Source organism: Paroedura picta, chromosome 7, assembly GCF_049243985.1.
Source record: "Paroedura picta isolate Pp20150507F chromosome 7, Ppicta_v3.0, whole genome shotgun sequence".
Classification (NCBI taxonomy): domain Eukaryota; kingdom Metazoa; phylum Chordata; class Lepidosauria; order Squamata; family Gekkonidae; genus Paroedura; species Paroedura picta.
This window is the reverse complement of record NC_135375.1, coordinates 99,751,512-99,873,682: the sequence shown is the minus strand read 5'-3', so window position 1 is coordinate 99,873,682 and position 122,171 is coordinate 99,751,512. Positions and strand designations below refer to the sequence as shown.

The 122,171-nt window shown below is 47.1% G+C and overlaps 2 protein-coding genes and 2 long non-coding RNA genes across 10 annotated transcripts; 1 reads left to right on the top strand and 3 right to left on the bottom strand.

Annotated features, from left to right (window-relative positions):
• Positions 1-7,304: 7,304 nt before the first annotated feature.
• Positions 7,305-18,691, bottom strand: ERI1 (exoribonuclease 1). 4 transcript variants are annotated; one of them, XM_077345669.1, is made up of 7 exons: positions 18,380-18,691; positions 13,749-13,924; positions 12,603-12,813; positions 12,048-12,131; positions 11,429-11,538; positions 10,448-10,562; positions 7,305-8,632 (listed from the first exon to the last, which is right to left on the bottom strand). In XM_077345669.1, exons 1-7 carry the CDS (start codon positions 18,461-18,463, stop codon positions 8,393-8,395), a joined length of 1,020 nt encoding a protein of 339 aa, XP_077201784.1. In that variant the 5' UTR covers positions 18,464-18,691; the 3' UTR covers positions 7,305-8,392. The 4 variants fall into 4 exon arrangements, with proteins under 4 accessions (XP_077201784.1, XP_077201785.1, XP_077201787.1 ...); XM_077345670.1 differs by lacking the exon at positions 18,380-18,691 and adding an exon at positions 17,184-17,288; XM_077345672.1 differs by lacking the exon at positions 18,380-18,691 and adding an exon at positions 15,717-15,851.
• A 49-nt stretch (positions 18,692-18,740) lies between these two features.
• LOC143841405 (uncharacterized) lies at positions 18,741-38,723 on the top strand. Its single transcript, XR_013232686.1, has 6 exons — positions 18,741-18,879; positions 25,262-25,371; positions 29,078-29,175; positions 31,727-31,901; positions 32,271-34,766; positions 38,604-38,723. It is a non-coding gene; the product is annotated as an uncharacterized LOC143841405 (long non-coding RNA).
• Positions 25,311-31,872, bottom strand: LOC143841403 (uncharacterized). 2 transcript variants are annotated; one of them, XR_013232684.1, is made up of 4 exons: positions 31,666-31,872; positions 30,185-30,239; positions 27,234-27,309; positions 25,311-25,465 (listed from the first exon to the last, which is right to left on the bottom strand). It is a non-coding gene; the product is annotated as an uncharacterized LOC143841403 (long non-coding RNA). The 2 variants fall into 2 exon arrangements; XR_013232685.1 differs by lacking the exons at positions 30,185-30,239; positions 31,666-31,872 and adding an exon at positions 28,274-28,721.
• Positions 36,742-96,520, bottom strand: MFHAS1 (multifunctional ROCO family signaling regulator 1). 3 transcript variants are annotated; one of them, XM_077345667.1, is made up of 4 exons: positions 92,821-96,520; positions 46,593-46,899; positions 43,417-43,809; positions 36,742-39,502 (listed from the first exon to the last, which is right to left on the bottom strand). In XM_077345667.1, the coding sequence occupies exons 1-2, from the start codon at positions 96,089-96,091 to the stop codon at positions 46,769-46,771; spliced, it is 3,402 nt and encodes a 1,133-aa protein (XP_077201782.1). In that variant the 5' UTR covers positions 96,092-96,520; the 3' UTR covers positions 36,742-39,502; positions 43,417-43,809; positions 46,593-46,768. The 3 variants fall into 3 exon arrangements, with proteins under 3 accessions (XP_077201782.1, XP_077201781.1, XP_077201783.1); XM_077345666.1 differs by having other exon boundaries at positions 46,609-46,899; positions 92,821-96,519; XM_077345668.1 differs by lacking the exon at positions 43,417-43,809 and having other exon boundaries at positions 46,609-46,899.
• Between the last annotated feature and the right edge of the window lie 25,651 nt (positions 96,521-122,171).

The following is a 122,171-nucleotide window of genomic DNA, read 5'->3' as shown; positions in this document are numbered from 1 at the left end:
ACCACCAAGGCTGTTGCAGAATTGCGCGGTTGCCACCAAAAAGGCCCTCTTCTCATGCACCTACCAAACGAGCTTCTTCAGCCGATGGAACAGTCAGGAGGACGTCTCCCTGTGATCTTGATTTCCAGGCAGGAACATAGTGGAGAAGATGGTCCTTCAGATTCCCTGGTCTGAAGTTACATCTCAGGGGGATGCTACAACATATGAGTGCTGCCTCTTTATTATTAGCCACTGTTTCTTATACCTTAAACCAGGGGTAGTCAACCTGTGGTCGTCCAGATGTCCATGGACTACAATTCCCATGAGCCCCTGCCAACGTTTGCTGGCAGGGGCTCATGGGAATTGTAGTCCATGGACATCTGGAGGACCACAGGTTGACTACCCCTGCCTTAAACAATTTTGGCCTCACAAGAAGACAGACCTTCTAATTCTTCAGTTACTTGGTTTTATCAAGAGTTTTTGGAGTGACTTGGGCAAAATGCTTTCGAAAAGCATACAGTGTCAGATGGCTACATCCACGAGTTTAGTCTTTTTTCCAGAAGGTTGGCAAGGCAGTGCTTTTTGGGAAGAAGCCACAATGATTTTTCCTCAGGAAGGCATGTCCTTCTGTAAATAATTCTGTTTTAATGAGGCTTTCCATCAATTTATCCAAAACCACAATCAGCCTCACTCTCCTCTCTTTTTCAGAAGGATGGACATTATGTTGCCCATTCTGGTAAGGAAGTGGATTTTGGTGACTGTTTTTCTAAGGAGTTCGACCATTTGACATTTGAATTAATTCCAGGGAGTATGCCATCCATACTTCATTACTCATTAAGGATTAATTTGCCTATTTGCCCAAGAACATCATGTCTTGACAAGCTTCTTCAGAGGCCCTCCTTGAAGAAAGCAATTTGGACAAGGTCTCCCTTCTATGGAGAAGCCTGAAAAAAAGAAATCAGTTTAGGTTCTCTGCAGGCTCCTAAACTTCCTTTAATGTTACATGTATTCCTTTATCATCTGACAGCCCAACTGCCTCCCTGTTTTCCTGCTTCTGAGTATTTGAAGACATTTTTGCCGTAATGTTTTTGGCTTGTGGAGGGAGGGGGGTTTTTTGCCTTAATGTCCATGTATACATGTTTTGCCAGAAATTGATCAAAACTTCCACAATTTCAAAGATGTCTTCTTGCCTCCTTGGTTAATCTTTCTTCTATTCTCCCTGGGTGTTTATCTCTTCTCTGCAGCTATCACAGAGAATCTAAAGAACTTTCCAAGCGTTCAGAAAGGCATTGGCCATCTTCACTCCCCTTTTCTGCCTTTTGAGAAATGTTCTCTTTTGAAATGCCTACCTTTCTGGGCAACTTCCAACTTGCACAGATGCTAAATTTTGTGACCCCGTGGCCCCTGATCATCACTGCCCCAACCACCCTTACTTCTTGGACTACGTGCCCTGACCGTTACTCAGGATTATGTCAAGGATTTCCCATTCTACGGCCCAATTGTTCAAAGTATCAAGAAATGATGTTTGCCAGGGCCTGAAGGTTCACTTGCCAGTCAACGTTTCATATTTTAAATTTTTGGCCAAGTCACGGCTGACTTATGGGAACCACATGGGGTTTCCAAGGCAAGGGACGTTCAGAGGTGGTTTGCCACTGCCTGCCTCCATGTCATAATCCTGACATTCTTTGGTGGTCTTCCATCCAAAAACTGACCAGGACCACCCTGTTTTGCTTCTGTGATCTAATGAGATTGGGATTGCCTGGGCTGCTCAGGCTAGGGCTTAGTCATAACTACTATACCACTTTCCCCTTTAGTTGATGGCTTCCTCCCCGTCAAGGGGACAGTACTGGGGAGTGATGAGAAATCCCCAGTACTGAGCTTTTGTTCTGGGATGTAATATTTCCACCCACAGCAGGGCTTGATTTCTCTCAAGTCTTCTGGTTTATAGACCTCTGCATCATCTTTGGTGTACAGGGCAAAACTGCCCCCAACACATCCTTCCTTTCATCAGCCTTGCAGTTTAAAGGCTAGTGTTCAAGCTCAAAAATTGTGAAGATTCTTTTGCTAGAAGGTAGGAACTTTTTTTTTTTTGGCCACTGAACTACTATCTGACAAACAGCAGCAGATGACTTGGTTTTTATGCCCCACTTTTCACGCCCCTTTGCTTTAGGATGCTTTGGGCTGATCCTGCGTTGAGCAGGGGGTTGGACTAGATGGCCTGTATGGCCCCTTCCAACTCTATGATTCACTGTCTGATGGAGTCTCAAAGTGGCTGACAATCGCCTTCCCTTCCTCCCTCCACAACAGACACCCTGTGAGGTAGGTGGGACTGAGAGAGCTCTGAGAGAAACTGTGACTAGCCCAATGTCAACCAGCTGGCTGCATGTGCAGGAGGAGTGTGGAATTAAACCTGGTTCTGTAGATGAGAGGCTGTCGCTCTGAATCAGGGCACAACGCTGGCTCCCAGAATGCCTTCCAGGACAGAAAAACAGACTATTTCTTCTTCCTTTGGAGAGCTGTTCATAGTGACAGGAAGAAACAAAAAACTGAAAAAGAGTGAAATGAAACAAAATGAAAAAGCACCTTTTTAAAAAGAACAGGGTGGAAAGGGAAAGGTGGCTATTAAAGATAAACAGGGAATGATCCGTTGTGCCAAAAATAATACACCCCTGGGGAAATCAAACAACCATTTGCCCTTTGGAGGAAAGATCAGAAGGACTTTGGGATGTTGGACCAAAGGTCCATTTTATCTTGCACTCCAGCCTCAACCAGCTCCCATGCAGGGCACTCCCATGCTCCAGCACTCCAGCAACATGGGATAGAAAGTATGCTGCCCATGGACCAGGTGACATCTTTTCCTCCACCAATGCATCTTACACACATTTATAGTTGCCTGAGTTAGCAGCCTTCACTGCATACTCTGCTGGCTAACTCAGTTTTTATCACACATGGCACAGGGAAAAATGTTTCTTTGTTCTAGAACTGGTCCAGGATTAACGCTCTGCCGTCTCACTGCTCACCCCATCTACACTTAGCCAACAAGATGACAAATACGTTGAATGGATTAAGAGTAAACCTGTGGATTTTCCAAATTCCTCTTTTTAATGTTTGTCACTTCCTTTCCTGAGGCAACAATGTCTCCGTCCTGGGAAGCCGAAGGAAATCAGAGGTGCTCGATCACGTCCTCTAAAAGGCAGGAGAGATCATTCTTTGGCTGCTGAGCTGCCTCTGCACGCCTCCTCCTGAAGCAGCAGGTCTGAGTCCCTCAAGCATTATTGGAGACAATGGCAGAGCCCTGGGATTCTGGCACTCCAGTCTGTTTCCATCACAGGCAGTTTCCAATTGGATGACTCCAGTGTGCTGAGAGACAGAAGGTGTCTTTTTGCAAAACACTACAGGGTCCCCACAGAGAGCAATCCTATGCAGGTCTGTTCCTTAGGGCTTATTCTTAGGAAAGTGTTCTTAGGACTATATTTTTTCCCAATTCATTTGTTTATGCTTCTTTGACCAGCAATTTCTAACAAATAGATACAATTACCCCACCAGCATTTAAACATAACGTTAAACAGGACTGAGAGGCAGCTTGGTGTAGTGGTTAGGAGTGCGGACTTCTAGCTGGGTGACCTTGGGCTAGCTACAGCACTGATAAAGCTGTTCTGACCGAGCAGTGATATCAGGGCTCTCTCAGCCTCACCTGCCTCACAGGGTGTCTCTGTTGTGGGGAGAGGAAAGGGAAGGCAATTGTAAGCCATTTTGAGACTCTACTCCTTCTGGTAGAGAAAAACAGCATATAAGTACCAACTCTTATTATTATCCTTGATTTTAAAAAATCTGGATCCCAAAATTTCTTAAAGCTTTCTTCATTAGAAAAACATTAAGTCTAACCAGTCATTTCAGCTGGCCTTTTCTAGCCTTGCATTTCGATGAAGGTGACCAGAACAGCATCTTGATAACAGGCTAGTTAGACCAAAAAAGGGAATTGGGTCCACTAAAAAAAAATCCACTAAAAATTCCAAGTAGGAATTAAGAGAGAGACCCCAAACCAGGACTTCTAATGCACTAGATAAGCTTTTGAGTTTTGTTGAACTCTTCCTGTTAACAAATGTGGCAAAAGTATCAGCAGACTGAAAGTACACGTTGGTTTTTATATCCCATTTTTCACTACCCAAAGAAGTCTCAATGCAGCTTCCCAACCACCTTACCTTCCTCTCTGCATAAGAGACATCCTGTGAGATAAGTGGGGCACCAAAAGTTCAGAGAATCTGCTCTGTGAGAATAGCTCTAACAGGACTGTGACTGGCCCAAGGTCACCCAGCTGCCTGTACATGGAGGAGTCGGGAATCAAACCCCATTCTCCAGATTAGAGGTCATTGCTCTTAAACACCACACCACATTGCTGCTAAATGGCATAGTGCAGAACAAGTTCTAACAAGGTGATGGGAGAAAAGCCAACATACTAATATGTTAAAACTTAAGTCTTGGCCAAAAGATCTCAGATTATGCAGCAATGTTAGATCCCCTCTTCTTTTTATAATATGAAACTCAATACTCATGGCCAATTTTGCAATTCCCTATATTTCTCATGTGGAAGCATCACAGCCTTGTGATACTTGCTGTTTTGTAATGTTTTATTTTTGTAATGACCTATTTCAATGGTGACACATACTATGTAGTCATTTTCAGCCAGTTTTCCAAGGTCCCAAGATTCTTTTGCCAGGTATGTGTGACAATGTAGACAATCACAAAGACATATACACAGAGACACACACACAGAATGAGAGAGGATTATCTATACAGCTCGCGCACGTACAGACAAGCAACAAAAGCACTTTGCAGTTTCATTCATTGCAATGGGAGATAAGTACTTATTTGACTGGATTATGCCCTTGATGGCAAAGCTGCGTGTATTCACAGCTGCCAACAATACTTTATTAATTTTGGAAGAGATCGGTACATCAAATTCAGTAGGGCTGTTTGTCTGCACTGGCAATTGGGCACAGCTAGGACTTTGACACTGGAATGGCAAAGTAAACAAATGAGGTAAAAGCAAACATGAGTGTTTAAAGGAGTAACAGGGCTCCCAGTGACGGGAAAGAGCCTGGAAGTTAGACTGAGAAACCAATCCAGCAGGAGTTGGGGGCACACTGTCAGTGCCAGACATTCATTCCCATTTCTTTCAAGACAGATCCAGAGCATTCCACAGTGTTCAGATGAGTGTATCTGCAGGGGTAATAATTGCACACCACTCCTCTGGGAAGCGTGGTGAGAGTTTGCACACTGTTTCCAAACTGCAGAGTACAGTTTGTGTTCCCAGCCACCAACACCCCCAGCTCAGGCTTTCATGGAGGAGTTAAGCAGGCACATCCGTTCCTTGTGCTGAAATCAACAGAGCTATAAAACGTTTCCCTCTGCCTGGGTTGCACCCCCCCCAGGTCCTAAGGATTTTGCAACAAACCAGGAAAGCTAAGCTGAGGCTACCATGGGGCAAGACTTCTTTTTATAGCCTTTGTCCAGCAAAGCGTTCAGCAGGCCACTGTCCACTGGCAACCTATCATCTTGTTTACTAAGGTCTGATAACCCCGTGTTGACCTTGGGCATGATAAGGTGCTGAGAACTCTTCTGCACATTCTCACTTGGCCGTTTCCCCCAAGGAACACAGTGTGAGCCATGCAACAGCCTGCCAAGCCAGGCATCCCTTCATGAAAGAACATAGAGCTCTAGGGAGGATGATCACCCAGCGGGGCCTGAGTGCAAAGATTAATAGTGAGACCAGCGGAAAGGCAGCTTGCTCATATAGTGAGGGGCCAGCTGAGAAACCTGATAGTTTTCCTTCAGTATACAAGAGGTCATCTTAGTTTATCCACAGAACACTGTGAGGGAGATTAGGGTGAGGGGCTGCAACAGACTCCAAGTTCTCCAGTGAGGATCACAATAAGAGTACGGAACTGGGCTGCTATCACCCTGGTTCAGGTCAAAAACGTTACTCTCTGTGTCATACTGGGTCATCCCTGAATCTTGCTCTGAACTGAGCGTATGCTTCAGAATGCCTCTGCAAATTTCAGGGGTTCTGTGGCAGGTGTGCTCACTGAAAGAAAGTTGGGGAAACCTCGGATTTCAAACATCTGTGAATTCACAGTAGAAAATTACTTTGCTCAACGCGGTGGTAGATCTGTATTGTATCTGGCATGGGCAAACAGCATTTTTTCAAATTTTGGTCAAGACTGATGTTTTGTTTCTATGTTAAAATTGGAAGCATATGTCATTCTAAACCAACCTTTCTCAACTATCGTTTAGAAACCCATGAAACATTCTTCAGACTCTGAGAAACTCTAGAAGTGGCATGATCGTGCAGAATATGGTTGGGAAGCAGAGCTGTGTACATGTCCACTGGGGGCCCTTCCCCTTCTTACCCTCTCCAGGCCCATCCTTGGCCATTGGGGGGGGGGGATTTGACATGACCATACGTTACCCACTAAATGTTTTAACAAATTAAAAAAATATTTTAAAAATTAATTAACTCCCATTCATTTGGGAAACCCAGGGCCTTCAAGAAACCAAAGGGTTTCAACAAAACCCTGGTTGAAAAAGCCCATTCTATACAAAAGAAAGATTTGTTTCTTTTTAAAGTGATCTTTTTTCTCACTTATTTTCCCGTATGGCAGGCAGGCGGGCTACCCCAACCAATACAGCCTCAATCTTCTTTTTCTTGAGTAGGTTGAGATTTTTTAGAGCCAATGGTGATGCTTCTGGAATCCCCAGGCACCTGCCCACAAAAGCATTGGCTGCGTCAGGAATCTCAGGGCAGTTGTGCTGCCTCAAGGGTTCAGAGAGAGCCAGAAGCCTGTTGCCCTCGACCAAAAGAATCATATTGACTTAACATCCTTGGTATGAGGACTGCACCTCAGGGATGGCTTACCTGTCCTTCCACGGGTTGTTGCCTCAAGGTGGGAACCACTTGCCAATCACAAGCCCCACTGGGTAGAGGCCTTACGCTAACTTTTCTGAAACACTTGGCCAGTGCCACAGTTGGGAATAGCCACATGCAGCTCCCAAACCACTGACAAGTTTGCAAATTATGGCAACCCCATAGGGTTTTCCGGGCAAGAGATGTCCAGGGGTAGGGGTGGTTTTTCTATCGCTGGTATCCCTTGGGGGTCTCCCATCTAAATAATGAACAGGGCTGACCCTGCTTAGCTTCCGAGGAGATCAGGCTATCCAAGCTCAGGGATATGTTGATAAACATTCTACTGCAGAAGGTGATGTCAAATAACTTCTGTTGCCAAGATTTTTGGCGGACAGGGTGGAACACATGCAACTTAACCGTCTCCTGGAAATAAATGTTTATTTGGCTGATCAAACTTTGATGCACATAAGGCCGCGAAAGCTATATAGAACTATACAGAATGGAATAGTGTTAGAAACTGGGGCATGGCTGATGGTCCAGCCTGTGGTGTGGCTTTGCCAAAGTAGTGATGGTGAGAAACCAGGAACAAAGGCTGCCCAGAGCTGCGTGGAGATAGGCCCGGATTTTAAAAATGTGATCAAACAAACAAAGCAGGTCAAAAGGCAGAAGTCTGCAGATCCGCAATGGTGTGCAAATTACACAAGTTGTTCATTTATATGGATGCTGAAAAAGGTTTCCTCTTTGACATGCCAGTCTAAATTGGAGGTTTTCTGTTAAGGCAGATCTTACACTGAATTTGAAATGTATCTTTTTTCAAAGAGCCAGAGTTGAAACAGATGACTGGGTAAGGTTTCATGACTGTTTCGCAGTCATTTATATACATGGCAATCACAAGTTTGTCTTTGGTCTCAGAAACATATCAATACCATGGTTGCATTCAAACCCAAGATGCAAAATAATACAGGAAGTAGTGGCAAAGAATGGGCACGATCCAGCCAAGGTAAAGCACTTTGCACTTCCAATGGGAGAAATGCAACCACATGCTTCTCTCTCCTGTTGGAATCAAAGGAGGATTTCAAAGTGCATTATCGCCCAGCTGGATCAAATTCAAAAACACTGGTGGGAAAAGAGATATTGTGATGAATGCAGGAAACAGGGTTGTTGTTGGGTTTTTTGGGGGGAATGCCTCCTGCCATAACAAATCAGTCCCGATGCCACCCCTCATTTCTTACAAGGTCATGAAAAGAACTCTATGTATCTAACTTGTGTACCTGCTGCCCAAAGTGGCTGCTTTATTTTATAGCACCATCTTAACAAATACTCCAAGTTTTTCTAAACCAAGCTTGCGACCGTCAAAGAACATAATATGCACAAACCTTACTAATTAAATAAATGGTGCCATGATAAAGAGGACATGCCAGTGAGCAGCTAGCCCTGGAGTCCACTGCAGCGGCATTCTGAAGTCCCAGGCTAGGATCCGAAAGACAGCAAAGGTGGATTTTCTACTTTTTATCTGAGCTTGGACATCTGTGGGGCAGGAGCTCCCTCTAGTGGAGCAGTGGAGGAGATGGGCAGCAGGAGCCCTCCGTGCAGCCTCTCATTCACCCGGAGCTCACATCCATCGCGCAGCATCCGTGCGGCTATCCGCGCAATGTTCTTTGAATCATCGAGTCCACTGTGAGGCCGTCCGTCATAGTCCATCCCCAGCTTTTCGAGCATGATGGACAGTTTAGTCTGGCTTCTGGGAACCTGTTAACAGAAAAAATCCTGTTAGAGACTGGGATAAAACTAAGGCAATATGTATGCTTGCACTACTCAGTTGTCCTGTCTAAAAAGTGCCCTTGACTTATTTTTTCACCACAGGCAATGGGGGGGGGGGAGAATTCACATTCATATTGGACAAAAGCGTCTGCCAGCTAGACTTGCAAGAGCAACAGGGTGAGGTTGCTCTGTCCTAATCCAGTGTCAATGAATAACATTCAAAAGTGATTTCCACCAGGGGGCAGGTTCTGCTAACAAGTCACAGCTAACTTGCGTTCATGCAGAATATGCTTGTGTGTACTTGCCCACCTTGGTTCCCTCTCCTTCCTACCCTCTCCAGGCCCATCATTGGCCATGGAAATATATAAAAAATTAATCTCTACCCAATCGGGCCATCCAGGGCCATCATGAAACCCCAGGGTTTCATGAAACGCTGCTTGAGAAAGCCTTCTGTAGGGTTTTCAGAGCAGGAGACAGAAGTGGTTTGGCACTGCCTGCTTCTGTGTAGCAACGCCAATCTTCCTTAAATACTAACCAGGGCCAACATGCTGCTTAGTGTCTGAAGCCAGGCCAGGGCTTCCCACAGTCCTAATCTCTTTAAGATGCTTTCCCATTTCTCCCTCTTGCAGCTGTAGTCTGCTTTTCATGAACCTTGGCTAAATTGGTAAGACTTCAGAAGTGGTTGAAAGTCTTGGCAGAAAACAGCACAGATGTGGTAGGCTAGTTCAGGGTATACACAAGAATGAATGAACAGTCTTGGAAATCTGCTCTTTGCCTGATGCGCCAGGTTATGTGCTGTCTGGAATCAGCTTCTTGCCAGTTCCTTCCTCCTCCTTGTGACCTGAAGCCATTCTGTATGCTAGACCAGTGGCCCCCAACCTTTTTATCAACGGGGACTGGTCAACACTTGACAATTTTACTGAGGCCCAGGGGGGCGGAGGTAGTCTTTTGCTGAGGGATGTTGCCGTTGCCTGAAACCCTGCTCCACTTGCTTTCCCGCCTGCGCCCCTGACTTCCTGCCGTCTGCTGGGGGACCCTGCCAGCAGCAGCTGAGCAATGCCACGCCGAGGGGGAGCCCCAGCCATGGCTGCTGCTAGAGAGCACCAAAGGTGAGCCAGCGGCAGAGTGGCAGGGCAGCTCCCGAGGCAGAAGCTGGGGAGGAGGATGAGGAGGAGCCGCGGACCAGTACCAACTGATCCACGGACCGGTACCAGTCTCTGGCCAGGGGATTGGAGACCGCTGTGCTAGACCTTCGGGCCTCTTTTCAAACTGGGGCTGCAGTCTAGGGAATGCCCCTGCAGGATGGCATTATCAGGCAACCTGGACTTAGTGCAGCGTTTACTGGCAGGGGCTCATGGGAATTGTAGTCCATGGACATCTGGAGGACCACAGGTTGACTACCCCTGCTCTGAAGGATAGGACAAAGCTATGAACAGTGATCCTGGGAAAAGTCAAAAGCATTGGTTAAACCATAATGTACAGGCTGCAGTGCTCATCTCACTCCACCCCGTGGGTGGTAAAATTACATGTTACATTCTGCTACTTGATCCAGTGTTTTGACTGGGGCTGTAAATCTTTTCATTTTAAGCAAAGAAAAAAAACACAAGGTTCTGAATTTCAGAAGAGTGCTATGCTTCGGATGCCATACCAGCTTCAGCACAAGAGAGCTCTAAATACATGGTTGCTAGTCTCAACATACAGTTAGGACCCTTGCACTGTCCCCAGAAAAGAAAACCATCTGGCAGGCTTTCATTTTCCCAGTACAGTGAATTTTCCAGATAGTGAAAAGAGTCTAACACAGACCTTATAAAAGTTCCCGTAGGTTTTGCGAATATTGATCCACTTCTTCGCAAAAGAAGGATATCGAAGACGGCTAACCCGGCACTGGATATTCAAAAATTTGCTCATATCCCAAGATCTTAAAGAAGAAAAGAGAGACATAATTGGGGTATAAAAAGAAGTCCTGCTATGAAGAGCAACTGAATGACATCCTGCTGCGAGTATAGGTGGGACAGAAACAAGCTGAGATGTTTTACATAATTACACAGGGCCTCACTGAGTTCCGTTGGCTGTAAGAATCTGAGTGCAAAAATGCATTCAGATTAAGTGTTTATGCACTCTCTTCAGAAGATTAAAGGTAAAGGTAACCCTTGTGCAAGCACTGGGTCATGTCTGACCCTTGGGGTGACGCCCTCGAGCGTTTTCATGGCAGACTCAATACGGGGTGGTTTGCCAGTGCCTTCCCCAATCATTACCGTTTCAGAAGATTACTCCTCTCAATACTCCCCGATATGCAATTTTCCTTACTGTCAGCACAACATTGTTCTGTTCAGGGAGTATGCAAGTACAAAGTAAGAGGGTGTGAGAATTTGACTATTAATCACAATATCAGGGCAAAACTACAGAAAAAACTCTGGTCCTGTGAGGATAGACAGGTATTCAGCACCCACACAAACACAGCATGCATGGGACCCTTGGAGGGGCAGCCTGAGTCCGGCATACCCTGTGAGGGGGGCAAGACGGAGACCCCTAATTTTCCCTCACAGGTCCCGACCTTAACATTTTTTAAACTGTTTGAACATCCCCACTCAAAATTTTAGAATGAATAGTTACTAAAACTATTTATTGTACAGGTTTTTAATCCTTACAATGTTGTAAGCCGTGCCAAGACCATTTGAAGAGGGCGGCCTATAAGCCTCAAAATAAATAAACAAGCATGTAGCTTGATTTTGATAAAATCTATCTGTCTTGAGAGTAAGTACACATGAACAGCTCTTTACTGACCCATCAGTCAATATGGAATAACTATATGTGCTTCCCAGTTCCTTCTGCTTCATCCAATCGACGGCCTGTTGGAGAACCACAGGGAATTCATCTGCTTTGTCTACAAGGTCCTGGAAATATAAAATATCAGTGTCCAATGAAAATACAAATATTGCATACCCAAAGAATGATAAACAATGAGAGGTAAAATCATCTGGGACCATTTGCTGACTAGAAACAAGGCTAGCAGCACACACCAAGGGTTCTATGAGTTTCTTGCTACCTGAAATGAAGGGGAACTATTTTCACAGGCGTTTCCCTGTGTCATAACAGACTGATAAAGTTTTCTAGATAGCTACGTAACATGTTCTCCTGAGCAGGATAAAAATGATGAACAAGGGCACGTTTATATTAACCAAATAATTTGGATAATAGCAACAATACTGCTGTTTACCTGTACCTTCTACTTTGCAGAAGTCCTGGTACAAAAAACAAGCCATGTTATCTTGGAGAGTGGATTATACTGAACATTAGAACTAAGCAATACTAGCAGGAACGGGAGTCTTGAGAAAGCTTAATCTGTTAGCCACAGTCCATTGCAACTGCACTCATAATTGTGAACTGGCATGGAAGAAGTTACCTGAGAGATTCCTGTCAAATTTACGCAGAAATTGGAAAGCTGAGGATTAATCTCTGGTTTCACGTATCGTTGAAATGTGTCCTCCTGCAAGATGAAAGTAAAAAGATAAAGTAATTTGGTAACAACCCCTAAGAATAAATGTGGGCTTGTGATAGCATTTTAACATACCGAGGAATCTAAATAAACAGCTGTCCAACCAGAAAAAACAGGATTTTAAATCTGAAATCATAATATTGTCCTGTGTCATGATGAAATGTAAATGCTTTTTTGAGACTGGGATTCCTATACTCATTCTACACAATAGTGTGCATGCAGGGGTGTCATATTTTTAATCCTCAGTGTTTTATTTCCCTCTGACATTAAAAGCAGTCCTGTTTTTAAGACAGCAACACAGTTCTCTGGCTTGGTAAAGTCCCTTTAAGCTGTATAATAAGCCCACATCAAGTAAGAAAAATACTTTAAGTTTCTGAAGAGGCTATAGTGCCCTATACTTATTTTGTTACTTATGTTATATTTGAAACGGATGTTACTTCTTGAAAACACAGAGCCACTTACGATTTCTAGAGTCCGAGTGTTTAGTAAGACAATAGGAAATTCTATGATCTCATGTGTAAATTCAAGCTGGCTGCCTTCTTCGCAGGTTGCTTCAAAGTCAACAACACAGATGTAATCGTAGTAATTGTCTCCATCAGTGGGCTGCTTGTGCATCAACTTCTCTTTCTTATAGTAGTTTTTCAGTCTTTTCTTCAAAACGTCTTTCACTCCCCTGCGAAAACAAAACTGCTAATCTATCAGTCATGTTCCACTTTATAGCCACGTTGTCTCCCAAAATTTGCTTCCAACTCAAAACAAAAATGCCATGCAATTCAAAAAGCAGTGAGGAAGTGGCAAGGGCCATGAGCACTAAAGTCTACTCCCAAAACAAAAGAAAATGACATAACAGAAATACCATCTACAAAACGTTATAAGCCATTAGATTTAGGTGAGTTGCTACAGAATTCAAGAATTCTAGAATTTAGGTGAGAATACTACAGAATTCTAGAATGTGTTTGTAATAACAGCTTTATAGTACAACCCTGCCATGACAGACACATGGAAGATTTTTAAAAATCTATTAACAGCTTGTTAACTAGGTTGTATCCAATATTTCCGAGTCCACACTTAGTGTCATTCTGCTCGTATTAAGCTGCTTTCATGTTGCAAGCTTTCTCTTCATCTATTCTCCCCATATTTTCCTTTTTCCGACTGTAAAGACCCCTTATAGTTGGAACCCATAACAGATTTGCATGTGTGTGTGAGTGCATGTGAAGTGCCACCAAGTGGCCAAGGTGTGGCTTGTCAGAGGATCATGGACTACAATTCCCATGAGCTCTTGCCAGCATGTCCAACTGGCAGGGGCTCATGGGAAATGTAGTTCATTAACATCTGGAGAACCACACTTTGGCTACCCCTGGCCCTACAAGATTTTCGAGGCAAGAGACAATTGCCTGCTTGGGCTCCCTGATCTTTGTTTTGTTTTTGTTTTTTTAACTTTTATTACTTTTCAAAGTATTAAGCACGGATGACCCTGCTTAGTGTCTGAGATCTGATGAGAGCAGGCCAGCCTGAGCCATCCATGTCAGGGCCTCCATATATATTATACACGGAGGTCAAAAACCATCTTTTGACTATAGAGAAGACAGTTTCCCAGCAAATGATTACCTGGTGTCCAGTTTGAATTCAGCAAGTTTCGCTCGAAGTTCATCTCTACTCATTCTATTGATAAAGCCATTTGTTAAAGAAATTTCTTTGTATATCGGGTCACTGAAGTCACTTGAAGTGGTTGTGGATTTCTTTTTATTATCGTCTTGACCATCAAGCCTACAGTGCTGCTTGCCCTGAAAGACAAGCCATATGAAAAAATCAGATTATTTAGAACAACATTCTCACCACTGTCCCCCATAAATCGCAAAACAATAGTTCAGCCTGCTGGCTTATGTCTACAACAAAATGAGCATGATAGAAAACCATGTGTTAGTCAGAGATGCAGCATCAAAATAAGGGCTCTTTCTCACCCACACACATTCAACTTGACTGAAAGTTTTGAAACAGTTTGTTACAAGACAGTTGTGGACTACAGAAGAAAAAAGGAATCACAAGGCAAAATAGTGTAATAGTCCTCTCTGTATTATTAGTAAAAGTCCAAATAATGATAAAGAGTTAACCAAAACGGGATCCTAGGTAAATAACCCGCTTTCTGCGTATCCTCATCAGTGGTTGCTCTGCAGAGTAAATAAACAGGTTGAAAATATACCCATATACACTTTCAAAAAACCATAATTCATAATTTTACAAAGCTACAAAAAGACATACCTTCCAGTGTAGTTATGTTATAGTAATATGTATTACATTTGCAAATGCTCATCACAGTCTGGGGATTTCATAAAGTGCCCATGAAGGCTACCTTCAATTCACATTTATAGAGAAGCTAGCAGTTACAGGTGTAGTCAATTAGTTAAAAGGGCCAGATCCATTACAGCAAATAACCAAAACTATTTTTTACAAAAAACAATTGTAATTAATGTTAACATTAAGACCCTATGGCATCACAGTATTCAGTTGATGAATGAAAAAAACTTTCCCATTGTTGAAGGCGGATAAGAATGTTGTCCTTAGCATATAGTGAAGATTGAAGTTGTTCCAGTCCAAAGAATGTAAATGCTTCTAAGCTATGATTATGTTCCAACTAATGTGGGATGAGGGGAGCATCTTTGATCTTGTTTCTCAGTCGGCTCTTGTGTTCTGATATTTGAACTTTAAGAGGCCTAGTGGACATTCCCACATAACAAAATTTACATTTGCATATAATCATGTATACTATGTTACTGGATTCACAATTAATAAATTGTTTAATATGTACCTTAAAGCCATTGGTATGCTGATATTCCTTAATTTCCAGCATATATTTACATACCATGCATTTGCCACAACGATGATTATCCAATGGTAAATTGTTAATAGGGCATTTTATGGGCCTGATGATATCCTGAATATTTCTGCCTCGACGCCATGTAATAAGTGGTTTTTCCTTACAGTTCCTGGATGATAGCTTTATTATCTTTACCAATGGGGAGGTCATAGTAAATTGGATGAATACTATACACCCCACTATTCAATTTAGCATGCAAACCAGTACCACTCAAATTCCCTTTCTAGACTTAATGGTGCATATTGTTAAAAATCAGCTAGCTGTGTCTTCATTCCACAAGGACACGAATAGGAATACGCTACTGCACTTTCATTCTTTTCATCCGCGGCACCTAAAAACTAGTTTACCTATTGGACAATTTTTGTGCACCAAAAGAAACAACTCAGATGCTATCAAATATAAACGGGCATGCGTCACTTTAAGTAATGATTTAACTGCCCGGGGCTACCCATTATGGACCATTAATGCAGCAAAAAATGATGCTGATAGAACAGACCAAGAGGATCTTTTACAAAATCAGGCAGATTACCAACAGGTTAACCTCATCTTTTGAGTTCTCAGATTATTCTCGTGAATTGCAAAAAATTATATATAGACACTGGCATATGGTTGACCATATTGAGGGCTGTAAGGAAAAACCACTTATTGCATCCACCATGTCAAATACTGCTGTGAGATCGAGTAGTATTAACAGCACTGACCCGCTTTGATCCAGCTGACAGTGGAGGTCATCCATCAGGGCGACCAATGCTGTCTCAACCTCATGGCCAGACTGGAAGCCTAACTGAGCAGAATAGTAGCTTCTTCCAGGAATGCTGTCAGTTGGTCCACAGCAGCTCTTTCTACCACCTTCCCTAAAAACGCTAAGTGCAAGACAGGGCGGTAGTTGGCAGGCTACCATGGATCCAGGGATGGTTTCTTTAGCAGAGGCCAGACAACTGCCTCCTTCAGCCTTAAACATATAATGCTACCTTAAACATATAATGACTATGTGATTTACGGCTCTATTTTTAATATTAATGTATTTATACTATAAAGTTGACCTATTTCCAACAAACAGCTTTAAAATAACCTGCTAGTTTTACACCTCCTTGAGCTCTTGTTTCTTCAGGGGGTTTTCCTCATTCTGTATGTGTTTGGGTCCCTCTAGTGGTCAATTCAACATAAAACGGTTTATTTCAAGTTTATGTCCCTAAGGTTTAAATTTGCAGAGATAACCTGAAAATAAACCTGTTTTATGTAAGACAACCACTAGAGAAGAGATGGCCAAACTGTGGCTCTCCAGATCTCCATGGACTACAATTCCTATGAGCCCCTGCAAGCATGCACAATCTTTATAATCTCATGGGGATTATAATCTATGGACATCTGGAGATCCAGTTTGGCCACCCGTTCAATAGACGGAACAAAACACATGCAGAACGGGGGAGGAGGGGGGGATCAAGAAACAGGAACTTAAGGATGCGTAAAATGAGAATGTGGAAAATATATATTTTTAAATAATATCCCACATGCTCCCCCATCAACAAAAGCTTACAATGTTCTCCCCTTTTCTATTTTATCTTTAAACCCTGTGAGATAGATTCAAGTGGGTAGCCATGTGGGCCTGAAGCAGTAGAAATTTGAATCCAGTGGCGCTGTCAAGACAAACAAAATTTTGTTCCTGATGTAAGCTTTCCTGTGTACAGTACCGTTCCTCGGTCAGAGGAAGCATCTTGCGAGGTAGATCAGGCTGAGAGTGTGCGATTGCCTCAAGAACTTCAATGATAGAATTTGCCCATGCATTCTGGTATCATTGCACAGGGTAGAAATACAGCATATCAATTTTGTAACTGAATTAATAAAGCATTGTGTTATTACTTTTGGATCTAGAAACCTGTTGCATTTTATGACACACAGAACAAGACACATGGTGATTTAAAAAAAAAACTTTTGTTACACGTGATTCGATGACTTGGCTTCAAATTGATTCTCGGGATGAAGTGCTTTGAACATAATAAACCCTGAGGCTTCATTTACAACATATGCAGCCTAATCCTGATCAAATTTGAAGCCTCACTGAATTAAGCAGAACTTGCACACACAGAAATATGCAAAAGATTACTGTGCAAAAGCTACACTGTACATCTAATATTCCATGAGGGAATCCCATACCCCAGAAAACACACCTGTTATGTTTCTCTGTTCAGGGGCTCCAATTGGCAGGGCTTGCCAACCTCCAAGTAGAACATGTAGGTCTCACAGACTTACAACTGATATGACAAAGATTGGTTCCCCTGCAATAAATACCATCCTTAGAGGGTGGACTATACAGCACCTATGCTGAGGTTTTGCCACTCCCCAACTCTACGTGGGACCACTGAAAATACTTAGTAATTGCAACTGGTATCGAATGCATCTGCACAGGTCCTTACCAGGTCATCCTGGAGGGCCCACATTCAGCCTCTGTTGAAACAACTTCATTGGCTACCAGGTTGTTTCTGGATCAGATTCAAGATATTGGTTTTGACCGTTAAGGCTTGACCCTTAAGGCTCTGGGGAAAGGCCTATCTACAGGACTGCCTACCTTCTTATGACCCCACGACCAATTCAGAAAACCCTTCCAGGGCCATCATGAAACCCCAGTTGAGAAAGCCTGGCCTAAAGCACCCAAGATAAAAGGATCTGTCCAGCTGCTGCTTGAAAACTGACAGTGAGGGAGGCACCACTTCCTTAGGCAGTCGATTCCACGACTCTCAAGCAAATCCAAATTGCTGTTTTTTTCCCTAGTTATCTCTGGAATCTGTTAACCATTTTCATTATGTGGTATGTTAATAGACTCTGGCACTTCGTCTATAAGTATGAACTGATTACTTCCATTGTATCTGAGGAAGTGTGCCGGTACACGAAAGCTAGTAGCTTGAATACAATTTTGTTGGTTTTAAAGGTGCCCCTGGCCTCAAAATTTGTTTTACTCTGTCTGGGAACCCCCCCCCCCCGATATCTAGGCGATATTGATCTATATGTAGTTTAAAACCCATTGCTTTGGGTCCTCCGCTGCCAACAGCCCTCCTCCAAGGGCCAACCTTCCAAATACTTAAAGAGAGCCACCCTGTTCCCTCTCAGCTTCCTCTTCCCCAGGCTGGAAAGAGCACCCATGAGGGGCCATTCTGAAAGGACACCAAACCCAACCGCGCCACAACACCAGTGTTCTCCCGTAGGAAAAGCGCGCGCTCCCTAACGCTCTCCAACTGGCAGTTGCCGCCCAACGGCTCCTCTCGGGTCACGTGAGGCAAACTGGCAGCTTCGTCCGCGAGACGACGTTACAGGGCGAGCGGGGCTGGGGGGGAGAAAGGGAGGGAAGATGGTTCCCGGCATCGCTTACCGGCGGGTTCTTCGTGCGGGCGGCCGTTTTGTCTTCGCTCTCTGTCGGAGGCGGCTGCGGGACGTTCTCTTTTTGGTCCCCCATTCCCGCCCGCCGTCCAAACGTGCAAAACCAGAGGCGGGCGGGCGCCAAAAAATCAAAAAGTTACTGGCGGGCAGGGAACGCAGCCCTGGCGGCGGGAATGGCGGAAGCGATGCGACACGCCAGAAAGTGAGTCCCGTTGAGCTCCACCCCTTCTTTCGTCGATGGTTGATTACTGGAGGAGGCGGGACGTAAGGAAAGGCGCAGTGGAATTTGACCGAGAGGCTTAAAACGGAGCGTCCGTGGAAGAAGCGTGCGCGCAGGCGCAGTAAGCCAGGAAGGGGGCCGGCGCGTGCGCAATTCGTGGAAGCTGCCAGTTGAATCTGTCGTTTCGGGGAATAGTAGTTCTTTTCTCTGTGCTTTCATTCTTACTAGAAAGCCTGGTTCTGGGGTAGGAGGGCCTGGTAGCCGTGTTTGTGGTAAGAAAGTTAGATATTAATTTCATAATAATGAAATATAACACTCTTTTCCTCTCTCTTCTCTTTAAGGTTGACAACCTCCAGGTGTCGCCTGGTGCTGTCCTAATGCATTTGATCTCCAGGCGACCAAGGTCAGTTCCCTTGGGGAAAATGGCAGCTTTTGAAAGTGGATATGGCATCAAACGCCCCTGAGGTCCCTGCCCTCCTCAATTCCCACCCCCAAAATATCCAGGTGTTTCCCAACCCAGAGCTGGCAACCCTATGACTTGACTGCAATAAAGACCTTTGGTTTTCACACACAGTATAGGTATTGACCTACCTTCACAAGAGCATGTACTGGCAGTATGCCCTTCCTCCTCACTTCTCCGAGCTATTCTCTTAATAAAAAATACCCTTTCCGAAAGTAGTATTTTGCCCACTATTAATAGAAACTGTACTACATAGGTATTTTTTTCCAGCCTCCTACTTTGGTAAATAGAGAAGTGGAGAATGTGAAGAAAAGGAACAAACAAAATAAATATTTTAAAAATATCTTTTTCATAGAAGGACCTAAGAGAGACAAATGTATCTCCTTATTTAGAAGAACATGATTTGAGTCCAGGGGCACCTGTAAGGCCAACAAGGTTTTATTCAGCGTATAAGCTTTCATGTGCATGTACAGTGTACACTTCTTCAAATAAGAAGGAGGGTGGATTCTATGGCATGATTCCCCAGTGGGGTCTGTCGAAGTATGCATGCACGTGAAAGCTTATAACTTTAATCAAACCTTTTTTGTATCTAATCTAAAAGACTAGTATTTCCAAATCTGAACTATGACATAATGCTACAAATATAGCATTCTATTTATAGAAAATCCTATCTACAATACTTGTAAAAAATAAGTAAATTTAACTATAATCTTAACCAACAGAAATCTTAAAACCTAAAACCAATATATAGAAACCCAACCAAGTACAGAAAATACATTTCCTGTGGTAGGTGTATCATGTTACCAAGCAATTTCTTATTGTTTGTAGGGCAAACGCTTAAAGAAACTAGGGTTTCAAGCTCTAGGCTGGGGAATTCTTGGATGTTTAAGGATGCAGCCTGGGGAGGGCAAGGTTTGGGGACACAGGGTCTTTAGCAGGGCATCACACCCTAGAATCCACCTTGCAAAGCGGCCATTTTCTCCAGGAGAACTAATCTTTGTAGACTGGAAATCAGTTGTAATTTCAGAAGATCTCCAGGCCTGGAGGATGTCAAACCTAAAGGAAAGGAGGGCTGATTCTGGCTTACAAAACAAAATACACACAGCAAGGCACACAGCAAGGGTGGACACAGAGACAGCCATGGATTAGGACTTGGCTTTGGAGCTTACTGAGCTTACTGAGTCACCTTAGGCCAGATGAACTTACCTCACTGGATAGTTGTGAAGCTGATGAGGGGACAGAGAGCCATAAACCCTATCCTGATTCTATGGATCAATACCCATTTGTGATGGTCCATGTGGGAATGAATGACATGTCCCTGAATACCATCGCTCCTATTAAAAAAGACTATCAAGATCTGGGGAGGAAGCTCAAGCAAATGGGGGCACAAGTGGTATTCTCTTCAATCTTGCCTGTCAAGGGAAGAGGAATGCGTCGGGAGAGGAAGATAATGGAGGTGAATCAGTGGCTGCGTAGTTGGTGCCGGCAGGAGAGATTTGGTTTCTGGGACCATGGGATAGGCTTTCTTGAGGAAGGCCTACTAGCACTTGATGGACTGCACTTATCGAAACTGGGGAAGAATGTGTTTGGCAGAAACCTGGGGAGATTCATCAGGAGAGCTTTAAACTAAAGCCACTAGGGGAAGGAGACGATCAACATAGGGAGTGTATGGAAGGAAAACGATCGGAGGCAGCCCAACCGGCAAGGCCAGCTCATAGGGAACCAAAAGTAAAAGGATTCAGATGTCTTTATACTAACGCCCAAAGCATGGGCAATAAAAAGGAAGAGCTGGAACTTCTCATGCTGATGGAAAGGTATGATCTAGTAGGCATCACAGAAACTTGGTGGAATGATTCTCATGACTGGAATGTAATGGTGGATGGATATGAACTGTTCAGAAAAAACAGAATAGATCGAAGAGGTGGAGGAGTGGCACTGTATGTGAGGAAAGGGCTTACCTGTCAGGAAATTCTAGTGAAGGAGAGCATATCTACAGTGGAAAGCATCTGGGTGAAAATAAGCGAGGGGAAAACAAACAGTGTGGTGGTTGGTGTCTGCTACCGACCGCCTGACCAACGAGAGGATGTGGATGCTGCACTTTGTGAGCAGCTTGAGACAATATCCAAGCGGCAGGACCTTGTCATCATGGGTGACTTCAATTTCCCAGATGTGTGCTGGGAAACAAACTCTGCAAAGCGTCCTCAGTCATGTAACTTTCTGACCTGCCTGGCTGACAATTTCATTTATCAAATGGTAGATGAACCCACAAGAGGTTCAGCCATACTGGACTTAATACTGACCAACAGGCAAGAGTTGGTGGATGAGGTGAAGGAGGTGGGGACCCTAGGGGGAAGTGACCATGTCCTCATAGAATTCCTTTTGAGATGGGGAGCCAAGGAAGCTTGTAGCCAGACGCGGATGTTGGATTTTCGTAGGGCAAACTTTAATAAACTCAGAGACATGATGAGTGTCATACCATGGACGATAATGCTGGAAGGAAAGGGAGCATGTGAAGGGTGGGCGCTACTCAAACAGGAGCTATTGCATGCTCAATCAATGACTATCCCAGAAAGACGAAAACACTGCAGGAGCTCTAAGAAGCCTATTTGGATGAACAGAGAACTTCAAGAGGAACTAAGAAAGAAAAGGAAAATGTTCAGGAAATGGAGGGAAGGACAGAGCTCTAAAGAAGAGTACCTACAGGTTACTAGGCACTGTAGATCAATCATAAGAAAGGCCAAAGCTGAAGGTGAGCTAAGATTGGCCAGGGAAGCCCATTGTAACAAGAAAAGATTTTTCAGCTATGTGAGGAGCAAACGTAAAGTGAAGGAGGCAATAGGCCCACTGTTGGGTGCGGATGGACAAACTCTAACGGAAGATGCAGAGAAAGCAGAAAGGCTTAGTGCCTATTTTACATCTGTTTTTTCCCACAGGTCAAAGTGTTTAGGCACATCTAGAGATGGCCATAGCCAAAGGACAGTGTCTGGGTGGCAGGTTAACATGGATAGAGAGGTTGTCGAGAGGCATTTAGCTGCACTGGATGAGTTCAAATCCCCTGGTCCAGATGAAATGCACCCGAGAGTACTCAAAGAACTTTCCAGAGAACTTGCACAGCCCTTGTCCATCATCTTCGGAACCTCTTTAAGGACTGGAGATGTCCCGGAGGACTGGAAGAGAGCAAATGTTATTCCGATCTTCAAAAAAGGGAGGAAGGATGACCCGGGAAACTACAGACCAGTGAGTCTGACCTCTGTTGTGGGGAAGATAATGGAGCAGATATTAAAGGGAGCGATCTGCAAACATCTGGAGGACAATTTGGTGATCCAAGGAAGTCAGCATGGATTTGTCTCCAACAGGTCCTGCCAGACCAACCTGGTTTCCTTTTTTGACCAAGTAACAAGTTTTCTGGATCGGGGAAATTCAGTTGATGTCATTTACTTGGATTTTAGTAAAGCTTTTGACAAGGTTCCCCATGATGTTCTGATGGATAAGTTGAAGGACTGCAATCTGGATTTTCAGATAGTTAGGTAGATAGGGAATTGGTTAAAGAACCGCACTCAAAGAGTTGTTGTCAATGGTGTTTCATCAGACTGGAGAGAGGTGAGTAGCGGGGTACCTCAGGGCTCGGTGCTCGGCCCGGTACTTTTTAACATATTTATTAATGATCTAGATGAGGGGGTGGAGGGACTACTCATCAAGTTTGCAGATGACACCAAATTGGGAGGACTGGCAAATACTCCGGAAGATAGAGACAGAGTTCAACGAGATCTGAACACAATGGAAAAATGGGCAAATGAGAACAAGATGCAATAAAGATAAAGATAAGTGTAAAGTTCTGCATCTGGGTCAGAAAAATGAAAAGCATGCCTACTGGATGGGGGATACACTTCTAGGTAGCACTGTGTGTGAACGAGACCTTGGGGTACTTGTGGACTGTAAACTAAACATGAGCAGGCAGTGTGATGCAGCGGTAAAAAAGGCAAATGCCATTTTGGGCTGTATCAACAGGGGCATCACATCAAAATCACAAGATGTCATAGTCCCATTGTATACGGCACTGGTCAGACCACACCTGGAGTACTGTGTGCAGTTCTGGAGGCCTCACTTCAAGAAGGACGTCGATAAAATTGAAAGGGTACAGAGGAGAGCGACGAAGATGATCTGGGGCCAAGGGACCAAGCCCTATGAAGATAGGTTGAGGGACTTGGGAATGTTCAGCCTGGAGAAAAGGAGGTTGAGAGGGGACATGATAGCCCTCTTTAAGTATTTGAAAGGGTGTCACTTGGAGGAGGGCAGGATGCTGTTTCTGCTGGCTGCAGAGGAGAGGACACGCAGTAATGGGTTTAAACTTCAAGTACAACGATATAGGCTAGATATCAGGAAAAAAATTTTCACAGTCAGAGTAGTTCAGCAGTGGAATAGGCTGCCTAAGGAGGTGGTGAGCTCCCCCTCACTGGAAGTCTTCAAGCAAAGGTTGGATACACACTTTTCTTGGATGCTTTAGGATGCTTAGGGCTAGTCCTGTGTTGAGCAGGGGGTTGGACTAGATGGCCTGTATGGCCCCTTCCAACTCTATGATTCTATGATTTCCTTGGAAAAAGGCTAGTCTGAAAACGTATAATAAAAAATATTGTCTCAGAAGCAACTGTCCATTTCCTCTCCAAAGTTGTAAAAGAGGTGCACCCTTAATTGCACATTCACACACTTGAGAGCACGCATGCATGTCATGCTCTGACATGTGTATCCAAGTGCAAATGTGAGGAGGCCATTTCTCCTGCACTAATTACTAGGTGAAGTCAGAGCAGTGCTTCAGCCAGGTCAGCGTTCTATCCCTCCCCAGCCAGGGTAACACATAAATGGGCTATCTGCAGAAAGCTTTTTGGGTATGTCCATCGCAGTTGTTTGTTCAGATTTTTACACCCCCATTCTTCTCCTCATTTGGGGAGGCAGCAAGGTTTTCCACCTTGTAAAGCACCATTTTACACCACTTTAATCCTCACAACAACCACCCTATGCATTCAACTGAGAAAAGCCTAACACCCAAGCTCACGTGGCATGGTAGTGATCCATACTTGGCCCACGCAGATTGTAGTTTTATACACTACGCTAACATGACTTTGGGTGAACTAACTGGTTTCAGCAAGTTCGTTTAAGGACCCTCCTGCCTGTCCAATACAAAAATCACACTCCCTGATCGATAGTACCAAAATGGTATATAGAATTAGCATATATGCTCGTATATTAATGGTCTGGATGGCCCAGGCAGAACTTGGAAGCTAAGCAGGGTTAGCTCGGGCTAGTATTTGGATCGGAGGCCACTAAGGACGTCTGGGTTTTCAATGCAGAGGCAGGGAATAGTGAACCTCCTCTGTTTGTCTCTGGCCTTGAAACCCCTCCAGAGTTGTCATAAGTCAGCTATGAAAAAGGTAAAGCAAAACCAAATAAAGAACCACTCAGAAACACCACCCTCATCGGATTGGGTAAAAAAAAAAAAAAACCCAAACCCATTAGCATCTAATAAAATTTAAACTGACAAGTTATGTAGTTGGAAACATTGTTCTCTCGAGATTAAGGCTGTGGTTTTATGCAACTTATTTGGGGGTACATACCAGTGAGGTTTACTCCAGAGTAAATATGGATAGAACCGGGCAGCATTCATTTCCAGTCCTTTCCCTCTTTATACACTGGATTTGCTTTTTCTGCTCATCATTTTGGTTGATATCCTTTGAAACATCTCTGGCTTTTCAAACGGGGGCTCAGCCAAGCAGAGATGTTTAATTATATCCCCATAACTTATGCTACCGCCTTAATACCCAAACTGTCCATTGATGAGAGTCAGAGTGGTGTAGTGGTTAAGAGCTGTGAACTGTAGTCTGGAGAACCAATTTTTATTCCCTCTTCCTTCACACACAGCCAACTGGGTGACCTTGGGCTTTTCACTGTTCCCTAAGCTGTTATTACAAAGCAGTTCTCTTAGAGCTTTCTCAGCCCCACCTACCTCACAGGATGTCTGTTGTGGGGAGAAGAAAGGAAAGATGTTTGTAAGCCGCTTTGGGGTTCCTTCAGGTGAAAAGTGGGGAATAAAAAAACAGCTGTTCTTTCGGCTAAAAATTTAGGGATGCTTGTAATTAATAGGGAAAGACTTTGCTTTGAATTTGCATTAAAAAAATTATTTACACATTATTATCCCATAGTTGTTTCTATCACATCAAGCTCCCATAGGAATGTTTATAAGAGGGTGCACAGAGATGATCTGGATGCAGCGGCTTTCTGTCTGGCGTCTTTGTTTGCAGTCTTTTCCCCAGTAAGTAGTGGGCTCTTAGTAGCTGGAACGGTCGACCTGTTTCCATTTGGGGGCACCGCATTTTCTCGCTGACCTTTCTGCACTGGCTTTCCATCTGTTAACAGATGCAGTTATTTGTTAGGAGAAAACCAGGATGCTTGATAACATTTGCACACCATCAGATGCTTACTATCAAAGCCTTCCTGAAATGCTGAAAAAAGTACAATTTAATAAAGAAGGGACACAGCCCTTGTTAGAAGGAAAAGTCATATTTAAATTTAACTCTTTTGCTCCCTGTAACAGTAGCACAAGACCTATGGCTATAGTGGGTAATTTATGGGATTCACTGCTTGGGGAGGTAGTGATGGCCATAAACATAAGTGGTTTTTAAAAGGGGATTAGCCAGATAGCAGGAGAAGAGAAAAAGAAGAAGAGAAGTGCTGGTTTGTTGCACCTTCCTTTTTACTACCCAAAGGAGTCTCAAAGCGGCTTGCAATCGTCTACTCTTCCTCTCCCAACTACAGATACCTTGTGAGGTAGGTGGGGCTGAGAGAGCTCTGAAAGAACTGCTCTGTGAAAACAGCTCTGAGAGAACTGTGGTCCAAGGTCACCCAGCTGGCTGCATGTGGAGGAGTGGGAAATTAAACCTGGTTATCCAGATTAGAGGACACCACTCTTAACTGCTACACCAAGAAGGGGTCTATCAGGATGCTGAACTAGATGGACCACTAGTCTGATCCAGCTAAGGTAAAGGTAAAGGTATCCCCTGTGCAAGCACCGAGTCATGTCTGACCCTTGGGGTGACGCCCTCTAGCGTTTTCATGGCAGACTCAATACGGGGTGGTTTGCCAGTGCCTTCCCCAGTCATGACCGTTTACCCCCCAGCAGCAAGCTGGGTACTCATTTTACCGACCTCGGAAGGATGGAAGGCTGAGTCAACCTTGAGCCGGCTGCTGGGATCGAACTCCCAACCTCATGGGCAAAGCTTTCAGGCGGCTGCCTTACCACTCTGCGCCACAAGAGGCTCATCTGATCCAGCTAGACTCTTCTTATAGTCAGTCTCCCTTTTAAAAATGGCCCATTCTAATTAATCAACATATGCTCGTTGATTAGTATACTAATTACTACCAGTCGTTATTAGTAAATTACTATTAAATGTTGCAAAAGGATACTAGGAGAAGTCATAATTATGTTAATAATGGATAACAATAGATTTTTATTTGTTTGTTTATTATTGAATTTCTATCCCACCCTTCTCAAAGGCTTTGGATGATTTGCATCATATAAAGTCCATTTGAATGAAACATAATCATTTATTTATTTATTTTAAGTTTATTTAAAATTGTTTTACACACTGTGTTGCAGCATTAGCCTTCGAACATGGAGTACTCTGATCTTAATATTTTCCTGAACCTTATTCTGTTGCATATGGGGGCTCCCATACAATACCTTGGAATTTTTCTGAAGGGGCCAATTAACAGTTGCATCCCTAAATACAGAAGTGGTTTAAAGATTTGTGGGGCTTGTACCGCTAGAGCCAGGTTAAGGATTCGTGGGACCCTAGCACAGTACAATTGTGGCGGGAGCAGCCAGACTGGGGGCGGTGGGGCCTCCAGAATGGAAAGGTGTGTCACTCCAGGCATCCTGAAAGAAAATTGAGGTTGGGGGGAGGCTGCAGCCCTGATCTATGGGGAAAGGCCCTGCTTAAATAATGTTATGTCCTTCTAAATCCATTGAGGTCAGTAGGCTTAGAAGAGTGTCACTTTGTTTAGGATGGCACTGTGATACTCTCAAAAATATTGCAGTAAGAACAACTCACTATTTCCAATGGCTGATACCTTTAGCTAATCCTCCTACTTGTTACGCTCAAGAATGCTGCTTACCTACTATACATTTTTCCTTTGGATGATATAGTTTTCTTTGGACAGTGTGTGGCTTTCTTCGTACGCTGGGTAGCTCCTTGAAGAAAAGACACAAAGGTGATTTTAATGACACCATTAAGAACCATTCTGTGCATTATATCATTTGCACAAAGAGAAAGCAGCCAGGAATGAAAGTTGTAACAGCAAACTGAAGCAGTTTAGCAAAGGGACTCACAATGCAATCCTGGGCAGAGTTACTCCAGTCTACGCCCTTTGGTATCAATGTGTTTTGAATGAAGTTATGCTGAATAAGATTGCACCTTCCAATACGGTCCTATGGAAATTTGGCAGACTTACCCCTGAATAGGTGCCACAGTGGAAGAGATTGGGCAGTTCCTGATTTAGACCTCAGTCTGAATCATAACATTTACTTGTCCTTAAAAACGCTACAGCCTCTCAGGCTAAGCCTCCCCAGCTGCAATATGGGGATACCATCAGCCTACCTTACAGGGTTGTTGGTAATGAATTAGTAAACAACTTTACTAGAAACAACTTTACTAGTAAACAACTTTACTCTGGCCAGAAAGGCCAGAGGCTGCAGGAGGACAGGAAAAGTTAGGAATCTGAACACTTAAAAGTGTTTTAAAGATGCTAGGCGTTATACTGATAGCATTATTCCTAGGGTGTATTATCCTGTTAACTATTTGTACCCTGTAGGCCAGGGGTAGTCAACCTGTGGTCCTCCAGATGTCCATGGACTACAATTCCCATGAGCCCCTGCCAGGACCACAGGTTGACTATCCCTGCTGTAGGCTATGGTTATAAGGCATTAAAGCCCCATGTATAATTTAGCCAGTATGTCTCAGGTGCTCTCTGTCACCAGAGTTTTCACAGTGTAGGACCCAGCACAGTCCATGTAAGGCTGCCATCATCATCATTATTTGCATTCCATCCTTCTAAGGGAAATCCCGGTGGGTTTTGGCCATCAGCAGACTGGTCATTAATGTGAAAGCTGAAAAAAAAGCTCAAGTCCCAGGGAATGCTATGTGGGTGAGACTAACCAGACTGCAGACTCCATTGGGATCGTTGCTCGGAAGGGCCAGGAACTTTGCACGCAGCGGCTGGAAGGGGGGAGTGGCTTCCTTACTGCCTCTCCGGTCAGTGCCCAGAGCAGCCAAGCAGGTCCTCTGACCTCCAGAATCTGAGGAATGTTGGACTCCAGGCTAAGCTCAGCTGTGAATGCTCAAGAGTGGGGGAATCTTTAATCTCCCTTCCCTTTAGCCTACGGGTTCTTAAAGTGAGCAGTACTGGCCATCCTCCCCCCAGATAGTAGAAGGATCCAGGGGGGTTGGGAGGAATTTTGGAGCAATGGGGCTTGTAAGGACAGGCTAGCTCAACTCTAGGTTCCCAACACAAACACACCAGATAGCTGACATCTCATGTCCCCAACACAAACCTTAACTCAAACGGCATGTCAAGCCTTCCCCCGAAAGGTCTGTGATAACATCTATTGGCCAGTCTCTTCCTATACGGGTCAAGTCAAAATGACCCTGAACAACATTGGGCCAAATGGTCAGAGCAACACATCTTTTCTATTGCTTTATTTTGACACTTTTAAAGAGGCCCCACTGGATAAAAATGGCAACAGCTCTTCAGAGCACCAGCCTCATTCACTCAGGTCCTTGCTTCCATCGGGAGGGATCCAGCTAGAGAAACTGCAATTAACCTAATCCAGCTGGAGGGGGAAACGGGATTAGACAGGGTCTTCCTTTGCTTTTGGTCACACTGTGTGTCTGCATTGATTCTCTGCTTTTAGGTAACTTTGGAATGATTTTCCTTTAGTAAAAATCCTTTTCTTCTTTCAGCTATCTGGTCTCAGCGTGGTTACTGGCACTCTTGCAGGGATGCAGCAGTCTGACTCTTCCTGCTGCACCTGCGTTTTCCTACCAAGAGACGTTCCAAGGTGACTTGCCATTGCCCACCTTTGGGTAGTGATGACCCTGGACTTTCTTGGTGGTCTCTCATCCCAGTGCTGATCAGGGCCAACCCTGCGTAGCTTCCTGAAGGAAACAACAGCTTCAGAAGGCGGGCTGGATGGGATCCTATTCCTGCAGAGCTCCTTTCCCTCCCCCAGCTCTGTCCTTCCCAGGCTCTACCTCAGATCTCCTGGAATTGTTTAAGCCAGGGGTAGTCAAACTGTGGCCCTCCAGATGTCCATGGACTACAATTCCCAGGAGCCCCTGCCAGCGAACGCCAACGCTGCCAACTCTTCCCCAAAGTCTCCACCTTTGGGCGGCTGGAAAAACCACCTTCTGCTTGCTTCTGGCCGTGGGGTTTTCCATTGCTTGCCTCCCCCCTCTCTCCCCATCTTTTTCCCCAATGAAGACTTAAAGTGGCTTTTACAAATGACTTTTACAAAGATATTTTTATTCCAGACTAAAATATGGCTACTGCACAACAACCCAAAAAGAGGTGTAGGCAGCATAGTGGGTTTTAAATTTGCTGTAGACCTAACCCCAGAAAATAGGTGTTTGTTCGTACTTGTTGGGGGGGGGGCACTAGGGATGTGGCCTGGGAGCCAAGGGGACAGCAGACTGAAAAAGTTTGGGAACCCCTCTTCTAGCCCACGTATTCTGGCCTACCCCAACCCAAACATCTCCTTTAGGGGTTTGCCACTATTCTGCACTTACCCCTTAAGGAGATGATTGGGTTGGAGTAGGCCAGAATTTCCCCCAAAGCAGAATTGGTTTATTTGTTTGTTCCTATGTTGGCAAGTGCCAACTCTGGGGATGTTTTCTGTTGCTTGTGGTCCCCCACCTCACTTCCATGGAGGCCGGAGCAATACGCTTTCTTTCTTCACAAACAGCAGACTCCATGGAAGGGGGCTTTCAGTGCATTGACAATAAAAAGCTGCCAGAAGAAAGAAAGAAAAAAAGAGGGGATTTTTTTGCTCCTTAAACAGTGCCACTTACTCCTGGCTGCTCAGCAAAACATCTCTTTTTGGCTTCTGGGTGGCAGTCTAAGTATCTGTGCAGAAAGGAAACATAAACCCTTGTTTTAGATTTGACCTCCAGTGCAATGCCTGATTGTCCCAGGTTGTGTTGAAGCAGAATCATGTTGGAGCCCAGTGGCACCTTTAAGACCAACCAAGTTTTACTCAAGGTATAAGCTTTTGTGTGCAAATGTCTGATAAAGTGTGCATGCACGCAAAAACTTATACCAGGCTTTCTGAACCAGGTTTTTGTGAAACCCTGGAAGGATTTCCTGAAGCAGTTGCACAATTGATTTTATATACTTTTAAAATTTGTTAAAAGCTTAATCTAGATGTGACCCTATATGACCCTATATGGTCATGTCGGCCCGCCTACCCCTCCAAAATGGAGGGGCCCCGGGTGGATGTGAACACAGTTCTGCTTCCCGACCCTATTCTGCTTGATTGTGGAACGCAGGTTTCTTAAAGCGTGAAGAATGTTTTAGGGGTTTCACAACGGTACAAAAATTGAGAAAGGCTGGCTTATACCTTGAATAAAATGTTGCTGGTCCCAGTTATCATTAGACAGAATCCAAGTATGGGAAGGTTGGGTATGATTTGGCACAGTACAAGGAGGCTGCAAGGGTGAGGCTGCAAGCCCTTTATCTGATACCATTTATGTATTTAGAAATAAAATAGAAGCTTCTCCCTCAAGACTCCTTGGAGTTGGGATTGGGATCATAGAGGAGAAGAGGAAGTTATGAGGTTGCACCATCGCCAGAGAAATTATACTTTGTCAGTGTGGTGTAGCGATTAAGAGTGGTGGGTTCTAATCTGGCAAGCCGGGTTTGATTCCCTGCTCCTCCACATGCAGCCAGCTGGGTGACCTTGGGCTCATCACAGCCCTGATAGTGCTGTTCTCACACAGCAGTCCTGTCAGGACTTCTAATCCCCTCCCAAAAGGTTCCTTAGGTTTTCCTGTCCTTCAGAAGCAGTAATGGTGTAGTGGTTAAGAGAGGCGGCTTCTAATCTGGTGAGCTAGATTTGATTCTCTGCTCCTCCGCATGCAGCCAACTTGGTGACCTTGGGCTAGTCACAGTCCTGTCAGAGCTGTTCTCACAGAGCAGTCCTGTCAGGGCTCTCTCAGCCTCACCTACCTCACAGGGTGTCTGTTGTGGGGAGAGGAAAGCAATTGTGCGCAGCGTTTAGACTCTTGGTAGAGAATAGTGGGGTATAACCCCTCACACCTCCTCCTCTTCCTCTTCATTTCTTTGTATATGAAAATCACCCCCTTTGTTGTTGCTCAGAAATTCTAAGCAGGAACAAGGAAATGTAATTTCTGGTGTAATTTTTACCATAGTTATAAATGCCCCAGGGAGTTAAATTTTAGAGGTCATACTCCATGGGCATCTGTTTCTCAAATCAGAAAGGACAATTTCTGGCTATTTCTCTGCAGTGCTGTGCTTTTAACCAAGACCTTACCTTTGGCGATAAGAGTTGCCTTTGAAAGTCAGTGGCATATAAAGTTTCTTCCCTCCTTCAGGGAACCATTGGATGGATGTGTCGACTCCAACTCCAACGTGTCCCTTCGCTCCGGAAGAAATCGGCATCACTTCCTCAATGGGTGACAGCCGTTCAAGAGGCTACCGGTGGAAGCCATCCAGGGGGCTTGTTCACCTTCCCTTGCAACTGCTCTTGCAGCACTGTGGACTGACCAGGTAGCAATTCCTCCCTTTGGTCCCACTGAATGCACCTGAACTTGTTTGTTGTGGTAGCCATGGAAGCAGTGGCACGGCCCTCCTCACACTAGTCAACCTCAGTGAGCATATTTCAGACCAGAAAGTTGCAAAGCACTGACAGTCTCATAACTGGACAGCTCACATTCCACAGCTCCGAAGGACCCCTGAACTCTGGCTTTCAGTGTCCTGTATCAATCACACAGGAATCTTGAGTGTGGTTAGGGTTCTTTCGGCACATCCATCAGAACAAGGCGGCCCACCGCAGTGGCGTGCCTGGAGACTTGTCCCAGCATCTGCGTTTGATTGTGGAATGCAAGTTGGAAAGCAGACAAATTCTTTGCATTACAGGAGGAATCGAATCACAATAACAGTACCCATAATGGCAAGTCGGAGGAAACACCACGACTTCACCCCCGTAGTGCAGCTAGCCAGCAAATCTTCTCTCCTTTCAGAAACAAAAGTATTAAGGGCCAGTTTGCACAAGCAGTAGAATCAAACAATAAACTTTTCCCTGTTGTAGTATTTCTGCAGATGTCTTGGTAGGGGAGGAGTTTATACTGTCCTCCCCGAAAACCACCCTCATTCAAAAACTGGAGATTGGTATATAAGGATCCAATAATAAAAACAAATGTTAAGGAAAACACAATCCCTCCACTGAATAGGCTAAGCTAACATGAACTGTTTCCACACTGGAGGCTTTATGCCAGGCTGCAGGCTGGAGTTTCAGCCGGGGCAGGTTGCCCCACCTCATCCTGTTCCCACATGGGGGGAGCATTTGGCCTGGTACACCTTGTCTGCCCCAGATTTGTGCTCCCACACAGGTGTCAGGGCAGCAAAGTTCCCAGTGTGGAAGTGATCCCAGTTTCATCAGATCTTTGAAGATAAGCAGGGTCGGCCCCGGCTGATACTTGGATGGGAGACTTCCAAAGAATACCTGGGTCGCGACATGGAGGCAGGCAGTGGCAAACCACCTCTGAACAGCTCTTGCCTTGAAAGCCTTACGGCTGCCTTTCTCAACTTTTTTTACCACCGAGAAACCCCTGAAACATTCTTCATACTTGGAGAACCCTCAGAAGTGGTGCGATGGTGCAGAATGCGGTTGGGGAGCATAGCTGTGAACACGCCCACCAGGGACCCCTTCCCCTGTCCCCCCCTTCTAGGCCCATCATTGGCCATTTTAGGAGGGGGGAGCAGGTTGACATCATGTTCCCTGATAAATGTTTAACCAATTAAAAAATATATTAAAAATTAACTTCTACCAATTTAGGAAACCCTTCCAGGGTTGTTAATAAACCCCAGGGTTTCTTGAAACCCTGGCTGAGAAAGCTTGCCCTACGGAGTGGCTGTTAAGTCATATGTGACTTGGTGGCACTTTCTACCATCACTGCAGAAAAAGCTAGGCTGAACCGTTCTTCCCTATCATTATTATTTGGCTCCCCCCCCCCCCCAATAGCTGAAAGCAGCTTACGGGGGAAGTAAAGAGGGATGCTGCAGTAAGATAGAGGGAATCAGCATTCCCCTGTTCTGTAAATCAGAAGGGAGCTTAGGGTCCTCAGCAAAAAAAAAAAAAAAAAAAACACCTCTCGACAGGGGTCCAGGGAGGGTGTGTACATAGCTCTGCTTCCCCACCATATTCTGCACCATTGTGCCACTTCTGGGATATCTTGAAGCCTGAAGAATATTTCAGGGGGTTTTCAATAGTAAAAAAATTGAGAAAGACTAGGCTGGAGGGACTACAAAGTGTTCATGCCCTCTGAACAGAAAAGAGAAATAACCTCTCTGTGGGTTTACAGAAGCAGTGCTACATAATGATAATATTGGTGTGTCCCCCAGCCCCCAATTCCTTGGTGATCTTCCTACCCAGTAACCCTCTCAACTGGTTTTGATGGCTTGTCTATAGAATAACTTAATATTTTAATATTAAGTTGCAAAGAGATCCCTTAAAATAAATGGCTTGAAGCGAAGAGGAAGAAGAGTTGGGTTTTTTGCCCCGCTTTTCACTGCCCGAAGGAGTCTAAAAGCTGTTTACGATTGCCTTGCCTTCCTCTCCCCACAAAAAACACCCTGTGAGGGAGGTGGGGCTGAGAGAGTCCTGGCAGGACTGCTGTGTGAGAACAGCTCTTAACAGGACTGTAACTAGCCCAAGGTCACCCAGCTGGTTGCGTGTGGAGGAGGAGCGGGGAATCAAACCCGGCTTGCCAGATTAGAGGTGACCGCTCTTAATCATAACACGGAGATGGATTCCCCTGCCCTTTCTTTGGGACCCCTAACAAACATTTGAGGAGGTCTCGAGCTGATTTAAGGATGGGTGGTTAAGGGATGGCCCTTTGGGATTTCCGTGAGAGCCCTTAAAGTTCTCCCCATCTGTGATGGCCTCAGGAACAGACTTTACTTGGTGCTGCAAGCTGCTACAACTACAGAGTGGTACCGTCGATGTTGAAACAGTAGCTTTCTGAAGAATTCCAGGCCTGGTTTCCCTAGCAACGTTTTTATGTTGCTGAAGCAGCCTAGAGAGCTATTGGTGTTTGTTGTAGGCAGTATTTCCTTAGAAAGATGTGTGTTGCTTAGCAATTTCTATTTATTCCTAATGCTTTTCTGATAGAACATCCCCCAAAGGCAGTATTATCAGTTGTTTGAAGCTTGCAAGAAATACTGTAGTAATTTCAGGGGTATTCTAAATACTGTGTTTTCAAAACTCATATTCTGTCATATGGTTTGTTTTGTTGCCATTCTTGGGACCCCAGGCTGAAATTCCAAGCAGCGCTAGTAGTATTTGTACTTGTTCTAGTAATCTTGTTTCTCATTTTGGAGGAACGGTGTCTTCCCCTCACCTCAAGTTCACAGGTAAGACCAATAGATGTTTTGTGAGAATATCTCCACAATGTGTAACATGGGCAATGGGCATGTTTTGTCTTCTCAAAACTGTGACATTTGACATTTCCCTTATTACTAACCGTGGAAAGCTTGGACTTGTGTAATGTTGTAGGTGTGAACCTATCACTGGCAAGAGATAGTCATCTACTTAGGATAGAGATTTCTCTAAACAGCCAAACCTCAGGCCATCTAAATGGAAAGTGGTGACTAATCCAAAGGATCTTCCTCTTACCTTCCTATGAAGCTTACCTCCAGAGGTCCAGAAAACATTGAGGATGCTGCCCTAAAAATACTTCATTATACATTGCGTACAGGCAGCATCAGGAGACAGCTCTGAATATTTATTTATATCTTGCCTTTCTCCCCAATGGGGGCCCAAAGCAGCTTAAACCTTCTCTTCTCCATTTCATCCTCACAAAAAACCTATGAAGTAGGTTAGGCTGAGAGGGTGTAACTTCTCACTCTTATATTCTAATGAAGATCGACAACGGGCCTTGGTCCTCCTTCTGGTCCAGACCTTTTGCCAATGAGCACAGTCTAAACCTAACGAAGTTTGCATCAGGCTGCAGAGCTGCCATGTTACGAATAAAGAGCTTTTGCATTGTAGCCAGCAACTTTTCTCTTTGGCCTTGCTCTCCGTAAACATCTAGCCTGAAGCTCGCGCTCTGAATAAATCTTTGTTGGCCTTAAAGGTGCTCCTAGACTCTGATTTTATTGTGCTACTTCAGACCAACACGGCGACCCATTTGAATCCATTCTCATAATAGTATGTCTTGGGCAGAATTGATGCTATTTTGGCCTCTTCTGTTTTGAATTGTAAAGCTAGGCAGGAAAGAGGGGAAGTCACCACATGTTGGTTTCGCAAATCTTGCGATAAAAAACAGTGGTGTGGAAGGGACGTTTGGATCACGGCTTCAAAGGGTGGGGTAGCATACCTCCCTCAGCCTTTTCCCCAGAAAACAGATGGGGATGCTTCCTGTTGGAGCAAGTGAGAATAAGGTACTTTAAAAAAACCCAAACCTTCAATTTAGCTCTGGCTTTCTCAACCAGGGTTTGGTGAACGGCCCTGGAAGGGTTTCCTGAATGGGTGTGAGTTGATTAATTTTAAATATATTTTTAAAATTTGTTAAACATTTATCAGGTGATATGACCATATACGGTCATGTCGACCTGCGCACGTGCCCCCCCATGGCCAGTGATGGGCCTGGAGGGGGTAAGAAGGGGAGGGGCCCCAGGTAGACATGCTTCCCAACCATATCCCACAGGATTGCACCACATCTGGGGTTTCTCCAAGCCTGAAGACTGTTTCAGGGGTTTCTCAACTATAAAAAAAGTCGAGAAAGCAGCTCTGGCACTAGCTGTTCCTCCTGCTGGCTGAAAGTGAAAATGAGAACAGGGAAAAAGCAGCGTGCTGTTTCTAAATCTGTGGGTGAAGAATGAGAAGGAATGCCCCAGTGGCCTCCAAGGGACTAATTTTCTGTTGCTAAAATAAAATGAGTGGGGGGGGGGAGAGAGAAGAAAATTACAGTTGTGGTATAAAGCAGTGGTCCCCAACCCCCGGTCCGGGGACCGGTACCAGTACCGGTCCGGGGATCAGTCAGTACCGGGTCGCGGCTCCTCCTCGTCCTCCTCCCTGGCTGCTGCTTAGGGGGCTGCCCTGCAACTCTGCCACCGGCTCACTATTACTGCCCCCCCCACGGCTGCCATGGCTGGGGCTCGCCCTCAGTGTGGCACTACGCAGCTGCTGCTGGCAGCAACCACCAGCGGGCAGCGGGAAGTCAGGGGCACCGGCGGAAAAGCAAGTGGAGCAGGGGCTCAGGTGGCAGCTGCGACGTCCCTCAGCAAAAGACTGTCCCCCCCCCCGGGCCTCAGTAAAATTGTCGTTGACCGGTCCCCAGTGATAAAAAGGTTGGGGACCACTGGTATAAAGAAATAGAAGAAGAGGCAAGTTTAAATATTATTTTTATTCTCAGGTTTGTGTTTGGTGAGAATAGGGGGTTTTATCTGTAAAAAGAAAAGAAAAAGAAAGCCTGTAATGCGGAGGATTGACAGACAGCTGGAAGGAAAGCCCCAGAGCCTTTGCTGGCCAAAGCCTCATTCGTGTGATCTCCACACCCCTGTCCTGCCCTTTCACAAGTGAATCAGGAGGGTCAAACCTTTTGAGGAACTTAAATGCAGACCGGCATTTTGGCAGCGCTGCGGTAGAAGTCTGGGAAGCTGCTTTTCCTGCCATCAAGCCTAAGGGTAGAAAACAGGACGGATTCCAAGGGCAGTTCTCCAGCCACGATAAGAGGAACTACTTGAATGGTCGGCTTGTGCTTCGCAGAGCAAAAACCTCCTCCTCTTCCCAGGAGAATTGGCAAAAGCCTTCCTCTCACGCCATCCCAGCAGAATCCCATTGTGGTCTGGCCAGCCTCCCTCTCCCCAGCTGGGTGCTTCGCCAAGAATGAGTTGGGGGATTGCGTCTTCTTCGGCGTTTTCAGGTATGGAAACAAGAGCAGGACGCCATCAAACCTCGTTAGTTAATGGGCCCCGACCAGGCAGGAACCCAAGACGGACTGGGCTTTATTCACAAGTGGCCCAACGATTGGGTGGGATGGAGGGTGACCGTAGGTTTGTATGGAATGCATGTAGGCATGTCATCTCGATTCATGGATTGCCCCTTGAACTTTCTGGCAGACATTCAGTAGCGTGAAAACGGTAGCCATCCTTGGTTGGCAGTGCTGTTTTGGTACTTTACCGGAAAGGGACCAAATCCAGTTGGATCCAATTTAAGGCAAATCTAAAGTAGCGTATTTCCACAAAATTGGTTGATTTTGTTAAAGCGAAGGTCACTGAAATAGCGTCGCAGTCCTTACGACCAACTAACCATCAGGATCGCAGACCAAAAAGCCCTCCTGTTTCTCAGAAGACTCCGCTTCAATTTGTATTGTTGATCTGAAATGCCCCCCAAGAGCCAACAGACAGAAAATGGCAGCTAGAAATAGCCAGCAAATACTAACGGCTGGGATTCAAAATCTCACTGCTGACCCAAGATACACTTGTAGATGATGTGAGATACTTTTTTTTTTTTTGAGCTCATTAAACCAAACATAAAACCGAATGGCTGTTTAGGTAAGCATCCGAGAACCACCTTAAACAACATCTAAAGTGTTGAGTGTGAAGCTACAGGTAAGAATCTTGCTCTCCTATCATTGTTTCCAAACCAATCTATTAATGTTAAGCACTTCCAAACACATTGCTATGAAGAAGCCGCCATGTCTGGTGTCACACTTCCATCTTCCCTGTCCAAAAAGTGTTAATACAATTTGGCTTAACCATGTGGGCAAAAGCTGTTAAGGTGTGGAACCGCCATGAGAGGTAAGGAGCCGAATCCGGACTTTCTTCTTTTGAAATTTATCTCCAGATTCTACAAAACATCAATCATCAACCCTGGGGTGACTTGCTGATGTGACTCATGGTGAAGAACAGCAACCAGAGAGGGTAAAAACTGTTATAATAGGAAACAACCATCTTGCTAGTTTTCGGATTCCTAATTTAAATACGCCCCAAAAAAGCCCAGTCCACTTAAGGAGAAAGCCCACTCCTTGTTGCAATTTGCCATGTGGTCACCCCCAGATTCAGGGTGCCTATGGTTTGTATATAATGATTATGGCAGTTCTTAAAGACTCCAGGGCTCTATAATGCGGAGGGATCACTGCCTTCCATCCCTCTGTGGGCTCAAGTTTTGTTTCCATCCTGTTTTTTCCAAGGGGACCTACTGGAATGGATGCTTTCAGGATTGACTTGCTGTTCTCTACCTTACAGGTCTGCCACAAATGAGATTTTAATTTGCGCTATGGCCCTTCTCTTTCTCATTGTGCTGTGGCTCTTGCGTGATGAGGCATCCTCCAGTCGACCCCTCTAGAAAGCCAACCTATGCTGCCGTGGACTACCTGCAGTGCTTGATTTGGAATCCCAGCCCTTGCGAACAAGGAATTTCCTCCTGGGAAGGCAGAAGCAATCCCAGAAGGATCCGTGCTACTGTGGGTGGAGCGGTTTGTACAAAGGAATGCAGTGGAAACTGACGTCTATATTGTGTCAGGGTGTGCGATATTTTCACGGTGATGATACATACATGCGTTAATTTGACAACAAAGTTAAGAACCCAGCAGCCGGCCTAACACAATCTCCATGCTCCACTTTGCACCTGGTTTGGACTTGAACTTTTAAACTGCATAGATAATTAAAAACTTGCATATTACAAAAATAAAGATTGATGCTTTAAAAAACAAAAAACAAACACCAAACAACCACACTGAACAGCAGTGAAGTTAGCAGAGTGACCCCTCTTTTCACATTCGACAGACTTGAAAACGGAGTACCCCAAATTGTGACTGCAGTTGTTGCTTTTTCGACTACACAATGAACATGATCCCTGAGAAGCATTTCAACCCATTCTGTTGGCCGGCGAGCAGCTCTTTGTTCGAGGATGATCCTGAGGCCGAGGGTCGAGCGATGAATCCTCCAAGTCTGTCTTTCTTCTGCCAAGTTAATATATTACTTTAAAAATCGTTTCAGTTTTGGGTTTGTGAAGTTACGCATTCAGTCCCTGGGAAAGTGTCCTTCAGAAGAAGAGGCTATCTTCCAGTTTTGATTCTGTGTCCTTTTACACAGCACACAGCACAACTCAGCCACAGAATTGTTAGCTTCTTCCAATGGGGAACCTAAACAGAGAGAAAGAAAGAAAAAGAAAGAAAAGAGTATGCTTACAGAAAAGAAGCCGCTTATCAAAAACATTCTCCAATGGGCATTGTCCGTACAGGAGCACCATCTTGGAATAGCAAGATTCTTCACTAACTCCTCATGGAAGAGGAGTCCGTGTCGTGTAGTGGTTAAAAGTGGCAGCCTCTAATCAGAGCAGGGTTTGATTCTCCGTTCCTCCACATGCAGCCAGCTGAGTGACCCTGGCCTAGTTATAGTCCTGTTAGAGCTGCTCTTGCAGCCCCACCTACCTCATACGGTGTCGGTTTTGGGGAGAGGAAGGGAAGGTGATTGTTAAGATGCTTTGAGACTCCTTTGGGTAGTGAAAAGCGGGATATAAAAACCAACTCTTCTTCTAGCATCCTCTTTCCAAGTCTGTTCTCCATATATCTCCCTGCTTGTTAACAGCCCTTCCTTGGCCACACCTGACACTTAATTCTCCACTCTAGCTAACTAGACACAGTAACTACTCAAAATGCACCTATTGCTAAAGTGAAATCAGAGTGCCAGCAAAATGTAGTGATTGGAGCATCAAGGTGCAGCTGAGGAGGGAAACGCCTGCATTTCAACTGTCCCACCATTCATTCATTCATTCATTCATTCATTCATTCATTCATTCATTCATTCATTCATTCATTCATTCATTCATTCATTCATCAGGGAAGAGCCTCCCATAGCTACCCTGAAAATTTGGAGGCTATAACTCTAACCTCCGTTCCTCCAGGCCCCTGGAATGGCGGAAAAGCCGAAATTCCCATTTGGAGGAAGGGGATTGCCATTGACTTACATTGTAGCTGTGGCCGAATCAGGCCCTTGCACAAGCCTTCTGATTTTGGGGGGAGGGAACTTTAGAGAGGCATGCTTTGTGTTTAAACTGTGCTTTCCCTGCATGATTAAACACCTATTCATTGTTCGAAGTAGTTTGCTTAAAAAAAAAAAAGAAGCCCACGGGAGAACGGAGAGGGAGGCGGGTGTGAGGACAGGAACTGGAGGTGGAGAAAGCACTACATTGGCTCTGCACATTTCCTTGGTGTGTGGCCTGATGGTTGTTCTCCTCTAGCTTGCGCTTTTTAGCTTGGGGAATCCATTTTATGCGATTCTCCAGGTAGAGCTTAAAAATAGGGGATGTAGCTACCGGTTTGCTGCTTGGTTGCTGGATGCTGGCGACGTCGTGCAAAATGCCAAAAATATGGCGTCTGCAGAAGGTAAGCATTTTGCTATATTTGTGGCATGTGGAAAGGCCCTTAGAGAATTAGCTCTAATGGCTAAGCTGACAAACAGGGTAAATCAAAGACCAATCGAATAATTTCAAAGACTGGGATGAATTCTTAAGATCTATGTAAAATTAGCAATTGTGTTTTCCTTTTCTGTATTTCTTATTTTCTATGAGATAAATATAAAGAAATATTTTTTTTAAAGAATTACAAACATTGTTATGTCCAGAGTCAGCTCTGGACATGACAATAAAATGATATTATATACTCTGGACACTATGGACCTTGGTCAGTTCTGTGGACCAGGCAGCCACATAAAATAAATTGAGGTCTCTAATGTTTCAAAAAGAGCCTCTTGTGGTACAGGGTAGTAAGGCATGCTGTCTGAAGCTGTGCCCATGAGGCTGGGAATTTGATCTTAGCAGCCAGCTCAAGATTGACTCAGCCTTCCATCCTTCCGAGGTCGGTAAAATGAGTACCCAGCTTGCTGGGGGGGTAAACGGTAATGACTGGGGAAGGCACTGGCAAACCACCCCGTATTGAGTCTGCCATGAAAACACTAGAGGGTGTCACCCCAAGGGTCAGACATGACTTGGTGCTTGCACAGGGGATACCTTTACCTTTTAATGTTTCAAAAGCAGTCTCTGGTCAAGGTAAGCATTTCCAGTGTCCAGTGTCATGTAGGAGCTAGCCTATATCCAAAGTATGCTGTATAGAACCATCTTTGTAATTCTTGTATTTGACGTATGCTGTTTTTATTTCATGCCTGACCATTGGAAAAAGCGGTAATGGCAAAGTGCATCTGCTCAGTGGAGGCATTGGTATGCATGTATGCACTTTTACTGAGGCTATGCAATAAGCCTTGGGGGTTTAACTTTAATAAATATTAGTACTTAATTTTAAAGACTGTGTTCTGCCCTACAGGGGCTTAAATTCATTTCCCTTATTGTGACCTTTTTGGGTTCTTGACTTTGATTCGGGCCAGGATGTTTTCTCCTTTTTGTTACTCCAAGGCCTCCATCTAATCAATACGTTAGACAGAAGCCAGAATGGCTCGATACTGGATACTCTCCTGTCTCCAACGTGGGTAGCCTAGTGCCATTTTCCACTGTCAAAACGTATCTGTCATTCACGTCGGGAGTTCTTCATTAGAAGGTCTTTTGCTTGTACACCTCAAAGCCAGCGTGGTGTGGTGGTGAAGAGCAGCAGCCTCTAATCTGAAGAGCCAGGATTGATTCCCTGCTCCTCCTCCACATGCAGCTAGCTGGATGACCTTGGGTCAGTCACAGCTCCCTCAGCCCCACTTACCTCATAGGGTGTCTGTTGTGGAGAGAAAAGGAAAGGAGTTTGCAAGCTGCTTCAGGATTCCTTTGGGCAGTGAAACGCTGGGTAACAACACACCAGCTCTTCTGGCTGTCCAGACAGGCTGGGTCTTGAACATTAGCTTGCAAGGATCCATGTGAAAACACATCACTGAGCCGCTGATCTACGTCGGTCAACCTCTGTATTTGTTAAGAGCTTTCTTAATAGAATATCAGATACCTTCCGTGGCTTTTCCACAGCCACCATTACCATTCTGTTAAAATGGGGCCTGGTCTCTAGATACTCTGACTAACATTGTGAGTGGAATTCTTTGTGTTGCTGGCTAGTAGCACTGTGGTTTCCTCCAGGCATGCGTATCCAAGACTGCAGTTCACTGGGATGAGATGACAGTGCGGTCTTCATTTTTCCTCTTCCACGTGTTATCTGGGTGAGCAGAAGATTGCCGTTCACTCAAGTAGGAGCCCACACAAAACCAGCAAAGGACATGCAAACCACTGCAGTGCTCCAAGCCAAACCAGCAGAGTAGTGGAGGGAGCATATGGGAAGTTCCAAAGGGAGGAGATGGGAAGTTCACCAACAAGTTCCAAACCTAACCCGAGCGACGGGAAGAAAGAGGGGAAGGAGAGAGGCCCACTTCCAGTTTGTTGTAAAGCGACTCACCTTCACATCCCAGAGGAATTATTTTCCCTTTCCAGAAAAAACAGCAAGGAGCTTGGGGTGGGGTGGGGGGAGAACTATGTTGAATATCCAAGCTGGTTCTGGATCGAGGCCTTCTAAAAAAGTGTTTGTAGTATTACACCTCTAGCACAATTATCTATCTTTCCTGCCCACTCCTCCTTCTGCACTGAAGATACAGGTGGAATTCAGACTTCCAGCTTGCCTCTAAGCAAGCCCAAAGGAGACGCAGCACTTCTATAGGATGAGAGAGTGGCTTTCTCTGCGGTAGAAGGAGGCAGAGAACAGTTTTTTGTACCATGCTTTTTACTACCCAAAGAAGTCTCAAAGCGGCTGACAATAGCCTTCCTCTCTCCACGCAGACACCCTGTGAGGTATGTGAGGCTGAGTGAGAACTGTGACTAGCCCAAGGTCAACCAGCAGACCTCATGTGTCTCAAAGCGGCTTACAATCGCCTTCCCTTCCTCTCCCCACCACAGGAACCCTGTGAGGTAGGTGGGGCTGAGAGAGCTCTGAGAGAACTGTGATTGGCCAAAGGTCACCCAGCTGGCTGCATTAAAGATCAAGATGTTGTTGCTTGTCCCCCCAGGGTGAGGCAGGAAGCCCACGAAAACCAGGAGCCAGCCATGAGGAATCCTGCAATCGATTTTTTTAAAGAAACTTACCTTTGTGGGAATAGCCACAGGAAGTTCTCAATATTTCCTTTTCAGCAGATATCCCTTTGGGTACATCTGAATGACGACAGCACAATCTTACATTCATCAACAGGTCCAAATAAGTGCGCAAGACAGGTCTGTAGATTCCTCAGTCCCAGAACGTTGCCACGGGGGAGGCGACTGCAACCCTCCAGAGGCTTTGGAGCAGAGTGACCGCAAAAAGTTCCAGGGAAGTTTAGGACGGGGACACTTCGTTGCACCGCCTGCCTCCGCAAACTACCGCAGAGAGTTCTTGTGAATGCACAACTCCAGCCCACGACTGGTGTGAAGGATCAATTCAGCCAGACTGTAGAACTGTGCCCAGTCAATGTGTAGCTTTTCACACACCCTGCTCCCTTTAACCTGCGTATTAAGAAAGGACAGGGGAACAAATTCCCAAGGGTTAGAACGCTTACAGTGCTGAACACGTGTCCCATTATAGCCCCTCTGCCAGAAACAAAAGGAACCCTAAACAAAAGTATGTCAAATGAAGCCAGAAATCCATGTTTCTTGTGAGAACAGCTTCCTTGGTGTAACACACCAAGACGTAGTGTTCTGTGACCCGCAGCAGAAAGACAGATGCCCCAGCGTTTGCTGGCAGGGGCTCATGGGAATTGTAGTCCATGGACATCTGGAGGGCCGCAGTTTGACTACCCCTGCTCTAGATAGTTGATGCCTTACTTGTACTCAGCCTGAAGCTTGTTTGTTGTGGCTAATGCAAGGCTACAAATTTTGGTGAAGGCTGTGAGAGAACAAAAGAAAACCAGAAGACATCTGTGCTTTCAGACGTATTGGACAAGTTTGCAATGCAGTCTGTATTACTTCAATGCCCTCAACATTTTTAATACACGGTCAATTAACGATACTCCTTTTTCTTCAGCGATAGAATAAGCAATTTGATTTTATAGCTCCTTTTATCCAGGAGAATCCCCATCCCAGTTTACATCTAATGTCGAAAAATAGTTAATTTGGGATTCCCCTTAGCATGGCATAATGCCATTGACTCCACCCTCCACAGCAGCCACTGTCTCCAGTCAAGCTGATGAAGAAAAGGAGGAATTGGTTTTTATACCCCGCTTTTCACTGCCTGAAGGAGTGAGTCTAAGTGACTTACAATCGCCTTCCCTTCCTCCCCTCACAATAGTCACCCTGTGAGGTAGATGGGGCTGAGAGAACTCTGACAGGACTGCTCAGTCAGATCAGCACTATCAGGCCTGTGACGAGCCCAAGGTCACCCAGCTGCCTGCATTTGGAGGAGCGGGGCTAACCAGATTAGAGGCCGCCACTCTTAACCTATATCATGCTGGCTCTTGTGATGTTGATTGCCTGGCGATCCACTGCAATAGCAGGAAGTCTCCAGATGCCTATCTGGAAGCTAGCAACCCTACATTAAATCCCTTTTGGTTGCTTCCATCCTTTTTCATCCAAGGTCACTCCCCGCACTGCTGACAACAACAATATCTGCGGAGCTTCTTTCTGCAGCATTCCAATAGGATGTGTACACATGCCCAATCGCTGTCACCCTAAGCAGAGTTATACCTAGTCCATTGTAGTTAGAAGGGTGTAATGGTCCTTAGGATGATGCTGTATGCTGGCTATGAGGTACTTTTGAGCCAGTTGTCCCTTAGGGCATCTTGCCCTGTCACTGTTTGCTCAGCAGATTTCAGAGCATTTGCGATTGTCAGGCACCAACATCTCATCATGAAGAAAGGTCAACCATACATTTGTAGCCCGTGGAGGGACAGGTCTTTTGAAGGTCACAGGTTCCATGAGAGAAAATAACCATCACCGAACAATGAAGTTTAGCTCCAGTGCCTGCACAGAACAAAGCCACCAAGGGCAAATCTGTTTGGGCCCTCCAGAACCCCTTTTTATCAAGAGAGCCAACTTGGTGTAATGGTTAGGAGTGCAGACTTCTAATCTGGCAAGGTGGGTTTGATTCTCCGCTCCCCCACATGCAGCCATCTGGGTGACCTTGGGCTCGCCACAGTACTGATAAAGCTGTTCTGACCGAGCAGTGATATCAGGGCTCTCTCAGCCCCACCTACCTCACAGGGTGTCTGTTGTGGGGAGAGGAAAGGGAAGGCAACTGGAAACTGCTTTGAGATTCCTTCGGGTAGAGGAAAGCAACATATAAGAACCATCTCTTCTTCTTCTTCAAATGCCCACTGGATATATTGTGAGGCAATCTACAGTCTGGCTCATTAATTCATTAATTCAAATTTATATGCCACCACTCCTGGGGTTACCAGCTTGTGGTGGCTTACAACATCCATATCAATGCAATAAAATACAATTCAAACTAATTAAAACATATAATAATAATAAAATAAATAATAAAACCCATTTATAATCGGCAGCAAACCACGTACCTCTGTAGTCCAGATGGTCTAATTTACTGTGGGGTGCGCTGCAATTTTGTGAGGGGCACCCAGAGATGTTCCTGGCCCTACCCAACCTCAACTATATACCTGGCGGAAGAGCTCCGCCTTGCAGGCGCTGCGGAAATGAGGCAGATCCATCAGGGCCCTGAGATCCTCTGGGAGCTCATTCTACCAGGTGGGGACCAGGACAGAAAAGGCAGGCCTCTCTCAGGCCAGGGACTACCAACCCCGTTAAATGTAATTAAATGTTTTAAATGGTTTAAATCAGGGGTAGTCAAACTGTGGCCCTCCAGATGTCCATGGACCACAATTCCCAGAAGCCCCTGCCAGCATTCACTGGCAGGGGCTTCTGGGAATTGTGGTCCATGGACATCTGGAGGGCCGCAGTTTGACTACCCCTGATTTAAATAGTCAATAATATTGATGCAATTTACTGTATATACCCGAGTATAAGCCTATGTTTTCAGCACATTTTTAAAATGCTGAAAAAGCCCCCCTAGGCTTATACTCAAGTGAGGGTCTCCACTTACCTGTTATTGTTGACACCATATCTTTGTGGTAAAATTAGGTGTCTCGGCTAAAATTCGGGCTGGCATACGCTCGAGTATCTACGGGAGTACTAATTTGGAGCCTACTGTATTTTGTATTATGTCAGAGCATGTATACTGGATTGTGTTGTGAGCTGCCCTGAGCCGAAAGGGAGGGCAGCACAAATAAAAAACGTTATAAATAAATAAATATTCTCTACACGCAAGAGCATACCCTGTTGTCTTTCTACCTTTATTTCCCGAGCTGCGATGTTCAGGCCCCTCAAAACAAATCAGAATCCTCTCCGGGCTGTAAGTCTCCAAAAATTCTTGGCAAGAAGAGCTGCTTTGATCACAGGGTGTCGGGGGGGGTGTCCTTAGATAGGGGCAAAGACAGGCGATTCCCGGAGGTCACTTGGAACAAGGGCTGATCACTGTTGGTGTCGGCGGATATACCAAAGCCACGTTCACGCGCTCGTTCCCATTCTTGGGGCAAATTATCTCGGTCACTCCCTCTGGCCTGGGCTGACTCAGCAATTCTCCTGGGAGAAAAGAAGTGAAAGGTTGGTGGGAATCGCAGAGACAGGGACAGCATCTTTAGGGTCATAAGACAGACCGTTTCTGCAAACAGGCTGTTACTCAAGTCTCCCCTTATGCATCAGGAGAGACCCAGCATCGTACAAAGTCTGTTGGCTGGCCTGGCGCATTTCTCATTTTACAAAACCCCAACAGCTAGCGGATTATGAGCCGCCCTTGACAAAAGCACACATCTGCCACACAGTCTCCCCCCCTCCCGCCTCCTACATCACTGCAGATGGGCTCTAGAGATCTTGACCATGATTAACATGTGCGCTCCCAGCATCTAATAAGGAAAAGGGCAGAGAACGCAAGTCTTAGCAATTACGATTCAGGGGCAGATGGGGCTGGAGATTTATCTCGGCGCCCTTTCAACAAAGGCCTGAATAAATGATTTGAACTGTGGCTGCCATTATCAGCACCGGCAAGAGCCGTCGAGATACGCTGCGGTATTTATTAACCTAAACCGGCCCCTTTCCCGGGTCATCTAATCCCATCCTCTCCAGTGGCGTGATGCTCTAAGCGTAGGCAGTGCTCCGTCAAAGCCCCCTACAAAAGACAAAAGTTCTCCTCTGCCTAGCCCGTTTTAGTTTCAGCCGAAACCCAGTCTGTAAATCCTTGCCCCAGGATCCTTGCAATAAATCTTGTTTGCGTGGGTGAATCAGAGGGAAGGGAAGGGCAGCAAATCCCATGCAATGAAACTCATTGGGTGACCGTTAGTTACTACCATACTGCTTCATCTTCCACCAGGGGCCTTCTTGAGGATAAAACTCCTCGAGATTGGGGTAGGAGGCTGGGTTAGGGGGAAAGGAGCATGTAACATTCCGTGAGGTACACGGAAGAAAAGCGGGATAAGTAATCTAATAAAATAAGACAACGGGACAGGACCCACAGTCATGGATTTAAACTATGTGTAGAACGGTACAGGCTAAATATCAGGGAGGGGATTTCATAGAGTAGTTCAGCGGTGGAATGGGCTGTCTACAGAGGTGGTGAGCTCCCCCTCACTGGCGGTCTTCAAGCAGTGGCGGGACAGATATCATGGATGCTTTAGGCTGATCCTGCACTGAGCAGGGGGTTGGACTAGATGGCTTGTATGGCCCCTTCTCACTCTATGGTTCTGTGATTCTAGATTTGGGTACATGCAGTTATACATGTACCAGTTTATAGTTTCAGTTAGGGAAGCAGGTTTTGCTAAAGGACCAAAGAGAAGAAGGAGTTTCTCTTAAGTAGGACCATGTCAATAAGCAACACTCTCCTGTGCGCTTTGGACGTTTGAAGCCGCTTCCCAATCATCACTCTTGAACGTATTCTACATTTGCAGCTGGTCCTTACACTCAGCTCACAAACCCCTGTGGTCCAAATTGCTGCTCTGCGATGGCTCTTTCACCGTTTTGTATTCTTTGCAATGTGTCGAAGCCAGCTATTGAAGCGGAGGGCCAGTCAGAATAGAACCAGAATGGGGCTAGCAACAGGGTGCTGCTCTTGCATCCAGTTTGGCGGTTTCCCAGAGGCATATGTCTTGCCACGCTTGGAACCAGGATCCTGGCTTAGATGGATCTGTGAAGTGTTTTGGCCAGGTTTGTTTCACATTCTTACACAGTCCATATCATTCTTCTATAGCAGTGGTCCCCAACCCCCGGTCCAGGGACCGGTGCCGGTCCGTGGCTCAGTCAGTACTGGGCCGCGGCTCCTCCTCGTCCTCCTCCCTGGCTGCTGCTCATCTTTGATGCTCTCCGGTGGCCGCCATAGCTGAGGCTCCCCCTCGGCATGGCACTGCGCAGCTGCTGCTGGCAAGAGCCCCCCAGTGGACGGCGGGAAGTCAGGGGCGCCAGCGGGAAAGCAAGTGGAGCAGGGCTCAGGCGGTGGCAGCAACGTCCCTCGGCAAAAGACTACCCCCTCGAGCCTCAGTAAAATTGTCAAGCGTTGACCGGTCCCCGGTGATAAAAAGGTTCTATAGCAGGGGTAGCAGGGGTAGTCAACCTGTGGTTCTCCAGATGTTCATGGACTACAATTCCCACGAGCCCCTGCCAGCTAATGCTGGCAGGGGCTCGTGGGAATTGTAGTCCATGAACATCTGGAGGGCCACAGGTTGACTACCCCTGTTCTATAGAAAGGGTAACGAGTTACCAGCATTTATTGCTGAGGTCAGGGCTCGACTATTTATTCCCCAATGCTCTTGGCCAAGCCCCCTGCCTACTTGCATTTATGGGGCTGCTGTCAGATCTTCGATCCGTTTCTGATATACATCCCAGTTTGTTCACCTGGCTCGTTGGGTTGTTCGTCAAGCGAAGTGGGTTAATAGGAGTTAAGAAGCTGGTTTTAATTGAACTTTAGATTTCCCCCCCCCCCCTCAGATGCATTTGTATCTTGTGTTCTTTTTACTGTTGTACGCTGCCCCAAGACCAATTTTGGAGAGGGGCAGCTTAGAAATCTCAAAATAAACAAATCAATAAAAAATGAATAAATAAACGTTAGGGTGTTGCTGTAGTCGTTTGAAATATGAATTCCGACTTCCACAACATTTGCACTTCTTTTCAACTTTGTGCCCTTTGTGGACATCCAAAGCACGTCATCATTTATGGAGGAAGGACAAAGTTGACAAACAGATACACAAGGAGGACAAAGCGCAGTGTGATATTCCTCCCAGCCTCTCTATTCACAGCCTTCCACCCAGTTACTCTCCATCCTTCGATAAGGCTGTGCGTGCCACATTCCTCCCGCTATGAGAGAACATCAGCTCCCTCAAGCAGAAAATGCTTAAGGCGCAGAAACGATCCCCTCGCAAAAGGGGTCAATAAAAATTGAAAAAGAGGAATAGGAGAGAAGCCCACCTTTTGGATCAACTGCAAACAGCCACTTTCCATTATCATTAAAAATTGACACTCAGGGACGCAGTTCTCCCGGAGCGGCTACCCTCTCTCACCTCATGCAGTACAGAGCCTCAGGCTTCTCAGGGCTTACTCATTCCACACGCAGTTCACATTTTTTTTCCAGCCAGCTACTACTTTGAGATGCATCTGCGCATTATGAGGCTGAGCCCAATGCTACTAATGCATAGGTTGTTCCTCTGCTTGGGTCACAGCAGAAGCATGAACTCCTTGGTCAACCATCCGAGGATTATCTTCAGTTAAGTGCTTTACTACTACTACTACTACTACTACTACTACTACTACTACTACTACTACTACTACTATCACTACTCACAAACTCATTTGGTTGCAGCCTTACTAGATGGGACTCATGGGACATCCAGTCTGTGACAGTGTGGAAGAATTTATGGTAAATAAGGTAACTGTACTATATAAATAGTCTCTCCCCAGCTTGTTGCTGTCTAGAATTAAGCTGTGTTACATCAATGATCTACAAAGTGGTACCTGTGGGTGGCATGCTCCCATTTGTTTCTTCCCACAACCACCTGTCCAGGAAGTACCACAGTAGGCATCGCCTGTGCCTCTGCAGGAAGCACCCAAATAGAAATAGCTACCCCCCCCCCCATCACAAGGGAGGATACTTGGCTCAAAACTTCCCAACTTTTCATAATTGCCTCCCATGGCGGCCAGTTTTAGTGGTGCCCACCCAATCTCTCTCAACATTTCAAAAGCGTCCACAGTCACATCAAGCGGCAGCATGGTGGAGTGGTTAAGACTGGCAGCGGTTTTTCACTTACGTTCTGTACTAACTGAATTAGAACAAAATAAAAATAAAATAATTTTTTTTAAAAAATCTTCAGCAAGTTTTGGGCATTATCCCACAACTTCCTGGGTAAAGTTGAACTATTGCCTTTAGAAAGAAGTGCGAAAGAGCAAATGTAAAGATTTTAAAAGATGAGGAATCCACAACACTCCCTTGTTTACGCCCCCTACCTCATGAAAAATAGTAAATTACTGCTTTGTTCCCTGAGGCAATAGTTAGTTCTATGCAAGAGCCTATTTTGGGATTCCCCCCCCCCCTTGGAACCTTAGTTCTGTCCCACTTTGGAAGGATCACACAACCATAGCCCCAAAGTGGTGTACTTGAAGCCCATGCAACTGTTAGCAGATTGCAGTCACAGCCTGGGCACTGAACCCCATGGAGAAATCTAACAGGTAGTGGGAATGACTTCAGCCACAATCACAGGCTGTCCTAAACGGACCTCTCGCAAATAATACTGCACACACAGCTGAGGAAGAAAATGCAACAAACCATTTTGCAAGACTGCACCCCAATTCCATGACCGTTTCCGCACTAGCAATACCATTCGGATTTGCATTTATTATTATTATTATTTTATTTATATCCCGCCTCCCCCCGAAGGCTCGAGGCGGCTCACATAAAACCCCTCCCTTAAAGGACCGAGTTTTCTGTGCATTTCTGCATTAAAATCTGCCTCTCCAGGAGAAGTCCTGAATTGCACTCTGACTTACCGCGTGTTTTGGAAATCCCCAGTTACAGCAATTTCAGCTGTTAAAGCAGAATCTAATTTGGGGCTGCCCAATGCGGAAATGTGTGTATTTGGGCTTTTCCCCACACCCGCCATTTTGAGTTGTTTGTGCGCACCCCTTTTCTCGCCATCCTCTCCCCTTCCTCCCAAACAATCTGTCTTTTTTCTTTTGTGATTGTTTTACAACGCTCTTTCTACATATATAAAAAGTAGTTTTGTACAGCAGCATTATAGCATGATAATCTAGGGTTGTTGTTTTTTTAAATTACATTCAGTACGCTTGGGAGGGAAGGGGGGAGGTGATCAAGGGCACAGATACCCTCAGGGCAGAATCAAACCTGCCACTTGCCGGAGTAGTCCATGCCAAGTGTGGCCCTCTGTGGCTCAGAGGTAAAGCCTTTGCTTTTCATGCAGAAGTCCTGGGCTCAATCCCCAGCACCTCCAGTTAAAAGGTCCAGGCAGGAGGTGATGGGAAAGACCTTGACCTGAGACCCTAGAGAGCCCCTGCCGGTCTGAGCAGACCAGCCTTTTTCAATCTTTTGACCATGGAGGAACCCCTGAAATATTTTTCAGGCTTTGAGATCCCCGGAAGTGGTGACCTGCGCCTTCAGAGAAGTGGGCACGGAAGTAAAATGCGGGAGCCAGCCGATCAACTGATGGATCATTTACCGTTTCCATTGTGGAGAAAGAGACTAGGCCTGTAGTGTTACAGGGGGAGTAGGCTCCAGGGACGTCTAGTGATGTCAGCGGCCATCCGAACCTCTAGGAAAGGCCGCCTAACCCCAGGGGAGCTCTTGCGGAACCGGTTGGGAATCCCTGAAGTAGACAATAACTTTAATAACTCAAGGTGATTGTAAGCCGCTTTGAGACTCCTTTGGGTAGAGAAAAGCAGCATATAAGAACCAACTCTTCATCTTCTTCTTCCTCCCCCAAAGTCACTTTTCTCTCTTGTTGATTTTTCAGTCAACAGTAGAGCCTGTGAGGGCTGCTTTGGAGGATTGGAATCAGGCCAGGTCAGTGAACTTTTGGCTCCTCCTCCTAATAACACCGGAAAGAAGGGGGAGAGGAGAAATCCGCTGCTCTGTCGCTTTTACTCGACAGTTAGACCTTTTCTAACCTGTCTGTGTTTGGACAGCACATTCCTTCAGAGGCACGCAACGCGCACAATAGAACACCCCGCCCCCACCCCAGCCGCAAAGAGAGAAAGAGAGTAGAAAGAAGACTTTCCCGGGAAACATTTTTGCTGTAAAACAACCCAAAGGCGCTAACTGAAACCAGAGAAATGAAGCTGCAGAGTCGCTTTTTAGCCACCGTGTGCCGCTGGAGGAGCCTCCAGGCAAGATTAGGGACTTAGCTCTGAACAGCAAGCTGGAAAAGTGTTTTAGGTTGGATGCTGGCCCCTTGGCCCAGATCACAAATGCGTATTCAGCACTTGCGGACTGTAGCACGAAAAGAGGACTTGGGAGCACGAACATGAGCCAGAAATAGATCTTCTGTAGCACTGGAGATGCAGTTCCAGTGCCGGTTACTGCACTTTATGCAAGAAGGGGAGGAACTGCAATTCTGGCAGAGAGCTCATCTCCTTCACGTCCTGGTCAGAACGTCTGCTGTGAGATCTTTCCACATAGGCACAAGTCTATCAGCCTTTATTTTCCATTATTTTTGAGTGGAAAACTAGGGGTTACAAGATGCACCGCTGATGCAGGGGTGGCCAAACTGTAGCTGCTGGCAGGGGCTCATGGGAATTGTAGTCCATGGACATCTGGAGAGCCACAGTTTGGCCACCGCTAAGTGTAGTACCTGATGTGTGGAGGCCAGGAAAGGGAAATTGCAGGGGCTGCCATAGGAATGCCGGCCTCCAGGTGGGACCTGGGGATTACACAGAATTACTCGCCCTCTACAGGCTCTACCTCCAAAGTCTCCAGGTTTTCCCCAACCTGGAGCTGGCAACCCTAGGCATCTGCCATCATCGTAATCTGTCTTCTACATGTACTTTTTGAACAAAACAAACGTCTCCCTCTCCACAGAACTTGCAGCTAAAGTGTAGGAGTGTACAGGATGAAAATTTCCCACCAGATCCAAGCTTATATATAGTGATATATAAGCTTGGATCTGGTGGGAAATTTTCATCCACAGAAGGGGGATTGATTTCCACTGAATTCCTGCCTTTCTGCTGTTCCTGGAGACCCTTCCCATCGCCCCAGAGCAGCATTTCCAGGGGAACCTGGGCATGCAGCAGTGTGTGTGTGTGTGTGTGTGTGTGTGTGTGTGTGTGTGTGTGTGTGTGTGGAACATAAGGAGGTTCTACACTGTAGGGAGATGTTCTTTCCATCAGCAAAATTTCTGTAGAATCCAAACCATAGGCCTGATACCACTATCTGATCCAAACCTACTGCAGGGATTGTGGGCCAGGAGACAGACTCACTTGGAGCAACCCCTTCCCACTCATAATGTTTCGGGTTGCAGCTACTGCTTCAGGGGGCACGTCTGGAGTAATCCTGCTTTCCCAACAAACACAGGGTTAAGTGGATAAACTAACATGTGCAAATAACTATTATTTGGAAAGCCACAGGGTGGACTTCCTGGAATCGCCTGGCTCCAGAACTGCCAGCCGAGTGTGCATTATACAACCGCATTTGTGATTTTGGAAGAATGGCAGGACCTAATGCTGACCATTGAGCCAATCCATTAGGAACTTTCAATTCAGTCGCTTCTGCTCTATAGGAGATTGTGCGTGGGAAGGAGTAATGCGGCAATGAATTATGGGATGTATAAAATCAATGGAGAGGGAGGGATTTATGAATGGCCTGAAAGTCTACATAACCCAGGAAGCTCTTTAGGGTACCCAGAGTGAAAAATGGAACAACAGCTTGTGTAAATTTACTTGCCATCAGAATATACACCATCTGAAAAAGGACTGGCTCAATCTACTGTTCCTATAGCAAAGTTACGTCTATGGCTGCTCTATAGTGCAGTGTTTCGAGCCATTACTGGGGGTGAGGGCTGTGACTGACAACCACGTCAGGGATGGTGGTAGCATCTAAAACGTTTCTAAAGAACACAAATAGATTGAGGGTCACCAACGATAACTGAGCTGGCAGAAGGGCATTGGACATGATTTTTATGCCAATAAAGGTACTCTGAATCTGAATCTGACATGATTTATTCTCAAGTCTTGATTTGATAGGATTTCATAGCCAATAGACTTAACTGGGACTTCTCCTCCCTGGAAAAGGAAGTTGCCCTATAAATCAGGGAGCAGCACAGAAACCAAATACATATACAGCTCTCGTTAAGGAATATTGGGTCATAAATAAGGCCTCCTGTGCCGTGAGGCCATCAGGAGAAGCCTGACTGCAGATGTCAATTCTCTTGTGAAGCAAAATCAGCCAGGTGAGGGAAGGGAGCAGGGTCTCCCAAGCGGTGACTCCAGCTCTGTCAAAGTCCCCATCCCAGAGAAGCTCATCATTGCTCTCCCTTGCTTGCTCGTTGGAGACAATATAAAACAGCCCTGTTTCAAGCAAGCTTTTAAATGTGCTCAAGAGCACATTTTAAGCTGCGATGCTTGAATCGTTTTCATTATACATTCTTTTTAATGAATATTGTTGAAGGCACAAAGGTTTTATGGGTAAAATTAAACTTGTTATGGAAGCGGGCCTTGACCTCAAAATCTGCTTCTTTGAGAAACTGCTATGAAAGCAATACTGTTCTGAACCTCATTTTGCACTGCTGAATAAGGGGGCTCGGGAATTCACTGCTGCCCTGTCAACACCCCCCCCCCCCGGCATGCATCTTTCCTCAGCGCAGTCTCATTCTGCTTGTGACAGTTTTGAAAGGCAGATGGATTTTCTGTAAACCCCAGATGATGGTTCGATTGCACACGAATCTTTCATGCTGTTTCAAGGAAGGTGGTTTCAGCCCGATTAGTACCTGGAGGGCAGACTATGGGGCTCTGGGGAAGCTAAAGAATGGGATGCCAAGCCGAAAGTAGAGGAAGAGCAAGGGATAGTGCAAAGTAATGCACCTTGGCAGTCCATGAGTGGCTGTTAGCCACAAGGTATAGATGGAACACATTATGTTCCAGTGATGCTCTGTATTCATGGTGCTTGGGGGGGGGCAACTAGAGAAGGATTTCTGCAGTTCTGGTCCTGCTGGTGGACCACCTGATGGCACCTGGGTTTGGGCCACTGGACTGGATGGGCCAGCTTCACAGAGAAGGCATAAATTAAAACTCACTTCCTTCACAAGGAAATCTAGTATTTTAGCATAAATCTAGTTGAGAACCCAGCTCCCCGACCTCCAATTATTTGTGGAAAGATTTTTGGGTTGTGAAATAGTCACCGGCTCTTTGAGAAATAGGCCCCACAGTAGACTAAGTGGCTACATCTTTTCCCCTTCTAACTGCCTAAAGTAGAATGGAAAACAAGATGTCACAAAGCTCGAAATCCTCTAGAGACGTTCTGCTAGCTAAGTAACGAAATGTGACAAGGCATTTTTTCTTTATCGTCCAAGTTAGAGGCTGTTCTCACAATATAATCCCTGCCATTCAGTTCTGCTGTATGAAGGAGGAAGAGAGAAACGCTTGCTATTAAGCTGCCCCAAGCCAGCAAAAGATGTTATACTGAGCTGTGAAATGTTAATGCTTGCACCTATTTAAATTTTCATAGATGCATTTCTTGGGAAGATCACACCTTGGTCAGAGGTAGCATGTCATGGACCATGAGCCAAGTGTCGCAGCTGAGCCAAGAATCGCAGAGGAGTTCTGAGGAAGAGGTGGCCAGCAGACCTGGCCCAAACCTACAGCCAGTGGCAAAGGCACTGCAGAAGGACACCGTCTCTGAGGGGCCAGATACTGATCCTCAATGAGGTAGCAGCCCTGAGTTGGCAACAGAGAGTCATCTACTAGTCAGCTTGCCTCCCCTGTCACCAGAACTTCAGAAACATCATAGGAGGAAGAAGAGAAGGGAATTTCAAGACAGAGGGTACAGTGCCTGCCTAGTATCATGACACTGGCTCAGCACCAAGAGTGAGGATGAGTGTTTGCAGGAGCAGGGCTGAAGGAGCTGGCTGGTGCATAGTGCAAGGCTTAAAAGCAGCAGAGAGAGGAGTGGCTGCATAGAAGCAATTTGTCTGGTAGTCACTGAACTTGCAGCCTGTATTCTGGACTGATTTCCTCATCCCTAGCCTTGGCCTATACTCTACCTTGATCTTGGATTCCCTTTTGGACTTGAGGCATTGAGTGTTGTCTAACCTGGGCCTGAACCTTGGAACTGTATTTTCATGAACTTTGACTACCTCTGCTGTGTGTCAGCAATCAAGACACGGCATTTCACTTTAGCTTGGGGGAACAGATGGGAAATGAATACTCTTTGCTCTTAGTCACGCTGGCTACTATTAGATACAAGACAAGAGGCAGGATGTGTTTTCACACTCTTCCCAAAACACCTTTTTTGTTGGTGTGGTAACCCACAAAACCAGATTTACTTGGTATGGTGACTCACCAGGGCTGGCCTGAGTGTTTTGGGCACCCTAAGCAAACAGTGACCTTGACACTCATCTGGTTAAGCCTTCCATTTTTACAGTGGCTAAATGGATGTTTATGAGAAACCAGCAAACATCGCACCAAGGGTGCGGCTGGCTGCAGTAGTATGAACCCCAAGCAAGTGGCTTTCAGATATACACAGCCTTTGGATGCGGAGTTTACATTCCAGTTTGGGACCACCTTCTCCATTACCCCTTCTAATCCCCCTAAGAGTCTAAGAAGCTCATTCCAGTATCCATCAGGATTAACACATAATATGCAGCAATGGGGGGGGGGGGGAGAAGGCCAACTAATGGATGACATGGAAGATACTGTTTCCAAGGTCAGGTCTTGGTTTCCAGAATACGAAAGAGAGCAAGGGAAAGAGCAGAGGCAGCCATTACGCATAACCTTCTTCCAGAGACTCCGGGACCCATTTTTAGGCCCCAAGTCTGACCCAGAAGTTGCAAACCCCTGATCTGAGAAGCCTAACAGGGTTGCATCTATAAGAAAAATGCTGGCAGGTAAAATCCTGGTATCCACACTATACCTTTCCCCAGTCCAGAGCTGCCCCAGAATCATAGAATCATAGATTTGGAAGGGACCTCATGTATCATCCTGAGGATATATCACAGATTCCTCCACAAACACTCAAGAGGTTTCATATCATCAGTTCTGTGGCAGAGAAGGCAATATGGAAAGGGTTCCCTGAAGTGTAAAACAAAACCAAAACCACTGCACTAATCTACAGTCTGCAATAAATTGCAGGACTCTGGGCTGTTGGCCACACAAAATTTATGCTGGGGGGGGGGAGAGGAAGCAATGTTCCAAGGAAGCAGAACAGAGCAATTCTGCCTTAATTGGGTTTTTAAAAATGAATTTAGATAAAGAGCCAAACTGGATTTGTACGGCACTTGGTTTTAAACGTTTCATTGGGTTGGCTATTCGATTCATGTTTCTTAGGAGAATCCAGCGCAGCAAATCTTTAGGGACCGGCTTCAGATAAAGCCAGGGATTTCTGTTAATGATATTAAGAACTCTGAAGAAGCAGCAAAAAAACCCCCCTGTGATCCTGAATGCATACTCTCCCTGATTACTCAAAAATGTGTTGGAAACAGGATTCCCCTCGCCCCCTCCACAACCCCTGCCAGCTGCCTGAAAGAAGGGCTGGTGCTTAAGGTAGGTGCATTCACCCTACTTTCCCTTCCAGTAAACACGATAAGCAGATTTTGGAATCGTTTCAATGCAAGTGTTGACCAGAAGTGATGGTGCAGCAAGACTAATGAGTGTTCCCATTGTGGGAAGAAGCCAACATTCTGGCCAAACCACTCCCTGCTCTCTCAGAATGATTATCTGTCTCTTGCTATACCCTTTCCCATAATGGCATCTATTGTCTATGGAGGCAAAGCTGCACTGTGTGGGGCATCAGGGTCAGGCCTGCAGACAAGACAGATGCTCAACTGCTTTGTAAATCGGGAGTTTCCCGGTCCTTCTCCCCTCTCTGCGCTTGCTGCTGGCTTGACTCGTTCCCACCTCCGATGCTCTGACTATGGAATTGCAGCTTACAATGTTATTATGGAGGAGAAACTGGGAGATTTGGTTACCATAGCAGAGTTTGTCAATCTCAGAAATGCAGTATTTTGTGCAGTAAACGAAACAGCCAAGAAGCACACTGCAAAATATTTATTCAAGCAGATCGGATTAACATTCAGGCTGAAGTTGAAAGGAGAGAGAGAGAAGCCTCGTCTAAAGAATACTATGACTGTCACAAGTAACCAGATAATACAGGGGGCCTTTTCGCACGGGGATCTTTGTTGCAAATTGTTTGCGGAATGAAAAATCGCCATTTAAAATAGTGGAATTCGTCGTTATGCATACCTGCCTTTGTAGTGGAATCAGTTGCGTTTTTTAGCGTTTCCCACAGGCTTCCGGTCTCGGCAGAAATCGCGAGAAAGGAAGCGCTATTGCCAAGCTCGTCCCGCCCCTGGCCGTCAAGCAGCCAATGGGCATGTAGAGATTAGGCCTAGGGGCGTTGGCAAACCACGCTCTCTGAGGCTGCACCTCTGCATCTAACCTAGACCAATCAGGATACTACAGCACAGCAATTACCTCATATGTTAAAGGGATTACTTGAAGCCTATCAATTTGCTCCACGCTACCTCGCAGGATTACTTGAAGCCTATCAGTTTGCTCCACGCTACCTTGCGGGATTATTTGAAATGATTTACGTGTATGTATAAATAAAGGATTCCCCTCTGTTCGAGAGGTCTTTCGCAGGAAATCCTTCTCCGTGTCATTCTTCCTCATTGCTTCCCGACAAGTGGTGACCCCGACGTGATTCCAGACCCTGTGCTCACTGCGACCAGAAAAAGAGTCTTCGTGCACGATCAGCTACGGCTCCCTGGTGAGTATGGGGGAATCATTGTCTAAGGAACAGGTAAAGCATGCTGACGAATTGCAACAGGCAGTGAGACAGTGCACAGGAGAGGCGATTTCGGTGAAGGACCTCCGGGAACTGATACAAGAAGTATCTTGCCAGTGCCCGTGGTACCCTTTAGCGGGGACCAGAAGACTAGGAGACTGGGAAAAAATAGGGAGGGAGTTAAAGGCAGAGCCCCATGCTCCCATGCTGATCTTATTGACATGGCAGAAAATACACAAAGCGCTGGAAGTCATGAACCCAGAAGCTGGAAATCTGCTATTGAAAGATATTGCCCCTTTGCCCCTTCCCTATCCCACTCTCTTACCAGTGGCCGTTACACCGACCACTCCCAAACCTCTCGCCTCGCAGCCATTAAGGACTGGGGGCCACTCCCAGATCGCTAACGCGATTCGAGCTGCCCGTCAGGCCGGTCAGCTCGATCTCTCTGAGGACTGGGAGGGAGAAACGCCAGCGTTCTTTCCTTTAACGAGGGGGGAACCACGTGGGGAAGAGGAAAACAGGCAGATCCCGTTAACGTGGGAAGCCATTCCCTATTCAATTCTGCGTGAGTTGAAGAAGGCTATAAAGGAAAATGGTTTACAATCCTCTTATTTTCAAGGAATGATAGAGGGGATCACTAATGTTAGGCAGAAAGTCTCTGAATTCTTTCTTGATTTCATCAAGCACCTTACAGAGGCACAGATTAATAATCAGGAAGCCCAAGCTGAATTGCTCAAGAAATTAGCTAAAGAAAACTGTATTTCAGAAAATAGATGCATTATTCAGGGTCTGGGCTGTGATCCAGATATGGCAAGCATGATAAAATCTTGCTGGGATTTTGGCATAGGTGACTACCAAGCTTCTTTTGACTCAGGGTAAAGCCCTCGGGAATATTGTTCATTCTCCAGATGCTTGCAACGATCTTTATCAGGAATCACTAATACTTAGTAACTGACCTTATTAAAATTTCTGTTCCTCTTACAAAGTATGCATTTTCTCTAGTTTTTCAGCTTTCTTCTCTTCTACAACGTGCTTTGGAAAGATTTTGTAGAACAGGTTTTTTCCATCTCTCTACAGATTTATATGGTCTTGTTCTTATAAGCAAGCATTTTTAGAAGCGATATGCATTAAACCACAATCTGCATTAGTATTTTAGGGTACTTGCTCGAGCACCCTCACCTTCTGAGGTTAGATGGGTGGCAGCCTGAGAAAGGATCTTCTCAGTTGTTTTCAATTGGCTTATAAAATGTATCAAATAATGTTTTCATGGTTTTGATGATTAGCCACCTACAGAAATTTTAAAATTTAAAATTTGGCTGTAATTGATAGAGCCTCCAGCTGCAGTAGCAGGAGTGCTGTTGAGCGATTTGGAATCAGGCTCTCTTTTTCCAGTTCCTATGCTAGGAGCTTAGTTAGAAACTTATCTTGCTTTCTTACCTATCACTCACTAATCTACACAACTAAAAGGTTTTCCGTAGCACAGGAATGATCCTTTGTTTACAGCCCAGGAAGAACTTTAGCTTTTGTTTCCTCACCCCCGCTTCAAGGAAGAAGGGGGGGGGGGATGGAGTTCGGTCTTAAAATTTTTGGTCAGTAGTTAGGGAGTATGCTCACTGAAACGCTGCTATGCCTCAATAGAGCTTTATCAGTCAGAGCTGTCTAGCTGCGTAATATTTATAAGTCAGGGTAATGCCTGGCTGTGATGGAGATAGAATTTTTTATATAAGACAAAATCCTTTTGTCTTTATTTTATGTTTTGCTACCTTTTGGGTAAAAACAAGGCACAGAACCTCTTTGGGGAATGTGTCCACAGTTTTTTATTACATCAATTTTTAATGTGTAATTAGCAGTTAGAATATTTTCTTTTGGTCAATTTTTTTGGGTTGTCTATTTAAAGGAGAACCTACAATTTTGTTTTTGACTCAGGCTACCTGATTTATATCAGACAGGCCTAATCTTTCACAGGTCAACTGTTTGTTTGGTCAGGGGAATGTGTGGAGATTAGCTCTCTCTTGGAGCTCCAGCCATTCCAGCCCTCAACAGATGAGATGACTCATGGAGTCCTTTCTGTTCTTTGAATTTGATTGGTCACATGTTTGAGCGCTTTGAAAGCTGTAAGCCTCCAGGTTTCCTTCCAAATGAGTATTTGCTTTACATTGTTTCTAACGTTTTCAGTTGTCATTTTCTTTGAAAAGGGTTATTACTGATGTCCCAGTAGATGGCCTAACGGTGTTTACCGATGGATCTCCCTCACCAGGAGTCTTAACCTGGCAACAACCAGATGGTATATGGTACAGTAAGTTTACAGGTCCGGAGATAATCAGCCACCGGTTGGAACTGGCAGCAGCAGTGTTGGCCCTGGTCTTTCTGAGTCTCAACTATTTAATTTAATTTAAATTCTGATAGTTTGTATCTCTGTAATCTTTTATCTGTAATTGAATATTCATATTTGTCTCCAGTATGTGATGAACAACTATTAAGTGTGTTTTTAGCTGTACAAAAATCACTGTAGCAGTGAACAGCTCCAATGTATGTAGCTCATGTGAAAAGCCTTTTCCTGGTTTTCTCACTGAAGGAAATGCTTGAGCTGATTCTCTTGTTTCATTTGTTGTTCAGTCTCCAATTGAGAGTCATGCCTTGCATCATCAAAATGCAAAGGCATTAGCCAAGGAATTCCACCTTCCTTTGGCAGAAGTACAAGCTATTGTGCGCCAATGTCCACTATGCGCTAATCAGGCCTCCTATCCAACTACTGGGGTGAACCCCCGTGGATTTGGAGCTAACCAAGTTTGGCAGATGGGTGTCACTCTTTTTCCACCCTTTTCCCCTTGGAAGCATCTCCATGTAGTCATTGATACCTACTCTGGGTACATCTTTGCTACCATGCAAAAAGGAGAAAAAGAAAAACATTTCCATGCACATTTACTCCGAGCATTTTCAGTCATGGGTGTTCTAGGCACCCTAAAAACAGAGAATGTGCCTTCATATTGCTCCACAGCTTTTGCTCAGTTTTGCACGCAATGGAACATCAAACATGTCTTTGGAATTCCCTATAATTCCACGGGTCAAGCTATTGTAGAGCGTGCCAATGGGACCCTGAAACGCATGCTCGACAAACTAAAACAAAAAGGGGGAATTGGGATTTCCCTTTTAGACAAGGAATCCCTGCTTTCAAGTACTTTGTTTACTCTAAATCATCTTAATCTTATTTCTTTTAATTCTCAATTTTTAGCTAGGACTCAGCATCATTTCCAGACCGACGTCCCTCTTCCTCGGGCCCAGGATCAATACCGTCGTTTACCAGACCCGAGGTGGTACGGGCCAGTCCCATTGATTACCTGGGGCTGGGGCTACGCAGCAGTTGCCCTTCCCTCTGGGTGGGTTCCTGCTTGTTGTGTCCGCCCTGCACTTAATGGTTGGCATCAGGGGTTAAGCAACCCAATTCCTCAGTTCAACCTGCAGCTGCAGGAGATGGAGCCCGTGGTCAAGAGAAAACGGGGAGGGAAGACATCCAAACCCCCCAGTGACTTGGGGTGCAATAAAGGGTCTGTCTGATCAAGCCGAGCAGCAACTCAAGGACCAAGGACTTCCAGAAACTCTGGAAAACTTTCTTGCTGCTGTTATAACAGCCTTACATTTTAATTCTGTTGTTATTTGGTTATGTTGTATGTGTGGGTTTTTACCAAGTGGGGTTGCCACTCCACATTATATGTCTGCGCCTAATCACTGGGTCCGCCATGCTGCTTATATGTTTCAATTTCATGGGAAAAATGTGTCTTTAATCTATGAATCCCGTCTGTCGGTAGCTTCTATGTCATTTATCCCCACTCCCTTTAATTCACCTGAGATGGTGCTGGCTGAAATACAAAATGTAGACAAATCAAAGTTATTTGCAGGGAACTTTTCACAAGTTAAGCGCTTTCAACAATTTCGATATCAGCGCACAATGCCAGGTCTCTGTTTTTGTTGTCATGCAAAAAACTTGGCATTTCATAATCGGACACCCAAAAATCACAGTGATAAAATATGGGTAATGTGTTGCCAATCCCATGAAACTTTTCAGCGCCGAAACATGTATCGGGCTTATCATTGCCTTAAAACAAAAAAGGGGGAGATGTAGAGATTAGGCCTAGGGGCGTTGGCAAACCACGCTCTCTGAGGCTGCACCTCTGCATCTAACCTAGACCAATCAGGATACTACAGCACAGCAATTACCTCATATGTTAAAGGGATTACTTGAAGCCTATCAATTTGCTCCACGCTACCTCGCAGGATTACTTGAAGCCTATCAGTTTGCTCCACGCTACCTTGCGGGATTATTTGAAATGATTTACGTGTATGTATAAATAAAGGATTCCCCTCTGTTCGAGAGGTCTTTCGCAGGAAATCCTTCTCCGTGTCATTCTTCCTCATTGCTTCCCGACATGGGCAGCCGTTAGCATGCTCCCAAACAGCCCCTTTCCCTTTAAGAAAGGTTTTTTAAAAAAAAAACAGACCCATAGCAACGAATCTAGGTAGATTCGTTGCAACGGAGAGACCCATCCAGCTGCCTAATGTGAGCTGTCGTTTGATTGTATGATCGTTGGCATGCTGCCTCGAGTGATAAAAAAAAAATCCCCCCCCCTCTCACGGGCCCGATTTTCGGCTGAATTAATGTGTAAAAAATAAAGGGACTTTATTTCAGCAAACGGGCTTTTATGTGGTTTGTGCTTAGTGACTAAAGGTGAAGGACTGAAGCCAGGGAAGCCTCTAAACAGAAAGAGGCTTGCTGGTGCGTTTATCCCCGCTCGCTCGGAGAAAAAAAAATGGCGATCGCTTCGCCGGAAGTTTGGAGGACAGCCTCAGGAGGAGGGACTTTGAAGAACCCGCAACAATGGTAACGCACAGGTCTTTAGCGCTAGTGTTGCAGATTGGTTGCAGGAGTGTATCGCTATCCGGAGGGTGAATCCACTTTTCTGGATTCCCCTGAAAGCGCTACAACGAAGCGCTTTTTGCTGATTGGTTTCAGGAGTGTTGCAGATTGTCTGCGACGTCGTGCGTTAAGGCAAATTAGTAGCGTTTTCAATTAGCAACCATTGTGCTATTTTGAAGCCGTGCGAAATGGCCCAGGGTGTCAGGTATGTAGAAGTATGAGGAGAAGGAGAGTTTTTATACCCTGCCTGAAGGCATCTCAAAGCGGCTTGCAATCGCCTTCCCTTCCCCTCTCCACAGCTGACGCCCTGTGAAGTAGGTGAGGCTAAGAGAGCTCTGAGAGAACAGCTATGTTAGAACAGCTCTAACAGAAGAAGAAGAGTTGGTTCTTATATGCTGCTTTTCTCTACCTGAAGGAGTTTCAAGGCGGCTTACAGTCGCCTTCCCATTCCTCTCCCCACAAGAGACACCCTGTGAGGTGGGTGAGGCTGAGAGAGCCCTGATATCACTGCCCGGTCAGAACAGCTTTATCAGTGCTGTGGCGAACCCAAGGTCATCCAGCTGGCTGCATGTAGGGGAGCGGGGAATCGAACCCCGCTTGCCAGATTAGAAGTCCATGCTCCTAACCACTACACCAAACTGGCTCTCTCACAGGACTGTGACTAGCCAATGGTCACCCAAGTGGTTGCATGTTGAATAGTGGGGAATCAAATCTGGCTCTCCAGATTAGAGGCCACTGCTCTTCTCCACTACACCAAGTTGAGAGCATTGTTGCTAGAGCAGAGATCCGTAGAGACATGTAACTCCACGAAGAGCCATGTGGAGCACAGGGGAGAACAAAGCACACGGAGAGGGAGAGAGGAGGGGTCACGGGGCAGCTCCCAGGTTAAGACATAGAGAGGCATCCCATTCAAGGAAAAAGTGGAAGAGCTGGTTTTTTATAACCCGCTTTTCTCTACCTAAAGGAGTCCCAAAGCGGCTTACAACCCACCTTCCTTTCCTCTTCCCACAACAGACAACAGAGAGCTCTTGAGACAACTGTGAGAACAGCCCGAAAAAAAACTGGGACTGTTCCAAGGTCACCCGCCTGGCTGCATGTGGAATTGTGGGGAATCAAACCTGGTTCTCCCAGATTAGAATCCTCCACTCTTAACCACTGTACCACGCTGGCGATAAGATGCAGGAGGTAACAGTAATACACACTTAGAGTGGTGGAGCTCCCTCCAATGTCCGGTCATGCGGCGGCTCTCACTTTCCCAGGAGAGAGAGCTACTACTTGGTACAGGCATTCATCGTATTGCATACGGACACCCTACAATGGATGACCTACAATAACAAGAGACCCCAATGTCTGATATGCAGCATACCCATGCCGCTTAGTGTAAACCCCTGCTCACACCCCTCTAACTGCGGCCACAAAACCTGACAGGACTATACCCAAGACTTTATCGTAAAGGAAGATCAAGAAAACTGCAGATTCCATATCTGCAGACTGTTTGCAGCTTTTCAATTCTGCCGATGGCGGCCCAGAGGCCCAGGGCACAAACAGGCGAAGGCATTTCAAGGCCGTCTCGCTGCTGAAGCTAAAGCTCGCCTGATCTATTAACCTGCCTGGAAGAAAAACCGACCGGATCGATATGCCCGGCACTCTGAGCTACTCAGAGGGACAGGAGGGGAGCAGTGAATAACTAAACAGAGGAAAAGCAAAAACAAAGGGACCCACAATGGCTTAAGAAGCCTTCAAAAGTGGGATATGGCCAGATGTTTTATTTCTGCCTTCACGATAGAAATGGAACGATAATTTTATACGCAGCCTGTGCTTCCGCAGATGGGCTTAAAGAAACCAGATGATGAACTAAGACATTATTAAAAGGAGATTGGGCTTCGTGAATCCGACATGGATGAGTGGAATGAATGAAAAATCAAAGATTGCAATGTTAGGGTATCAGGGCGAATATCAAAATCCCACAGTTAATAGATGCGTCACTGCCGTGGACGCTGGGCTATACACACACCGCCCCTCTCCAGCAAAAGCAATGAAAAACTGGAGCAGGGTAGGGTGGGGGAGCCTAAAAATGGCAGCAAAATGATTGGAAACAGTGAGGTTTAAGAGAGATTTAAAAGATTAGGTCTGTTTACACTGGAAGAGCGCTGAGTAAAAAGAGATGTTTCCTGTAATGAGACTAAAGGGAATAAAATTAAGCACCGGCACATTACATTTTTTTAAAGTACAATTTGTGTGTGTTTGTGTTACTGTCATCCTACATTCTTTTCCTGCGAAGAATCTCAGCTTTATGCTGCTGTAAAAGGCAATCTTCCCTATGAACTTACTGGCAGAAGGAAGAAACAATGGCAGCTTCATGTTTTAAACAATATTGACCTCATGCATAATGCTGGAATACGCAGGATCTGCGAAATTGAGCAGAATAGGAAGAGTGTTCTGCAGAGGGCATCGGAGGAGATGTATATTTAGAATAGATGGGATAGAAACTTCCTGATAACATTCAAATTATCTCCTCCGGCTCAACAGGAGACTTCCTACTTGTTTGAGCATACTTCCTCCCTGTTTGCCACCCAAACAACAACTGTTGAGCATAAGTATAATTGCAGACAACAGTTAGCTAAATGGTTAGGTCTCTCTCTCTCTCTCTCTCTCTCTCTCTCTCTCTCTCTCTCTAGTTGTTTCTGCTCACAATAAAACCTATTTTATTCTTTAAACAAGCTGGTGCTTTAAACAAGCTGCATAGTCAAACTCTGCCATACAAAAAAGAAATCATACTGTGTAAAGCAGTGGTCCCCAACCTTTTTATCACCAGGGACCAGTCAACGCTTGACAGTTTTACTGAGGCCCGAGGGGGTAGTCTTTTGCCGAGGGACGTCGCTGCCACCGCCTGAGCCCTGCTCCACTTGTTTTCCCGCTGGTGCCGCTGACTTTCCGCTGTCCACTGGGGGGCTCTTGCCAGCAGCAGCTGCGCAGTGCCATGCCGAGGGGGAGCCTCAGCTATGGCGGCCACCGGAGAGCATCAAAGATGAGCAGCAGCCAGGGAGGAGGACGAGGAGGAGCCGCGGCCCAGTACTGACTGAGCCACGGACCGGCACCGGTCCCTGGACCGGGGGTTGGGGACCACTGGTGTAAAGTACAATAAAAAGTGAGACGGATAATTGCTGACTAAGTATTGTCTATGAACTATTTATTTTTAAAGATGAAACTGATTGTAGATTAATTGAGAATGTTTCAGGGGGGAACCTTCCTCAGTTCAAATCAAGCAATTCAGTAAAGAACCATAAGAAGAGCGAATGGTGAATCCTCATGTGTAAGAAACACCAAACTCTATTTCACTGCAAAAGTCAAAATGTAGTAGCCACATTTTGGAACGAGGAACGTTGTCATGTAGAGAGGAACTAAGCTTTTTAAAGTTACCTCTCATGCTGCATTTTCTTTTGCACTGAAACAGAGATTCCTATTTCTTCCACATGAGGATTCTTCTTACGGTTCTTTATTGTATTGCTTGATTTGAAAATCAAACCGTTTCCAATAAATTCTACAGGCAATTTCATCATGAAAAGTAAATACTTCATCGGCAAAGAAAAATACTTTGTCAACAACTGTCTTACTTTTTATTGTCCTTTACGCAGTGTAATTTCTTTTTTATATGAGCTTCTAACACTGTGTTTTCCTAACTTCTTTTGCTATCTAGTCGAACTCTGCCAACATATAGGAAGGTATCAGAACGCTTAAAATGCTCTTTACAAATGCCCTGTATTACAATTCATATCGGTGTTCTGAGACTTCACAATTCTATTGCTATTATCCGGACCTTTGCCGATCTATTTCACTTTCTGGCCCTGTCAGTTAGGGACAAGGTGAACAACGGCTATTTTAAAATCCGGATTCTCACATATACAGTATCCATATTCCCCTGCTACTAAAAAAGCCGGCTAAAATTAAACCGTCTTACATCATTTCCAGAAAATGCCAACATCACTTGGCTAACTTCCAGAGAAAGGGAGTCAAAAGCGACATTGCAGCTGCTAAGGACACTTGTACACCTTCAGTAATTCTTGCTGGATGCATCAAGGGCACGGCAGTAAACAGAAGAAAGGACAGTTCCTCCTGTAGGTGCAGTCCAGGCTATTCAGGGCTGTGAATGGTCACTACCTCCAGGCATTGCAACCCAGCTGGTGTGGTATAGTGGTTAGAATGCTGAAATGGGGATCTGGAGGACCCAAGTTCAAATCCCCACTCTGCCACGGAACCTCGCCTCGGGCCAATCACACACTCAGCCTATCCTACCTCACAGGGTTGCAATGAGGATAAAATGGAGGCGTAGTAAGCCACTTCGCATCTTCCTTGGGGGAGAAAAGTGAGGTATAAGTAATAAAATCCCAGGGACTGCATCACAAGGTGCTAGTACAGGCCACGAAGCCCTGATACGGCTTACATCCCAGCAGCTCAATATCATCATGAGTGCCAGCGGTGCCCTAAAGAAGGGAGCAGGAGTGTGCACAACTTCATTCCCTGCAACTCCCAGGCCTTCATGGCAATAGAGTATGGAACAGTAATAACAATGTAAGAGAAGCCATGTTGGATCAGGCCAATGGCCCGTCCAGTCCAACAGTACGTCACAGTGGCCAGAAACCCAGGTGCCACCAGGATTTCCACCAGCAGGGCCAGAACTCCAGAAGTCCTCCCACTGTGCCTCCCCCCAAACACCATGAATTAAGAGCATCACTGCCCCAGACAGAACATTTCCTCAATACCTTGGGGCTAATAGCTGCTCCATATAAGAACATAAGAGAAGCCATGTTGGATGGGCCATTGGCCTCAACACTCTGTAACACACAGTGGTCAAAAGCCAGGTGCCACCAGGAGGTCCACCTGTGGGGCCAGAACTCCAGAAGGCCTCCTCCTGCTGCCCCCCAAGCACCAAAAACACAGAGCATCCCTGCCCCAGACACTGCGTTCCAGCTCTACCTTCTGGCGAACAGCCACGGATGGACCTCTGCTCCACATGTTTATCCAATTCCCTCTTGAGGCCATCTATGTTTGTAGCCACCACCACTTCTCGTGGCAGTGAATTCCATGCCCCAATCAATCATTGGGGGAAGAAGCTCGACAACCAGAAGCAGGGAATTCCCTAGGTCTGTTTGGGCACAGTGTCCTCTCTGGGAGCTGAAGAAAACAGGAGAACGCCACTCAGCTCTTGCAATTGGCCAGGCCCCGAACCAATAACACGATCTTTTCGTGCTGGCCCGGTCTTGCTATCACCTGCTTTACTTCAGCTTCCAGTTTATGCCTGCTAAGATGGTTCAGCAACCAATCAGAAGGGCTATTCGTGGTCCTGACTTTTCTACAAAAGTATGCCACAAGTAGGGAGCTAGTTCTTAGTCAGCCAGCTTGGTATAGCGGTCAAGAATGGCAGCCTCTTTTCTGAAGAACTGGGGTTGATTCTTCTTCCACATGTAGCCACCGGGTGACCTTGGGCTGGTCACAATTCTCCCTCAGCTTCACAGGGTCTATTTGGGGAAGAGGAAGGGTAGGCAATTGTAGGCCGTTTTGAGACTCCTTTGGGTAGTGAAAAGCAGGGTTTAAAAAACAGCTTCTTCAGTTGGTTCACTACCACTAAGATGGTTATTGCAGGTAACTGGGAAATGGCAGAATCCCCTTTCTATAAAGGGAAAGTGTAATAAAAGCTGATGTACTGCTCTACAAGACTAACACATTACCAGAAAGCCCAAAGGAGCAATTAAAAAAAATCCCAATACTTTTCATAAACGTTAGGTACAGTTTATTATTCTGGAATGACAGAAAAGGAGTGATAAGATTTACCCATTTGCCTTTGATGATCTGTTGTAGATCATTCTCCTGCTAGAGATTTTTCTCTTTTGGGGTTTGGATATGCACCTTCTTTTTTCCTTTTTGTGTGTGCATGGAATTAGAATCAACAATCATCTAAAATACATTTCTAAAAACTCTTGCATGGACATAGCTGTTGGATGCATACAACCAAATCTGTGCATGTACACATAATATAAATGTCGAAATATAAGAAGGTATAAATGCTAGAGTGCATAATGCCTGATAGATCACTGGAAGGCAAAATCACGAAACTCCGGTTCACTTACTTTGGCCATATCATGCAATGCAATTCAATGGAGAGAGCAATTATGCTAGGACTGGTCAGTGGTGAAAGGCAGAGTACCAAGGAAGCAAAATAAATAAATGAAGAAAAGGAGCTGGCTTTTTGAATGCAGAGGGACTTACAATCGCCTTCCCTTCCTCTCCCCATAATAAACACCCTCTGAGGTAGGTGAGGAGAGCTGTGAGAGAACTGTGACTGGCCCAAGATCACCTAGCAAGCCTCACTTGTCTCAAAGGGGCTTAGAATCATCTTCCCTTCCTCTCCCCACAGTAGATATGCTGTGAGGTGGGTGAGTCCAAGAGAGCTCTGAGGGAACTGTGACTGGCCCAAGGTCATCCAGCTGGTGGCATGTGGAGGAGCATGGAGTCAAACCCAGCTCCACAGATTACAAGCTGCCACCCACTGTCCACTACACCAAACTGGTTCTCCAATAAATAACTTAGACAGGGGCGTTTGCTGGCTGGGGCTCATGGGAATTGTAGTCCATGAACATCTGGAGGACCACAGGTTGACTACCCCTGAGTTAGGACACCAAAACAGGTAAACTAGCATGCCAACTTGCCTGTTCAACTTGACTACTGGTTAGTTCACACATGAAGCAAGCGGCCGATTCACTTTCCCCACTCCCAGATCATCTGGGAGTTTTGCTGGAGGAAAAGCAAGGAAGAGAGGCCCACCAGACAGAGCAAACTGGTTTAAAATGAACTCAGTTACTCAATTACAGCAAATGGACTGATGATGTCATGTGCGGCTCAGCTGCTGCAAGATGCAAACTGAATCAGAAGCACTTTCAGGATGCTCTTCAGCCTCTGCTTTTCCTTCAAATACGCCAAACATCATAAAAGCCCTTTTTACTCAATGCGACTGATCTTGCATACTTCTGTCAAGGAGGTTAAACTGACAACAGGTCCACAAGCTAGAGCAGAGAAGGAGGTGCTTCATTTCAAACTGTGCAACATATTATCATAAAGTTGGAAGGGGCCTTACCAGCCATCTAGTTCAACCCCCTACTCCATTCCATCAAATTTGAGAATTCCCCCCCCCCCGCATATCCAGCCAATATTGTTCTCCATGTAGTTTAAGCCCCTCACTGCAGATCCTCTCCTCTACTGTCAACAGGAACTGCTCCCTGCCCTCCTCCAAGTGACAACCTTTCAAATGCTTAAAAACAGCCATCATGTCCCCTCTCAGCCTTCCCTTCTCCAGGCTGAACCTTCCCAAGTCCTTCAGCCTTGCCTCACAGAAGACAGATGCACAATTTTGCACCCCAAGGTGAGCTGAAATACCTTTGTGCAATCAGTATTTCTACCACCCCAAACCTTCCCTGCACATCCTCACGAACTGCACATTCTAAAGCCTTGCTTATCAACAGAGCAAATGTCAAGAGGCAAGAGCACGATGATACTATCAACAATTTTCTTCTATCACCCTCTGATTTTAATTTCCACTTAGAAAGCAGATAACTGTTTAATAGCAAAACACGAAATAGCACCTTCCGGTGTTTTCAATTATTCTGAAGCAAGTTTATGTAAACTGCCCTGAGCCAAGGGAGGGCAGTATATAAATAAATAAACAGACAGATAATGGTGCAATCCTAGGCAGAGTTAGGCCCTTCTAAGCACAGACTTAGAACGGTAACACTGCTTACAGAGTCAGTGTGATGTAATGGTTAAGAGCAGGGAATTCTAATCTGGAGCTGGGTTTGATTCCCCACTCCTCCACATGCAGCCACCTAAGTGACCTCAGGCCAGTCACAGTTCTCTCAGAGCTGTCCTCATTCAGCAGTTCTCTTAGAGCTGTCTCAGTCCCAGTGATCTCACAGGAAGCCTGTTGTGCGGACGGGGAAGGGAAAGGCATTGTAAACCACTTTGGGACTGCTTCGGGTAGTGAAAAGTGGGTTATAAAAAGCCAGTTCTTTTTTTTACCAATGCTGAATTCGCCCTGTTGGCATCATCAGCATTTACTTCGAAATAAAAAAAAAATAAGGGTTTGGTAAGTTAATAATAAAAACTTGAGGATTATTAGAAAGAGCCCCAGAACAATGCAGGTGTCCTGGGGGACCATTAGTTTTATTCCAGGAATACACTTTGTGTGTGTGCACACAGTTCAAGGTATCTGTAGAGCTCATACCCAGAATAAAATTCTGTTGGTCTTAAAGGAATCCCTGGACTCAAACTTTGTTCTTTCTGAAAGCTAGCTATTTAAAAGATCCTCCCTATCCTTCTGATAAGTTTGCACAACAGCAGCACTCGGAGGCATCAATGCATGAGAAATACCTATTCCTGCCCTTTCTTGCAAGGCGTTTTTGAAATCTCAGCTTCGGATTTGGGAACTGTGCTGTTTGAGAGCTAGTCCAGACATTCCGGAGAGTCTTGCTGCTGAGTCACACATCTGTGTGGAGAGGAAGTGGGTGTATCCCTGTTTCTTCCCTGGAAGAGACAGCTGTGGGAGAGGGGTCCAACCCTACAAAAGGGGATTCCTCCTTGAGGAAAAGGGAAGTTCAGTGGCAAACAGGATGGGTGAGTCTGCACTACAGCACACACGTAGATACTGCTATTGTAACTCTTAAATGACTTCTCCCCACACACTGTTGATGTATGGCGACCCTGTAGTTTTTTCGAGGCAAGAGACGTCCAGAGGTGGTTTGCATCTGCCTAGCAACCCTGGACTTCCCATCCAAGTACTAACTGGGGCCAAGTCTGATTAGCTTCCAAGATCGGACAAGTCTAAGGTGACCAGATTTTAATATTGGTAAAGTGCAGGATGCCATTGACCGGGGGGGTTGATTAAAATTTGATTGATTAAATTGATTAAAATTTGGTCTATATGGAGCAACAAAAATTTTCATAGAACGCATAGAATGCAAAAATAGTATTGTGCTATATATATTAATTTCAACATAGGTACAATTTGCCAGGTGCCCCCAGATGTCCCTCCAAAAGTGGGACAATCTGGTCACCTTAGACAAGCCTGGGCTAACCTGGGCTCTCCAGATGAATGCTAACTCTCCTATTAGAGCAGGGATTGCCAACCAGGGGTCCCCTTCCTCTCTTAGTGGACTTGGCCACAAGTTCGGGAAATGGCCACCTCCACTTGGAGGGCTGAGTGAGTAGGCTCTAGGTGTAAAAACCAAAGAGGGGACAGTTGGCTGGGACGTAGTATGGGGGTCCAGGCTGTCTTCTTAGCTCCTGCCCTTCTTTCTAGTCTATATGGGGCAGAGCCACTGTAGTAGTAGTAAAGGCGGGAGGCTGGAGTGCAAGGTGGTCAAAGGGAGCAGGTGCTTATGTCACTTCCGGGATTTCTTCCGGGGGTACGGCAGGGAGGTGTGACCTGCTGACATTACTTCCGGGGGTCCTCAGAGCTTGAAAATTTATTTCAGGGGCTCCTCCATGGTCAAAAGGTTGAAAAAGGCTGTATTACAGTAACAATAACATGGCTGCAAAATTGTTTGCTTGCTTTACAGCAGAGTTGGCCAAAATATGGCTCTCCGGATATCCATGGACTACAATTCCCATGAGCCCCTGCTAGCAGGGGTTCATGGGGATTGTAGTCCATGGACATCTGGAAAGCCACAGTTTAGCCACCCATGCTTTACAGTCTGCCTTTCTTGCAGATGGATGCTCTATTAGGGTCCACATTAATACATGGGAGGGGGATTGGAATCATGCCCACTGGCCCCAACCCCCAAACTCCACGTTGCCAATGATCTCATTTGACAGGACCCTCACCTTCCCTGAGCTAATCTAACACTAAAAAATCTAATTCAGGTGTCTTGCCATGTTGGTCTGAAGCAGCGGGAAAAAGTCTGAGCCCAGAGGTTCCTTGAAGACCAAACAAGTTTCATTAGAGACATAAGCTTTCGTTCACAAGCACACGTCTTCAGATATCACATGAAGGGTTATATATATCTTGAATAAAACTTTGTTGGCCTACTAAAGAATCTGATTTAGCAAACAGAGGCAAGGGATTACTAAATAACCAAATGATCAAAGTCCAGGACTGTCTATGGTAAAATAATAATAGAAAGACTACAAAACCGACAAAAAAATAAAGATGCCACAACATCTACCAAGAATTCTTGATGAAGGGAGCTCTTGACTCTTGAATGCTTATCCCCACAAAATCTTGTTAATCTCTGAGGTGCCATCGGACTCTAATCTGGCCTTTTACTGCAGACCAACACAGCTCCCCCCTGGCAGCTATCCTTTACATCCGGTGCTGGTTAATAAGTGCCAGAGCTTTATATAGCCTTTGCTTATAGACCGGAAAATGAGAAGCATCAGCAACCAAGGTGGGAGGGAGGAGAGAACTGAGGCCCTTGCCATAAAGGCTATCTGTGCTGCTGGGAAGAGGGAATAAATCTTGTTCCAACACACAACTCTGAATCTTGTTCCAACACACAATCTAAAAAGAAAACCAAAAAAGGGAAACACATACCCAACTTAACAAGTTACAAGCCTAAAGGTTGTGCTGCAAAAAAAATTATTTTGTTTAAAATACAAATATTTATTATAATTCCGTGCACAAAATAAAAGTTAAAAACACTGCTAAAGTGTCAAATGCAGCAAATAAAATCTCAATACAGCAAATACAGAATCAACAGTAACATATAAGGAACAAAACCCAGATGCCTTTTGGCCTCTAAAAGGCCTTCCCCAGTGGTCAAATAAGTTCAGATCCACTTGTACAGTGCAAAGGCTTAACTCCTGCTTAACTCATGAGGCTGCACTTTGAAAGAGAGCTTGACAACACTGGGAAGGGAGGTCAATATTTCCACAATGTGAGTTCTGAGGGAAGACTCCTTAAGGGTCAAAATGCAACTTTTGTTCCTTATTTAGTCCGCGTGATTACTGTTGATTCTATATTTGCTGCATTAAACGGTATATACAACTGAAATTTTATATTTTTTAAAACTTCTGTTACATGCACGTAATTACAAGAAGTATTTGTATCTTGAACAAAGCTTTTTTTTTGCAGCTCAACATTTAGGTCCCCAGTTCACAATCTGTCAACAAGACTACAGTACCAAGACGTGAATTATGCAGTTCCAATTAGATACTTACTAGCAGGAATTCACAAGGACCTGTGGGAGGCATATCATCCCCGCACACTCACATACACCATTTCCTCTTTCCCTTCCCTGAAAGCCTATTTTTAAAACTACACACGCCTCTTATCATTTTGGGTTTTTTTTTTTTAACCCACACACAATATATTTTTTTCTAATTAAGATTTCTGGTTTTTCTGCAAACCTGGGCCTCATTCAGGTTTATAGAAAGATTTGCCTTGCCTGTTCACAGCCCCATTCACCGGATTTAAGTATCCTCCAGTTTGGCCGACATCAGTATTACAATACAGATGTATTATGAAAGCTAACAGGAACTCATTAAGTTGTGCAAATACGGAAAAGCATACCTTGCCATGTCTCGGCCCACTCCACTCAGCAAAGTTGGGAGCTGTCCTTCAGCCCAAGCAGATTTCCTCTTGTGGAAATGGCTTAAGAGGCTCTTCCGTTGCCAGAAGAGCCACTTAAGCCAGAGGAAAGCTTCAAACTCAGTGGGGTGAGTGGGATACATGCCATTGCAAAGGGAGAGGAGCAAATGAGCCATTTCTAAAGGGCTTGTTCATGCTGCGAACAAATATTTTACGAAAGCCAAAAAGAAAGGCAAATATGAATGTCCCATCTGGAACAGGTGTGACAGGCCCCTTTGGAATGTTATAAATAGCAAATATTTCATTTTAAAAGACTCGACAGCCCTATGCAAGTTTTTGTTTTTCCTGTCAGGTCGCAGCCGAATTATAGTGGCCCCACAGAGTTTTCAAGGCAAGAGATTTGCAGAGGTGGCTTGCCACTGCCTGCCTCTACACCTTGGACGTCCATGGTGGTCTGCCATCCACGCACTAGCCGGAGTTGACCCTGCTTAACTTCCAAGATCTGACTGGCCTGGGATATCCAGGGCCCATTCCGCACACATAGGATAATTCACTTTCAATGTCCTTTGGCAGCTGCTTTTTCCTGTGCAGAACAGGACAATCTATTTCTAAAGTGCATTGAAAGTGCATTATCTATTGTGTCCAGACTAGGCCCTGGTGAGGGCATCCTAAGCAACAGCCAGACGCAAATAAACACACGTACCGACGTAGCACACATTCATCCTAACGTTTTCTAAAAAAAATAGTCTGCATCTTAATAAAACAAACCCTGTGCTTGCTTGACAGCCCTGGAAGGGTTTCCCAAATGGGTGGGAATTAATTTTTAAAAGATTTTTTAAATGTGTTGAACATTACTGCAATATGACCATATATGGTCAGGTTGACCCATTCCTCCCTCCCAAAATGGCCAATGACAGGGCTGAAGGGGGTGGGAAGGGGAGGGGCCCCAGGTAGGTGTGTCCACAGCTCTGCTTCCCAACCATATTCTGCACAATCGCCCCACTTCTAGGGTTTCTCGAAGCCTGAAGAACATTTCAGGGGCGTCTCGATGCTAAAAGTGTTGGGAAAGGTTAGTATATTCTTTTGAGAGTCAAAGCTCACTTTGTTAGATATCTGACAAAAGGAGCCTTGACCCTCGAAATCTATACCCTGGAAATCTTCCTGGGCTTTTCCGGTCACAAAACAACTAGAACACTGCCCCAGCGAGAGACTTTCCTACCTGCAGTCGGGTAGGTTTTTTTTTTTTTTTGCTGCGTTTTCTAAATGTGAGCGCATTCAATCATGTCACCTTCCCCCTGTATTTGGGAGGTGGTTTAACATTAATGACAGCAGTTGTGTTCTGAATTGGGGGATGAGACGCTTGAAGAGCTAAATGCTATAAACTGTGCTCTGGCAGAGCCTTCTGAAAAGACCACAGTGAGCCTCTGTAACATAATGGACGGGCTCAGCATCATTTTTATTTCAAGAGATCCCATCTGCCAACAGAATAGGTTCTATACCACTGGGGCTTTTCTCTTTTGCTTCATAATGACCAGTGGCTCATTACAGAAGCCCTTAAAAGTGATTTTGTTCTTCCACCACTGCCCCTCCCTCCTTCCCTTCGATGCGCCTTCCACGAATGGGAAGAAAACATTTCCAGAGAACATGCTTGTATTTCCATTTCATAATCAGCTCGATCAATAGCCAAAGATGAACGGAGCTCTTAGTACAAAACCCACAAACAACATAACTGATTTATTGCATTTCAGCAGAGAACAGACGGGAGCCTGTCGTGAAGAGGCAGCTCATTTGAAAAAGGGGGAAAGTCTCACCAAAAAAATTAAGTGGCTTCACAAAAGCCACTACTGTCCACTACTTTAGGAGCACAGAGCTGCAATTCTGGAACACCAGAATTGCTATCAGTTATGGGATGGCAGCTCTGACTCGGAGAGCCCTGGCTAGCCCCGTCAGAGCTCAGAAGCTAAGCAGGGTCAGCCCTGCACAGTATTCGGCAGGGAAGAAGAGCTAGGGTTTTGCACCCGGCGTTTTACTACCTGAAGGAATCTCAAGGTGGCTAACAATCACCTCCCCTTCCTCTCCCCACAACTGACATAATAGGAAGGTGAGGCTGAGAGAGCTCTGGGAGAACTATGACTGGCCCAAGGTCACCCAGCAGGCCTCATGTGTCTCAGAAGGGCTTAGAATTGCCTTCCCTTCCTCTCCCCACAACACACACTCTGTGAGGTAGGTGAGGCTGAGAGAGAACTGTGACTGGCCCAGGGTCACCCAGCTGGCTGCATGTGGAAAAGGAGTGGGGAATCAAACCCAGTTCTCCTGATTCAAGGCAACCCCTGTTAACCATGACACCAAGCTGATCAACGAGGAATGACCTTCCCAAAGCCCACAGAAATATGTGAGAACAGCTGCAGTTCTAAGGATAGTTTCCCGGGAGTAAGCCCCTCTGAATGACATGGGGCTTCTCAGTAGATCTGATTAGGTTTACTCCCAGTGTGTGCATTTTGTATTCTAAACCTGCCTCTGTGTCTCCTTGGGAACAGGGATCCTCAACCTGTGGTCCTCCAGACGTTCATGGACTACAATTCCCATGAGCCCCTGCCAGCAAATGCTGGCAGGGGCTCATGGGAATTGTAGTCCATGAACGTCTGGAGGACCACAGGTTGAGGATCCCTGCTTGGGAACATATAAGAACCTCTCCATATGCTGTGAAGCGGGGGTAGTCACCCCGTAGTCCTCCAGGTGTTCATCTGGAGGACCACAGGTTGACTACCCCTGCCGTGAGGGATTTCCCACAAGATGTCTGAGCTACAGTCTCGGAACAGCAGATTCGCGCCAAAAGCCAATGTACACTAGTAATAAAGAAAATTAATCCAGCCCCAAACCAGTTGGGAGAGAGTTTATGCTTCACAGCAGACTTATGGCGACCTCTGGTGGGATTTTCAAGGTAAAAGAAGGTCAAAGGTGGTTTGCCACTTCCTGCCTCTGTCACACTCAAGTATTCCTTGGAGGCCTCCCATCCCAATACTTGCTAGGGTGGACCCCGCTTAGCGGATGAGATCAGGCTAGCTGAGCTATTTGGGTCGGGGCAGAAAAACAGGAGACCTAAAAGGTGCTCAGTAATTGCCAAGCACCCCATAAAGCCAGAGACAGGATGAAAATTAAGGCTATTTTGTACAGTTTGATTCACCTCATGTGCATACGAGGGAAGCAGTATTCTGTTTAAAAAGATAACTATCCTGCAAGTGTGCTGTGGTGATTCCCTGGATACCAAAACAAAAACGAGAAAATATCTTGACCCAAACAGAAGTCAAGAACCTAAAAAAGTCAACACCAGGGAAATGAACTTTAAGCGTATACAGGGTGGAACAAAATTATAAAAAATATAATACCAGTATTTATTAATCAAGTTAAAAACCCAAGGCTTTTAGCATTGCCTCAATAAAATCAATACATACATGCATATTTAATGTGTCCACTGACCATGTATGTTTGTATGGATTTTATTGAGGCTATGCTAAAAGCCTTGGTTTTAATACTGGTATTATATTTTTAGAATTATATTTTTTACTAGGGGCCAAGCCCATCGCATTCGGGATTATAACGGGCGCTAGATTAAGGGGGTGGGGGTGGAAGAACTCTGCAGACAGCCTCTCCCTTCCCCCAGGACCTGGAAAGGCTGCAGGAAGCTGTTAGGGAGCTCACCGGCAGGGGCAGCTCTCATGCAGCAGGGATCTTGCAGCCTCCGAGCCTCAGAAGGAAGTGGAAGGAGGAGGAGGTGGTCAGGGGTGGGGGACGGAAGGCAATTGGTTGGCTGCTGGACACACAGGCAAGATGATTGGAGGAGGAGGCACACAGGGGCGGGACAGCTGCCCTGAGTGGGTGTTAAGCCCTGAGCAGCATTTAAGCCATGAGACATGCTCCTCCTCCAAGGCCTTAACAGAAATATTAAGTGGAATAGATAATTGTGTCCCACCCAGTATAGGTTTAAGTTCATTTTACATTCCTGACCCCCTGCATATTACATGCAGACAAGCTCAGTAAGACCAGAAAAACCATTTTCTTTTAAAAGAGGACTGCATCAGGGTGAAATGCCGAGAGGTAAAATGGGGTGGGGTGGGGGGAGGGTCCTTCTGCCTCCCTTCACCTACCACTGTCCTCTATGACAGCGCCTCTCCTGAAAACTCCCCATTCTGAGTTTAAGCTGTATATTGCAAAACACCAATCAAACCATGCAGGAGGGAAACAGGTGTGTGTGTGTCTGTGCGCGTGAACACACACAATTACAAAATGACAACTGCAAGAGTGATGTGCCCACAACCCCCTTCCATTCCAAATGGCCTCAAGTACCAAAGCGATGCTTTTAAAACAAAATACCCAGTGTGGGGCTTTATTGGACACCGCTGCGCAATTTGTGGCATGACCTTTCGCTGCACCCAGAGTTGTCCCGGCCTGCCTCAAAACCCATTCCCTCCCTTATTTGTTTGCAGTGCTCACCAGAGAAGCCATTACGTCCCGGATTACAACACACCCATTAATGATTTTTAAAGACTCTGCTAATCTCTTATGAGCAAGGAATTCCCTTTTCTGTGACCCGGCCATGACGGCAGCCTGAAAACAGCCGTGTCCTTGATCAGTATCCTTTGGGTTTTATTTTGACCTTGAAAGATTCCAGCACTCCAGCTCCACATCCGTTCTGCAATGTTTTTTCCCAGGCAGTTTATCTACATTAAACATCCCCCACAAACCCGTTGACCGGATAAGCCTGCCGCAAAACAAGAATGACCCAAATTCAGATCTTAAACAGAACGATGGCAACCAGATAGGGCCTCGATTTCCACTGTTGACTTAGAAGGGACGGCCAACTTTGCTTCCTAACGGTTCTTTGTTTCCTTCTGCCTGCTGCCTTGGATAGGAGCAGAGTTAAATCCCTGCTGGGTTATAACCGGCTTCACAAAGCTCCTTTATGCAGAGTCATATCATTAGTCAATCAAGGTGTCTTCAAGTTACCATGGTCTCTTCTGACCAACATCTCAGCTGGTGGTGGTGGAACATGGCGTCAACTTGCAGCTGCGTTATGGCGACCCTTCAGGAGGTTTTCGAGACAAGAGAGGATCAGAGGTGGCCTGCCACTGTCTGCCTCAGTGCCACAATCCAGGTATTCCTTAGAGCAGGGGTAGTCAACCTGTGGTCCTCCAGATGTTTATGGACTACAATTCCCCATGAACCCCTGCCAGCGTTTGCTGGCAGGGGCTCATGGAAATTGTAGTCCATGAACATCTGGAGGACCACAGGTTGACTACCCCTTGTCTTAGAGGCCTCCCATCTAAAAAGTAGCCAGGGCCTTAGCTTACGGTATCAGTTTATGCTGGAGCTATCCAGGTGAGGATATCACCTACCGGATTTTCATGAATAGGTGGCTTTACAAGTTAAGTATAGGATTGCACATGAATATCCATGCACTTAATGGGGATGCTGTTGCGATTTCCTGGCAGGGATGTCTTTTAGGAAAAGCCTAGCTGGTTTAGACAAGGCTATGCAGCTCCCCAGCTCAACAGTAGCCTCTGCTAGTCTGCTACAGAATACATTTATTGGCATAATTCAGTTTTTAAAATGATGACCAATACAGGCCCAAAATTATGAACACTTCCAGCACACGTCAGTGTAATTGTGCTTTTTTGAACTAAAATTCCATTGTTTAGATACTGCCACCCCAGTGGCAGGAGTACCGTATAGGAAGTGATCGGTTTTTCCTCCGCCATGTTGTCTTTTCTAATGCTTTGTATTATTTTAATGGGGTTTTAATGGGATTTTATTGTTCTGAGATTTTTATGTTGTAACCCGGCACAAGATGGCTTGCCGGGAGTGGTGGGTAAGAAATTTAAAGAGGAGGAGATTGCCACCTTTTTTTCCTAACCTTGGAGTCTCAATCAACTAGCAATTTATAGATCAATTTCTGATTATTTGGATGTTGGAACTGTAGCAGCTATAAGGTGTTCTCATAAATTATTGTAAAGGTGGCCATCCGAAAGTACGTGAGACTTACACGTTGTGGTAACAGCAGGGGCAGCACTTGGCAAAGGCAGCAGCACTTCACCCTCCCAGCTCTTAAGTGCTGGTGTATACACATGCTGCCATGGCAACGGGCCTAATCGGACGGACGCAACCTGAAAGGGTGCACAAACAATGCCATGTCTGGTGAGGAGACTCCCGGAATGAGCTGGAAGGAAGGAAACTTCTTGGTGCTGATATCACTAGAGGCCCTAGGAGCTGAAGCTCAGTGGGAGAGCACCTGCTTGGCATGCAAGAGGTCTTCAGTTCAATCCCTGGCATCTCCAGGTAAAGAATCAGGAGATGTGAAAGACCTTGACCTGAGACCCTCTGGCAGACCCTCTGGCAGACCTTGATGGACCAAGGATCTAATTCAGTACAGGGCAACTTCATGAGTCCTCAAGCAAGCTGCTGTCCTCTCAGCCCTGCCTGCCTGCCTGCCTGCCTTTGGGAGGATTACTGAAAAAATGTCTTCAGATGCCCTTCAAACACGCCAATGATAAATGCTGATTGCTCTATTGCTAGGAAGTGGCGTTCTCCTAAGCTGTCCTCCGGAAGGCTCATCCATATGCATGACTTCTTTATTGCTCAACTACACAAATGAGCATGTACAGAGGCACACACAGAGTTTGAACGTTTTCCATTAAAAAAATAAACTGCAGCCAAAGGGTAACAGCAGCACCCTCAAAGCCCCAGAACACTCCACCACTTATTGCCTTGACGCTTTTAACCCCGGTTTACAAGGCCAGAGATATGATTCACACTCAGGGTGTCAGAGATCCCAGGGTCAAATCCAAGACACGTGCAGCTGAGCACACACTTTGCATATGTAAGAGCATCAGCTTCTAGAACTTAAAAAGGATGTTAGGCAGGACTGAAGATACAAAGCCTTGGGAGGCTATGCTGACTCTAGAGGGCTGGTCAAACACTGGCTCTCCAGATGGCTATGGACTACAATTCCCATGAGCCCCTGCAGGAAGCACGTTGACAGGGGATTGTGGGAATTGTAGTCCATGGACATCTGGAGAGCCACAGTTTGGCCACCCCTGGATTCAGCTCCAGTTCACACACAACAATGTTTGTGTGGTCCATCCTGGTCATGTGACTCAGCTGTGCTCTGGGAGTTCCAGGTGCAAAACTTAATTCCCAAGTTCATGGGCGCATGATCTGGAATAGGACTGTGACCCCCTTTGCCAACTTCCCATGCAGAAGAGTCTCCAGGAGTCACTAGAGCCCCAGGAGAAGGGGAAGGCATGTTCCTCTAGATAATCCTTTTTTTCTTAAGTATTCCGTTAATACATAAGCAGGTCGACATGGCCACATATGTTCATATCAGGGGGAGCATGTTGACATGATCACATATGTTCATATCATCCGATAAATGTTCAGCTAAATTTTAAAATATATTTAAAAATTAATTAACTCCCACCCATTCGGGAAACCCCACAGGGTTTCATGAAACCCTGCTTGAGAAAGCTTGCTATAGAGTTATTCCAAAAACCTATGGAGGAAAGTCTCTCTGGGTGGGGTATTCTTGGAGATGTTAGAATTGGGGTCGGTTGAGGGAAGTCCATGGTTCTTTCTCGATTTTGTCCTGGCCTCCACCGCAGGCCTGGTGGAACAGCACCATTCTACCATGCAACTTCGTCAGCTCCATCAGGGCCTGGATCTCAGGGCCTGGATCTCACCAGGCCGGAATGAACCACCTCAGCAAGCGATCTCCTGTTTTGACGGCCCCAAAAAACAACCCAGTGTTGCATAAAACAAAATAAACAATAAACAAGGACTGCTCACACAAGCTTCTGTTTCACATCCCCTCCAGCGCTGGTTTCATTAGCAGCAGAACATCTCGGGATCACAAGTCATGGTTTGCTTTGCCGGTCAAAATGAAAAGGCTCATTCGAAGGGAATAAAATGCCCCGGCATCCTCAAAATCATGCATGGAAAGGAACAACAGTGGCTTTTTAAAATTAGTGGGGTTTTAACATAACTCCCCCCCCCCCAAGAACACGCCAAGGGGATCTTCAGAAGCTTATTTTTGACAGAAGACTGGAAATAGCGGCCAGCCAACATTTGGACATCTTGGTTATTATTTCTATCCTTTTTTCTTGCAACATGGAACTGCTGGGAAGCAACTGACGTGTTCTATGTGCTCTGGGAGAAAATGGGTCAGAGAACAGGCCTGCTCAATGGAAGAGCCCTCCGTAATGGGAAACAGACCCTAGAACTTGTTGTCTTTGCAACTTGGGCTGGAATTATACTGGCAACACACACAGACACACAAGCTTTTACTCAACAGACAAACCAATGCAGAACGGGGCCTTTGCAGGAAAGCATCGACAGCTCTTAAGGAGCAGCTGGCATCAGGACGCAACGACTTCTCTGGTAATAAAGCAGGGATGGCCAAACTGTGGCTCTCTGGATATCTGTTGGATTACAATTCCCATGAACCCCTGCCAGAATGGGCCACATTTTGGCCACCCCTGCTATAAAGCATGGAACTACATGTGTACACCCAAATGCATTTTTCTGCTCATCCTTTCCCTGGTTATCCCTGCTGCTCTCCCTTCCTTTGTTGTCATCTTCAATGTAAGCTCCTTGGGGCAAGGACCCTTTTTCTTCGTGTTAAACTGCTTTAGGCTGACCCTGCATTGCGGAGGGGGTTGGACAGGATGGCCTGGATGGCCCCTTCTAACTCCATGATTCTATGAAGCCCAGAGTTTCTCTGCACAGCCAAGCAATGGCAAAGCACAAGTTGGCTATGACTTGACCGCACATTCCACCAGCACATGTGCTCTCAATCAGGGATCCTCAGCCTGTGGTCCTCCAGAGGTTCATGGACTACAATTCCCATGAGCCCCTGCCAGCGGTTGCTGGCAGGGGCTCATGGGAATTGTAGCCCATGAACCTCTGGAGTTCCACAGGTTGAGGATCGCTGCTCTGGATCACGCCGCTAGATGCTTAAACAAGCAGCGGCAGCCGGCCGAAGACCACCATCTGTGAATACCTTTCACGAGCCAAGCATCGATATCACCATCCAAGACAAAATAAAAATCCGTCCCCTCTCCCACCTCATCATCATCATCTTTATAAACATTCTCCAAAATACTTTGATCGTTGGAAGAAAAGCACCGCAGTGCATTGCTTATTAAGGTCAGGAGCCTGGACTTGATCCGATGCCAGCGTAATGTGCTGCTTGCCAAAAAAATATCCTCCTGGCGTTCTGACTCAAGTCGGCATTAGCAAGGGCAGGGAAAGCGTCAGGCAGCTGCGTGCCAACAAAGAATGCAAAATAAACCATTATCAGAATGTGCTTTGAGCAATACCCCGAAAGTGAGTCAAGCCCCACAGCCAACATCTGGGCTTGGTGGTTTGTTTGCTCACATTCAAATGAAATTCTGGAGCGGGGGGGGGGGGGAGGAGAATGGGTTTTTCCTTCCCACTGTAAATGGGCAAGTCTCCAGGGCAGTGACTCTGAGTCACCCTTCAGCCTTACAGAGAGGGGCTTGCATTTTTTGGAGAACGTTTGAGACATTATGAAGAAACAAGGCCAGTGCAATTCAGCTAAACACACTCCTTCCTTTTACATGGAAGATTTGGGAATTGATGTAATTCCCAAATGTTCATCAGAATCCTAGCTCCGCTGCTCAGTGTCATATTGGGAACAGGAAGAAAAAGAAGATGTTGATTTTTATACCTCGCTTTTAACTGCTCAAAGAAGTCTCAAAGCAGCTTCCCTTCCCTACTTCTCCCTACAACAAGCACCCTGGGAGGGAGGTGGGGCGGAGAGAGCCCCGACAGGACTGCTCTGTAAAAGCAGCACTATCAGGGTTGTGATGTGCCCAAGGTCACCCAGCTACACGTGGAGGAAGAGCTATAAACCCCAATAAAATATACGTTTGTCCCCATTAAAATGCCCATTAAAAAAAAACCCCTATGGCTAGCTCCCATAGAGCTAGCTAAAATCTGGTTGACGGGAGACCCTGAGCACTACCCCATCACCCACAGTGATGCTCGGCTAGCGGGGATTTCCAATCCTCCTCCTCCTCCTCAGCCAGGGGGGTATCAGATCTTCCTGGGCTGGCCTCAACCATAGACCCGGCGGAAGAGCTGTGTCTTACAGGTCCTGTGGAATGCAGAAAGCTCCCCCAGGGCCCTTGGCTCATCCGGGAGTTCATTCCACCAGGTCGGGGCCAGGACCAAAAAGGCCCTGGCCCTGGTCAAGGCCAACTGATTATGCCAACAAGCCTGCCTGAATTTCTCAGCAGGGTCCATGAAGACCTAAAACTACATGTGCACAACAATAAAGGGGAAGCTAAGCAATTCGTACCGGATCAGTACTTGGACGGGAGACTGCCAAGGCAATCCAGGGTCACGATGCAGAGGTAGGCAATGGCAGACCACTTCTGTTTCTATCCTGCCTTGAAAACCCCAGAAGGGGTCTCTAAGTCAGCTGCAACTCGACAGCCCCTTACGCGTACAGAAAGGCCTGTCCCATGTCAGACTACAGGTGGGGGATCGCATTTTGGAACGTGCTTCTAAGTGAAAACTCCCTGCAAACGAGAGAAGAAAGCAGGAGAATTCTTGCCCCCTGTTTTGAGAGCTTTCCGTTAGCTTTTTATGCAAAAGAGCTTTCAAGACTCGAATCAACGATTTGCAGCACAAAACACCGCTGTCCATTCGACCTCCTGATTCGCCTGCTTGTGTGAATGACAGCAACCCCCACCTGATGGTATCCCAGAATGCACCTCTCCTTCACACTGCTGCCCATGCAGGTGAGCGGCTGCCATTCATTCCCAAGAGGCAGGGGACAAAACGCAAACCTTTGGGATGGTGCTGCAGATAGAACAAACTGGCTCTATTCCACTGAAAGAGGAATAGATGAGCCCTACCTCACCCCCTTATGTTTGCCTGAAACATTCTACTTCCCAACTGGTAGGCCAACCAATCTCCCCAGGATAGCTTGGCTAACCATATCGATTCAAGGTAAGGAAAAGGTGTACCGACTCCTTCTCCTACCGCATTTCTATCTCCGCATTTACTCCAAGGAGCCCAGGGTGGCACACTGTGGCTCCCTGCTCCCTGTTTTGCATCCCAAACATTTCCTGCTGTGGGGTAGAAAGCAGCAGCGGATTGGCCAATATGGCCACTGGGAAAATACCTGGTGAGTCAATGGAAAGAGTTCACAGCAGCCTGGATCCCCAGCCCAAAGAGAGGTGGGGCTGCGGAAAGGAGACCCCAGCTTGGACTTGCCCTGTCCTGAGAGGCCACCTGTGGACATGCCACGTCAAGAGACAACTGTTTATCCATGGAAGGTCATTACTTGTATACCTCTTACTGGCAACCAGCCTGAGCCAGCTAGAAAGGGCGGGCTATGAAAATAGGGTGGTGGTGGCTGTTATTATTATTATTATTATTATTTATTATTTATTTGATTTGTATGACCGCCGCTCTCGGAAACCGGCTCGCGGCGGTTCACAACATTTTAATACAGATACAATATATTAACCATTAAAATTCCCCATTAAAACCCCATTAAAACAATGACTAAGTCACAATGATGGCGATTAAAACTATTCCCGTACAGGCCCACTGGATGAGCAGAAGGGAACGGAGGATAATTGGGCATAGGATGGAACACTCTGGGGAACCAGGTCAGTTTAGTACTGGCCTCCCCCCTCCGGGGAGAGGGGTCCGATCTTAGCCCCGGGCCATCACCCGGCCTTAGACAAACGCCTGGCGGAAGAGCTCCGTTTTGCAGGCTCTGCGGAACTCAGAGAGCTCCGACAGGGCCCGCAGCTCTTCAGGGAGCTCATTCCACCAGGTAGGGGCCAGGACCGAAAAGGCCCTGGCCCTTGTCGAGGCCAGGCGTGCCTCCCGGGGTCCTGGGATCATCAGCAGATTCTTACCCGCAGAGCGAAGTGCCCTGCGGGGGGCATAAGGAGATAGGCGATCCCTCAAGTATGCAGGACCCAAGCCGCGTATAGTCTTAAAGGTTAGTACCAAAACCTTGAACCTGATCCGGAAACAAACTGGCAACCAGTGCAGCTGCTTCAGCAGAGGCTGAACATGGGACCTCCAAGATGATTTAGTGAGGACCCGTGCAGCTGCATTCTGTACCAGCTGTAACTTCCGGGTTAGAGACAAGGGTAGGCCCGCGTAGAGCGAGTTACAGAAGTCTAATCTAGAAGTAACCGTTGCATGGATCACAGTGGCCAGGTGTTCCGGGGGCAGGTAGGGCGCTAGTAGCCGAGCTTGGCGTAGATGGAGAAACGCCGTCCGGGCTACCTTAGTGACCTGGGCCTCCATGGAAAGTGAGGCATCCAGAATCACTCCCAAATTCCTGGCTTGGGGCACAGATGACAATTGTACCCCGTCCAGGCAGGGAAGACGCGCTTCCTGTTCCTGCTCCCTTCGGCCTAGCCAAAGGACCTCCGTCTTAGAGGGGTTGAGTCTCAGGCGGCTCTTCCTGATCCATCCAGCCACTGCTTCCAAACAACTGGCGAATTTTTCTGGGGGGAGATCTGGCCGGCCATCCATCAAGAGATAGAGCTGGGTATCATCAGCGTACTGGTGACACCCAAGCCCATAACTCCGTACCAGCTGAGCCAGGGGACGCATATAGATGTTAAATAACGTGGGGGAGAGCACCGCTCCCTGTGGCACCCCACAAGGGAGTGCAAAGGAGTCGGATAACTCCTCCCCCACAGCGACCCTCTGTGATCTGTTCTCTAGAAAGGAGGATAGCCATTTAAGAGCCACCCTTCCAATCCCAGTATCAGCGAGGCGGTGAACCAAGAGCTCGTGGTCAACCACATCAAATGCGGCTGACAGGTCTAATAGCACGAGAATGGCCGACCCGCCCCGGTCCAGCTGGCGCCGGAGATCATCTGTCAGGGCGACCAGCACAGTCTCCACCCCACGGCCAGGACGGAAGCCAGACTGGTATGGATCAAGGGCCGAAGTTTCCTCCAAAAATGCTAGGAGCTGGTCCGCGGCGGCCCTCTCAACCACCTTGCCCAGGAATGCAAGATGCGATACCGGGCGGTAGCTGGCAGGGTCCCGCGGATTCAGCGATGGTTTTTTCAGAAGAGGGCGAACCACTGCCTCCTTGAGCCGCTGAGGGAATTCTCCCGATGTAAGGGAGAGGTTTATAATCTCCCTCAGGGGAACACCTATCCGTGGGTCGCTGATCTTAAGCAACCACGACGGACAGGGATCAAGGGGGCAAGTGGTCGCCCTCACCGACCCTAGCAATTTGTCCACTTCGGATAAAGAGAGCCGCCTGAAACCATCAAACCTGATCCCCCGTAACGGCCACGGAGCTTCTAGTTCACGAACTGTATCAACTGTGGCAGTAAGGTCACGACGGAGCGACAAGATCTTATCCGCAAAATAGCTCGCAAAAGCCTCGCAGCCTAGTTCCAATTGACTACTATTTTGATGCCCTCCTTCGAGGGCAGTAAGGGTCCGAACTATCCTAAATAATTGGGCTGGGCGAGAGCTAGCGGACGCGATTTCCGCAGCAAAGTAGTCACACTTTGCCGCTTTCACCGCCATCTCATACGCCCTCATAAGCGTGCGATGAGATGTTCTTGTAGCTTCGTCGCGGGTCTTCCGCCACACTCGCTCTAGCCGTCTCACCTCCCTCTTCCTCTCCCGAAGCTCCGCGGTAAACCACGGGGCCTGCTTGAGGCGAGGGCGGAGAGGGCGCTCAGGAGCTATCTCGTCAATGGCGGCCAACAGGCGGGACTGCCAGTCCTCCACCAAGGCCTCCAACGAGACACCGGAGGGCATCGGGTCCCGCAGAGCATTCAGGAATCCTTCGGATTCCATAAGTCTCCGTGGGCGGACTAAAATGCGTCCGTCACCCAAACAGGGGAGGGGTGGCATCCGTAGGCGAGCCTTCAGGGTATGGTGGTCAGACCACGGAACGATGTTGTTAGCCACCAGATCGATCTCAACACCAGCACCAAAGATCAGATCCAGGGTGTGGCCAGCCTGATGAGTGGGACCAGCAACAAATTGCGAGAACCCCAGTGTCGCCATGGCCGACACCAGGTCCAGGCTAAGTCCTGGAGCCGACGAATCCGCATGGACATTAAAGTCCCCCAAAATTAATAATTTGGGGAACTGCAATGTCCAGGCGGCCGCCGCCTCCAGCAGGCCCAGCAGGGCATCGGGCGGGGCAGTGGGTGAACGGTACACCGCCCAGATGGCCACGTTCTCGACCGATTCCCACGTCAGGCCGACACATTCAACTCCTGGGATCGATGGTGCTGGGAGAGCCCTGAAGGCATAGCTGTCCCGGACTAGGATCGCCACCCCACCCCCCCTACCATGGAGCCGGGGCTGATGGAGGACCGAGAAGCCGGGTGGCGCAAGATCTTTAAGGGCGACTGTTTCACCTTCGCGCACCCAGCTCTCGGTGATGCACGCCAGGTCTACCCCATGCCCTGCGAAATAGTCCCGCAGGGTTGAGGATTTGTTCTTGATCGACCTGGCGTTGCATAGCATCAGCACCGGCTCCGCCCTAGCCCTCTCTCCTACAGATTTGGGGATGGGACGGAGGTTTGAAGGACAGCGAGCACATCGACCAGGCCACCTACCGTGTTTCCACGGTCGGGGCCTTTCTGGACCTGCGTGTGCCGCTCTCCCCCTATTATTGAACCTCCTCCCACCGCCATACCTCCCTTGGCCCAGAAGTGCTGGAATAATTCTCCCAGGTTGGGTTATAACCCCCTCTCCCCTTCCATGCCCACTCTGTCGTTCCTGTCTGGCAGACCATGCCATGTCTAGCCACGTCCAGTAGTGCCCTGTATATTGGCCCCAACCTTATCTAATTACTGCAATACTTTGGGTAGAGCGGCTGTAGCTCCTCCCTCTCACTGGCCCTAACCAATCTAACTAATCTAATTTATTAGCCCAGCCCTAGTTCGCCTGGTATGTCCTGCTCAACACTGGCTGAGGGCATGCTCCCCCCCCCCCAGTTCACAATGAGCAGGAAAGGATGACCTAGAGGGGTCCTTTCTCCAGCACTGTCCTCCCCACCCCTTGGTGAGGTGGACAGATAAGGACCAGCCCAGGGCAGCTTCAGGTCGAAGCCCGAAAGCAGCTCACAAGAACGTTTACTGATCTACAACCCACCCCCGAAGCACCCCCTTCTGTATTCCATGCCACTGTCACCTATGGCCTACTCTAATATTGACACCATAGGGCAGAGGTGGCTGAATTGTGGCTGGCAGGGGCTCATGGGAGAGAGTCACAGATTCACCCTTGGCACAGGAGATCAGTTTATCAGAGGCAGAAGCAGGAGAAATGTGCATGCCACCAGCCACTGTGTTCATTTCCAACTACTCCTGGCCCGGGTTTGGGTGGGAGTGGGGGACTACCCTATTGTCTTTCTCAATTCCATATTTCCGCTTAAAAGGACATTGCCTTTTGTGAATATCCTGTTCCAAAGCACCACGACACTTTTACACATGACTCACTGAAATCTGCAACTCTCCAAACGGAACATGCTCGCTGTGCTAGGCACTGTGACCCACTGGTAGCTCCACAAACCCCCTCCCCATCTTTTTCTTTTTTTTTGAAAGGCCATGTGTGCGAGATCTCAGGTGCACAGCAAACAGGGGGGTGAGGAGAGACCGACCAAGAACCTAGCAAGCCACAGCACACCCCTGGCCGCCTACTTGAGCTGAGGAGGCCAGCTGGGTTGAGAGCAGCTACACCTTAGTGCAAAGCAGACGGAAATTGTCTAAAAGAAAAAGGAAGAGAAGGGGGGAAAGTGGGGGTCTTGTGAAGGGAATGGAATTAACTGCACAGACTAAGGCAGGGGTAGTCAAACTGCGGCCCTCCAGATGTCCATGGACTACAATTCCCATGAGCCCCTGCCAGCGAACGCTGGCAGGGGCTCATGGGAATTGTAGTCCATGGACATCTGGAGGGCCGCAGTTTGACTACCCCTGGGTTAAGGCATACAGGGACTGCAGAGGTCACTCTGACTTGGATGCCAACAGCACGAGAGAGAGAGGAGTTCTCCCTGAGAGAGGAGTTCTCCCAGAGTGAAGGGACAGTAGTAAAACATTGCTTACAGAACAGCAAATGCAGAATGCTGTTTTCCGAATGGCATGGCACCACTTGACAACTTCGGCGGAGGGTGACCATGAAGACAACCCCCCAAATATTTTGAGATCACTGGGTTATTCAGGGAACACAGAAGGGACCATTCTCACGACACATTTCACCAGCATGTCCTCCCGCCCCTGGAAGGCAGACATTGCCGAGACAATAGGGATGCTTGCACTACACCGGGGTGAGAGGGAGTTCAGCCTGAGGGAGTCCAGTGGCACACTTTGCCGAGTGACAATATTACCTCACGTCAGCCGATGACGCATGGCAAACGGTCGCCTGCACTTGCCCACCATGTTGTTCAGCCTGCTGTTCAGAAACCAAGGGAGAAAACGGGGCAGAACCAAATTTATCGCTTAGCCAAACAGAACCTTTCAAATAGCCTTTTGTTCTCAGGGAGGAGGGGAGACTGGACAAGAGCCATTGTCTGTCTACGTTCTGGATGGTTAATGTTTTCCCCACATTTGAGGTAATATTCTTCTGAGATGCCTGGCCTTGCCCTAGGCGCAGGGGTGGCCAAACTGTGCCTCTCCAGATGTCCATGAACTCCAATTCCCATGAGCCCCTGCCAGCAGATGTCTTGAGAGCCCCAGTTTGGCCATCTTTGTCCTAGGGCAAGCTCTCTCCCATCTGGGGGCCACCTGAAATTAAATCTTCTTATCTGCTCCACCCCACCAAACGAGGAGGGGGGAAAGCAGGATTTCGCCACCCACCGGATGCAGATCTGAGGCAAATGATCCTCTGCACTCATCCACGCAATCCACTTACCAGGCAGTATGAACATTGGTGCTCGATAAGCAAGCCACCCACAACCACGCATGCATAACAGGCAGTGGGCCTGAATTAAAAATCCCTTACCTGGAAACGTGTGCGGGTGGGGCGACCCTCTTTTAAGGCACTTAGAACAGAGGACATGCACAGAGTAGTACAGGCCTGGCCACTCCTGAAGCAGTGCGTTCAGTTCTTCCACTAACGGGGTTATGGCTTGCCAAGCCGTCCATATATTTGGTAGGGACGCGTGACTAGCGATGGACAGAGTGTCTGGCTGCTGGGCACCTTTGGCAGGCCTGTAGCTGATCACCACGGGGACCTTCCCCCGGTAGGCGTAGATCTGGTACTTCCCATCCGACCTCTGGACCACGTGGCTGTTAATCTGGACGCTGTAGCGGGCAAACAGGCCCGGCGGGAAGACGAAGGGGAAGCTGTACTCGATCTGCAGCTGCTCGGCGACGAAGGACTGCCCGCCCAGGTTGGTCCCGTTGATCCACGCCTCCGCGTGGGGCATCTCGTTCTTCACGTAGCAGGGGAACTTGTACCAAGCAGTGGCCCCGTTCAAGGGCTTGGATTTGGGCTTGTTAACGCAGTAGCAGAGCCCCATCTTTTCCAGGAGCTCCAGGATGAGCTGCAGGTCCTCCTGGCTCCGGACGTGGGGCTTCAGGAGCAGGCGGATCACGTGGGTGGGGAGGAGCCCGTGGAGCAGGAACCCTTCCACGTAGTGGTGGAGCTGCGTGGCCTTCAACTCATCCGCGGGGCCGTTCCCGAGCAGTTTCCAGAGCAAGACAGTCGCGTCCCGTTGGCAGAAAACATTGAGGATATCGATGAGCCTGGGCAGGTTATGGAAAACGTACTCGCGCAGGGTCAGGTGCTCCTCGAAGTAGAGCAGCTTGCCGCTCTCGTGCAGGTAGGACAGGGCGCTCTGGAGACGGTCCTCCGTCAGCCCCGCCTGCAGGCCCAGCCGTGCCGAGTCCCACCAACTGAGCCACAGCTGCCGCGCCTGCGGCTGGAAGTGCAGTTCCTCCAGGACCTGCCAGGACCTGGGCAGAACCCGGTGCAAGTTTGGGAAGATGTCCCTGTGCTCGGCCACCGAGAGGAGCTTCTCCCGCAACCGGTGGACCTGGCAGCAATCCCAGCAGCTGATGGGAAGGACCGGGGAGAGGATCTGAAGCCGGTGGTTGAGCAGGTACTGGAACTGAGCCTTCTTCCGCCGGAGGTTCTTGTCCGACACGCCGTAGAAGGCGACATGCGGGTTGGAACACCTCAGGTCAAAATCCTGCCCTAGGGCTTCATCAACTTGCTGAGCCAAGTTCTGCAGACCTTCATAGTCCCGTTTCTCCTGCCAGGCAATCTGCCGGTGGATGTCCAAGCACTTCTCTTCCACCTCCCGTTCGGCGCACAAGTCCGCATGGGTGCCTACCATGCACACCACGGCGTGGGGCACTTTGGCCCCCAGCCAGTGCAGGAAGCGCCCCACCGAGGGGTAGAAACATTGTGGCACGTAGGTGCTCAGGTTCACCACCAGCACGTAGAGGGCTCCGGGAGAAAGGAAGAAGGGTTGGATCACATCGTAGCTCGGGTCCCCTGCCAGCTCGTACACGATGAACGTCAAGCTCCTCTCCGCGTCGGCGGTCCAGTCTGCCACCTCTATGCCTCTGCTGTTGCACTGAGGCCCCGGAGAAGCTGCCACTGTGGCGGCCTGTGGCACGGAATAACACCCTATGCGCATCTCCCCGTTCGCTTTCATGGGGGGAACCAGCGGGGTGACATCCTGCAGCTCAGCAGCAGAACATGCAAGTTGGGTCTGCCTAGCAGTTTTGGGGGACAGCCCGAGGAGCCTGCCCTGCTGCTCACCGGAGCTGTATCCTAAACAGGAACATTTCAGGGACGAAGCCTCCGGCTGCTCGACGATAGGGAGGTGATTGGGCTGTGGTTTCGGGGACCGAGGCCGGGCCAGCTCTCTCAGCGGCTGCATGCAGCAGCCCTTCAGCTGGGCCCTCCTGAAATCCTTGCGGACTGCAGTCGAGGAGGGGTCTCTCTGCTCTGCTTCCTCCTCTTCCTCCTCCATGAGGCACTTCCTTAGCAGGGTTTTGCCTGCGTTTTTCAGGCCCATGAGGGCCAGCTTGAGCCGGGGCTTGAGGGCGGGCTGGGAGTGGGCCAGCTCCTGCTGGTAAGCTGCGATGTAGGGGATGCCCTTCATGCAGACCTCGTAAGGGGGCTGGATGAGCGGATTGTCCTTGATCTTCCAGAGGCTGATGCGGCCGAGCTGGCCGAAGCCCTCGGGCAGGATGGCAATCTGGTTGCCCTGCAGGACCAGCTCCTCCAGGTGGGCGAGCTGGACGATGGAGTCGGGCAGGTAGCGGATGCGGTTGTTGTCCAGCCAGAGGGTGCGGAGGTGGCCGAGCTGGCACAGGTCTTTGGGCAGCAGGGTCAGCTGGTTGCGGCTCAGGTAGAGCTCTTCCAAGCCGGGCAGGGCCAGCACCGCGTCGGGGAAGCCGGACAGCAGGTTGGAGGAGAGGTTGAGCATCTTGAGGCGCTGCAGGTTGCCGAAGCCGGCCGGCAGGGCTCGCAGGCTGTTCCCATCCACCATGAGGTTCTCCAGGGCCCCCAGCTGGCACAAGCCCTCGGGCAGGGAGGTCAGGCCCGTGCCACTGAGCCAGAGGATCTTCAGGCGGCGCAAGGCAGAGATGCCCTCGGGCACCGCCCCCAGGAGCCGGTTGCCCGAGCAGTCCAGCTCCTCCAAGGCGTCCAGCTCCAGGAGCACCGGGGGGAAGGCGGGCAGCTGGTTGTGGTCCACGTCGAGGGTGCGGAGCTGCCGCAGGCCGGCCAGGGCCTGCTCGGGCAAGCGGCCCAGGCGGTTGAAGCTCAAGTCCAGCTCCTCCAGCTGCCGCAGCTCGCCCAAGCCGGCAGGGAGCGTCCCCCCTCCGCCGCAGCCGCCGCCGCCGCCCAGCTGGTTGTGGCTGAGGTTGAGCTTGCGAAGCCCGCGGAGGAGCGCCAGCGCGTGGCCGTCGTCGCGGAGGCAGCGCAGGCGGTTGTGGCTCAGGTCGAGCTCGGCCAGGTGGGCCAGGTGGCGGAGGGCGGCGGCCGAGGGCAGCCGAGCCAGCCGGTTGCGGCGCACCGAGAGGACGCGCAGGCTGCCGCCCACCGCTGCACACAGCCCCTCAGGCAAGTCTTCCAGGCCGCGCCCGCTCAGGTTCAGCGTCTCCAGCGGCGCGACCGGGGCCGGCGGCGGCGGCGATTTGGCCTCAGCCTCCGGGCCGCTCTCCTCCGGGGCGCCCAGCTCCAGCTTCCTGGCGCGCAGGGCGGCGTCTCGCCACAACCGGGCCGCCTCTTCGGCCCGCTCCGTCTCGGCCATGGCGCCGCCGCCGCCGCTGCCGCCGGCCCTAGGGCGCGCGGGAAGGAGACGCGGGAGGGGCCCGGGGACCGCCGCCGCCGCCGCCGCCGCCGGGCTTCCTCCGCCGAGCCGGCCCGGGCCGCGCCAACTCAGCGAGGGGCTCGGGCGCCTCGCTCGCCATGGAGGGAGCGGCGGGCGGGCGGGCGGATGGCTGCTGCTGGTGCTGCTGCCTAGGCGGCGCTGGAGAAAGGCACGGCCGCCGCGGGCAGGTCCCGTCTCCTGCGCCTTCGCCTTCGCCGCCGCGCCCGGCAGAGCATCCTCCCTTCTCTCCTCGCGGCGGGCAGGGGCTCTCGGCCGGCCGAGGAGGAGGCGGAGGCGGCGCCGAGGCGCTCCCGAACAGGGGCGGGGAGGAGGCGAGGCGGCGGCGGCCCTGACGCCGCCCCCTCCGCGCGCAGCCGAGTGGCTGGCCGGAGCCGCCCTTGGAGGAAGAGAAAGGGCGCGCCGGGCCTGGAGCCGCGCCAAGGCCTCCCCGCTGCTTCGGGGCCCGGACGGTCGCCTCCCGCAAGCCCACCGCCCGCGCCCCCGTCCTCCTGCGCTCGGGAAAGGACTGGAACGGCTTCCTTGGCCAGGAGAGGTTCTGCGGCTGCCCTTTTGCAGAGGGAGGGAGCCCTGAAGGAGAATACCGGGGGGGGGGGGTGAGGGCAGGTTATACCCCGCTTTTCATTACCTGAGGGAGTCCCAAAGCGGCTTACAATCGCCTTTCCCTCCCTCTCTCCACAACTGACACCTGGTGAGGTAGGTGGGACGGAGTTCTGAGAGCACTGGGACTGGCCCAAGGTCACCCAGTTGGCTGCATCTGGAAGAGTGGGGAATCAAACCCGTCTCTCCTGATAAAAGGCCACAGCTTTCAACCATGACACCAAGGCGGCTTTTTAAAGTGTGTTTGTGTGTGGAAAAATACCTGCATAGCCCTAGCTAGCCCCATCTCGTCAACCCAACTCAACAAAGAAATGGGGAATAAAAGGGCTGGAAACAGGAGGACAAATATGGCGCTTAGTTCTGCCCATTGTATTTGTGTTGTTTTAAGGTTTAATTCATTTACACCCCGTCTTTCACCCCAACAGGGACCCAGAATGGCTCATATCACTCTCCTCTCCTCCATTTTACAACCCTGCAGAGGTAGGTTAGACTGAGAGTGTGTGACTTGCCCATGACAGAGCGGGGGATTTGAACCTGAGTCTCCCAGATCCTAGTTGGACACTCTAACCACAACTGAAGACTAGCTCTGGAAGAGTGTTTGCTCTCGAAAACTCATGCCTTGAATAAATCTTTGTTGGTCTGAATGTCAGGTGACCAGATTTTAAAATTGGTAAAGTGGACACCATTGACCAGGGGGGTTCTTGATTAGAAATGCGGTCTATATGGAGCAACGAAAATTTTCATAGAACGAATAGAATGCAAAAATAGTATTGTAATATATATTTTTAATTCCAGCATAAGTACAATTTGCCAGGTGCCCCCAGATGTCCCTCCAAAAGTGGGACAATCTGGTCACCTTATCTTAATGGGGCCATTGGACTTGGATTTTATCTCACTTTGAAGGTGATGCTTAGCTCCATCCCCCCTGCATTGTAGCTATGGCAGAGCTTAAAGCTTGACACTTGACCCATACAGGGGAAAATCCCCATGTGAAAGCAACCCTACAGTCACGTGAGACTGCCTTGCACTGAATCAGATGCCTGGTCCCTCAAAGTTAGTATTGTCTGCTCAGCAGCGGCCCTGTAGGGTCCCAGGCGGAGGTCTTTCACATCATCTCCAACCTGATCCTTTCAGCTGGAGATGCCCGGGATTGAACCTGGGACCTTTTGCAAGCCAAGCAGATGCTTGTACCACTGAGCCACAGCGCCTCCCCTAGTCATAGAATGTGGAACTTGATCCTAAGAAAGTTTAATCAGGGTCATTGAATCCACTGAACCTTCCTCTCTAATAAGTTTATATCAGAATCAAATTTTGTTGGTCTTAAAGATGCCCCCGGACTCAATCTTTGTCCTGTTGAGGTAATATTGCTTCAGACCAATATGGCTATCCCGAACATTTAGGCTTAGGCATAGTTACTTGAAAAGACAGGAGACTGAATTTGATGGGATACTGATAGGTAGGTAAGCACAGAGTTGGAACCTCTGGCCTGAAGGCAACTCTAGACTGATCCTGCATTGAGCAGGGGGTTGGAGTGGAAGGAGAACAGGTGGTTTTTAATACCCTGCTTTTCACTACCTGAAGGAGTCTCAAGGGGGTTACAATTGCCTTCCCTTCCCCTCCCCACAACACTCACCCTGTGAGGCTGAGAGCGCTCTGATAGGACTGCTCTGCTCTGTGAGAACAACACTATCAGGACTGTGACTGGCCCATATGAAGGAGTGGGCAATCAAACCCAGCTTGCTAGATTAGAAGCCCCCGTCATAACCGCTACACCAAGCTGGCCCTGGTTGGCCCCTTCCAACTCTGTGGTTCTGTGTTCTATGACTGTAGTAATTTCATTGTTTTGCTCAAAATGCTTTGCCGTAAACTTTCCCCCCCATTCCAAATATGTTTGCCTGCGTGTTTAGGGATGTTGTTAGGTCTCCTGCACAGTCACTGTAACTGAGAAAAGAATGCAACGCAATGTATATTATGATTACACCTGACGTTCCTATCAGCAGTAGATAAATCCCAGCTCAGTGATGCAGAGTGCAATCAGGTCACTGCTGAAACGGCGACCCCTCATGAGGTTTTCAAGGCAAAAGAAGTTCAGTGGTGCTTTATCCTTCCCTGGCTTCATGTCATCTCCCTGGTATTCCTTGGAGGAATCCCATCCACCACAGCCCACCCTGCTTAGCTTCCAAGATCTGTCAAGATCAAGCTGCCCTGGGCTATTTAGGTCAGCGCTAAATCTCAGTTGACTAGATCAGGGGTAGTCAACCTGTGGTCCTCCAGATGTTCATGGACTACAATTCCCATGAGCCCCCGGGGGTCCCCAGGTGCTCATGGGAACTGTAGTCCATGAACATCTGGAGGACCACAGGTTAACTACCCCTGGACTAGATCAACATCACTCCTCTTAAAGTGCTCGTTCCTTTTTAACCACAAGGGAACACACCTTTCCACCCTTGGGTGTCTTTGTGAGGCAGATCATTTCTGGGTCCTACCCACAGGGTCAGCTGGAGTTGACTTCGGTGGACTTAGAAGGGCGTTCTTTTTAGGATGGCACAGCAAGAGTCTTGGTGGTGTTGGAAGGCAGGGGAATGCTTTGAGGCATTCCCATCTTGTACCAAAGAGCCACTGGCTGGCCTTTTATATCAAAAGAACGGCAGAGGAGCAGTTAAAAACTCTTAAGGAGAAGCTGGAGAATCACTTGGTTCGAGAGCGTTGCGAGGGTTTCGTAATGTGGTGGTTCGAGGATAGGCTAGAACCTGACCAGGATTGCGGGGAAGGAAATGGCAGCCAAATAAGGACGTAAGAACAACACAGGGGAAATGCCTCAGCCAAAGAATGTTGGGGAAGGAAATGAGGTGAGCAGAATTACAAAGAAATGGTAGAAGCCTCTGAGTCAGGAGGAATTGGAATCCTTAATGCTACATGACAACACGGATGCAATGAGTTTTTCAGAGATGTTTGGTGTAGTGGTTAGGAGTGCGGACTTCTAATCTGGCATGCCGGGTTCGATTCTGCACTCCCCCACATGCAGCCAGCTGGGTGATCTTGGGCTCACCATGGCGCTGATAAAACTGTTCTGACCAAGCAGTGATATCAGGGCTCGCTCAGCCTCACCTCCCTCACAGGGTGCCTGTTGTGGGGAGAGGAAAGGGAAGGCTACCGTAAGCCGCTTTGAGCCCCCTTTGGGTAGAGAAAAGCAGCATATAAGAACCAACTCTTCATCTTCGTCTTCCAAAGCTCTCTCAGCTTCACTTACCTCATAGGGTATCTGTTGTGGGGAGAAGAAGGGTAGACGATTATAAGCCCCTTTGAGCCTCCAGGTAGTAAAAATCAGAGTACAAAAGACCAGCTTTTCTTCCTTCTGTTTCACTGTATCTGACAAAATGTGGCTGCACACAAATGCTTATACTTTGAATAAAACCTTGTTGGCCTTAAATATGACACTGGATTTGTGGAATGGGGAAAATCAGGATGTGGTTCTAGAAATGCTACAAGAAGGGCAAGGAAGGAGGTATTGCTGGTGACGGAGTTGGTGTATATCTCATTGAGGGCAGAGAGTCTTAATTAAATGGAAAAACTGGTGAGTCATGAAAATTGCCGCTGGGCCTTGAATACCATCACCTTGGTGGCCCTGATTTGGCATAAAGATGGCCTACAAATCTTGCAAACAGAATAAAGTAATTTGCAGTGTCAGGGCTGTCAAGAAGCCCCAGCGTTTCATGAAACTCTGGTTAAGAAAACCTGGATTATTGACTGATAAATTAGTCGTTAAGAAGTCAGTAGAACTGCATGGTATACACCCAAATCCAAAAATGGAACTGTTGAGCTCCTAACAAAAATATGCAGCTTGTCACCTTCCTTACCATAGGATTGGAAAAATGCAAACATAAATGCCATCTAGAAAAAAGGACTGGGGAAATTTCAAGCTAGTTAGCCTGACATCTCCAAGAAGAAAAATGGCGGAAGTTGCTATCATAATTATTAAGCGTATAGATAGAAGGACAAGCCCAGTGATAAAGAATTAGCATGGCTTCTTGCAGAAGGAAGTTCTGCCTTTCAGAATTCTCCAAGACTTTTAATGCTGGTAGATTAGGCTGACCCAACAGACATTATTCTTTGGCTTCTCAACAAGATCCTTTACTAAAGGTTCATAAATATATTTAGCAGTCACGAGATAAAAGGATGGGTCTTCTCATGCATTAGCAACTAGTTAAACAACAGGAAGTGGAGAGTATAAATCAGGCTTTCTCAACCAGGGTTTTGTAAAACCCTGGGGTTTCCCAAATGTGTGGGAGTTAATTAATTTTTTATATATTTTAAATTTGTTAAACATTTGTTGGGTAATATAATCATTTATAATCATGTCAACCCGCCCCTCCTTCCAAAATGGACAATGATGGGCATATTCACAGCTCTGCTTCCCAACCATATTCTGCATGGTTGAACCACTTCTGGAGTTTCTCTAAGCCTGAAAAAGGTTTCAGGAGGTTCTCAACAGGAAAAAGGTTGAAAAAGGCTGGTATAAGTAAATGGTCAGTTCTCACAATGGAAGGAAATGATCAGTAGAGTCCAGCAGAGATCTTTATCAGAAGAAATTACTTGTTCGTAAATCACCTGGAATTGGGGGTGGGTTGATTATGAAGTGACTAAGCTTGTGGGATACCCCAGATTTTTCAGAATAATGAAAACAGCTGATTGTGAAGAACCCCAAGATGAACTCTCCGAACTGGGTGAGTGAGGTTCCGTGAGATAAATGTAAAATTATACACAAAATATTGACTTCATACTGACAATCCTGGTGACTAAGCAGGGAGGAGCTCTTGAGGTCATGATAAACAGCGCAATGAAACCCTTGACTCAGTTGTGCAAAACACAATTGTACAGGAGAGCATTCTTAATAGTTCAGCCCAGGATATGACTTTTATTAGGGTTAAAGTCTTCCTTGCACTGGTTATCTTGTTACTTTCAAAAGTTATGTTTGCATGCATTCTGAAGGCTCAGAAGGGCTTAACTCTGCTTAGGATTGCACTGCAAGACCAACCACAAAAGAATTCCTAGCATAGCTGTGATTTAAACTGGGATTTTATTGTTCACATTTCACACCCTTAGCCACTGTTTGAATTCAGTCCAGAATGATTTTCACTGGTGCTGTTACTGTTTGTGAATAAGCCTTTCTGAGCTCCTGGCTGGAAGAGAAATACAGAAATTGGATGTTTTTTTTGGGGGGGGGGGCAGTGTTAAGTACTGCTCTAGTATCTTTTCAAGCCTATCGCTACCTTTTGTATTCTGACACAACATGCTTGGCACAGCCACAAAATGTCTGCTGCAAGAGGTGGAGCCAGCTACAAAATGGGTGCCGCAGCTTACTTTTCAGTCACACAGTGAAGATCCTCATGCTGTGGTAGCAGCTGCTCCCCAACTTACTTTTAAAAAATCTGTACTGCCAATCAAATCTTTATTGGCCAATCAGAAGGGTTGCTAAGAAAAAGCCCCATCTGGCCCAACCTACTTTCTGAAAACTCTTGGCGGGAACCAGAAAATGTGTTGGTGGATGTCATGGCACCCTCAGGCACCACACCGGAGAACCCTGCTCTACTATAATGGTGTTTCTAAGAGAAATTCCTTCCCATATATATGACAGTCACCTCTGCTGTAACTCACAGGCCTTCCCTTAACCTTGATATGGAAACTGCAACTGGTCCAGAATACTGTGGCCAGGATTCTCACAAATACACTGTAGAAGGCACACATCCGGCCTGCACTCTTAACAACTCCACTGATTCTCAGTTGAATTCCGGATCAGACTTAAGGTTTCGATAACCACCTTCAAGGCCATACATGGTCTGGGCCCAGTGTGGCTGAGAGACCGTCTCTCTGCGTATACCTCCAAAAGAGCCCTACACTCTGCCACCAACAACTGGCTGAGGGTCCCTGGCCACAAAGAAGCACGGCGGACCTCAACCAGGGCCAGAGCCTTTTCTGTCTTGGCCCCCCCTGGTGGAACGAGCTCCCTGAAGAGATCGGAGCTCTCCCTGAACTCCCAGGCCCATTCCGCACCAGAATCAATGTGGCAAATTGGTTGCGGAAAGAAAAAACGCAATTTTAAATAGTAGAATTCATCGTTAGGCATACCTGCCTTTGTAGTGGAATCCAGTTGTGTTTCAATCGTTTCCCACAGGTTTCCGGTCTTGGTAAAAATCGCTAGGAAGGAAGCAATATTTGCCGAGCTTTGTCCCGCCCCTGGCCGTCAATCAAACGAGCAGCCAATGGGCGGCTGTTATCATGCTCCCAAAAAGCCCCTTTAAGGCAGGTTTTAAAAAAAAAACATTGCAACGAAGCTGTGTTGATTCGTTGCAATGGAGAGACCCATCTAGCTGGCAGCTGGCGTATGAGCTTCCGTTTCATCGTTGCCACGCTACCCCGAGTGGAAAAAAATCCCCCCCCCGGTGCAATAAAGGGAACCAGCAAACGGGGCTGTGTGGTGCATGGTGACTTAAACAGCTCTGGGGAGGGACTGCAACCAGGGAAACCTCGCTGGGTGAATGAAGGCTCACCGATTCATTGCTCTCCGCTCGCTCCAAGAAAGAAAAGATGGCGATCGCTTCGCCGGGAGATCAGAGGAGAGAGCCAGGGGGAGGGACTTTGTTGAAACCACAACAATGGTAAAGCACAGAACTTTTTCGCTAGTGTTGCAGATTGCTTGCAAGGGTGTAGCGCTTTCCAGAGGGTGAATCCACTTTTTGGGATTTCCCTGGAAGCGCTACAACAAAGCGCTTCTAGCGGGACTGTTTCAGGATTGTGGCAGATTGTGTACGACGTTGTGAATAACTGCATTTTAGTAGCGATTACAATTTGCCACACTCCTGCTACAATGAATCTGTGCGGAATGGACCCCACAATCCTATAGGGCCTGTAAAAGAGAGCTCCTCCACCAGGAATTGACCAAACAACATTCCCTCTCTGACACACACACACAAAAACACAAACATGCACTCTTTCCCCCCTCCCCTCTTGCCTTTTGCACTTCTTCCTGGTCCCTCCCCTTTCCCCCTCCTCACCTATTGCATGAGTTCTGGTGGAATGCCGGAGCTCCTAGTACCAGGGCTGGGCCATGGAGCACTGCTGGCAGTGGCCGCACATCTTGCTGCTTCCCCAGCCTGCCCCCGCTCTGCGGAGGGCATGACTTGCCTGGGAAATGGAGGGTTCCTGGTGGCGGTGGTGTGTCTTGTCACTTCCATGGCTTGCCCCTGCTCTACAGAAGGTGGGGCTGGCCTGGGAAGCAGAGTACTGCCGCCAGCCACACTCCGAGAACCAGCTAGTAGATGTGTTCCACATAAAAAACATTCTGTTTCCATAGCCCCAGGTTTTGATTGGGGAGAGTCAGCTCTTTAGAGACAGGCCCTCTTTCAGTTCGCAGTAGTGAGGCCAGAAGTTCTCTAAGGGCCCTCAGGGCCCTGACTCTAGGCCTGGTGGAGGGTCTTGCAGGCCCTGTAGAACTGGTTAGGGTCCTGCAGGGCCCTGATCCCTCTTGGCAGGGTTTCCTACCAGGCCAGATCCAAAGACAAAAAGTTGAGGCCAATCTCACCACCTTTGGGCTGGGGACCTCAAGCAGGTTTTTGCCAGATGATCCTAATGACATGGGGGGGGGGCTGTTGTGGAAAAGGCAGTCCCATTGATACACTGGTCCCAGACCGTTCAGGGCTTTAAATGTTAATTCAAAACCTTCAACCTGATCCGGTCTCCAATCTGCTGTCATAGGTGCCTGTGTCATAGGTGCCCTCCACTGGGTTCACGTAAGGACCCACGCTGCTGCATTTGGAACATTTTCGGGTGGTTTAAGGATCTGCAGGGCCTGTAGCACCAGAGTCAGTTGAAGGATTTGCAGGGCCCCAGCAGGGTATAATTGTGGCTGGAGCAGCCAGTCTGGGGTGGAGGGGCCCATAACTTTGAAAAGAGCTGTTACGCTGAGTGCCCTTAAAGAGGGAAAAGGGGGAGGAGAGAGGCTACAGTCCTGATCTATGGGGGAAAGGGGTCCTGTGGGGCCCCTGGAAGCACATATGTAGGATGTGATACATATGTTACATGCATAAACTGGCCCGGATTATTTGGCACATCACATACATTTTGGATCCAGGACAAATGTAACTTTCAATACGTTTTGCATCTCTTCATGAACCATAATCCACCCTGCCTTCTTGATGAGAAAGGCTGGTTATAAATAAAGCAAATACAATAAGATGAATAAAACCACAAGGAAAGGCCCCTTATGGTCCTATCTATGTACTGAAGCCAAGAAAGCTCATGTGGGTCAGACGTCCCTCCGTGGCCTGATGCAAAAAGCACCATCGCCAAAGAGGTCACGGATGTCACCTCTTCAGCCCACAGGTGACTAGAAAGACTTCAGTGAGGAAATGCAAGGATGCGCCAACCGCTTGAGCTCTGGCTGGGGGTGGCTTTGATGACGGCAGCTCTCAGGGCCCCTGCCTCCCTCCCAAGCGAGGAGAAATTTGGCAGCTGCCTCTGTAGCAACTCCAAAGTAAATAAGCAGAGGTGTGATGGGAGCTTGCCAACGCATCCAAGAGCTGTGACAACAATTGGCCCACGTGCTGATATCAGCGGGTACCTCGACAGAAGTATGGGGATTTCTCTATCTCTTTTTTCTTTCTGCAATGAGCCAACAGTTTACTCCCAGCACGCTTGTAGGATTTCCTCTCTTCCTGCCCCCCTCCTTTGGGAGTCTGCTGAGGGCTGACAAGTGGAGACAGTTGGGCATCTATTATTCATGCCTCCGCGAAAACGTGGAGGGGAGCGTTTGTGGCAAAAGAAAACCCATCCAGCAAGCATTCCTGTTTGGTGCCGTCGAGAATGGAAGAGATTTTGGGAAGTGCCCGGCCAGCGGTTTACGCTTCACTGTCTGCACCAGCAGAGTTTATCAGTTTAATCCTTTGGCTCTCATTTCTAGCCCAAACAAAGCCTGGCTCACTGTATTCGCTCCCCTCCCTCGTTGGTGTAGGGGCTAAGAGCAGCAGCTTCTAATCTGGCAATCTGGGTTTGCTTCCCTGCTCTTCCACATGCGACCAGCTGCATGACTCTAGGCTCATCACAGCCCTGATAGTTCTGTTCTCACAGAGCAGTAACATCAAGGCTCTCTCAGCCCCAACTACCTCACAGGGTGTCTGTTGTGGGGAGAGGACGGGTAAGCCACTTTGAGACTCCTTTGAGTAGTGAAAAGCAGGGCATAAAAACCAACAATTTTTCTCTCTGTCCGTGCTTGGCTGCCACCACTGTCCATTTAAATCTAGGCTGCAAGCTCCTCAGGGCAGAGACCCGTCTTTTGTTTCTTATTTACTCTGCCCCAGGTATGGGGCTGAGTCAGTGACCCCATTTATGGCATTAACAAGTAAAATTTTGTGCATTATCATTCCGAGTGCCGTTAGCCATCATGTTATGTGCATCCCCGGGCCGGCAAGAAGTTCCTAGTTGGTTCCTTTGAATGAGGAAGCTCTGGAGGCCGAGGGTGTCTTTGCAACCATTTTAGTTGCAAACAGACAAGCGATGCATGGGCGAAGGCAAGTAGGCACTCCTACAGTAGGCAGCGTATCCCCTCTGGGCACTTGTGCAGTAAAGTTTTTTCAAAACACAGGATTTACCGGTTCTTTCTATGAATTTGGAATTTCCGGGGGCATTCCTCCAGCTTCTTAATATCTTTCCAGTATTTCTATGAATTGTTTGAACTCCCAAAGCATCGGATAAAGCTTCCCTTCATATTGTACCAGTTCTTATTGTGTTGTCTTTACACAGTGGATTTTGTTCTTTCGCATAACTGTGTTATCCCATTTTGTGTTTTTTTTTTGCCCGTTGACCATGGCAGGTTAACGTTTTCAGTGGCATGGAGAAAAGAGTGGGGGAATCTGAGCGGGGCAGAGGGAAGTCCGTATTGATTGGATCACTCTGGTGATTGTATGTCAATATTGCATTGTAGGGTGTGCGTAGGGGTAGCATGTCTCCGCACCAGCCATTATGCCCGTGCCATGCGAGCCAAGTCAGAGTCATTGTGGAGCATGTGCAGAAGGGAAAGTGGGATTTTAAAAAGTTAAGTTGTGCCCCATGGAACCTCCCTCACCAACACACATACCTCTGCACTGACAGCACTCCAGTGACGGAGGACACACAGAGAATCTGTGTGGAGACAGCCTAAGTGTGCAGTCAAAAGGACACTTTCCCAGGAGTCGGGTCCACTGAAGGACTTCCTCCGAAGAGAGAGCTGCTTACAATCATTCTCCAACTTTTTGTCCTTTGACCACCAGAACCCCAAAGAAAAGGTTTAGTTTCACATCTGTTTCCCCATCCCAAGCTTACTCACCTTCGCTCTTCTGCTTAATTTTTAAGAAAATTAGTGCCATAATTCCATTTTGCGTGCCTATGTCTATGGTAGGCTTTCTTAACCAGGGATCTGTGAAACCAGGATGGTTCTTGATGACCCTTGATGAATGGGCGGGAATTAATTAATTTTAAATATATTTTTTAAAAATTGTTAAAACATTTATCGGGCAATATGATCTTACATGGCCATATCAACTTGCTCAACCCTCCCAAAATGGCCAATGGCTTGTAGGGGGTGGGAAGGGGCGGAGCACCAGGTGGGCATGTACACAGCTAGGCTTCCCAACCATATTCTGCATTATTGCACCACTTCTGGGGTTTCTTGAAGCCTGAGGAACATTTCAGGGGTTTCTCAACAGTAAAAAAAATTGAGAAAGGCCGGTCTACAGAGAGCATTGTCTTTTCTCAAGCAATGCTAAGTACCAGCAAAGAAAGCCTGTCGGCATAGGTTTTCATGTGGGCATACAGTGTTGGGAACTGCAGTTGCGGCCCAAGCCGGGAGTGTCATTACGCCAGTGTAGCCGGAAGCCAAGGCAAGCCGAGATCTGTCCCACGCCAACTGACAAGGATCTCTGGGGAACAGTGCACCCAAAGCCTGCCTTGCAGCTAAAGGCAGGCAGAATTACAGTTTGATTCTCACAGCTGGGAAGGGCGCCTCCCTACACCCAGTTTCTCTCTCTCTCTGTCTCTCTCCAGCCGCCATGAAATGTAGCCCGTGCATCGTGCTTATTTGCTCAAAATGAAGTTTGAGCCCAGTAGTATTCTTCTAGTGAGCTTCAAGCCCAGCCTGTCCCAAAAATAAAGTCCAAAGGCAAATTCACGTACATTTTTTGAAAGTCCTGTTAAATTCAAGTTTCTCAACCGTTTCAAACTTTTTTGAAGCAAGACCCCCTTCTAAATTGACTCTCTCTGGAAGACCCAGGGCCATTTCGCACGGCTTCAAAGTAGCACAATGGTTGCTATTTGGAAACGCTACTAATTTGCCATAACCCACGACGTCGTAGACAATCTGCAACAATCCTGAAACCGATCAGCAAAAAGCGCTTCGTTGTGGCGCTTTCAGGGGAATCCAGAAAAGTGGATTCACCCTCCAGATAGCGATACACTCCTGCAACCAATCTGCAACAGTAGCGCTAAAGACCTGTGCGTTACCATTGTTGCTGGTTCTTCAAAGTCCCTCCCCCTGGCTCTCTCCTCCAAACTTCCGGCGAAGCGATCGCCATTTTTTTTTCTCCGAGCGAGCGGGGATAAACGCACCGGCGAGCCTCTTTCTGTTTAGAGGCTTCCCTGGCTTCAGTCCTTCACCTTTAGTCACTAAGCACAAACCACTGAAAAGCCCGTTTGCTGAAATAAAGTCCCTTTATTTTTTACAAATAAATTCAGCCGAAAATCGGGCCCGTGAGAGGGGGGGGGATTTTTTTTTTATCACTCGAGGCAGCGTGCAAACGATCATACAATCAAGCGACAGCTCACATTAGGCAGCTGGATGGGTCTCTCCGTAGCAATGAATCTACCTAGATTCGTTGCTATGGGTCTGTTTTTTTTTTAAAAAAACCTTTCTTAAAGGGAAAGGGGCTGTTTGGGAGCATGCTAACGGCTGCCCATTGGCTGCTTGACGGCCAGGGGCGGGACGAGCTTGGCAATAGCGCTTCCTTTCTAGCGATTTCTGCCGAGACCGGAAGCCTGTGGGAAACGCTAAAAAACGCAACTGATTCCACTACAAAGGCAGGTATGCATAACGACGAATTCCACTATTTTAAATGGCGATTTTTCATTCCGCAAACAATTTGCAACAAAGATCCCTGTGCGAAAAGGCCCCCATTTACAAAGTAACCGATCCAGGTTGAAAAACTCTTGGAGATTTGGGGATGGAACCAGGGCAGAACAGGGACCTCAGTGGGGCACAATGCCACACAGTCTGCCTTCCAAGGCACCCGTTTTCTCTAGAACAGGGTGCTGGCAGGGGCTCATGAAAACTGTGGTCCATGGACATCTGGAGAGCCACAGTTTGGCCACCCTGCTCTAGAGAAACTTTTATCTGTAGTCTGGAGATTACCTAAAATTTGGGGGATCCCCAGGTCTCACTTGGAGGCTTGTATTTCTATCTCATTTGCGCACAGAGTTCTTCTGTGTTTGTGTGTGTGTGTGGTCTGCATTCCGTGGTGGCCATTTTGTAGTTGGAGCCCCCTTCCATGGTAGCCATTTTGTGGTTGGCTTCAGCTCTCAAAGCAGCCATTTTTTGGTTGGCTCCACCTCCCATGGCAGCCATTTTGTGATTGGCTCCAGTCCCCCAAGGCAGCCATTTTGTGGTTGCACCTACCACCCTATGTCAGAATTCCAAAGGTGCCCACAGATTCAAAAAGTTGGGGGCCACTGTTCTAGAGTCACTGTTTTTTCCCCAGCAATCTCCGTTAGCCAGCCCAACTCCCAGCAGCAAATGTTAACAGGGCCATACATGGTGGCGGCACCAATCATTGGTGAGGCTGCAGATAGTGCAATTGTACTGTTTAATGCATACATGAACTAAGGAAGCTATCTTCTACTAAGACACACCATTGGCCTGTCAGTGTGGTATTGCCTACTCAGATTATCAGCAGCTTGTTTGGTGTAGTGGTTAGGAGTGCGGACTTCTAATCTGGAATGCCAGGTTCAATTCTGCACTCCGCCACATGCAGCCAGCTGGGTGACCTTGGGCTCGCCACGGCACTGATAAAGCTGTTCTGACCGAGCAGTGATATCAGGGCTCTCCCAGCCTCACCCACCCCACAGGGTGTCTGTTGTGGAGGGAGGAAAGGGAAGGCGACTGTAAGCCGCTTTGAGCCTCCTTCGGGTAGGGAAAAGTGGCATATAAGAACCAACTCTTCTTCTTCTTCTTCTTTCTAAGATCTCAAGTTCAGAGACGTGTACGACACCTACTAATTAACCTACTTCTTCAGTTAAAGAGTAATCAACAATTAACATGTAGAATTCACTGCTGCAGGAAATGGTGGCATCTACAAGGACAGGAAGCTTCAAGAGAGCAAAGTTGGAGTCCAGTGGTACCTTTAAGACCGACAAAACCAACAAAGTTTAATTCAAGGTATAGAACAGTTAGTTCTTACACCCCACTTTTCACTGCCTGAAGGAGTCTCAAAGTGGTTTCCAATCGCATTCTCTTCCTCTCCTGTGAGGCAGGTGGGGTTGAGAGAGCCCTGACAGGACTGCTTGGTCAGAACAGAACAGCGCTATCAGGACTGTGACTAGGCCAAGGTCACCCAACTGCCTGCCTGTGGAGGAGCAGAGAATCAAACCTGTCTCACCAGATTAGAAGCCACCACTCTTAGCCACTGTACCATGCTGGCTTTTGTGTGCATGCACACCTCCTCAGACAAACAGAGCTTCAAGTGATTATTGGATAAACATGGAGCAGAACTTCACCAGTGGCTGTTAGCCATAAGTTACAGATGGAACGCTCTGACTAGGGCAGTGATGCTCTGCATTCTGGGTGCTTTGGGGGCCCACAGTGGGGGGAGGCTTCTAGAGTGCCAGCCCTGCTGCTGGACCTCCTGAAGGCACCTGCATTTTGGCCACTGTGTGACACAGAGTGCTGGACTGGGCAGGCCACTGGCCTAATCCAACATGGCTTCTGTTATGTTCTAATGTTTCTTCTGTTGGAGATGCCAGGAATGGAACTTGTGACCTTCTGCATGGAAGGCAGATGTTCTGCCACTGAGCCATTTCTCCCACTAAGCCACTGGGGTCCATGTCCCTCCTCTCTCCAGAGGTTTGAACCTTCACATACAGGCTCTTCTAGCCATATTACCAAGCCATCCTGAGTGGAGCTCTTTGGCTCAGGGCTCCCCACCAGTCTTTTTGGCGATCCAGAAACTGGAAACATTTGTTCCCAGAGATGATTCGGTATTAATGAAGGCCTAGCAAGGATGGACCTGGCGCTGTGTCAAAACGCTTAGGCAGGAGTGCTTTTAATAAAATATTGAAATGAATTATGAAATAGGATAACGCCAACCGAACAATTAGCAAAGTGCAGCATCATGCTCGATTGGGGCAAAGCGGTTACAGGTCCTGCAATGGAATCCCAGGTCCAGCATCGAAGCTTCATAAACTTTGCCAGTTTAAAACCAGGAACAAATGAGAGGTCTGAAACGATCGGTATTGCCTTGAATCGTATTGAGAGGAGCAGGAAGAAGGGCGGAAGGGCAACACTAAGCAGTTCCAACCATTAAAGGTAGCAGGAGCAACTTCAGAGGGCGGAAGGAACAAGGGAGCAGGGAATGGAGGCTGGGAGAACCCCCTGGGAAAACAGGTTCCCTCGCGGGGACCCTTGGCTGAAGGCAAGCACTCAGGCTATCGGTGCATAGCAAACTAAGCTAGTTTCTGACTAAACAAATACAAGTCCAATAGCACCTTTAAGACCAACAAAGATTGTCTGAGGAAGAGTGCATGCGCACGAGGATAAATCTTTGTTGGTCTGAAAGGTGCTATTGGACTCAAATTTTGTTGTGCTGCTTCAGTCCAACATGGCTACCCACTTGAAACTAGCTTCTCACTGGTATAATTAGCAGAGTTCCCAACAAGAGCCCTGCAGGTGACAATTTTTGACCAACAGTAAAACAAGGAACCTGTCCGAGGCAATATTCTTGTTTTGACAATATATATTAGATTTTAATACAATTTTTATACTAATAGAGAATCAACCATAACAGTTTCTAGATAATTTCTGTTTTCAGTATCTTTTCTTCAGTGGCTGAGTCCTCCAATAAAAGATTGTTGTAATAATAGTGAAAGTTAGTGGGGGGAAATCCTACAGTATTTCCTTATATTAGTGTTTTAATAATATCAATAGGCCATTAGCTCAAGGATATCCGGGAATGTTAGTTCATTAACTTTCAATACTATTACAACAATCTTATATTGGAGGACTCAACCACTAAAGAAAAGATATTGAAAACGGAAATTATCTAGAAACTGTTATGGTTGATTCTCTATGTATATAAAAAATGTATTAAAATTGAATATATATTGTCAGAATATGAATATTGCCTTGAATAGGTCCCTTGTTTTTCTGTTGGTATTCTATGGTGAACCTTCCTTTTTTCATGTTGTAATCTTATGGTGACAGTTTTTGAGCAAAGGGTCTTGAGGGTATTCTCAAAGTTTTCTGAGCCCCCTCTCCAAGTGATGATGCCCACAGTTGTCGAAGAGGAAACCAGAATCACAGAATCAGAATAATAGAGTTGGAAGGGACCTCCTGGGTCATCTAGTCCAACCCCGGGCACTACACAGGACACTCACAACCCTATCGCTCACCCACTGTCACCTGCCACCCCCTGGAACCTTCACAGAATCAGCCTTTCCATCAGATAGCTATCCAGCCTCTGTTTAGAGTTAAACATATGGACTATGCATATGGACTAGAGTCATCCCGATTCTATTTCCGGCTTGCTGAAATCCCAGGTCATTTATTTATGTACGCCATTTCGAGTCTACCTTCTTAGCTCATACCTCATCCCTTCTCAATAATGCAGCTTGAATTATGCCACTGAGTTATGCAAACACAAAACAAAAAAGCAACCCAACAATAACGTGCAATGTAAGGTCGATGCAAGCTCTTCTTCACTCAATCTCCTTCACGGGAGCCAACAAAATGGGACCAGGAGCGGTGTAAATGGATGTGCGGGAACGGCCCAATCTTTTGGGGAGCTCCTTCACGAGCAGAGCTCCCATGTTGCGGGCTTCATGTCAAAATAAATGCCGGGATCGCAGGAGCTGTATCAGATATATCCCTACATGAAACAGATACCCAAATTTCCTTCATTAGAAGAAGAATTGTTCTTTTACACCCTGCTTTTCACTGCCTGAAGGAGTCCCAAAGTGGATTCCAATCGCCTTCCCTTCCTCCCCCTACAACAGACACCCTGAGAGGTACACGGCTCTGAGAGAGCTGTGACAGGACTGCTCTGTGGGAGCAGCTCTAAAAGAACTGTGACTGGCCCAACTTCTAATCTGACGAGCCGGGCTTGATTCCCCACTCCTCTACATGCAGCCAGCTAGGTGACCTTGGGCTTGTCACAGCCCTGACAGTGCTGTTGGTGAGCTTGCCGTGGCGAAAGGGATTCTGGGTGAGGTTGTGCCCAACTCACCTGCTTGTGGCCTTGTTGCAGGGAGTGAAAGCGGCCTGATGGACGCTGGGGTGGGAAATGAAGCAAGCCAGGGCACTTCTGTATGGAGATAGCAAAGTGACTGAACCTGCATGCTGCTCCCAAAAGAACAACATATGCACACAAAAGCTTGTAGCCAGAGTACAACTTGGTTGATCTTCAGAGCCAGCATGGTGTAGTGTGCAGCCATCTGGGTGATTTTGGGCTAATCACCCTTCTCTCAATTTTCACAGGGCAGTTCTCTCAGAGCTCTCTCAGGCCTGCCTACCTCACAGGGTGTCTATTGTGGGGTCAGGAAGGAAAAGGTTGTTTGCAAGTGGGACTCAATCGGGAAGTGAAAAGCAGGGCATTAAAAACAGCTCTCTCTTAAAGGCAGTAAAATTTTGTTCCGCTGCTTTGGACTAGCCTGGCTACCCTCTTGAATGCAGCTCAAATGGAACCCCCCTGGGCCCCTTCCCAGTTTCTCTCAACTAGAAGCACTCAGCCCTGCCTCTCCATAAAAGTCAAACTGCTGGAACCTCACAAACCCTCCTTACATCTTACACATGAAGCTGCCTAATACTGAGTCAGACTCTTGGTCCGTCAAGGCCGGTATTGCCTTCTTAGACTGGCAGCAGCTTTCCAGGGTTTCAGGCAGAGGTCTTTCTCATAACTTCCTACCTGCTTCCAGAGATGATTCACTCTGCTTTCGCTTCCTTATGGCAGAGCTGCTTTCTGGAGCATGGCTGCCCAGTCTGCCTACCTTCATTACAATGTCTCCCCAAACTAGTTTGATATAATCTTCGGGGAAAAGACTGCAGTCAACAGTGCCTTTGGACACTGTGCGTTTAGGCAAGCATGTGTTTTGACAGGTCTGCCCATGTAGGTGTCCTTTTGTTGCCCAGAGCACCTGTGGTCACAAGGTTGTCTGCATGCATTGGCATGCATCTGGTCTTTTTAAAAAAAACGACCAGGAATTACTAGATCACTATCTGTTCCACATAATATTTCTGGTAAGGCCTTGGAGGAGGAGCGTGTCAAATCGCTTAAGTGTCTCTCAGGGCTTAACACCCACTCAGGGTGGCTGTCCCGCCCCTGAGTGCCTCTTCCTCCAACCGACTTGCCTGTCTGTCCAGTGGCCAGCCACTTGCCTTCTGTCCCCCACCCCTGACCACCCCCTCCTCCTTCCACTTCCCTCTGAGGCTCGGAGGCTGCTGATCCCTGCTGCATGATAGCTGCCCCTGCCAGTGAGTTCCTGGGAGCCTCCAGTCTGCAGCCTTTCCAGCTCCTGGGGAGAGAGGCCATCCACAGAGTTCTTCCATCCCCACCCCCAATTTAGTGCCCGTTATATTCCTGAATGCAACAGGCTTGGACCCTAGTAGCATTATAAAGATCTATCGCTACAATGTAGAAGCACCCAGATCTCACTTAAAAAGAACCACTTTAGCCCTTTCAGTTGTGGAGCTATAAGGGGAAAGGTAATGGCTGTATAAGAACCTCTTGTGGTGCAGAGTGGTAAGGCTGAAAGCTTTGCCCATGAGACTGGGAGTTCAATCCCAGCAGATGGCTCAAGGTTGACTCAGCCTTCCATCCTTCCGAGGTCAGTAAAATGAGTACCCAGCTTGCTGGGGGGTAAATGGTAATGACTGGGGAAGGCACTGGCAAACCACCCCGTATTGAGTCTGCCCTGAAAACACTAGAGGGCGTCACCCCAAGGGTCAGACATGACCCGGTGCTTGCACAGGGGATACCTTTACCTTTAATGGCTGTATAAATATTTTTTTAATAACTCCCCTAAAAAGTGCTAGAGCCTTACTTTAAATGGCAGGCTGGCAGGCAGAAAGCAAGCAAGCAAGCAGGAGATTGTTGCATTATTACAATAAGCTGCTATAATGCTATAAGCAATCTAGGTATTACCAATTTTTTAAAAGCCCTTTTAGTGGCAGCAGGGGAAATGGAGGGCCGAAACAAAGGAAGAGCACAGACAAGCGAATGCTCCGCCGCCACTCTGAGTGCCTCTGTATTCTCATTGGCGATGAGAGCTACAGGGAGAGTCATCCCTGTATAGAAGCAGCCCAGGATGTTAAAATAGCAATTGTGATTGGTATTGCCTCGTTGCTGAAATTATAATGATTCAGCTGCTGCAGTCTTTGTCCAGCGTTGGACTAAGAAAACAAAGCCCTCAAATGGCGGGGGAGGAATCACACTAGAGGACGGCGCCCATTGTTCCAGCACGTCTTTCGCATTGTGCCGTTTTTCAACCGGCCGTATACGTTTTGGAATGCAGAATTCATCAAAGGGAGAAGGGGGAAGTCTTCAGCGGGAGCCCAAACATTCTACACATTGTAAAGAGGGGAAATTAATAAGCACTCTCTTTCGTCCTGTTGAGAGTGGGGTTGGATTCCACTCTGCGTAGCATCTGTGACGACCTGCAATATAAAGTCTTCCCTCAAACTGGTAGCTGAAGAGGGGGGAAAGAGAGAGTTCTGGCCCCTGTCTCTGCCTCCACCGCTCGTTCCAGCCTTTACTATCCATTATGGAAGCCTTGCTCTGAGCAGCAATGTTTTTCCGTGCTCCCTCCGCTGCTGCTGAGAACAGAGCACCTCTGCGGATGTTTTATTTTCCTGCCCTTTACCTGATCCAGCACCCCCATGCTGCTGGAGGGCTTCTTCAGGCTTCAAAACAATCAGTAATGGATAAATCTCTGTAGGGTCAAATGACAGATTGTGTCGCCCTGATCAGCTCTCAGAAGCCGAGCAGGGTCAGTACAGTTTAGCAGTTGGATGGGAGACCCCACGGAAGTCCAGGATTGCTAAGCCTGAACAGGCAACAGCAAACCACCTCTGTTCGTCTTCTGCCTTGAAAACCCTACATACGGCAGTGGTGGCCAAACTGTGGCTTTCCAGATGTCCGTGGCTATCCAGACCTGACAATATGTGCTACATGGCTGATAAAACTGCATAGTTGTCTCATCAATGTTGAACTAGAGTTTACAGCGAGCAGCTCCAGGCACGACTGGCAAGGAGTAGGGGGACTTGTGTGGAGAAAGTGTTGGGTATTTTGCATCCTTGCATACAGGCACTCTAAGTCTTGGGGGGCAGAGCAGTACAATATTAGTGCCCAAGTCAGTTAATAGAATCTTTCTCTGCCTGTCAGTCAGTGATTGTCTCTGCTCCCACGTTCTTGTGTGTTTGAGGCAGACAATGAGCTACTGTTTACCTCAGGTAGAAAACAGGAGGTCGAAGCTATGTTAGTCCTTCCAATTTTACCCACTGAAAAGGAAAGAGAAACACCATCCCGCTGCGCAAGGAATGTTCTTTGTGTTTGTTAGCTGTGAATATAAGTAAGTAGGTGTGTTTTAACAGTGACTCAAAGGAAACCGAATGATGATCTCAAGAAAAAGAAGAACTGCCCAAGCTGACAGCAACTTTGACTCAAAACAAAACTTCCCCGCTTTCTCTGCCTGGGATTCTGTGACATCTAAAGGCTTTCATGCAGGTTTAAATCGCAAACTCAGCCCAAAATTCAATTTGTATAATGGAAAGAGGATGGCACAGGCCCTGTCATCAGCATCACACAGGAAGCGATGTCTTCACACTGCCTCATCCAGGGACCGTTCTTCTACCGGCTTCTACCATAGAGTTTTCCCCAAATGCCAGCATAACCTCTAGAGGTTACTGGTGTGGTGGCATCACTTCCTGCACCATGCTGGCAACAACACCTGGTCCTTTCTCTTTCTCCAGGTAAGTTCCCTACCAGCTAGTTGATCAGTGGCTGGGGAGGAGGGGGAGGGCAAGGCCTGGCTGTGAGAGATCCCTACCTCTACTGGGGGTTTGGCAACCTTTTTGCTCCAGGGAGCAAGGCAGGTTACACCCAGGGGGCAGAGACCGGGATTTTCCAAATACAACTGACGAACAAAAGATGACTCATGGCTCTTCTGAGCACCATTCCCCAATGTGGTGCCTGGCCCATGTTTCAGAAAAGATGGCAAATCCCTCGACTGGTGCAGCCGGTGGTTGGCAGGTGGTTTTGAACCTTGAAATTGCCTCTGATGAAGGAACACGTAAGGCGTGAACCTCCCTGAAGTGGATCTTCCTTGGGGATCTCCCACTGAAGTGCTAACCAGGGCTGACCCAGCTTAGCTCCTGCCGCCTGATAAGATTGCTAGCTCGGACTACTCTCCTGTTATCTGTGCCTCTCTGCTCATTCTCACATTCTGCATCTGAAGTCAGTCCTGCTCCTCAATGCCATCGTATTCAGTGAAATCCCCCTCTCCACCCCTCTCTGACTTAACCCTGTGCCCTCGAAGATCGGCCCAAGATAGCATATTATTAAAGCCAGACCAAGGCATACATTTAAATTTTTTTTAAAAATCAAGCTCCCTGCTCCATTTCCTTCCTTACAAACAGGCCTGTGAGCAACCTGGGTTATTGAAAAGAGGTAATCAGTATTCTGAGCAAAGAAAACTCGAATGCTACAACCTGTATAAATTATGCAAATTAAGCAGATTTGCATATTTCAACTTTGCATGTTTTATTCATTGTCTGGTCTATGGGAGGAAGGAAAACAGGCAGGACTCTGAAGCTCCAAGGAGGATATTCAGTGACACCTTTAATTCCCGGCATTTCACAAGCATTCCCGACATATTTTGAAGCCTACTGACCTAGTCCTTAAGGCAGCCCTTTTCAACCTGCTGACAATGCAGGAACCTATGGAATAATTTCTCAGTCTTTGAGGAGCCCCAGAAGTGGTGTCAGCTGGCCATGCCTTCCTGCTCATCCCCGGAAGTGACATCACCACCTGCATTAACAGGCAGGCTTGAGGAGGACTGAAGGGAGAGAGACAGGAGGTGGTTTAAGGTGGGAGCAGGCATGCAGGCTCCGCCCCCTCACAGGTGCAGAAACCACCAGAAAACGTGCTTCGGATGGAGGGAGGAGGAACAATGGAAGCGGCTGGTTTCCTAGGCTGTGGCCAAGTCTATAAAGGCAGAAGGGAAAAGGCTGCAGACCCCCTCCAGAGTTCCCACAGACCCCTGGTTGAGAATTCTTGCCCTAAGGACTAGAAACCTGCATTAAGGAAAGCTGAGATACTTAAGATGCTGCGATTCTGTGCTCTCAGCCCACCTTTTGTATGGAATCATAGAATGCCCACAGATCTGTGTATAAAGCAAATACTAATAAATCACTTTAATGGTCCCAAACTTATATGGTAGTTATTCTGCAACACAAAGGTACCCAGCGTGGTGCTCAGGGGTGCCAAGGTGCCTGCCAAGTGGGCAGGACTGGGTGAGGTTTTCCCCCAGCAGGACTTCTGATTGGATGTGCAGATTAAAAGGAAACCTGTTAAACCAAGTTTACGCCTGAAACGCTGAAGCGTTACTATTACAGTTGTATATAACCTCAATCCCTGATGTTTTATGTTTAGCCTCACTTGCCGCAGAAGCCATTTTGTGACTAGCTCCACCTCCTGTAACTAGCTAAACCACAGCAGCCATTTTGTGACTAGCTCCGCCTTCTGTGACTAGCTCCGCCGCAGCAGCCATTTTGTGACTAGCTCCGCCTCCTGTGACTAGCTCCACTGCAGCAGCCATTTTGTGACTAGCTCCGCCCTCTGCGACTAGCTCCACTGCAGCAGCCATTTTGTGACTAGCTCTGCAGCAGCAGCCATTTTGTGATTGTGCTCACCACACTTTGGCAGAATTCCAAAGGTACCCACAGGCACTAAAAGATTGGTGTAACCCAACAGCCTGTTTCCTCAAATCTATTTTTCAAGTATTTTAACATTCTTCTCCCTTTACTTACTGTCCCGGCAAGCTCATCATTTGGGGTTCAGAAGCATGTACGCAAACAACTTCCTTAAGCCAGTCTAGAAGAGGTAAGCTTTGGACAGGCCTCTTGTGCCAAAATTTTACCTGTTGTGTTCAGAAACGGTGCTGAGCAGACAGGCAACCTTTCTTTCCAGAGCTGAAAAGACCAACTGAGCCTGCTACCTATAAATAAATAAGCATAAAGGGGCACTGTGTCAGGACGGTACAGCTTTAGATAACCCTAATCCATAGGCAGATTTACAGCTATGTGATCCACAACTTCCCTTTCACATCACTGTGCAAAATGCACATGAACCTGGAAAGCCAAACAAGAAGGGGTGCAGAGAATTCGCCTTCTGGATCCCCCTCATTCAAAATCCTTTTCTTTATAAGGATTTTGTTTGCAACTTAAAGTACAGGATTTTGTGAAATCCATTTCTCATCTGATGAAGGGACATGATTACACTCTTGAAAACTTGCAGGTCTTTAAGGTACTACTGCAGAGTAACAGGGACACACACATGAAATAACTTGAATATGTCTATTTCATGACTGTCATTGTAAATAGTGATGTGATGGTGATCGGATTCAGATCTGGATCCTGGTGCAGGGTATGGAGTCAGCCCCCAGCACTCTTTTCTTAACCTGGGACAGACTCACAGGGACAACAATATAAGCAACTTGGCCCTAGCAAGGCCAAGAGCCTCTCCGTGGGTTGAGAAGATGGCGTGGGAGGAGAAAGAGGCAAGCTCTATCCTGATCTAAATCTGGATCCCAGAGATGAACTTCTTGGTTTCTGTCTGAACCCAGACCTCCCAGAGTTTCGTCTGGTTTGACCTGAGTGGGTGTTCCTCTCCCAGACAAACCTCCTCAGGAGAAGGAAGCAAAAACCGTCTCCAACAATTCCAGAGGGCCAGTTGTGCTACTGCCTAGTAATAAAGCTCACCTAGATTTTACCCCTGATATAACTGAACCAGTTGCAAAATTTTTATATCTTGCCATGAGAAATCATGAATGTATTATGTCTTACTCTAAAGCATGATCTTTGCCTTTGTTTTCTCTAGCAGTGGATTCATTTGCACTTTCCCTCCTTATACTTTTATATGCTAAAGGCTTGTTGTTGTTGTTGTACCTAGATTTTATTCCAGTGTGAGCTTTGCTGAATGAGAGCCACTTCATCAGGTGCATGGGAGTATAACCACGGTTGCAGATGTTTGCATAACCAAAGTTATGCAAACGGAGAGGGGGAGTTGTAGCACAGAGAGAATAAGAGAGCTATTATAAATCACTTGCAAAACTCCCTGTCCATGGGTCCAGAAGATGTTACACTTGGGACTCTTCTGCATTTTCATTTTCATTCCTTGTGTGTCCCTATGGCTTTAGAGGTCTTTTCCACATGTGATTTGCTCCCCCTTGCGTTGCATCCATTCAACTTTACGCTGCTGTCCAGCGTGTGCGGAACGTACTGTTATGTAATGTCAAATCAACCACTAAAGGGAGCAAGACACAAAAGGAAATAAACCCTGAAGCCGTGGGGACACAAGCCAGGAAAATGAGTGGCAGTCAGAGGCCACAAGTCTCTTGAGCAGCCAATCAAAAATAATAAATCTGCTCAAAGTTGGTGAAGATGCATTGGACAAGTAGGACAAATACAAACTGAATATACAGGTAGGACAAATACACAAGTAGGAATATACAAGTAGGACAAATACACACTGAAAATACATTGAATATACAGGGTGAAAGATGGTATACAGAATCCATGTGCACTGCTCTACCACTGAGCCACAGGTCCACTCCCCCAGCCAAACTAGTTGATAATTTAGCTTAACATCACCTTTTGTGACGCATATGTAGACGTTTCTCCAGGCGCAGGCACTATTTGCATACAATGATCAGAAGACCCCTGTGGTAAGATATGACTTTGTCCAGCAACAGTACCCAGTTTGGGTGCTGACATTTATTTATTTATTATATTTATATACCACCCTCCCCAGAGGCTCAGGGCAGTTTACATGGAACATATGAATAATACATGAAACATGGAACATACACACAATAACATGAATAACCGTACAATAATATTAATGATATATACCCTAGCAGAGAGGGGGTATTGAGGACGACTTTTATGTCCTGACCCAGGTGTAAACTGCACGGAGCTTTTATTCGAACCCCAGATCGATTCAGTCCCTGCCCTCTACACAGAATACGATTTCCGTTTGGATTTGGGGCGATTTAAAATTTCCTTCTGCAGCAAGAAGGATTGATCCGGAGTGACTCTGCCTTTATTGTGCAATATATTAGAGTGCTTTTAACCCTCAATATTTAAAGGCTGTTTTGAATCTGGGCTCTCCTCCTTAGAGGACCCGTGATTGGCCCCAGGTGGTCATGTGACAAACTTGCCTTAAAGGAGAAGCCTCTAATTTCTGTTGGTCCTGGATTTTTTCTTCCTTCTCTGCCTTTTTCAATCATCTCCCCCCCCCTCCAAGAAAAGAAAGAGGCTCCCTGCTTGGCTCATCTCCCCCCACCCTTCAAAAAAAGAAAGAAAGAGGCTTGGCTTCCCCCCCCTTCTGAACTACCCTAACCACATGCAGAACACTTTCCTGTTTCAATGAGGGGGGGAGAGGAAGATCCGAGTTCAAAGCGATCTGAATTCAACAGGATTGACAATGGAATAAACAAAGTAAGTGCAGACTCTGCCCCAGTTAGACTTTTGAACACTAGGTTTGCCAATGCAAGCTTAGTTTCAGGTCATCTCTATCAGTAAGACACAAATCTCTGGTTACTAAGAACTATAAAGAATCAAAAGAGCTGTTTTTTTTTTATACCCCTCTTTTCACCACTTGAAGGAGACCCAATGCCACTTATCACCATTCCCTTCTTCTCCCTGCAACAGACACCCTGGGAGTTAGTTGGGGCTGAGAGAGCTCTAAGAAAACTGTGCAGACAGCTGCTAGAGAACTGTGACTAGCTCAAGATCACCCAGCTGGCTGCCTGTGGAGGAGCGAGGAATCAAACCTGGCTATCCAGATTAGAGGCTTCCCCTCTTAACCACTACTCGAAGCTGGCTCTCTTGGTG

Bases quoted from the DNA above. Each gene is read 5' to 3' on its own strand.
- MFHAS1 (XM_077345667.1), bottom strand. From the start codon at position 96,091: ATGGCCGAGACGGAGCGGGCCGAAGAGGCGGCCCGGTTGTGGCGAGAC. The intron at 46,900-92,820 runs GTAAGGGATTTT...CTTTTCTCCCAG, and splicing joins CCACCCGCACACGTTTCCAG to GAGAATTGCTGAGTCAGCCC.
- ERI1 (XM_077345669.1), bottom strand. From the start codon at position 18,463: ATGGGGGACCAAAAAGAGAACGTCCCGCAGCCGCCTCCGACAGAGAGC. The intron at 11,539-12,047 runs GTAACTTCTTCC...TTATATTTCCAG, and splicing joins ATTTGACAGGAATCTCTCAG to GACCTTGTAGACAAAGCAGA. The intron at 10,563-11,428 runs GTCAGTAAAGAG...TTCTTCTTTAAG, and splicing joins TATTCCATATTGACTGATGG to ATCTTGGGATATGAGCAAAT.